At 42.3% G+C, this 121896-nt stretch overlaps 1 protein-coding gene and 1 non-coding gene across 2 annotated transcripts; one reads left to right on the forward strand and one right to left on the reverse strand.

The window, feature by feature from the left end:
• The first annotated feature begins 26419 nt into the window (after nucleotides 1-26419).
• Nucleotides 26420-119543, forward strand: LOC124780187 (pancreatic triacylglycerol lipase-like). The gene is made up of 7 exons (XM_047253762.1): nucleotides 26420-26535; nucleotides 29919-29976; nucleotides 52877-53022; nucleotides 61050-61283; nucleotides 76020-76220; nucleotides 92679-92838; nucleotides 119405-119543. The coding sequence occupies exons 1-7, from the start codon at nucleotides 26427-26429 to the stop codon at nucleotides 119541-119543; spliced, it is 1047 nt and encodes a 348-aa protein (XP_047109718.1). The 5' UTR covers nucleotides 26420-26426.
• Nucleotides 53246-53320, reverse strand: Trnas-cga. Its single transcript has one exon. It is a non-coding gene; the product is annotated as a tRNA-Ser (tRNA).
• Nucleotides 119544-121896: the final 2353 nt, after the last annotated feature.

A 121896-nucleotide genomic window follows, 5' to 3' on the forward strand; every position in this document is an offset into this window, starting at 1 on the left:
AAACGTTGAAGTAGGCTTACAAGTTAAACGGCCTAACCCAAGTAAGCCTAATGAAAGTGAGATGAATAGGGAGAGTAGTAAAACTTTTAGATCAAATACCAATGAAAGTAATGAAACGAAACGCCCAAAGACACAAAGCTCTAAAGGCAGACTTCGGCCTGTGAAAATAGATGTCTATACAGATAGCCAAGGACAGAAAATACGATATATTATTGGAAAACAGTTCGAGCCATCAGGTGTCAGCCACAGTAAAACCTTGTGCAAAATTTGAAGATGTCGTGGCAAGTTCTTCAGCAACTGATTCTACTGAAATGACAGTTTTTCTTGCTGGAACAAACGATGTAACGAAAAATGAAGGAAAAGGCTTCTTATTGTCATTAAGAAAAAAGTTGCATGAACTACAAAACAGAAGAATTATCCTCTTCTCAGTACCGTTACGGCATGATCTCCCATTCTGATCGTGTGTGAATGTAGAAGTGGCACGAGTAAATGACGGAGTGAAAAAAGTTAGTAAATACTTTAGAAATGTGTCTTTTGTAAATATAACTGACTTGGGTAAAAGATTCCATACCACCCATGGCCTACATCTGAATAAACTTGGGAAAAAATATGTGAGTGATGAAATCATCAATCTAGCTGGTAAATTAGTTGGGCACAGGAGAAATTAATAGGTTAGAGACAATACCACTTAGTTTTGAGGAAAATTCTTTTTTAGAGGTAACGAGGAAGACCAAGGCCTAGTTGGTTTGCCCAGATCCACAGTGGATAACCAGCTTAAAGATAAGCAAGATTTCATATATATATATGTACGAGGTCCTTGAATTTGGTCAGGGAACACATGAAAGGTCAAAACAAAAATAGCATTAAGAATTTTGTACGTAAAAGTTCTTCCCCTTGCCACACTGTTCAGTATGAAGTTAGTCATTGTTTTGAGAAAAACAGCAGCAATAAGGATAGCCCTTATAATAAAACTTATTCATCAACTTTCTCATTTAAGATAGGCTATCTCAATGTTGAAGGTATGAGTGGAAAACATGTAGTTTTAAATGATTTTGCAAATGAGAATATGCTCGATTCATTGTGTTTGAGTGAGCACTGGTGTAAAGGTAATGAAATTTCTTTTCGTGTATTAGATGATTACTAGTTAGTTAATAGTTTCAGCAGAGAACAACACATTCTTGGGGGTGTGTCAATTTACGTTAAGACAACTTTAACAAACAGTAATAGTACATTAGATTTAGTCTTTGTGTGTACTGAGTTGCACTTTGAAGCTACAGGTATATATCTTGAAAATTTAAAAATTGTCATTGTATCACTTTACAGGTTACCCAATGGTGATCCACTAATCTTTTTAGAAAGACCTGAGAATTAATTAAATTTTTTTCATGGACCCCAGTGGAGAAAGTATAGTATAGTGATTGGTAGTGACATAAATGCTGCATTTGATATAACAAAAGATACACACAGAGTAAATGAATTTAAAAATCTGTTAAGACAATTTAATTTTAGTTTTACTAACTACAGACCTACTTCTTGTCTTGACAACATATTTACAAATGTTAGTAGAGATTTAATATGTTCTGATGTAGCTGTTTTTGCCTTCTCAGATCATGAATCAGTTTGGATAGAAATAAGATGGCTTAATATGAAGTCTACAGAGCTCAAAGAGCCTAAAGTGGCCATAACAAGACCAATAACACAGGACAAAATTTCAGATTTTAAGGTTTCACTCAAGAATTGTGATTGGGAAGATTTGCTTAACAATAATAGTCATTGTTTTGCTAATATAATCTTTGATAGATTTTTCCTTGCTTTCTTAACTATTTTTGAGACAAGATTTCCTCAGTACAAATGTAAAGCCAATCCCAACACATATAACACAAATAAGTGTAGGCATAAGAATGCATGGTACACTTTTGAACTAGCCAATATCAAAAACAAATTATTAATGTATTTGATTTTTATAGACTACACAAAACAGATGGGACTAAGTTAAGATAGTTAAGAGCTAGAAAGGATTATAAACATGCAATCAATGAGGCTAAGAAACAACATAACTTGTTTAGTATTGAGTCATCCAAAAATAAATGTAAGAGTGTAATTAACTCAGTGGTCAAAAGCAAACAAAAAGAGGTTTTAGCCATATCACTAACTGAGTTTAATAAGTTTTGTGGGCAATCTGTTAATGAAATTGGTGGAAGTATTGTTAGGCCTGAGGAAACTGCATCTGATATTTCAAAAAAATGTAATAACGTAAGTTGTTCATTGAAAGACAATTTTTTTTTCTCAGAGGTAACACCAGATTTTCTCTTAAGTATTGTAAATAATTTAGGCCTTCTGATAGTGTAGATATATGTGATCTTCCTAGTAATATGTTAAAAAACGTAGCCAGTTGTATAATACTTCCTCTCACTTATTGTATAAATAAATGTTTAAATGAAGGTGTATTTCCAGAGGTGTTAAAATTATCAAGAGTTGTGAACATTTATAAGAAGGATGAGAAAAATTGCCATTCTAGTTATTGCCCAGTATCTCTGACACCAGTTTTTTCTAAGGTTTTAGAATCCATTATCTACTGCCTGTTATGTGATTATATGGAACATAACAACATTCTTTCTGCTGCACAACTTGGCTTTAGGAAGGGAAAATCTACTGTTCATGCTATTGACCCTTTGATAAAAAAGGTGCTTAGTGCTTATAAGGAGAAGAACTTTGCTCAGGCTACTTTTTGTGACCTTAGCAAAGCCTTCGACTGTGTAGTTCACTTCTCAACAAATTAGTTCATTATAGAATCATTAACAATAATATAGATATTTAAATCTTTCTTAATGACCGGCAACAAATTTTGTGTATTTGGAACAAGAGATTGCACATAGCTGACGTTAAGTGCGGTGTGCCATAAGGTTCAGTTTTGGGACCTTTGTTATTCATTCGAATGATAAATGATTTGCCATTTTATATAAATCCTCACTCCATCCTCTTTGCTGATGATACTACTTTTTTCAATATTGATTCAGACTTTGATGCCCTTCAAACTGTGACCAAAGACACTAACGCAAGCAGCAATCTGGTTCCAATCTAATGGATTTTTGATCGATGAGAGTAAAACTCAGCAAGCAGTATTTAGTTTAAGAGATTTGCCAGTAGAAGACTGTCTAGGTAATGCAAAGTTTTTAGGTATTGCCATTGATAATAAATTGTCTTGGGAGCCAACATTAAGTATGTTACCGCAAGGTTTTCTTGGTGTACTTGTTAAGAAATTTAAAATATCATGTACCTTTGGTTTATATAAGGACAGCCTATTTCGCTTTTTTTCACAGTATCATATCCTATGGACTTTTATTTTGGGGTAATAGTATGCACATTCAGGATATTTTGGTACTACAAAAGAAAGGTATTAGGATTATTACAAACTCAGAAAATCGTGCCCACTGCTGGCTATTGTTTATTGACCTAAAAATATTAACTGTAATAAACTTATACATTTACACTGTTCTCTTATATACAAAAAATAACTTAAGAGGATACCACCTTAGACAGGATCTACACTCCCACTGCACTAGAAATAATAGGCGTATTGACATACCTTACTGTAGATTATCGAAAACATTGAAGAGCTATGAAGTTATTGGTATGAAAATGTTCAACAAACTGCCTGTTGAATGGGTAGAAGCTACACTCGACCTATTTAAGCACAGATTGTACAGCTGGTTATTGATTAATCCTTTTTACTCAATTAATGAATTTTATGAATGTGAAAATTTGGTGTCATAGAAGTAACTGTTGGAGAGTGTACCATAATTTCTCTAATGCTGTTAATATAAGAAGATTTATGTTTTTGTAATCCTGACGTTGTCTATAGCTGTAATCAGTTGAATGACACTAAAATTTATTTTATTTTATTTATTTATAGTGTGTGCTGGGGGCAGTTGACTCTCGACTGCAGTGGATGACCAACCGACCAAGCAGGAAATATCTCGTGCTGAGACGATGTACAGTACATGTGCTTACGTTTTTTTGCAGATGTGTCCGGTGGTAGACAGCTATATGCAGGACGCAGACGTCATGATTTTGTATGGTGCAGGATACGTATTGTGTTTACTACTACATCGTGGTAGAATCGTTTTTGGTGAAATAGCCTGGTTGGAGATCGGTGTCACATCGAAAAATTCAAGTTATCCTCGACAGCAGCGGTGCAGTGTAATTGAGGAAGCGTCTTTGGGGGTAGTTTCCGTATTTCATAATCTGTAGACCACTTTTGCAGCATTTAACTGTCAGTACAATATGACTGCTGTATGCTTTTCAATCTGTACAAAAAAGTCTGCCACTGAAAATCTCGTCATTTGTCTATCTGCAGAAAGTGGTGGACGGTGCTCCCACACTCGCAGCAGCAATTTGGCAGGTAAAGTCAGTAAGAACCAATCAGAATGCTCCATTCACAGGAAGTTCCATGGCGTCAGAGAGTCACAAGACATCCTTTGTGTGGGGCTTAGGAGCCTCTAGAGACTGATTCAAACAAGACAGGGGCAAGGTATCTACAGAAAGTTTTGTGACATCTGAGAGTCACGTGATGTCTTCTTTGTTTGAGAGTTCAGGACAAGTCCAATCAGACCATCCTGCTCTGGTTCAGACAGGTCGGATGCTGTTCCACATCCACCACTGTGGCTTTAGAGCATCTCCAGACCAGCAGGTGTATGACATGGAAAATTCTAGCCACTTTTCCTGTCTGTAGGACAGTACTTCAAATTCTGGTCGAGCTTTTTTTTCACGATCTGTTGTGGGATCCGAAATATGTTATGAAACTTTAGATATGTAATTGTTGTGATTTTCACGTCTGTAATGTCCTTCGAAAAGTGAGGACTCCAGCAGAAAATATATACTAAGCCTATTCAGAGTTTCGGGCAACGGCCTTGCCGCAGTGCCGTGGCCGGCACTTGGATGGGTGACCATCCAGCGGCCATGTGCTGTTGCCATTTTTCGGGGTACACTCAGCCTCTTGATGCCAATTGAGGAGCTACTCGACCGAATAGTAGTGGCTCCGGTCAAAGAAAACCATCATAACGACCGGGAGAGCGGTGTGCTGACCACACGCCCCTCCTATCCGCATCCTCACCTGAGGATGACACGGCGGTCGGATGGTCCCGATGGGCCACTTCTGGCCTGAAGACGGAGTGCTATTCAGAGTTTCAGAAAAGTGATGAACGCCACAACAAATGTACGACTTGGAATTCTTTTTCCCCTCTCTGGTAGTACCTGCAAACAAGCAGTTAAAACTCGAAAAGTGGTAGGCATCCTGTTGTAAAGGTATTTATTTCGACTTCCAAATACAGTCGTTTTGGCATGTAAAATCGGATATTGCAGCCGATATCGGTTTTGGGAACTATTTGCCACAAAATCTCCATGAGTGTCTCAGGGAGGAAGGCTGGGAGGTTTCACAAGTGTGCTGCGATTGTTTAAGAGTCCGTGTTCAAGTGTGGTAGTACACATCGCAAAACTGAAGTAAACTACTGTGCAGTGATCTTTTTAAAAGTGTATTTAGAGACCAATTCAATTGCATTTAATAACTTCTGCAGCAGCTCATGCTCAAAAACAAGGGAATGATGTGGTATTTCCCACAAATCTGTGCAAAGTGTCTCATTGATGTTTCACAAGTTTGCTGCGATTTTTTTAGTGTCAGTGTTCAAGTGTGGCGGATTCCTCAGAGTAAAATGTGTAATTACATCACAAATTGTTTAAATATTCTTGTGTCATCTGCTTATCTCTCTCTCTCTCTGTTCACTGGTACTTTTAGTTTTTATGACGTCTTCAAGATATGTATGTGAAAATATTCCACACATTGCTTAGACACCAGGTTTAATAACTCCTGAGGTAAAAATTTCCTGGCAGATTAAAACTGTGTGCCAGACCGAGACTCGAACTCGGGACCTTTGCCTTTTGCGGGCAAGTGCTCTACCGACTGAGCTACCCTAGCACGACTCACGCCCCGTCCTCACAGCTTTAATTCAGCCAGTACCTCGTCTTCTACCTTCCAAACTTCACAGAAGCTCTCCTGTGAACCTTGCAGAACTAGCACTCCTGGAAGAAAGGATATTGCGGAGACATGGCTTAGCCACAGCCTGGGGGATGTTTCTAGAATGAAATTTCATTCTACTCCTGAGGTAGTTTGTATCTGTGTGCCACAAAGAATGAAAGTGCACCAGGGATGAGGAGGAGGAAGGTTGCAGGTATTTCCAGCATGACAGGAAGTGTTCAGTGCGGCCTCCGCGGCTGTTGGTGGCTGGCAGCCAGTGGCCACTGTGAAGCCAACTGGCACGTAGCTTCTTCCAGCGGGTGCGATTCTGGTGTAGGAAGCGTGAACGAGAAAGTTTTTCAGATATGTTTAGTGCGATCTGTGACAGTGTAACTACGTTGTTGCTTTCGCTATCAGAATTTAAAAAGAGTACCACTGTTAAAACTTCCTGGCAGATTAAAACTGTGTGCCCGACCGAGACTTGAAACCGGGACCTTTGCCTTTCGTGGGCAAGTGCTCTACCATCTGAGCTACCGAAGCACGACTCACGCCCGGTCGTCACAGCTTTACTTCTGCCAGTATCTCGTCTCCTACGTTCCAAAGTTTACAGAAGCTCTCCTGCGAAACTTGCAGAACTAGCACTCCCGAAAGAAAGGATACTGCGGAGACATGGCTTAGCCACAGCCTGGGGATGTTTCCAGAATGAGATTTTCACTCTGCAGCGGAGTGTGCGCTGATATGAAACTTCCTGGCAGATTAAAACTGTGTGCCCGACCGAGACTTGGATTACATCACGAGATGGAGAGAGGGGAGGGTAAACATTGCCCTCCAGTGGTGGTAATGTGAACTGGTTCAGTTGGCCTGCAGACCTCAGGGTGAGCACACTGGATGGAGCTATTGTCTAGTGATCGATCAATGGCAACTCAAATTGTTAAAATAAACAATATACTGCACTGCACACAAAATAAGGACTTATGTCCATCTTGTCCAGAGGCCCAGGACGGACTGAGTCCTTTTCCCACCAATTTCCAGGAAGAGCTAGGGGGGGAAGGAAAGGGAGGGGAGGAGGGATGGTGTTAGGATAGAGGAGGTAGCCCAATTGACCTCTTTCTCACCAAATTTTGAACTCCCACCATGCCATCAGCATTGCCACATCTACAGCCATTACTTTGGATCCGCCATGTTGAATAAATCTGGCAAAACACAGAGTGGGGCCGCATCCCTGTTGCCCTACTACTTACTGTTAGTACAGGGTATACGAGGGTAATCTCAAAAGTAAGGTCTCCTATTTTTTATAAGTACATAGACCCGTTTATTTCTACATTGGTTTACATCAGTTTACAGCTTGAACATTTAGCTATTTTTCAAGATAATCACCATATCTGTCGATGCATTTTTGTAGACGCTGTGGCGGTTTTTGTATGCTCATGTCATACCAGCTCGCCGCCATGCTGTTCAGAAAGTTCTGAACGTCTTCTTTCACCTCGTCGTCGGAGCTGAATCGCTTTCCGGCCAAATGTTCTTTTGACGTAGGGAACAGTTGATAGTCACTGGGCGCCAAGTCAGGAGTATAGGGGGAGGGGGGGGGGGGGTGATTATGTTCCACTGAAACTGTTGCAGGACAGCGACGGTTTGCCGAGCGATGTGTGGGCGAGCGTTGCCTTGGAGAATGTGTACGCCCTTGCTCAACATTCCTCTTCTCCGGTTCTGAATTGCCCGTTTGAGTTTTTTCAGAGGCTCACAGTACCTGTCAGTGTTAATTGTGCTCCAATCGATTCAGTTCCGACGACGAGGTGAAAGAAGAAGAGGTTCATAGCTTTCTGTACAGTATGGTGGCGAGCTGGTATGACATGGGCATACAAAAACTGCCACAACGTCTACAAAAATGCATCGACAGAAATGGTGATTATGTCGAATAATAGCTAAATGTTCAAGCTGTAAACTGATGTGAACTATTGTAGAAATAAACAGGTCTATGTACTTACAAAAAAAATAGGAGAACTTATGATAAGGGTGACAGCAAAGTGTTTCTGCTTTACTTTTAATTATAAGATCGAAACCAGCAGATATCAAATGAACTTACAATACATATCTGTTCGGTAAGGTAGGCCGATAAAGAAGACGTATTAAGAATAAGCAGAGCTATGCTCTCACCAAAATACAAACGAAGGGTGGTTTTACATTTGTATTTTCTTTCAGTCACAGGCTGTTAGTATATCGCTGATTCTCTTTGCGATTAGTTTTACATTAGATGGTTCTTTAGTTAGCGACGTTTACGGATACCTTTCATGCATGCAAAGGAAAGAAAGGGCACACATGGGCGAGAAACGGGTACCTACCGAATACTCCAAGAAACTTACGACCTTTACTTAACGTAACACCTTAGTGTGTGAGCACGATAGAAGATTCATCATGAGAAGAATTTTCAGTTGTGGCCAATAACTACACGAGTGGTTAGTGGACGAAAGAAAGAACCCGGAACAATAAGCAAGAGCACTAATGAGATCACCAAAGTTTACGATGAAAGCAACTAGCTGGCTGCGAAACAGTAAACTGTACAATTTGCTCCATTCCTGATGGAAGCTAACTAACATCGTGTCCTTTCCGAATCGGTGATTGCAATGTCGGCCCATTATTACCAGACTCCTGCAGCAGGAATGCAGGTGGCGGCGGTAACGGCTGAGATTCTGAGTTTAGCTCGCACCCTGTTCTCACAAGGAAACCTCCCCATCGCACCCCCCTCAGATTTAGTTATAAGTTGGCACAGTGGATAGGCCTTGAAAAACTGAACACAGATCAATCGAGAAAACAGGAAGAAGTTGTGTGGAACTATGAAAAAAATAAGTAAAATATACAAACTGAGTAGTCCATGCGAACATGGGCAACATCAAGGACAGTGGGAGACAAGGAACGCCATGGTCCCGTGGTTACCGGGAGCAGCTACGGAACGAGAGGTCCTTGGTTCAAGTCTTCCCTCGAGTGAAAAGTTTTTTTATTTTCAGTTTATGTGACAAACCCTTATGTTTTCATCACTTTTTTGTGAGTGATTATCACATCCACAAGAAAACCTAAATCGGGCAAGGTAGAAGAATCTTTTCACCTATTCGCCAAGTGTACAAGTTAGGTGGGTCGACAACATATTCCTGTCATGTGACGCACATGCCGTCACCAGCGTCGTATAGAATATACCAGACGTGTTTTCCTGTGGAGGAATCGGTTGACCTATGACCTTGCGATCAAATGTTTTCGGTTCCCATTGGAGAGGCACGTCCTTTCGTCTACTAATCGCACGGTTTTGCGGTGCAGTCGCAAAACACAGACACTAAACTTATTGCAGTGAACAGAGACGTCAATGAACGAACGGACAGATCATAACTTTGCGAAAATAAAATTTTCAGTTGAGGGAAGACTTGAACCAATGACCTCTCGTTCCGGAGCTATTCACGCTAACCACGGGACCACGGCGCTCATGTGCTCAGGTTCTGCTTGATATTATATATCTTGCACATGGACTACTCAGTTTGTATATTTTGCTTATTTTATTCATAGTTCCACACAACTTCTTCCTGTTTTCTCGATTGATCTGTGTTCAGTTTTTCAAGGCTTATCCACTGAGCCAACTTCTAACTAAATCTGAGGGGGGTGCGATGGGGAAGTTCGCTTGTCAGTACTAAAGTGGAGACACCCTTTTATATGACAGCAAGGCTCCCGTAGCAACAAGTCGTTACTCTTCGTTCGTCGGACCAACAGTGTCTTCCTTGATCTCATAGTAGCGAGTGTCTGGTGTCATCCGTCCACAAGTGTTCTCTTCCTTAACGCAGTGAAACATTGCTGTTTGTGCCAGAACAGGAATCTCTCTGCCCTGTAGTGGCAGCAACTTTTGTCCAGCAATAATTTTGTAGCAAGGTTAAAAAGACTCCTATTCTTGCGGATTTCGTTATTACGAGGGTCACTCCAAAAGAAATGCACACTATTTTTTTTTTGTTAAAAACATCTTTTATTCTACATGTTTGAAAGTTTTTCAGTGTGTAGATACATCCTTTAGGAACAATATTTTCATTTTTCCACATAATTTCCATCCTTCTCAACTGCCTTACGCCATCTTGGAACCAGCGCCTGTATACCCGCACAGTAGAATTCTGGTCCAACCTGTTGGAGCCACTGTTTGGCAGCGTGCACAAGGGAGTCATCATCTTCAAACCTTGTTCCACGAAGAGAGTCTTTCAGTTTCCCAAACAGATGATAGTCACATGGAGCCAGGTCAGGACTGTAAGGCGGGTGTTTCAGTGTTGTCCATCCGAGTTTTGTGATCGCTTCCATGGTTTTTTGACTGACATGTGGCCGTGCATTATCGTACAACAGCAAAACATCCTGCTTTTGCCGATGTGGTCGAACATGACTAAGTCGAGCTTGAAGTTTCTTCAGTGTCGTCACATACGCATCAGAATTTATGGTGGTTCCACTTGCCACGATGTCCACAGGCAAGAGTCTTTCGGAATCGAACAACACCATAGCCATAACTTTTCCAGCAGAAGGTGTGGTTTTGAATTTTTTTTCTTGGGTGAATTTGCATGATGCCGCTCCACTGATCGCCTCTTCGTCTCTGGTGAAAAATGATGGAACCATGTTTCATCACCTGTCACAATTCTTCCGAGAAATTCATTTCCATCATTCTCGTACTGTTCCACAAGTTCGCTGCATACCGTCTTTCTAGTTTCTTAGTGAGCCACTGTCAACGTCCTGGGAACCCATCTGGCGCAAACCTTTTTTAACGCCAACACTTTCAGTATTCTGCAAACACTTCCTTACCCTATCCCAACGTAGCGTGATAATTCGTTCACTTTGATGCGTCTGTCAGCAGTCACCCATTCGTTAACTCTCTGCACATTGTCTGGAGTGTGTCCAGTACGAGGCCGCTGCGAGGACAATCCTCAATATTGCCGTGCCCGCTTTCATCACGTAACCTGCTTGCCCACCGACTAATTGTACTACGATCGACAGCAGCATCTCCATAAACCTTTTTCAACCTCTTGTGGATGTTTCCCACTGTCTCGTTTACACAGCACAGGAATTCTATGATAGCACGTTGCTTCTGACGAATGTCAAGTGTAGCAGCCATCTTGAAGACATGCTGTGACGGCGCCACTCACGGGAACAGGTTGAAATAAGTTTGAAAACAAGCGGGAAGGATGTATCTGCACACTGTAAAACTTTCACACATGCAGAATGAAAACTGTATTTTTACAAATATAGTGTGCATTTCTTTTGGAGTGACCCTCGTATTAAGTAGAGAGTTTACATGAAGTCTGGGAACACTTTCAATTATCTATTGCACAAGAACTAAACATTGTACAGATGTCATACTTATTGCATTTTGAAGAGAAACTCTGAAAGTTTTTTTTACAAACATTCGATATGCGAACCATGAGTGACCCGGCAGACGTCAAAACGGTAATCGAATTCGTGCCATACCCGTCCCAGCACGGCATCGTCCACTGTGGCAGTCGCTTGCCGTATTCTCTCCCGGAGCTCTGCTACATCACGTGGTAGAGGCAATACATACACCAGATCTTTAATGTGTCCCCACAGAAAAAAGTCACACGGAGTGAGATCTGGTGATCGGGGAGGCCACTTCACGAACTCCAACACACAGAAAGCTCGCTCCACACCTTAACCTCGCCATGTTTGCGACTAGCGTTAACTATCGGCAAATTACCAAACTGTGGCGGTATACATGAAGGAAAAAACTTTCAGGGTTCCTCTGTAAAATGACATATGTATGATATCAGTACAATGTTTGGTTCTTGTGCTATAATTAATTGAAAGTGTGCCCCGGACTTTATGTACACCTGTGTTAGTGCTGTTGTTGGGAAGGAGGCCAGGAAACTTCTCTCACTCCAAGGTTCGATTCCGAAGCTGACATGTTGGAAGGCTTACACGTAGGCATGCGTGAGAATTTCATCTTTCTGAAACAATTTTACCAGACTCGAACAACACTGTTTCTTGGCAGATGCTAATTCCTTTCGACCATCTGGAGAGCGAGGTTGGGTGAAGGGAATTCCGTTCTCCACTATATGCGCTGAAACTCAGCCTTTCCATCTAACATGTTTATAATGCTTCTTTCTTTCAGTAAATTCCTATCTCGTTCCAGTCAGCTTGGGAGCTTCTAAGCAAATAGCTGGGCAGACACTGATAGTACTGAATATTGTCTGGAGCTGTGATGCAGCGTAAGAGTGCGCCTACATTGACCAAATGGGATAGAGCATATATAACATCATGATATACAATGCTTGACAGTTTTTGGGGATATCTGCCACGTAACAGTAGATCTAGTTGTGTTTGGTGCTTCTGCCACAGAACGCCGACGGTGTAATGTTGTTCACACCTGCCACATCCTGTACTAGCCACAAGTGAAGCTCCTAGAACTCGGATTCAGCACACAGTGAGTCAGGAGGAGAGGTGATTTGAGGGTGATCCTGAACAAAAAAACATGTGAACGTATGCCCTCTTCTTAACAGTTTCCGAGAAAAGTAATAAAAACAATGGGGAACAGGAGAAATGCAGGTGATAGTAAATGAAGCATAATGATATAATGGTTCATTTAATTGTGTTCAACTGCAACACGTTTTGCAGCTCTTGTAGAGAGCTGCTGTGTTGCTGATCTGAACTAATTTTTACGGTCCTTTACTTTGAGCACACACGTGTAATTTCCCAGCGAGACGTTCCCCTTTCGTGACCACTCTGTGCTTGTAGACTTCGCCCTTAAGCCAACCCCACAAATTGTACCTAATGATGTAAGACCAGGTAACGTCGTTAGCCAAGAAATGACTCCACGGTGACCGTTCCAATGCCCAGGATACGTTTCAGGGAGGTACTATATCACTGGCCGTACGGAATGTGCAGGGGCTTCATCGCACGACGGTACCTAATGGCCTCTGAGTCGTTGCTCTTCTTACAAAACAGCATACCATACAAGCAAACCAGTTGATGGTTTCCTGTGTTTGCTCGTACTTTAGGTATCTGGGCTATGTATGGCTCAGTTTCAAAAGAATGGTTCGATGTAGTCATAACTCGAGCCGCACACGTCTGCTTTCATGTTCTCGCTGTAAATAATAATATGTAGCTGTGATTCTGCAACAATCAAACAGAAAATTACGAGTTAATTCAGTTAAAAAAGAGACAATAAATACCCTTATCAAATGCAGTAAAGTTGCGTTGAGGGATCTATGAGAGTTTTAGCAAAATCCCCAATCTAAATAGTCATCGAAGATATGCATAAACTAAGTCAATTTCATAATCACAATACACGAAATATTCACCATCTCAAAACAGTTCAGAGTTCAAAATGATAATTCACAAATTAACATATGTGATACAAAGAATAATAACTCATACTCTGTCTATTCCAGGTTCTGTAAATCAAGTGGCAAAAGTTAGAGGCCTACTCTGCATTACGATTAGACCTCTAGAATTGTAAAGTTCCTTCAGAAGTACTGTACCAAGAGTCAAACATCTCCATGATCGAATCACGCACGTTACCGCAAGCAGGTCTCCCTCCTTCACCACAAAGTGTCCAGAATCGCTCCTATGAGCTCTTCAGTCCCAATCTCCAGTTGACTCCCATAGTGTTCCACTACTGTCTGCTTCTTCATTGGGCGAAGGCTATCGCCATCAAAAATACATCGTCCTTAAGCTCTACAGACAAGATTTGATTCAAGTGGTCCACTTTCTGGTCCAAACGAATATACTACAACAAAAACATTTGGTTGCACTCAGTTCATTAAACCCTGTTATTGCAGAATTTTCAAAACACTGTTAACTTATCGGGAGCACGTAAACTATCAATTTCAAATCCCCGCAGCCTTTCGTCAGCGGTTACTGCAAGCTTCGGCGTTTTCACACAACACGTGTATTCGTCGCCGAGTCTAGAATAAGAAAAAAATGGTTCAAATGGCTCTGAGCACTATGGGACTTAACATCTGAGGTCATCAGTCCCCTATAACTTAGAACTACTTAAACCTAACTAACCTAAGGACGTTACACACGTCCATGCCCGAGGCAGGATTCGAACCTGCGACCGCAGCGGTCGCGCGGTTCCAGACTGAAGGGCCTAGAACGCTCGGCCACACTGGCCAGCTCTAGAATAAGAATACATAAAAAAAAAGAGAGAGAGAACAGTAGATGGTAAAAATGAGTATACGAACACGGGAACTGCAATAGCTTCAAAACGATTGAGAAACGTGCCGCAAACAAAACACGAGTCAAGTGAAGTGTACCCCCACTCTAACTCAGAGATTTATGCGCATGCGCGACTTTGGCAACTTGGCAGCGTCAGAAAAATTTTTCCGGGTAGATTCTGGGTGCTTTCTCTCACTGCTTATACACCAAATAGCCACACGCCAAGTATCCAAAAGCACTAGTAGGGGCCGCTTATATACGACTTGTCCGCCCCCGGTAGCTGAGTGGTCAGTCTGCCTTCGGCAAGGCAACAGAGCGGACACGTCCGTGTTCACCGCGTCCGGAGCGCGAGCTCGCCTTTGTTTACATTCTAGCGGCCATGTGCCGGCTTACCGTGTACGATCCATGGCGAACCGTTACCATAAATAGACACTCCGATTTACTTTCTGCAACGATTATGCCCGACCCAAAGCACTCGAGGTGGAGCGTCTTCTGCGAGAGGAAGTGAAGGTCCCGGCGACTGATATTATTGGCATACATTTGTTGATCGTGAGCAGCACGGTCTATGTTAAAATCATTAACGACGCGGCGTGCAAACGCATCCTACGTGAGACCAAACAGGGGTTCCGCTTCTGTCATGCTGATGGCAATGTACGGGCGGTAACCGTCAACCACGCATTTTCGAGTTGCCATTCGAACTTCCTGCTGAGGAAGTCGTCGCGGCACTCCGACCATACGGCACAGTCCACGGCCACACTGTAGAGAAGTGGACACAGTTTCGTATCCTGTCCTAAACGGGGTCCGAAAGGTCACCATAGATCTCCGAAGCCACGTCCCGTCCTACTTACAGATCGGCGGATGCCGTGCAATTATTATATACGACGGCCAACCTCGGACCTGTTCCGGGTGCGGCAAAGAAGGCCACCTTAGATCCGAATGCCTACAAAGGCGTATTACGCAACTTCCAGCTGCCGAAGAACCACCCACGTCGCAACCTACAGTGCTACCGGTGACCTATGCCGGTGCTCTAGCTTCTCCTACCGCTTTGCAACGTCGTCCGGTCATCACAAACGACGCCACCAACGAGCCCGACCAGACACCGACGGAGAGCGCCTCGGACGGCCCACCGCCTCGAACGGCCATTGACACCGCTCCGACGATGCCAACGCAACCGGACGCTGACCCTACCCTCGGCAACACGATAGAGATCGATCCGCTGATCGTCCCTACGGCGGCCTTCCTGCCAGAGCGACGCGACTCCCTTCCGTCGTCAGGCACAAAGGGTTGCACAAGGAAACAGCGTTCTCCGAAATGTCGCAAGCGAAGGCGCCGCACCGTTTCCGGCCAAGAGGAGACGTTACAAGTCGAGGATCACACAACCGCCGACCAGCACGACGCCCCAGAACCCGCTACTGCTGACGGAGACATCCACGCTGTGCCTGCGCCCATCTGCCCGACGCCCCATGCGGACGCTGAACTAATTCACGGACATATCACAGGCGACACTACACCGCGCACCGTTACACCGTCTTCTGCAGACAAAATGGACGATACATCGGTGCCCGCTTCCACAGCGTGACACGAGGAAGAGGTCGAGGAGCAGGACCCGTTACGGAACCCTGTGCTGGCGGGCGAGCGGGATAACGTTCCACTGTGACGCCAACGCCCTTGCGCGGTCGGCAGAGTGGACCAGCCTCCAGCAGTCCACCACCAGGCCTACCGGATAGCAACCATCAACACCAACAACACCCGTTCCAGGGTGAAAATCCACCTTATGCAGGAGATGTTCTGGGCTTCTGATATTGATTTCGCCCTTCTGCAGGAAGTTCACTATGCCAGTCTCCCGGATATCAAAGGCTATTGCGCCCACGCCTCCGCGAGTGATCCTATGGGCCGTGGAGTGGCCATCTACGTCCAGCACGGGATTTCTGTGACGGACGTCGCCTTCCTTCCATCAGCTCGGGGCTTGGCACACACTGCCATGGGGGGACACATCATTAATGTCTACGCTCCCTCAGGCACTGACCGACGGCATGAAAGGATCCAGTTTTATTCCGAGGAAATTGCCCCCCTGTTTTTAGGGCGATATGGCCACTGCCTACTAGGAGATGATTTTATCTGCATTCTGCACCCGTAAGATCAGATTCCACACTATACTACATGCCAGGAACTGTGTATAGTGGTGCGGGACCTCCCGCTCCACGATATCTGGGAAGTTCAACAAGGCGACCGTTCTGGCCATACCTTTCTTACCAGTCATTCCGCAAGCCGACTAGACAGGATATATGCCCCAAAAACTCTTAGAACTGCGATACAGGGCGCCGAACGCTTGCCACTGGCCTTTTCCGACCATTGCGCTTATATCTATACGGTCCTCCTTCCGCCACAATCTGTAAGGCGCAGTCGTACGCCATGGAAAGTCAATACTTCTCATCTGCGTGACCTGGCATGTCGCCAACAAGTCACTGAGACGTGGACAGCCTGCGAACGACGCCTTCCCCACTACCGCTCGACATTGACATGGTGGATGGACTGCGCCAAACCGGCGATCCGGAGGACTCTGATGAGATACAGGAAGGACATGGCCGACTGGCATCGCAACACTATTGACTTCTGTTATGCGATTCTCTGAGATCTGGACATTCAGCCGCCAACCCCAGACAACAGCTGGAATGGGATAGAACTAAGGCGAGGATAATTGCGCTGGCACGCCGGATATTGAAAGGGGTGGTGATATGGAGGCGGCGCCACGATCACGCTGGTTTACAAATTCCATCCATGCATCATATAGTGTCCGACAAACGACGACGTCGTCGGCAGCTCATCAGCACTCTGACCACGCCTCATGGCAAGAAGGTGACCAATCAGAATGGCATCGTCCACGCATTTGTCGAACACTACCGTCGCACTTATAGTGAAGAAGATGCTGAAACTGCAGCAGACGACTCCATTTTGCATTACGTCACGTGCACCCTCCCCCACAGGGAGGCGGCTGCTTTGACAATGGCGGTCACTCGAGAAGAAGTCGACAACGCAATTGACAAGGGTGCAGTCAACAGATCGCCTGGCATGGACAGCTTACGAATTGAGTATTACTGTACCTTCCAGGACCTCATGGCACCGCGGTGGACGACTATGTATCAAGAACTGATGACATCTGTCCAAGCAATCCCACCCGCCTTTGCTGAAGGCATCATCATTCCGGTCCACAAACCAGCCCGTGGTTCGATGGTCACGAGTTACAGACCGCTCACCCCACTCAATGCCGATTACAAAATTTTTGCTTCCTTACTGGCAATGCGGCTCTGAACAATACTCCCTCATATCGTCTCCTCAGAGCAAACGACACCTGTGGGACAGGTTAACGTACAGACTGCCACAGGTGGATGCCGCGACTTCATTGCGATGGCGGCGGCCTGCAGACTCCATGTAGCGTTTGTCGCTATAGACTTCAACAGCGCCTTCGATAAAGTGCGCCATCGTTTCCTGTTTTCGGTAGCGGCCTGAATGGGCACCCCTCCCCCCCCCCCCCCCCCCCCTCCATTCCTCGACGTCCTCCAGCGTCTTTACACGAGTGCCAGTTCACGTGTACAGCCTGGCACCGAGCGACCGCTACGGTCGCAGGTTCGAATCCTGCCTCGGGCATGGATGTGTGTGATGTCCTTAGGTTAGTTAGGTTTAATTAGTTCTAAGTTCTATGCGACTGATGACCTCAGAAGTTAAGTCGCATAGTGCTCAGAACCACTTGAACCATTTGAACCCCTCATTGGGGGCTTGACAACCAAGCTCTCTGGCCTCACCCTACGCCAATACACTTTTCGCTGTCGGGCATATGCTGATGACCTTCTCCTCCTCATTTACTCCGGCTCTGAGATTCGAGCAGTCCTCGAATTGATTACCTGTTACGGGGCTGCCGCTGGCAGTGCCATGAATGTCGCCAAATCTTCTGCAATGCACATTGGACGAGGCCTCCAGGAAGGTGAAGTGGCGCCCCTGCCGCTTGTGCGGACTTTCCGGTACCTGAGCATTACCTTTACCCCTACGGTCTCATGCACAGCGGCAACGAATTTCCGTCGCCTGTTACACGTTATCCGCAACGACTTCCGCCAGAACCTCTTGCGCCGCCAGGACACACTTCAACGCGTTGAGTTTCTCAATCCTTATGTGGCATCAAAATTGGTCCACATCGCGCAAGTTCTCCCTCTGCCAACTGCGATTGGGCGCAACCTTCAGGCGGCTTTTGGCTATTATCTCACGGCTGGTTCCATGTTTAAAGTTCGTTATGAGACGCTTACCCTGCCCCCACGGGATGGTGTCCTCGGGCTGATCACTGTCCGTATGCGAGCTGCAGCCTTGTATTTGAGTACCATGAGAAAACAGTGGACCATCCGGGGCACATCTCTAACATGCAGCTTGCTTGAAGTCCTCCTGCCTGCTTCCACCTCACCACCGGTGTCTGTCGGCCATATCGTGCCTCATTGGTTCATATTTCGACCTTTTTCGTCGACTACAGTTACATACATGCCAGTCTCCCAGATACGCGCCCACCCAGAACTAAGGATTTTTACAGCCTGCTATTGCGCTGTGTTCCCCGGAATGTGATGGAGACCAAACATCCCTCCATCCAGTGGCCCATAGTGTGGACTACCGTCCACCAGCCCTTCCTCCCTACGAACGTCTGGGCACTGTGGTATCACACAGTCAACAGGAAATTTGCCACGAAACAGCAACTGCACAACATTGGCTTGTCAGAATCCCCTCTTTGTCTCCTTTGCCAGCAACTGGACACTGATGAACACCGTCTGACATGCGCCTCTTTGCAAGATGTATGGCGCTTCGTGCAGCAAATCATTGCCTGCTATCTCCGGGTGCCACCAGACACAATTGTACCTCAAATGTTTCTATATCCGGAGGACAGACATTTTCCCGCCGCCAAATGTCATGCTATTACATGGGTCAAAGGGTGGGCGGTCGCTTATCTCTTTCATGGGAGACCTAAATCCCGCCTCGACTTCTGGACCTATTTACGAATAGCCCATGCAGCTCTCGAAAACACGCCACGTTACCCAACATTATTTGCTAACTTCTATCGAGGGGTCTTTGTTAGACCTCCACTGAGTTGGGGGGTGCCTAGCTCAGAGGGCACCCACCCCTCCTCCCCCGGCGGTGTCTGAGTTTATGCAGCCTATGATCAATTCTACCTCTGACCTCCGCGGATGGGAGAACGCGTCGCAGATTGCGCGGATACTTTTTCTTTTTTCTTTTTCTGTACCCAGCATTTATATTTTTTTTCTCTGTCGCCGATGTGTTCCACATACTTTCATGATAATAGTGAATATTACAAAAACACAATGCAAATAAATAAACAACAACAACGCCTTCCACTTCTGTTGATTCCTGTGTCTCCCACTTCCCTATGCCCCACAGACTCGGTGATGGTGAGGAGGACACTGTGGCCAGGCCTCGGGTTTCGACCCCTGCCCACTTTGCCCCCGGAGCCCCCACCGGTCCACTATACCGATTAATTTAAAAAAAAAGCGTTAGCGCGACAGAATGTAGATCCTAAGGGCCTGGGTTCGATTCCCGACTGGGTCGGAGATTTTCTCCGCTCAGGGACTGGGTGTTATGTTGCCCTAATCATCAACATTTCATCTCCATTGACGCCCAGGTCGCCGAAGTGGCGTCAAATCGAAAGACTTGCATCCAGCGAACGGTCTACCCGACGGGAGGCCCTAGTCATACGATCTTTATTTATACACGATTTCATCTCTGCGCAAGCGCAGCGAGCTGTCTGGAAACTGCTTAAATGAAACTATTTCAACGACATTTGAAAACAATCATACCGATATTAATTAAAATTTTGGTAAGTTAATACACGCAGAAAAGTTCGCACTCAGCTTTGAAAACCACAATGTTATTGGTATTGCACACAGTATTGTTTATTCGCAAGAGTTGGCAGCGAGCATACGCAAAATAATTGTCTGCCAATGAATGGTCTCTGTAAACTTGACTAATGGCTTAAACACAAGCTTGTACAGTATTAACGTGGTTTGCGTTCTATCACAGAGTAGACCTTTTTCTTTGTTTGAATGGTTTGAGAATGGGTTCTGATACATGAAACCGGTCATTAAGTAAACAAAAGTAACTGAATTTTGCAATTTTGGCTGTTTTCTACATCAAACTGGTTAACCCAAGTTGCTATCCTGTTATTAATCCAGCGTGCTGCAAATCCAAAAAGATGAATTTTATAGCTCCTTGTTTCCGTTGTAGAAATTAACGCTGTCCTGTAAGATACCTGCCACACCAACCATTAGGCACACCAACCATCCGAAACTCAACACATATTCGGAAATAAACACCCAAATATTTATTTCAGTCTTCGATCTCTAATCAGACGGAAATGTTAACATCATTTATTGCAGAACATACTTGTATTACACTTTCGGATTTTTCCCTTACTTTTACTATAAAAAGTGGTAGAGTCGTAAGCTGCTTGATTCATGTCGGTGTTGGCAGGGTTCGCGCCCACCTCCTTCCAAATACACTCCTGGAAATGGAAAAAAGAACACATTGACACCGGTGTGTCAGACCCACCATACTTGCTCCGGACACTGCGAGAGGGCTGTACAAGCAATGATCACACGCACGGCACAGCGGACACACCAGGAACCGCGGTGTTGGCCGTCGAATGGCGCTAGCTGCGCAGCATTTGTGCACCGCCGCCGTCAGGGTCAGCTAGTTTGCCGTGGCATACGGAGCTCCATCGCAGTCTTTAACACTGGTAGCATGCCGTATGTGCAGTTGACGGACTTTGAGCGAGGGCGTATAGTGGGCATGCGGGAGGCCGGGTGGACGTACCGCCGAATTGCTCAACACGTGGGGCGTGAGGTCTCCACAGTACATCGATATTGTCGCCAGTGGTCGGCGGAAGGTGCACGTGCCCGTCGACCTGGGACCGGACCGCAGCGACGCACGGATGCACGCCAAGACCGTAGGATCCTACGCAGTGCCGTAGGGGACCGCACCGCCACTTCCCAGCAAAGTAGGGACACTGTTGCTCCTGGGGTATCGGCGAGGACCATTCGCAACCATCTCCATGAAGCTGGGCTACGGTCCCGCACACCGTTAGGCCGTCTTCCGCTCACGCCCCAACATCGTGCAGCCCGCCTCCAGTGGTGTCGCGACAGGCGTGAATAGAGGGACGAATGGAGACGTGTCGTCTTCAGCGATGAGAGTCGCTTCTGCCTTGGTGCCAATGATGGTCGTATGCGTGTTTGGCGCCGTGCAGGTGAGCGCCACAATCAGGACTGCATACGACCGAGGCACACAGGGCCAACACCAGGCATCATGGTGTGGGGAGCGATCTCCTACACTGGCCGTACACCACTGGTGATCGTCGAGGGGACACTGAATAGTGCACGGTACATCCAAACCGTCATCGAACCCATCGTTCTACCATTCATAGACCGGCAAGGGAACTTGCTGTTCCAACAGGACAATGCACGTCCGCATGTATCCCGTGCCACCCAACGTGCTCTAGAAGGTGTAAGTCAACTACCCTGGCCAGCAAGATCTCCGGATCTGTCCCCCATTGAGCATGTTTGGGACTGGATGAAGCGTCGTCTCACGCGGTCTGCACGTCCAGCACGAACGCTGGTCCAACTGAGGCGCCAGGTGGAAATGGCATGGCAAGCCGTTCCACGGGACTACATCCAGCATCTCTACGATCGTCTCCATGGGAGAATAGCAGCCTGCATTGCTGCGAAAGGTGGATATACACTGTACTAGTGCCGACATTGTGCATGCTCTGTTGCCTGCGTCTATGTGCCTGTGGTTCTGTCAGTGTGATCATGTGATGTATCTGACCCCAGGAATGTGTCAATAAAGTTTCCCCTTCCTGGGACAATGAATTCACGGTGTTCTTATTTCAATTTCCAGGAGTGTACTTGCATTACATTCATTACAAGACCCAGGCTGTGTTGATAATACAACGATGGGGAAAAAATACCTACGCATGCATAGGCACGCAAACCTACATCCATTCGTATCGTAAACCGCGAAAATACCCGTTTGTTATGCTTACTTATTCGGTTACTGTCTCAAGTCTCAATGAGCACATTTCTTCAAGCTATATCTCGTTGCTGCGTTATTAACCGCTTTTAATGAGCAGGATGATGTGCTTGTAATAGATTTTCATTGCGCCATTGCTTTGAAACGGCATACTGTGACACGTACGCTACAAAAGAAATAAATAATCGAAATTCACACAGTGGTCGTTCGTAGGCGCTCACAAAAGTCGATAGTCTAAAAGCCACTAAAATTGCTTCACCAAGAAGAAATGCAGATGATAAACGGGTATTCATTGGATAAATATGTTATACTAGAACTGACATGTGATTCCTTTTTCACGCAATTTGGGTGCATAGACCCTGAGAAATCAGTACCCAGAACAGCCACCTCTGGCGGTAATAACAACCTTGCTATGCCTCGGCATTGAGTCAAACAGAGCTTGGATGGCGTGTACAGGTACAGCTGCCGATGCCGCTTCAACACGATACCACAGTTCATCAAGAGTAGTGACTGGCGTATTGTGACGAGCCAGGTGGTCGGCCACCATTGACCACATGTTTTTAATTGGTGAGAGATCTGGAGAATGTGCTGGCCAGGGCAGCAGTCGAACATTTTCTGTATCCAGAAAGGCCCGTATAGGACCTGCAACATGCGGTCGTGCATTATCCTGCTGAAATTTAGGGTTTCGCAGGGGTCGAATGAAGGGTAGAGCCACGGGTCGTAACGTCCACTGTTCAAAGTGCCGTCAATGCGAACAAGAGGTGACCGAGACCTGTAACCAATGGCACCCCATACCATCACGCCGGGTGATACGCTAGTACGCCGATGACGAATACACGCTTCCAATGTGCGTTCACCGCGATGTCGCCAAACACGGATGCGACCATCATGATGCTGTAAACAGAACCTGGATTCAACCGAAAAATTACGTTTTGCCATTCGTGCACCCAGGTTCGTCGTTGAGTACACCATGGCAGGTGCTCCTGTCTGTGATGCAGCGTCAAGGGTAACCGCAGCCATGGTCTCCGAGACGCTGCTGCAAACGTCGTCGAACTGTTCGTGCAGATGGTTGTTGTCTTGCAAATGTCCGCATCTGTTGACTCAGGGATCGAGACGTGGCTGCACGGTTCGTTACAGCCATGCAGATAAGATGCCTGTCATCTCGACTGCTAGTGATACGAGGCCGTTGGGGTCCAGCACGGCGTTCCGTATTACCCTCCTGAACCCACCGATTCCATATTCTTCTAACAGTCATTGGATCTCGACCAACGTGAGCAGTAATGTCGCGATACGATAAACCGCAATCGCGATAGGCTACAATCCGACCTTTATCAAAGTCGGAAACGTGATGGTACGCATTTCTCCTCCTTACACGAGGATCACAACGACGTTTCACCAGGGAACGCCGGTCAAATGCTGTTTGTGTACGAGAAATCGGTTGGAAACTTTCCTCATGTCAGCACGTTGTAGGTGTCGCCACTGGCGCCAACCTTGTGTGAATGCTCTGAAAAGCTAATCATTTGCATATCACAGCATCTTCTTCCTGACGGTTAAATTTCGCGTCTGTAGCAAGTCATCTTCGTGGTGTAGCAATTTTAATGACCAGTAGTGTACTTTGTTTCGTGTGTGAAGCTGCAGAAACAGATGCCGTCTCTGCTTGCAACCCTGCGAGCGCGTGTGGTCAGGGTTCGACCAACACGTGTGATCACCCGTCAGGCTGAGGAGCTGCTGTGCACCGTCGACAAGAGGCTGGGGTGGCTGCACCAGGAGGATGCAGGAGCTTCCGATGTACTACCAAACCCACGGATGTCATGTGTCTGATCACTACAGTACAAGAAACACATGAATGCCCGTGGAGTGAGTGAAGTATTAGGGAAGGTAGCGTCGCAGCCTGTTTTGTAGTTGCTTATTTCTGAAAATTATTTGGAAAAATCACGATATGTACACAGTCATTTGGTAGCTTTCGAGACAATTAATTTAGTTAAACTGTTGTGATGCGTCTTAAACATAGCTATCATTTTCATTTCCAATTTCGCGGGAAAAAATTTACTACATAGGACGCACTTTTAGTGATATTAAGAAAAAACATGTACCGGGTGTTAAAAAGTCAGTATAAATTTGAAAACTTAACAAACCGCGGAATAATGTTGATAGAGAGGTAAAAATTGACACACATTCTTGGAATGACATAGGGTTTTAATAGAAAAAAAAAACAAAGTTCACCAAATGTCCGACAGATGGCGCTGGACAGCAAAACGTCAGTGACTGCGCATGACAATCGTGTATAAAAGGAGCTGTAATGAGAGAGAGAATCAGATGCGCCAGGAGTCGCAACATGTTGACGTTACCTGAAAAGGCGCTTTTACTGAAGCTTTATTATCAGAATGGGGAATGTGCTAGTTCAGCGTTACGATCCTATCGCCATAGGAAGGGGATTCGAACGGGTAAAGGACCGTTGACAAATGCAGCTGTGGCGAGAGTGATTTCGAAGTTCGAAGCCACGGGTTGTTTAGACGATAGACTCCGTAGTGGCCGACCGAGCACAAGGCGTAATGCAGCTGAGACAGTTCAGAAAGAAATGGAGACTGTAGCGGGTTCGTCAATGCACGGGGAAGTCAGCGTTCGTGCAGTCGCACGTCGCAAAATGGCTCTGAGCACTATGGGACTTAACTTCTGAGGTCATCAGTCCCCTAGAACTTAGAACTACTTAAACCTAAGGACATCACACACATCCATGCCTGAGGCAGGATTCGAACCTGCGACGTAGCGGTCGCACGGTTCCAGACTGTCGCGCCTAGAACCGCTCGGCCACACCAGCCGACCGCACGTCGCACCGGCATTCCATACACTATTGTTTGGTTGGCACTTAGGCGTACCCTCCGATGCTATCCGTACAAAATCCATCGGCATCATGAACTGTTACCTCGCGAGTTAGTGAAGCGGAGGGCATTTGCGGTGTGGGCGTTTCAAAAGATGGCGGAAGACGACGATTGGTTGAGTAACGTGATGTGGACCGACGAAGCCCATTTCACGCTCCGAGGGTCTGTCAACGCCCAGAACTGCAGAATTTGGGCTACCGAAAATCCTAGAACTGTCGTGGAAACTTCATTGCACGACGAGAAAGTCACGGCATGGGTTGGATTTACCACCTCTACCGTTATCGGGCCTTTTTTCTTCGAGGAAATCCGTGATTCTGGTTTTGTAACTGCTACCGTGACGGGTGACAGGTACGCCGATATGTTACAGAATCGCATCATCCCCAGCCTGACTGATAAACACCTGCTGGAACGTACGATGTTTATGCAGGATGGCGCTCCACTCCATATTGCTAGATGCGTGAAAGATCTCTTGTGCGCGTCGTTTGGTGGTGATCGTGTGCTCAGCCGCCACTTTCGTCATGCTTGGCCTCCCACGTCCCCAGACCTCAGTCCGTGCGATTATTGGCTTTGGGGTTACCTGAAGTCGCAAGTGTATCGTGATCGACCGACATCTCTAGGGATGCTGAAAGACAACATCCGACCCCAGTGTCTCACCGTAACTCCGGACATGCTTTACAGTGCTGTTCACAACATTATTCCTCGACTATAGCTATTGTTGAGGAATGATAGTGGACATATTGAGCATTTCCTATAAAGAACATCATCTTTGCTTTGTCTTACTTTGTTATGCTAATTATTGCTATTCTGATCAGATGAAGCGCCATCTGTCGGACATTTTTTGAACTTTTGTATTTTTTTTGGTTCTAACAAAACCCCATGTCATTCCAAGCATGTGTGTCAATTTGTACCTCTCTATCTACAATATTCCGTGACTTATTCAGTTTTCAAATATATACTGACTTTTTGATCACCCGGTATATACAAAATAAATTTAATTATTTAGAAATTATAGGGCCAGGAGGGGTCCTACCACAACTCACCAAATCTCATCATGGGGGCGGGTACGGAGGGCCCAACTTAAAAACAAAGGCTCTCAGTTAATGGCGTCCCCTTATCTTTACGGGAGCACAGAACTCGTGTGTCACGTCCGGCGCAAGGCTACCAGTCGAGTTCAGTATACGACCAATAACCTTGTTGATGTCTGCGTTATCAGGAACAGTAAATACAATGATTACCAGGACGCCATCGTCCGTGTCCGACAGTGCATCCACAGATTCGCAGTAGCTAAGATGGGTCCAAGTATACCAGTGACTTTGTTGACGGCGTGGGTGCGACCGTTCTCCGTTGACGGTGTGATCCTAGCGATGTGGTTTGCCGTGTCCTTCTTTCGACCAATAGGTACGATAATTTACATAGATAAGACGTGTGGGTAGTATCATGATTAACATTGAACGAAAGTACTTCTTCACCTTGTCAGAGGGAAAAATTTAAATTTCGGCATTGGGATATGGTTGCGTATGTCATGGTCAGACAAGCAATTCTGTTTCCAGTGCAACTGAACGAGGATGTGAAGTATTAACGTAAGAACCAAGGAAGTTGTCACCACACATGAAACGATTAAAATTCTAGTGAGCAAGTGCCAAACATTCGCAACAAACTACCAGAGTTCGATGTAGTCCTAAAAAGCACGTACAGAAAACTGACTAAAATCAAAAACTGACAGCAGTGATATTTCTGGGGTGTATCTAAGCGTAATCGAAAGCAAAGACTAATAGGAGCCGCGCGGGATTAGCCGAGCGGTCTGAGGCGCTGCAGTCATGGACTGTAAGGCTGGTCCCGCCGGAGGTTCGAGTCCTCCCTCGTGCATGGGTGTGTGTGTTTGTCCTTAGAATAATTTAGGTTAAGTAGTGTGTAAGCTTAGGGACTGATGACCTTAGCAGTTAAGTCCCATAAGATTTCACACACATTTGAGCATTGTGTGTTTGTCCTTAGAATAATTTAGGTTAAGTAGTGTGTAAGCTTAGGGACTGATGACCTTAGCAGTTAAGTCCCATAAGATTTCACACACATTTGAACAAAGGCTAATAGGAAATGAACGCCGTGCATTCGCCGCAGTGCACATGAAACAGCAACTGAAGCTAGATCTGATACTGTTTGGGTAAGAGTCAGTATGGAGTGAGGTCATTAATTTATAATTTAGTCGATATATTGACGTGGGATAAAAGTGTATCAAGCAGAACAGTTAATTTTGGGAGGACCCTCCTTGGTACACAGTGACTCACTTGGTATACAGAAACTTTTAAATAAGAAGCGACTACTGTATAGTGGGTGTGAAGCGAAGCTTAGGCTATAGAGGGTGTAAACGATAGCTTTTTACAAAGTACCGAATTGTGTAGGGGAAGTCGAGACAAACTGTTTTATAAGGCCTAAGAAGTAATGGCTCCGAATTTTGATGTGAAAACTCTTAAAGTTTTTTTAAAATAAAACAACGCAATTAACATCCTACATCTTTGTTCTTGGTGTCTACAATTCACAACCATCTGCCGCTAGAGTAGCGTGTAACATGGCAGTGTGTGGAGTAACTACACTATGTGATCAAAAGTATCCGTCACCTGGCTGGGAATGACTTACAAGTTCGTGGAGCCCTCCACCGGTAATGCTGGAATTCAATATTGTGTTGGCCCACCCTTAGCCTTGATGACAGCTTCCACTCCCGCAGTCATACGTTCAATCAGATGCTGGAAAGTTTCTTGGGTAATGGCAGCTCGTTCTTCACGGAGTGCTGCACTGAGGAGAGGTTTCGATGTCGGTCAGTGAGGCGTGGTACGAAATCGGCGTTCCAAAACGTTCCAGAGGTGTTCTATAGGATTCAGATCAGGAGTCCGTGTAGGCCAGTCCATTACAGGGAAGTTATTGTCGTGTAACCACCTCGCCACAGGCCGTGCATTATGAACAGGTGCTCGATCTTGTTGAACGATGAAACGCCATCCCCGAACTTCTGTTCGACAGTGGGAAGCAAGAAGGTGCTTAAAACATCGATGTAGGCCTGTGCTGTGATAGTTTCACGCAAAACAACAAGGGGTGCAAGCCCCCTCTATGAAAAACACGACCACGCCATAACACCACCGCCTCCGAATTTTATTGTTGGCACTACACACGTTGGCAGATGACGTTCACCGGGCATTCGCCATACCCACGCCATGCCATCGGATCGCCACATTGTGTACCGGGATTCGTCACTCCACACAACGTTTTTCCACTGTTCAATCAAAAAATTTTTTAATATTTCTTCCATTCTATGTTTTCTCTATTTAGATGTATCTGATGATTCAACATTACTGTTGTGAAAGGATTATGCAACACCTGCATAACCTGTTTAACAACAATGCCTTTGTGGTACGTTAACTGGGTTGTTGTCATGCAGAAAACGCATGCTTTTGGTTAGAGTGCCTCGTTTCTCGGTTTTGACAGCCTCCCAAGTGTTACGGCCCGGTAATCGAGTCATTCTGAGCTAGAAAATCCATGAAGACTAATCCATGTTGGTCCCAAAGAAGTGTAGGTATGGGTGCCGGCCTAGGGCTGGGCATACGCCTGCTTTAGAGGTGGCACTCAGGTTGCTTCCACTTCACTGATTGGACTTTATGGCCTCCGGGTCATAGTGATCGGATTAGCTTTCATCCTTTGTGACGCGTCCGTTGAAAACGGCCTCTTGATGTCCATGGCACATCCACAATGTAGTCTGGCAGCATTCGACTCATTCCTGCTTCTGTAAAAGTGTCAGCACCAGGGAAACCCAACGAGTGGATACCTTACACATATGAAGATGATCGTGGATAATATTTTCGACGGACACTGTTCTGGCCTTAATAGTTTGGAGTAGGTGATGAGCTGTGAAGCGGCGTTTTTCACTTACTGGACTGTGTGTTCAGAAATTCCAGAATATGATCGCCTTGGAAATGGAGACGTTTTCACTGCAGTCCTACCGATCGGAATTCAACTTGGCAGTTCTTGACTATATCGTAAGACGAGGAATCGTCACCATAAACCTCTTCACCAAGTGAAACGTCACACTTAGCGTGTGATCTTTCAAAAGAAAGATCTCTATACTCTACTGGGTCCATTTTTATACCACTTCAGCATCTGCAAAAGAATTTAGTACGTTCTGCGTTGCAAACTTGTTCGCAGCCTAGAGAGACATTTGCCTTTATTTGAAGTTTCAGAGCTCTGCAGTAATTAGAAGTGGTTCTGGGAGAATGTTTAGTGAAAACTCTTGGCATCTATTACCCCTCAGTTCAACGAGTATATGCTCAAACGCATCTTATTTAATACTCAGTCTAAGTAAAAACTAAGCCTGTCAGCGACCCGAAGATTGGTTGGAACACCATAGTGCTTCACTAGGCATGCTGCTACTAGAGATGATACGCACTTACCTTCGCCCATCCTTTAAACTGGCTTTCCCAGCACTCATAGAGGGATATGTAGTTTAATGTGGAATCCGAACCATGACGCAAATCGATATTTGTAACGAACATTACCAGAGGTGAAAAAAGTTATAAGTGTATGATGAAAATCCTAGTACTGACCAAAGATCGAGTCCAAGGGCTGTGTATCGGGAGTCTGGCACTTAGCTACTGATAATTTACGAAGCAGCCTTACATTCCGAAACAACCTATTATTGAGCTAGAGAAATTGTTACTTTTTAATGTCATCTTGTTTGGTTTGAATGTACTTGTTCCTCGTCCTGAGAGTAGCAACAATGCAATTCTGATCATTTTGTGCAGGTGGCGTCTTTCCCTGCATGAGCGGCAATCAGGAGTACACCATGCGTCTCTACAGCGGGTAAGACGTAATTTCAGTGCAATGTTGAAGCAAACCTTTTGATATATGACACGAATGAATTACAACGCTGTTGGACGTGTCAGTAGACGCACAAATAAGATCATTTTCCTAGGTCAGAACACGGTTTATATCTGCCAGATACTGTCAAGATACATTTTCTCTGTGAAAACATGATTCCATGCTAGTTATTTACATAACCGCATTTTTTGTTTTAATCTTAATCCACAGCAAAGTTTGGTAACTGTAATCCAACTATATACATACTAACTGCTCATAAACTCATCTATGGAGAAGAATGTGTTTTCAGGTGAAATAATTTCATTTTGTTTTAAACTTTCATTATCTACCAGCAGTTTTATTTCACAAGGGAGGTGGTCAAATATTTTTATGATTGGGTTCTTTGGTCCTTTCTGTGGAAAAGTAAACTTGAATTCTGGATAATGCAGGCTATTTTTGTAGCTAATGTTATTCTTTTGAATGCTGCTATTACACAGGTCGGCAAAAATTTTTTTGTCAGCTGCATGAGATATTTTTACTGAATTATATGTTTTAGAATGCGCTGATTTCAGAAGTTATGTCCATTTTTTCCTATCACATAAGGTTTTTTTTTCAAATTCAAACACAAAAAATTGGTAAAAGCACTCATTTATTCAAAATTGCTTTATTCGTCGACTTCCGCGGGCTACGCGTGAAACTTGCCCGCACGCGTTCAACCGTTTCTTCGCTCGCTGCAGGCCGACCCGTTGATTTCCCCTTACAGAGGCACCCAGAAGCTTTAAACTGCGCATACCATCGCCGAATGGAGTTAGCAGTTGGTGGATCTTTGTTGAACTTCGTCCTGAAGTGTCGTTGCACTGTTATGACTGACTGATGTGAGTGCGTTTCAAGCACGACATACGCTTTCTCGGCTCCTGTCGCCATTTTGTCTCACTGCGCTCTCGAGCGCTCTGTCGGCAGAAACCTGAAGTGCAGCTTCAGCCGAACAAAACTTTATGAGTTTTTCTACGTATCTGTAGTGTGTCGTGACCATATGTCAATGAATGGAGCTACAGTGAATTTATGAAATCGCTTCAATCATTTGTAATAGCCCTGTATACTTATTCATGTTTTTTATGAAACCTTTTCTTCTTTTCCTTGATGCTTTGCCGAGTCCTATTCCGATTTCCATCTTTAGTTTCCTGCTTAAGCATCCAACAGTGGTCAGCAAGCATAGTGACATCCCATCTTCCTCCGTACCGTCTCTCGATATCAAGGACATCTTGGTGAAACCGTTCTCCCTGTTCTTCACTGTAAGCTCCCAGGTTTTCAGGAAAACTGTCTATGTGGGAGTGTAAAAAATGGACCTTCAAGCTCATCTTGCAGCCTTGAGCTTTGTATACTGCTATCATCCGTTGAACAATGGTTTTGTAGTCAGGATCTTTAGTATTTCCCAAAAACTTTCGCACTACATCCTTGAACGGTACCCAAGCTTCTTTTTCCTTCTCATTCATACTTTCCACAAAGAGGGTGTCGGTTAAAAGTTTTCTTATGTCGGGGCCACTGAAAACCCCCTCTTTCAACTTTGCTTCTGACAGCTTCGAGAATTTTGTACATAGATATTTAAAACAGTCCCTATCCTTTCACAGCGATTTTACAAATTGTTTCATCAACCCCAATTTTATATGGCGAGGGGGCAACATAACATTTCCTGGTGGTACCGAAGTGGTATTGATAACAGGTTTTAAAGTTTCTCGGGGTGGCCAATCACTTTTAGTCCAGTGCTGTTCTCTGGCTCTACTATCCCACAAGCATAAGAAGCATGGGCATTTAGTATAGTCTGCCTGCTGACCCAAAAGTATCGTAAGTATTTTGAAGTTCCCACAAACCATCCATTGATGGTCGTGATATTTAATTTTTTCCAGGATAATGGCCAAAGCGTGCACAGAATAACCCATCGGAAGCGATGCAAATTTCTTTCTATTGTGCAATAATACTACTTTAAGACTAGTTTTGGATGAATCAATGAATTCAATTTTTACGGAATCCAAACTGATCTTCCCCGAGGTCGGCTTCTACCAGTTTTTCCATTCGTCTGTAAACTGATAGTTCGGTAATTTTCACATCTGTCAACACCTGCTTTCATTGGGACTGGAATTATAAATATTCTTCTTGAAGTCTGAGGGTATTTCGCCTGTTTCATACATCTTGCTCACCAGATGGTAGAGTTTTGTCAGGGCTGGCTCTCCCAACTCTGTCAGTAGATCTGATGGAATTTTATCTACTCCCGGGGCATTGTTTCGACTTAGGTCTTTCAGTGCTCTGTCAAACTCTTCACGCAGTATCATAACTCCCATTTCATCTTCATCTACATCCTCCTCCATTTCCATAATATTGTTCTCAAGTACATCGCCCTTGTATTGTTGTTGTTGTTGTGGTCTTCAGTCCTGAGACTGGTTTGATGCAGCTCTCCATGCTACTCTATCCTGTGCAAGCTTCTTCATCTCCCAGTACTTACTTCAACCTACATCCTTCTGAATCTGCTTAGTGTATTAATTTCTTGGCCTCCCTCTACGATTTTTACCCTCCACGCTGCCCTCCAATGCTAAATTTGTGATCCCTTGATGCCTCAAAACATGTCCTACCAACTGGTACCTTCTTTTGGCAAGTTGTGCCACAAACTCCTCTTCTTCCCAATTCTATTCAATACCTCCTCATTAGTTATGTGATCTACCCATCTAATCTTCAGCATTCTTCTGTAGCACCACATTTCGAAACCTTCTATTCTCTTCCTGTCCAAACTATTTATCGTCCATGTTTCACTTCCATACATGGCTACACTCCATACAAATAGTTTCAGAAACGACTTCCTGACACTTAAATCTATACTCGATGTTAACAAATTTCTCTTCTTCAGAAACGATTTCCTTGCCATTGCCAGTCTACATTTTATATCTTCTCTACTTCGACCATCATCAGCTATTTTTACTCCCTAAATAGCATAACTCCTTTACTACTTTAAGTGTCTCATTTCCTAATTCAATTTCCTTAGCATCACCCGACTTAATTCGACTACGTTCCATTATCCTCGTTTTGCTTTTGTTGATCTTCATCTTATATCCGCCTTTCAAGACACTGTCCATTCCTTTGAACTGCTCTTGCAAGTCCTTTGCTGTCTCTGACAGAATTACAATGTCATCGGCGAACCTCAAAGTTTTTATTTCTTCTCCATGGATTTTAATGCCTAGTCTGAACTTTTCTTTTGTTTCCTTTACTGCTTTCTCAATGTACAGATTGAATAACATCGGGGATAGGCTACAACCCTGTCTCACTCCCTTCCCAACCATTGCTTCCCTTTCATGTCCCTCGACTCTTATAACTGCCATCTGGTTTCTGTACAAATTGTAAATAGCCTTTCGCTCCCTGTATTTTACCCCTGCCACCTTCAGAATTTGAAAGAGAGTATTCCAGTCAACATTGTCAAAAGCTTTCTCTAAGTCTAAAAATGCTAGAAACGTAGGTTTGCCTTTTCTTAATGTTTCTTCTAAGACAAGTCGTAAGGTCAGAATTGTCTCACGTGTTCCAACATTTCTACGGAATCCAAACTGATCTTCGCCGAGGTCCGCCTCTACCAGTTTTTCCATTCGTCTGTAAAGAATTCGCGTTAGTATTTTGCAGCCGTGACTTATTAAACTGATAGTTCGGTAATTTTCACATCTGTCAACACCTGCTTTCTTTGGGATTGGAATTATTATACTCTTCTTGAAGTCTGAGGGTATTTCGCCTGTCTCATAATTCTTTCCCACCCTTGTATAGACCCTCTATATACTCCTTCCACCTTTCTGTTTTCCGTTCTTTGCTTAGAATTGGGTTTCCATCTAAGCTCTTGATATTCATACAAGTGGTTCTCTTTTCTCCAAAGGTCTCTTTAATTTTCCTCTAGGCAGTATCTATCTTACCCCTAGTGAGATATGCCTATACATCCTTACATTTGTCCTCTAGCCATCCCTGCGTAGCCATTTTGCACTTCCTGTCGATCTCATTTTTGAGACTTTAAGTTTGTTAGTAACAGAAACAAAGTACTTGTTTAAGAGGTCTGCAACTCTGCTTACACTTGTTATCAATGTCTCATTTATTTTTAGAGCTATCTGTTCCTCTTCTTTTCTGACCCCACCTGCCTCTGTCTTCACTGTACCTATATAGTTTTTAGTTTGTTTTGTGATGTAATTATCTTCTCCTCTTAATGCAGCTGCTTAGATTTCTGGATTACCTGCTATCTTAAATTTTACCTACTCTTAATAAGTATCGAAATTGACTAAAGTCTTCGATAGTGTTAACTGTCAAAGTGAAGAATTTTTTATAAATTGTAAGTAGGTTGTTTAGGTTCTTATATTGGTAACGCCACGTAGCGCTCTGTATGAAAATCACTGGCTGTGCTGTGTGCAGTCTGTGGCTAGTTTGCATTGTTGTCTGCCATTGTAGTGTTGGGCAGCTGGATGTTAACAGCGTGTAGCGTTGCGCAGTTTGAGGTGAGCCGCCAGCAGTGGTGGATGTGGGGAGAGAGATGGCGGAGTTTTGAAATTTGTAAGACTGGATGTCATGAACTGCTATATATATTATGACTATTAAGGTAAATACATCATTTGATCTCTATCAAAATCTTTCATTTGCTAACTATGCCTATCAGTAGTTAGTGTCTTCCGTAGTTTGAATCTTTTATTTAGCTGGCAGTAGTGACGCTCGCTGTATTGCAGTAGTTCGAGTAACCAAGATTTTTGTGAGGTAAGCGATTTGTGAAACGCATAGGTTAATGTTAGTCATGGCCATTTTTTTTGTAGGGATTTATGAAAGTCAGATTGCGTTGCGCTAAAAATATTTTGTGTCAGTTTAAGCACAGTCTTGTACAATTCTTCAAAGGGGACGTTTCATATGTCGACCCTTAGCCGAGGATACCTCACTGGAATCTTCTGATTTTTTCTTGTAGTTTGTGTAATTAGTGTAGCCTTTGTTTATTGCTAGCGCGTAATTGTAGAGAGAATCTCCTTTGTAGTTGCAGCCTTTCATTGTTGTACAGTAAAACAGGTGTGGCACGCATGTAAATTTGCACCAAGTATTTCGCAGCTTGCAATTAACTAGATATTATTTTCAGCGCTATGGTAATGTGTTCTCTTATTTTCTGTGTTATCGTGTGAAATATTGTGACAATAATGGCGTGTGAAAAACGTAACACTAGGCTCCAAAGTAAACAGAGAAATAATAGTGACGACGAGCATAGCTTACCACCACCGCTGTGTAATGAGTTAACAGACATTCAAAGTAGTAATTTGGTAACTGTGCATAGGGAAATGGAGCGGGCGTCAAATAATGGTGTAGACAGTGAAACAGGTAGTGAACAGGGAAGCATTATCGATCGATCGGTCGGCAACAGCTCGCCTCAGGAATCGGGAATGACAGAACACAATATTACAAATACTGTAGACTCAGGTTTTGGGATCTCGCCGTTTTCTCAAATGAGTCAAGACACATTTTCCGCTTGTCAAAATGTGAATGTTGCCGGTGCAAATTCATTGCCGAAAAGCACTGAGGAACGTGTTTCAGACACCAGTGCATTGTTATTGCAATTAATGCAAGAAATGGGACAAAAACTTCAAAAGTTAGACACAATGGAACAAAATCAGAGACAAACACAGCAAAAGCTTCAAAAGTTAGACACAATGGAACTAAATCTTCAAAAGTTAGACACAATGGAACAACACCAGAGACAAACACAGCAACAGTTAGATGCAATGGAACAAAATCTTCACACCACGCTTGAACAAACATGTGAAGATTTAACTACTGAGTTACATAAAATCGAATCGAAATGTCAAAAAGTCTGTAACGACGTAAAAACACAAATTTGTGAGCATTTTCAACCTATTTTTTCGTGGCATGAAAATGCATTACAGAATCACGAAGCAGCCATAAAAGAACTGCAAATTATTGTTCATGAAAATCATGAGACCTTGCAAGCTAAAATTGACTCAGTTGCATCTACCGATTCGGTTACGCAAATTGCAAAAACTCAGGAAAACTTAAAGGACACAGTAGAAAGACACATGGAGGAAATTAGTTCATTATCAGAGAAAGTAGCTGAACTTTCGGATCAGCTAAATAATTTATCTACGAAGGTAGATGATAATCTGAATGACACAAAACCGGTAGTCTTTAATGTCACAGAAGAGCGCGAACAAATTAGGAAATTCAAACAAAATCAGAATCAAATTAATACGCAACAGAAAAGAGAAATCCGGGAAGTACAAGATCAGTTGGCACAAGTAATACAAAAATTACATATTTCAGAGGACACTCGCGCTCCAACACGGGGAGAGGGACTTAGAAATACGGAACAACCACAAAATAATAACACAGGACACTTCGGAAATTATGAAAGAAATTGGCATGGCACACCAAATTTTGAGATGGAACCGCCGAAACGACGTAACAATGACTGACATGTGACTCACAGACATGATGATTTTGACTATAAGCTGTTCATTACTACACGTAATGTCAAAACATTTAAGAATTCTGGCAACGACATTCATCCACAAGCATGGCTCCATCAATTCTCTCATTGCTTTCTTCCCAACTGGTCATTAGAGCACAGATTTGAATTTATGTGTGGCTACTTAGAGAATGAACCAGCTGTAAGAATGCGATCGGTCATTCACGATTGTCACAATGAAGGAGAATTTTACCATGCCTTCCTCTCAGCATATTGGTCTCAAGCTACACAAGACCGAGTAAAACATAGCATCATAATGATGAAACATTTCGAACAATCTGAATTCTCCAGTCTTGTGAAATATTTTGAAGACATGTTGCACAAGAATCAGTACCTGTCAAACCCATACAGCCCCTCAGAACTCATCCGCATTTGCTTAATCAAATTACCTGAACATTTACGACATATGAAACGTCCCCTTTGAACAATTGTACAAGACTGTGCTTAAACTGAAGGCGCAGGAGGCCGAATTTTACGACGAAGGAAATTCCAAGCTCGTCCATCGCTACGATAAGTGCCTTAATTTAAATGACAACTATGTAGAAAAGTAGTATTTAAGTGTGGCTTTCATCTGTATATAATAAAAAAAATTTCCAATACTTCATTTATTTTTAATTCCAAAACGTAATATACTTTGTGGATAGCCCTCATATTATCCTAAACACATAACCAAAGTTTTAAAAAATAATAAATCTAGCTAAAGATATGATGGAGGATATATCAGATCTCTCAAACTGGATGTTTCTAATTATGCACTGTCGATCTATGTTTCCGTTTAAGGCTTAACGACCATGGGAGAGCTCTCAGACGTTGAGAGATGGAGACAACACTATGTGATCAAAAATATCCTATGCAACACAGAACTGACCATTAGATGTCACGAAATGCGGATCTGCCAATGTAAAAGAAGGTGAGGATTAGTGTGCTGTCAACAGAGAAACATTAACAATAGACTGGGTCAGTTAGGGGAGGTCAGTGACTCCCAGACTGGGCTAGTCATTGTATGTCACCTGAATACTGAACCCTTTAGGGGCATTCCAACCTTTCAGGGGCATTCCAAACTTTCGAAAGCTGCCCAGGTCGACTACTGGTGATATCATTATGTACTGGAAATATGAAGGAAAAACTACAGCTAAACTTAGATCACATGGACCACATGTATTGACAGACAGCGACCAATCTGTAGTAGGGTAAAGTTTGCTCTGGCAGGATTTTGATGTCATATTGATATGCTAATTAATTATATTGGTCAATTAAACCATCTACCTCCCCTCCCCTTAAGATATCGTTCTGCTACGTGGTTTATGACCTCCTGAGCGTTGATTTGTGAGTCCCTGGTGATAATCCATCCTTTCGAGAAATACCCCACCCCTTCCTCCTCCTCTCTAACCTCTCTGGGAAATCCCCAACCCCTTTCCATCTCGCCGATGCAATCACACTTTTGATATCAAATTAATTGACTAATTAATTAAATTGACCAATTAATAAAATCCTCCCATTACGGAAAATCCTCCAGCTATTCCCTCCGAAAACACTCCTCCATCACCCCTCCCACCATCTGTAAATTCGCAGGGATAAGACTCAATATGAGCTGGAGGGGAAGGATCTCATGAACAAAATTCAAATAAGTGTCAGTAATAACATATTCTTGAATTCAATTTGCATATTCTTTATTTAATCTGTCTGCAGGAGAAAGGGCGCCTTCTATCCCCTCCCCCACTTCCCCCTTGGTGCTCTATCTGAAAATTGGTGAGAGCGAGACTTAATCTGCGCTGAGCTGGTGGATTGGACGGATCCCACGAAAGGAAATTCAACTACATTGCAGACCACATAATAATATATTGTTTATTTATAAAATTTAATTTGTATACTAATTTCCAGGGGTTGAATTTGGCAGAAAAAACGCGTCATTCTCTGCTGTTTATTTAATTTTGTAAGATGCAGGTCTTGTAAAATACATCGAAAAGAATAAATTAAATTTGTAAATAGATCGCATTTTCCCGATCACGCAAAAAATAGCATTATGAAATTGACATAAACATAAAACATTCACCACACATAATTACACTGCTAGAGATCGCTCCAAATATATCTGGAAAAAAAAACCTCCCAATCGCCTCTTTGGGCTTGATGCACTGCACCACACCCGTCGGACCACCAGCAACCCTTTGAGTTATGAGTGCTGGAGTGGGAGGCACTGGTCGTGGAGGAATGTGTGGTACCGGATGATGGCTTCATTTGAAATTTGCTACCAGACTCATTTCCTATTTTGTTTCCAAACACACACTATCTATACCAGGTCAGCTGAAGCAGCTGCTCTATCTGGTCGTCCAGCTGTGCAGATACTGGCAGAGTTAGTTCACAATAAAACCAGCAGAGGACGCTAGGAGAAGAAACCTCCCAAAGCCTTCTTCCCCTATCCCCACTTACTCTCCTCCTTTGCCCCTACGGTTACTTCCTGTTGGACAGTGCATCAGCTGGCAGCAACTCTTTGATATTGATACCTGGGAAGTTCCTGTCTTAACACATGCTCTCTCTCTCTCTCTCTCTCTCTCTCTCTCTCTTTTTATCTATCTATCTATCTATATCAAGTGGCCACTTTCTGCCAGTGCGGATGTATTGCACTCCACAAAAAAAAAAAAAAAAACAAAAACGCACAAACCCCTCTTTTGTTGTGAACAAAGTAGCAGATACAAGGTAAATCTCCAACCCTTCCCAAAATGCTGGGCTGTGGATGTCTTGGAAATAGTACATTTGCTCTATCCCAAATTCGTTGAAATGGTTCTGAGCACTATGGGACTTAACATCTGTGGTCATCAGTCCCCTAGAACTTAGAACTACTTATACCTAACTAACCTAAGGACATCACACACATCCATGCCGAGGCAGGATTCGAACCTGCGACCTTAGTGGTTACACGGTTCCAGACTGAAGCGCCTAGAACCGCATGGCCACGCCAGCCGGCTGCTCTATCCCACCCCATGAAATTGTTTGACTAATTAATTAAATCGATACCCTCTGTATGGAACAGTTTTTCCTTGTTTATTATTCGTGCATACTAGGATTGGCATACTGGGTGAAAAATTCTGGGGCTATCCAGGATTCGATCCCCCAACTGCTCGGTTTCCAAACACTACAATTCCTCCTTCTGGATTTTCCTTTCATCCTGTTGGTGGATCTTGGCATAGTCAAGTTGTTTGTGGGGAAAGGCATTGTGCTGCATGTAGTTGAAAATGGTAGTGAGAATTTCAAATTTCAGCTCAATTGTGGTACGTCCCTAAGCAATTTGTAGGAGACAGGCCATGGGTTTGACTAAAGTGCGCTCGCAGTACCTCTATTAGAAACAATAAACTGAACAATCAGGAATTTGATATTGTAGTTGGAAGGAGTGCTGTATAAAATGATAGTTGTAATTTCCAATGTTGATGGGAATTTATACCACCACAGTTGTGTAATTCCTGACAATATACAGGTCTGCTAAGTGTATGTTTTTAAATCACTATAAAACGCTCCGCTACATAAGGAAGAAGAAGGTGGGGAAAGGATCTATTGTGTTGCAGGATACTAACAACAACAAATCGCCATTTATTTAAAGAAACAGAACTCCGATGTTCCTCTGCAGACAGAGCCCCTTGTGACACATTGAGAAACACTCAGTGCCACAAACAGCAGTTACCAGCACATGCACAGCGCACTTTGTAAACACATAAACTCAAACCAAAATCCATTCCACAGCAGTTCGCATGGTTTGGTGTTGGAGCTCGCAGAATGCTCCGTAGGCCAGTGCCGCCGCTTGTCTTTGCTTGATGTGTTCAGGTGTTCACTTGCCGGCTGTATCAGACTCTCAGAAGCCAGAGAGACTGTCATTGTGTCTGCCCAGCCATCAACTGATCAATGTAGGTGGGGGAATAATCGCCCAGCTCATACGCCACCGTCATTGGGTCTTCTCAAACAACACACGCGGTCACGAAGGCTGTCCAGTACATACTGAGTACTAGTTCGCTATTTACCCGCCCAGAGGGTGACACAGTTAGGTCGACTGCAACCTCGTACATCACCTGACCAACGCGGAAGGCTCAGTGGTGGCTCACACCTTAAGCTGCAAATGTTCATTCGTTCTGGCCAACGGCTACCAGTGTCACATGCGTGGACACTAAGTGAAGTGGTCCCAGGAAAACAGCCATAAATACAGGGCTATTACAAATGATTGAAGCGATTTCATAAATTCACTGTAGCTCCATTCATTGACGTATGGTCACGACACACTACAGATACGTAGAAAAACTCATAAAGTTTTGTTTGGCTGAAGCCGCACTTCAGGTTTCTGCCGCCAGAGCGCTCGAGAGCGCAGTGAGACAAAATGGCGACAGGAGCCGAGAAAGCGTATGTCGTGCTTGAAATGCACTCACATCAGTCATTCATAACAATGCAACGACACTTCAGGACGAAATTCAACAAAGATCCACCAACTGCTAACTCCATTCGGCGATGGTATGCGCAGTTTAAAGCTTCTGGATGCCTCTGTAAGGGGAAATCAACGGGTCGGCCTGCAGTGAGCGAAGAAACGGTTGAACGCGTGCGGGCAAGTTTCACGCGTAGCCCGCGGAAGTCGATGAATAAAGCAAGCAGGGAGCTAAACGTACCATAGGATGGTGCTCCACAGCACTTCCATCATGATGTTCGGCATTTCGTAAACAGGAGATTGGAAAACCGATGGATTGGTCGTGGTGGAGATCATGATCAGCAATTCATGTCATGGCCTCCACGCTCTCCCGACTTAACCCCATGCGATTTCTTTCTGTGGGGTTATGTGAAAGATTCAGTGTTTAAACCACCTCTACCAAGAAACGTGCCAGAACTGCGAGCTCGCATCAACGATGCTTTCGAACTCATTGATGGGGACATGCTGCGCCGAGTGTGGGAGGAACTTGATTATCGGCTTGATGTCTGCCGAATCACTAAAGGGCCACATATCGAACATTTGTGAATGCCTAAAAAAACTTTTTGAGTTTTTGTATGTGTGTGCAAAGCATTGTGAAAATATCTCAAATAATAAAGTTATTGTAGAGCTGTGAAATCGCTTCAATCATTTGTAAAAACCCTGTATATCAGTGTCATTACAATTAAATATTACTATCACACCGCAAATCTGGTGACATTCGACAATGAGTGAAGTATCAGAATTACCATCTAATGACGACTGTGGCTCTGGAAATATCAATTTCTCGCATAAATGTACACAAACATGAAAGGAAGACGTGGGAAATCTAAAATAATAAGATGGATGCATAGGAGGTGGGGAGGTGAGATGAGGAGGAGGCGGGAGGGGGGGAGAGGGGAAGGAGGAAGGAGGAACAAAGACCCAGGAGGAAGAAAGCGGATGAGCTGAAGAAAGTACAGAGTATTACGTCAACTAACTTAGGCCGTCGAAATTTGGCAAAATGATATGGTTTCTTCACTCCATTTGTCCATTCAGGGTTTGGTGTTGAAAACGACTAATGGATCTCATAATTTCTACCTCCTCCAGGACGCTTAAAGTGCGGCACCTTTTTCCTGACGTAAAATTCTTATCTTTCTAGATACATCGGCGACGAAAAGCCTCTGCTCACGAAGGTGGGCACTCAAGGCACATTTTGAGCTAGAAACCCTAAGAGGTTCTTTAAACCTGGTGCTAAAGCTCCTGACAGTACCACATGGGGCTATCTCTGCAAGTGATGCTACATACCCCAATTCCATTATACAGGGTGAGTCACTAACTATTGCCACTTACAATAACTCCAATAATATGTTGTTGTTGTGGTCTTCAATCCAGAGACTGGTTTGATGCAGCTCTCCATGCTACTCTATCCTGTGCAAGCTTCTTCATCTCCCAGTACTTACTGCAACCTACATCCTTCTGAATCTGCTTAGTGTATTCATCTCTTGGTCTCCCTCTACGATTTTTCCCCTCACGCTGCCCTCCAATATTAAATTGGTGATCCCTTGATGCCTCATGAAATGTCCTACCAACCGATCCCTTCTTCTAGTCAAGTTGTGCCACAAATTTCTCTTCTCTCCAATTCTGTTCAATACCTCCTCATTCGTTACGTGATCTACCCATCTAATCTTCAGCATTCTTCTGCAGCACCACATTGTGAAAGCTTCTATTATCTTCTCGTCCAAACTATTTATTGTCCATGTTTCACTTCCATAAATGGCTACACTCCATAAAAATACTTTCAGAAACGACTTCCTGTCACTTAAATCTATACTTGATGTTAACAAATTTCTCTTCTTCAGAAACGCTTTCCTTGCCATTGCCAGTATACATTTCATATCCTCTCTCCTTCGACCATCATCAGTTATTTTGCTCCCCAAATAGCAAAACTCCTTTGCTACTTTAAGTGTCTCATTTCCTAATCTAATTCCCTCATCACCCCCCGACTTAATTCCACTACATTCCATTATCCTCGTTTTGCTTTTGTTGATATTCATCTTATATCCTCCTTTAAAGACACTATCCATTCCGTTCAACTGCTCTTCCAAACCCTTTGCTGCCTCTGACAGAATTACAATGTCATCGGCGAACCTTACAGTTTTTATTTCTTCTCCATGGATTTTAATACCTACTCCGAATTTTTCTTTTGTTTCCTTCACTGCTTGCTCAATATACAGATTGAATAACATCTGGGAGAGGCTACAACCCTGTCTCACTCCCTTCCCAACCACTACTTCCCTTTCATGTCCCTCGACTCTTATAACAGCCATCTGGTTTCAGTACAAATTATAAATAGCCATTCGCTCCCTGTATTTTACCCCTGCCACCTTCAGAATTTGAAAGATTGTCAAAAGCTTTCTCTAAGTCTACAAATGCTAGAAATGTAGGTTTGCCTGTCCTTAATCTTTCTTCTAAGATAAGTCGTTGGGTCGGTATTGCCTCACGTGTTCCATTATTTCTACGGAATCCAAACTGATCTTCCCCGAGGTCGGCTTCGACCAGTTTTTCCATTCGTCTGTAAGGATTTCGCGTTCGTATTTTGCAGCTGTGACTTATTAAATTGATAGTTCGGTAATTTTTACATCTGTCAACACCTGCTTTCTTTGGGATTGGAATTATTATATTCTTCTTGAAGCCTGAGGGTATTTCGCTTGCCTCATACATCTTGCTCACCAGATGGTAGAGTTTTGTCATGGCTGGCTCTTCCAGGGTTGTCAGTAGTTGTAATGGAATGTTGTCTACTCCCGGGGCCTTGTTTTGATTTAGGTCTTTCAGTAAAACAATAAACTGGTAGCCAAGGTCGCAGGAATTCTTTTTATTCCATGATTACCGGTTTCGGCGAAACTAAAGCCGCCATCATCGGATCTTAGGACACATACAGGTAACAACATCAAGGCAAACAACGGTGATATTAACAGTTGCGTATAACAAGCAGGCCTTACAAAATTGTCGTAAGTAGCACATAGGCCTGCGTGTCTCACTTCACTAGCTGAATAATTTCTTTTATCTCATCATACGTTTCATCGATATCTTCGTCATATGTGGAACTAGTTGGCACATAAACTTGTACTACAGTGGTAGGCGTAGGCCACAATAACGCGTTCACTATGCTGTTTGTAGTAGCTTACCTGCACTCCTTTTTTTTATTCATTATTAAACGTACTCCTGCATTACCCCTATTTGTTTTTGTATGTATAACCCTGTATTCACAAGTCCAGACGTCTTGTTCCTCCTGCCACCGAACTTCACTAATTTCCACTATATCTAACTTTAGCCTATCCATTTCCCTTTTTAAATTTTCTAACCTACCTCCCCGATTAAAGGATCTGACATACCACGCTCCGATTAGCGGAACGCCAGTTTTGTTTCTCCTGATAACAATATAATAGTATGATAGGAGCTGAAAAGATTGTGGGACAAAAGCTGCATGGGGCAATGGGGGCCATAATATGACGTTGATTTTTTGTTGTTTGGTGGGGTCGCGTCAGAGATGTGAAGGTCATCTTTTGTTTTCTTTTTTTTTTTTTAAATGGGCTGCTATAGTTTGGTACTTATTTTCTGATACCGGCTATTCAGAAGAATCCAATAATGTGTAACAGTAAGGTCTTTGAAGGTCAACGAAGGTCAGAAAGGTGACATGAACGTCCATTTACAGAAGTTGTTCGAAGGGATGACCATTGGTATTAATGCAGTGCTGCAATCTTCTTATCATGGATAGAGTGTTTTGAAGTTAACTATCCAGTCTAGAACCTAGGGAACATATTTAGACACTAATTACGAATGCATTGTTATAGCGAACGCACGACACAGTGTTGTTGTTCATACATTCTTGTTTGTTAGTTGCACGATTACGTAATGACTATAAGGCTTACATACTTAGAACATATACTGCAAATGAGATTTTAATGCAACATTTTGGTTTACTTAAAAAGCCATTCTTTATTTGAAGTACTTTATGTGAGATTAAAGATGACTTAGGATTTGGTTTCTTTGACAGCTACACGATTATATCACGATGCTACTAATGTGTGACACAATTTACATTGTTGCTTTTGCGGTGTATCTGTTTTATATCTGCACAGTTTTTCTGAATTCTTCTGGAAAGTAAAACATGTTTTAGTAGTAACTTTTGTGGTATAGCTACAATGAGACATCCTTTTTCGTAGCACAACAATACATTACAGTATAGTACTTTCTTGATCACGGTAAGGTACGTAGTAACTACGATATCTATTCGCATAGCATTACACTTTTGTTTATTACGAGGTAAGTACATTTACTTCTACAGAACTTTGCTTACGGACGACGATAATTACTACACTTGACACATTTTTTACCCTTAAGTAATGACAGAGATTATCTTGCAACAAGACGCACAGTTTAGCGCTACAGTACACGAATATAGTGATTAATTTTGTACTTAAAACATTTATTTTTAAAGATCTTTGAATTACAAAGATACGAAGGTTTTCCGTGATACATTTCATTCGATTGCTGTAATCTGTAACACCTGAGGGTATAACTACATTAATCCTCAGCGGGTACACGCCTACTTTGTGTGCTAAGCGTGTAGCGAGCGCTAGGAGCCCTAGCTAATATGGTAGTTGCTTATACAACTTTACACATCGGTACCACAGTTCTCGAACACAGAATTACACAGCTATCTGATTATTTAACTGAGAGAGACAAACTTTTTTTTTTTTGCTACGTCAGTGAGACATGTTTACACAATTACACAGTTGGATAACTTCACACTTATGAAATTGTATTTTGTCTGTACTTTGTGAACTGTTCATATTTTTTCGGAACCATTGTGATACTATGAGTGCTTTGAATGATGTATTTGGTATGGGATCATGATTTTTAAAGTACGTTTGTGGTAGATGACACTATGGAAATGAACAGAGAATTTTTTTTAGGTTTTGCAATTATTGGAGGAAGCTACGACGATTTTGAGATTTGGCTGAGGTTTTATGATGTTACTATTACGATGACAATGTGTATTATGCTGTTGAGGTATGTTTATGATCAATAAGCTGATGCTATATGAGAAATTTGATTATGCCACGTATTTATTATGATGAAATATTGAAGAAGTGTCGACGAATATTTATATTTGTAATAAAGTAAGGAATAATGAGTAGTGGTTAGGGACTCTGATTTGTGAAAAAGGATGTTGGAAACCAAGAATCGTACTTTAAGAGTTATGACTTGTGTGTCCATGCGTGAATGTATCACAACACTGCTATTCATAGATTTCGTTTCTATGCATTTCTACTGTAACTTTTCGATCTGTAATTTTTTTGTGTGAACTGTCACTGTAACGCAAACTGCTGTCGTAAATATTTCGGTAAGAAAGCTAATTGACCTTGATGTAATGTGTTGTGGGCGGGCACATGCCAGGAGAAAAAGCCATTAGGTGGAGAAAAAAGAGGCCATTAACCTCACTATTCCTTTGTAGAAAGCATAGCAAATATGACACGCTATTACTTGGAAACATATGATTACAGTTTTGAGCTCATACTTTCTGATATTTACTGAAATGCCTAATGAAATGATGAGAATTATTTAATGTCTATACACCTGATTACGACTACTGTCTTTCTAGTTGAGAGATTTTTTTACTGCGTTATGAAATGCCATATGGCTAGTGAATGATGTTTCATGCTTTGATTTGTATATATATTTGGCTATTTTGTTTAATGTCTAGTTTCTAGCCGCACTGCTGCGTTCATTAAAATAAAATTTAATAGATGTACTAATGTAAATATTTTCTGTCTACAGATCCATTAAACAATAATTTTATTATCTACTTTCTTTAAAAAAAAAGGGGGAACACAAATAGACATTTCCCTTGACAGGAATTGCATAAATAATTTTTTAACGATTTGGTAACTTGTCTGCTAGAGTAAGTTATCATGGTGCATTACTCTAGTGTTAAGATGTGACATAGGTATTAGACATGGCCATCTTTACTGTAATATTTTTTCTGCTTGAGCTTTGTCATGTTTAGATATGAGTTATTGCATTTGCTGCTGCTGTTTGCCAGGCATAGTGCTACCGAATTTAACTTTGTATTACTCTGTTAAGCCAGTTTTACTACTGATTTATTTCTCTTGTTTGCTGCACAGTGTCTTATATTAGTTGTAATATTGCAATTGCTTCGCTAATTTAGATATACTGCTGCTTGCTTTGCCAATTTGCATATTTTTGTCATTGCTGTTTGTCTTAATTTGTTATGTGCTGCTGCATTGCCTCGTCCCTTGGTATATATATCTGAGTTCAGTAGATTTAAGTTAGCTTAACAGAGGGTAGACTATATAAGAAACTAACTATGAAGAATAGGGAAAGAATGCATTGAATGAAAAAGATTTGGGCAAAAATGAGTATTGTACAATGAGAAATATTTATTTTGAAAGAGGATATGAACAAAACTGTAGGGTGTAGGGGCAATAGGGTTAGATAGGATTTCTGTTTTTCTTTCTGAAATAAGAGGAAAGATCTATGGAATGAAGTTTTGGGTTGGATTGCAGTACCAAATGTTACACTGAAAACGATCCCTGTCTTTTCCTTTTGTGTTGTTCTGATAGGTGTTTGTGTACCTTTGTGTATCTGTGTTCTTCCTGTCTTTATATGTTTATCTGATAAGAGATATGTTTTAGAATTTTTCTAATACTATGTTATTTACTTTGTAAAGATGTTTAGACATTATTAATTCTGTACTGTTTCAATGCTCATATGTGAAATTAATGTTTCGAAAATTGTTCTCCTTATTTTATTTATTTACTTATGTTATAATTCCTGCAACACTGATGTATATGTTTACTTCTATTCTTTTGTAAAGCGTGTACTACTATAAATGTTATCTGTATTGTTATGTTCTTTAATGATGTATTTTGTATCTTTGTAATTGTATTCTTATGTTGTAAATTTATAATTGTATAGGCACCAGTTCTTCAAATTAAGTTTCATTTCACTGCACACGTTTTTGTTGGTCATAGTACACGCAGAATACGCGAGAAAAAAAAGGGGACTGTTAGCATTTGCACATGTGTTGATAATTCAGCAAGGGACTGGTTAATAGCATTGCTGGTTCTAAGGTCAATTCCAAAAACTTTGGGAGTGCACAAGTGGTGGTTTATGGACTTGCTATATTGTCCACGTAGCGTTGCGCAGTTGGAGGTGAGCCGCCAGCAGTGGTGGATGTGGGGAGAGAGATGGCAGAATTTTATGAGCGGACGATCTGGACGTTTGTCGGCCAGAAAGAGTAAATTTGTGATACTGGATATCAAGAACTGATATATATATATATTATGACTTTCGAACACTATTAAGTTAAATACATTGTTCTCTATCAAAATCTTTCATTTGCTAACTATGCCTATCAGTAGTTAGTGCCTTCAGTAGTTAGAATCTTTTATTTAGCTGGCAGTATTGGCGCTCGCTGAATTGCAGTAGTTCGAGTAACGAAGATTTTTGTGAGGTAAGTGATTCATGAAAGTTATAGGTTATTGTTATTCAGGGCCATTCTTTTGTTGGGATTGTTGAAAGTCAGATTGCGTTGCTTTAAAAATATTGTGCGTCAGTTTAGTGTTGATCAGAATAAGTACAGAGAGAAATGTCTGAGTACGTTCAGTTCTGCTGAGCTGTTTAAAACTCCAATAACGTAAGGGGTTTATCAGCACAGTAATTCATAAATTTTTCTAAGGGGACATATCACCGGTAGTGATAAAGTAATAAAGGATTAAATACAGCTGAAGCAGTCATTAATACTCAAGATGAGTACTCATAGCTGTGGTTGACCCCCAACTAAAAGGTTTTGTCTGTCTAAGCTGTCTTTATTCATAATTAACTGTTGCAATATTAGTCTTCAGTGACAATGACGCAAAATATTTGTGAAATAACCAACAAAATATCTGGCACGCCGACTAGTTTTCCATGTGTCTTGTCAGTAATTGGTTCGTTCTTATCTTCCAATATATTTTCGCAATTGTCATCATCATCATCATCATCATCATTATTATCATTACCACTAATCTCACTTACTATCGGCCTCTTTCTATATTTTTTTCTTCTCTGATGATTTTCTCTTGGATCAGTGAGAATCTGTATATGAGTAATCATTTTCCAACCTGGATTCATCACTATTTTCCAGAAACCAGTCTGAAAGTAACTTCTCAAAATTGGCATCAATACATCATACTCTACTATTCCTTAACTTATTGTAGATTTACGAGCATGCTCTGAACATTATTAATCATGGCTTCTTCTAAAACATACAACAAATTTGCTAAACAAAAGGAATAATAGAAAAAATAACTAACATGTAATACTAAGCATCTGTTTTAACACACCGTGCCCTTTCATACTTATTATGAAACATCCGATAGGACAGACCTGACGTTTTACGAAATTAATGTGTACCTGACAATGAGAAGCCACAGATTGAACTGTAATGCTTTTGCTTCGTGCTGTGGAGGGGATAGAAGCAAACACAACAGTATTGCCACAGGACACATTTAAAAAACCGTAAAGGCCTCTCAGACCGATTTCTCGATTTAGAGGTTAACGCTGCGGTTCTCCCAAAGCTACCTGCAACGTTCGTTCGCTGCAGCAGAGGACTCCAGGATTCATTTAGCTCGAGTTCTTCTTCTTTCTTGCTATCATTTTTGTCATGTCTCCGAATTTCTGTGGCTTCCGTGTAGAAGCAGGTAAGAGGGTTGGGGATGTTGCTTGTTCCATCGTCCTCTGCTGGTTTTATTGTGAACTAACTCAGTCAGTATCCGTACAGCAGGGCGTGCACATAGAGCTCCTGGCGTGGATGATGTGTGTTTGAGAACAAAATAGCAAGTGAGTCTGGTGTCAAATTTCAAAGAAAGTTCTTCTCCATAGCAGGATATTCCGTGTCGACGAATTTTATTGCTTGGTTGGTCTCAGACATCGCATGCTCCACCGTGGACAGTTTCTCCACCGTCTCAACCTGCAATGCCGTTTACGTTCGGTAATTCTGGTACTGATGGATCGTCCGGCCATTCACACATACACTTACCCGCACGTGCACGGTATGCACCATATTGCCGACATTACCAGTGGGTCCTGTTTGTGCCGCGCGGTTAGAGGCGCCATATCATTAATTGCGCGGCCCCTCTCGCCGGAGGTTCGAGTCCTCCCCCGGGCATGGGTGTGTGTGTTGTTCTTAGCATAAGTTAGATTAAGTAGTGTGTAAGTCTAGCGACTGATGACTTCATTAGTTTTGTCCTTTAGGAATTCACACGCATTTCAACATTTTGGTCCTCTTTGTCCTTTGCCAGACTGAGGGGGTTCTTTTTGTCCTTTGCCTATCGGAGACATACTTTGATCTTCTTGATAGGTTTTTAAATTCTGTAGATTTTTTTGCCGTGTATGCACGGTATACGGCCAGTTCTGTCTGTCTACCTGGGGATGTATCACGGAAATCCCGTACCTGACATTTCCTCAACCGGCGTGTCACCTCGCCGTGCGTTTGGTTTTGTCACACTTCTTGTGGTAGAGTACGCATTGCTCCTCAGAACGCGTTCTCGATGTTTCCTCTCAGGACGGAAGTGCTGCGGCTCATATATTCGTCTTGCTTGCGTTATGATCGTATTAATCATTTCTCTTCACTGGATCGTCAGAATGATCCGTCCCTAAAGACTGGAAAGTTGCTCAAGTCACACCAATACCCAAAAAAGGGAAGTAGGAGTAATCCGCTGAATTACAGGCCTATATCACTAACGCCGATTTGCAGTAGGGTCTTAGAACATATACTGTATTCGAACATTATGAAGTACCTTGAAGAAAACGATTTATTGACGTATAGTCAGCACGGATTCAGAAAATATCGTTCTTGCGAAACACAACTAGCTCCTTATACTCATGAAGTAATGAGTGCTATCGACAGGGGATGTCAAATTGATTCCATATTTTTAGATTTCCAGAAGGCTTTCGACACCGTTCCTCACAAGCGTCTTCTAACCAATCTGTGTGCCTACGGAGTATCGCCTCAGTTGCGCTACTGAATTCGTGATTTCCTGTCAGAAAGGTCACAGCTCGTAGTAATAGACGGAAAGTCATCAAGTAAAACAGAAGTAATATCCGGCGTTCCCCAAGGAAGTGTTATAGGCCCTCTATTGTTCCTGATCTATATTAACGACATAGGAAACAATCTGAGTAGCCGTCTTAGATTGTTTGCAGATGATGCTGTCATTTACCGTCTTGTAAAGCCAGATGATCAAAACGACTTGGAAAATTATTTAGATAAGATATCTGTATGGTGCGAAAAGTGGAAATTGACCCTGAATAAAGAAAAGTGTGAAGTTATTCACACGCGTACTAAAAGAAATCAGCTAAATTTCGGTTACGCGATAAGTCACACAAATCTCAGGGCTGTAAATTCAACGAAATACTTAGGGATTACAATTACAAATAACCTAAATTGAAACGATCACATAGATAGTATTTTGGGTAGAGCAAACCAAAGACTGCGATTCATTGGCAGAACACTTAGAAGGTGCAACAGGTCTACTAAAGCGACTGCTTACACCACGCTTGTACGCCCTATTCTGGACTATTGCTGTGGGGTGTGAGATCCGCATCAGATGCAACTGACGGATGACATCTAAAAAGTACAAAGAAGGGCAGCTCGTTTTGTATTACGGCGAATTAGGGTAGATAGTGCTACAGACATGATACGTGAGTTGGAGTGGCAATCCTTAAAACAAAGGCGTTTTTCGTTGCGACAGAATCTTCTCATTAAATTAAAAAAAAAAAAAGTTCAAATGTGTGTGAAATCTTATGGGACTTGACTGCTAAAGTCATCAGTCCCTGAGCTTACACACTACTTAACCTAAATTATCCTAAAGACAAACACACACACCCATGCCCGAGGGAGGACTCGAACCTCCGCCAGGACCAGCCGCACAGTCCATGACTGCAGCGCCTGAGACCGCTCGGCTAATCCCGCGCGGCATGAAATTTCAATCACCAGTTTTCTCCTCCGTTTGCGAAAATATTGTGTTGTCACCCACCTACGTAGGGAGAAATGACCATCACGATAATATAGAGAAATCAGGGCTTGCATGCCGGCCGGTGTGGCCGTGCGGTTCTAGGCGCTTCAGTCTGGAACCGCGTGACCGCTACGGTCGCAGGTTCGAATCCTGCCTCGGGCATGGATGTGTGTGATGTCCTTAGTTTAATTAGGTTTAAGTAGTTCTAAGTTCTAGGGGACTGATGAGCACAGATGTTAAGTCTCATAGTGCTCAGAGCCATTGAAACCATTTCAGGGCTTGCACAGAAAAATTTAAGTGCTCGTTTTTCCCGCTTGCCGTTCGAGAGTGGAACGGTAGAGAGACAGCATGAAGGTGGTTGATTGAACCCTCTGCCAGGCACTTTACTGTGAATAACAGAGTAATCACGTAGATGTAGAAGTAGGCGTAGATGTTGATGGCTTGCGCACATATCAGTCCGTATGAGTCAGTTTTCAATATATGGCGTGGCCAGTGTTCTTACCACTCTTCGTAACCAGCACATGTAGAAAGGGTAGCTCCTGGTGCTTTCCTATTGTTGTAGTAAATTTCTAGATTAATGCATCTGGTATTTAATAAACGCAGCTTCAGAATATATTTGAAATCTATTTTGTAAGAAACTGTGGTTTATTCCTGCCATCCCAACTCCATCCACGAACCAATATCCCTCCCCACCCCGTCCATCCCAGGTCATAGTTTCTCATATACATGTATAGCTTCGATTCATTAGTTTATTACCTTAAACTGATAATGTGGTCTCTTTGATCATTTATGGAAGTTACTGTCATTATCGTGGAAGTACGGTTATAAAACCAACAGAAGCGTAATGGTCTAAGAATATGACTTATTTCTGTGTAGGACAAAGAAATGGCGTGAGGCGACCACGTCCAAAGCTTCGACGCTCATCAACGGACCGGGCTTCGATCCCCAGCGGGTTTCCGTCTTCTACTTCTTCGGCCACAACGAGAGTCCGGACAATGGCAGTGCTGTTCCCGTTATCAACGGTAAGGGTGCAGCCGGTCAGTTCACAGTCTCATTCTTAACAAGCGACCGAAGCCATGCACCATACCATGGGTGCACAGGCTTGTTAGCACCATGGACCGCAAAACCCTCACTGTAACTAGGTAAAGGTCGCAGAAAAAAAAAAAAATAGTTCTCGTTGAATGAGATTTTCACTCTGCAGCGGAGTGTGCGCTGACATGAAACTTCCTGGCAGATTAAAACTGTGTGCCGGGCCGAGACTCGAACTCGGGACCTTTGCCTTTCGCGGGCAAGTGCTCTACCAACTGAGCTACCCAAGCACGACTCAGTACCCGTCCTCACAGCTTCAGTTCTGCCAGTACCTCGTCTCCTACCTTCCAAACTCCACAGAATCTCTTCTGCGAACCTTGCAGAACTAGCACTCCTGGAAGAAAGGATATTGCGGAGACATGGCTTAGCCACAGCCGTGCCCGTGAAAGGCAAAGGTCCCGAGTTCGAGTCTCGGTCCGGCACACAGTTTTAATCTGCCAGGAAGTTTCATATCGGCTCACACTCCGCTGCAGAGTGAAAATCTCATTCTGGAAACATGCCCCAGGCTGTGGCTAAGCCATGTCTCCGCAAAATCCTTTCTTTCAGGAGTGCTAGTTCTGCAAGGTTCGCAGAAGAGCTTCTGTCAAGTTTGGAAGGTAGGAGACGAGGTACTGGCAGAAGTAAAGCTGTGAGGACGGGCCGTGAGTCGTGCTTGGGTAGCACAGTCGGTAGAGCACTTGCCCGCGAAAAGCAAAGGTCCCGAGTTCGAGTCTCGGTCCGACACAGAGTTTTAATATTCCAGGAAGTTTCGTTTCATTAGTTCTCTCTGTTTGCTTCACTAACATTCGTCTTTTTTTTTAATTTTATACCTTTCTTACATTTTTATTGATCGATGATCGTGAGATAAATGCTCAAACTTTTACAGAAATAACATAAAATTGTTGCTTACTATTGTCAGAAAAAGTTCAACGGTCAAATTAGTTGCCTGATGCTGCTCACTGATGCAAAATACAAGAGCCACTGACGCTTCCCTGTAGGCCAACGTGCAGCTCTTGTTGCCAAGACTGCGTTGTTGCAAAAGATCAAAATAATGTATCGTGAAACAAGTTATTATTCCGAACTGTGATTTCCCTGCCCGAATTCGAGCTAGGCTGTGCGCCTGGTTGCTGTGACTGACGAGCATTCGTTGCTCGCCATGTGTGCTGGTTAAACAGTAAAATGTTGTTCTTGCTGAACGTCTCAATGTGGTGTTACATTTTACCTGACTTACTGGTTTGGCCTTATGTAATGTGGAGATGATTGCCGTCATTCTGCTACAGAGAGATTTTTTTTTTTCACAGCAAGATTGGCCTCTAGTGATGTGGAGGTCAGTTGATCTCAGGACGTTGCGGAGAAAATTATTCTCGCACCACGTCAGTCAATGTGTTGTTGGCCTGTGAAAAAGAAATAAATTCTACAAGGGCACGCCTTCCCATTTCCTGGGGGGAGGGCAGGTAGGGGAGATGGGGCAGAATGAAAGATGAAGAGCAAAAATTAGAAGAACGAATGGTGAGGGGCGGGCCGACATCAGATCGTTTACATGCCGCATGCGACACGTGGGCCACGGACTGTGCGACCTAGCACAACAGTGCATTCAAGTTGGCCAACTGCCGCCACACAGGGAGGAGCAGTGCAGTGCAGGCACCTTAACCTGTCCTTCGTTCTTCTGTGAAGCAGAAACACGTACGGAGGTAAAAATCCCTTGAATGTTTCTTTTTTTATTTATGTTGATGATGATGACGAGGTCCCATACTCCTAGGAGCGTAGGGGACGATGCGGGAGACCCGCACCGCTGTACTAGGCAAGATCCTAGTGGAGGTGGTTTGCCATTGCCTTACTCCGACCGTAATGGGGATGAATGATGATGAGACAACAACACCCAGCCATCTCGAGGTAGGAAAAGTCCCTGACCCCGCCGGGAATCGAACCCGGGACCCCGTGCGCGGCAAGCGAGGACGCTACCGCAAGACCACGAGCTGCGGACTTAAGGGATGAAAACCCCTGAAGTCAAGATCGCTAGATTGTTAGCCGAAACTGAGAATCAATCCAAACAAAAAAGATTTCATGTGCGATCTTACCTTCGTGGATCTCCTGGTTGACTTGATTGCTTGAATGTAGCTCGTGAGCGAAACCTAAAGCTTTTTATGGACTGATACGATATTAAAGATTGTATCTGTGACAACTGTGTACACTTATGACAAGAAAATGAAACAGTGCTCAGCAGAGTGAAGCACAACGCAGAACGCAGCAAGAAAGAATGGCTACCTCACACGGTACTGTCAGGTAGCTACCACTGGATGCAACCACGACCAGTTTAACGCTTAAGTGGCACAAGCCGCCGCCAAGGGCGTCACGTTGAGAGGGGACTAAGGTGCTACAACTGTAAGATTTCTGTACAGGCTGTATCACAATCAGCTGTGTGCACTTGGGGTACCAAAACGAGAGAGGCGACCAAGTGCAAAGTTTGTGTATAGTGCGTATCACAGTTAGTATCGGAATCTGACCATGTGTGAAACTGTATGCGGGAAAAGAGAGGGACAGGCAAATGTTACATTACACTTATCGTTTTCCATGAATCCCTTGGAGAGGAGTCTCTGGGATGTGGAAAGGGTCAAATATCATGGATATTGTTCAATTCTAATGCAGACAGAGTTATGAGTTATAATCCTTGTGAAGATATTCATCACTGGAGTAGAAAGAGTTGGCCAACAGAATGTTCTTTAATTCACTCTGAAATCGATCTTTATCACTTACAAGACCTTTGATATGCTCTGGTAAGTTATTGAACATATGAGTACCCATCTATTTGGCTCCTTTTTGTACTAATGTTAAGGTTTAAATGGTTCGAATGGCTCTGAACACTATGGGACTTAACTTCTGAGGTCACAAGTCCCCTAGAACTTAGAACTACTTAAACCTAACTAACCTAAGGACATCGCACACAACCATGCCCGAGGCAGGATTCGAACCTGCAACAGTAGCGCTCTCGCGGTTCCAGACTGTAGCGCCTAGAGCCGCTCGGCCACCCCGGCCGGCTAATGTTAAGCTTTCATAGTCCTTATACATATTGTTTTTGGTTCTGGTATTATAATCTAATTCTAGTGACTCGTTTCTGAATTTTGAAAATGTTCTCTTTGTGAGAGGAGTTTCCCCAAAAGATGATTCCATAACGCATTAGTGAATAGAAATAGGTCGAATAAACTAACTTCTTCATTTTTAAATCACCTATTTCTGCTATATGCGTACTGTAAATGTAGCTGAACTAACGTATTTCAGTAAATCTGGAGTGGAGTTTTCCAGCTTAGGTTGTGGTCAATTTGTAGCCTTAAAAATTTGACACTGTCTACAGCTTTAATTTCATTGTTTGAATACATTATACTTATAGCGTCAGATATTCTTTGTGTTATGTCACTTGAGTGGAAAAATGTTCTCAAAGAGTTTCTAGCTGCAAGCACAAACAAATTACAGTCAGCCGCAGCCTTCTCACTTTACAGATTCTGGACTAGGAAGTTGATCGGCCAACTTACAGTTAAGACATGATGACACCTGATCAACCAGTGAAGGCACCCCTTGCTGTATTGAGAGACACCACAGTCCCCCTCCCCCAGTGCTTTTGGACTATATGTGCTCTAATATAGCATACATTAACTGGGTGTCTGTAGCCGTTCCTTCCCCATTCTTGTATGTCTATGACTGCAAGTGAAACAAGATACTTTCTGATATACCACTGGTAATGATGAACAGTGGTTTACAATGTCACTGAACATGCAACATGAATAACCAAAAAATAAGTCGGTGCTTGACAACAACGAATAACATAAACAATGTTTCCTCCAATAATAAGTTCTCCCAGAATCTAGTTTTGATCACTGAAACAGAAAATACGATACTTCAGTGACAATGTTCTTAAAAAGAATGATGCAATGTTTCTTCGGACATGCATACACGTCATGCAGGAACGACGATATATGGAAGTTTGGGTCTGGTCCCGAGTCGCACATGGATAGCCAAAGCGGTGAAGGCGGCTGCTTTCATAAGCGAGAAATCCAAGTTCGAGTTCCAGTCCAGCTCAAATTGACTGTCGTCGGTCATTTATACTGCTCGTGGTTGTTCGTATTCGCAACTGGGACTATAAAATAGGAAATGTCTCACACCCTACATAAATGCCAAGTCCCACAAGTGAGTACTCAGTAGTATGTAGTGGATGAGGAGGTTGAAGGGCACAGGCAAGCAGTGTCCAGCGAGGCTACGATGGTCAGGTGAGCGGCAGCTGCACAGTGGCTTGTGGAGTGTGTGGAGCTGGACCTACGAGCCTGTGATCGGCGGCAGGCAGCGACCGCTTGCGGCAATGGCGAAACGACTTGGGAGCATAATGCAGGCACAGTCCTTTGAGGCTGATTGCTGGGCTTCTCATGGAGATGGCTTATGTCCAGGATTGGAGCTTGGAGAGAGCACAGCGGAACTCAGCAACAGGAACTGTCAGCTATGCCTTGGGCGGCTGATTATATCCACCTCTGCCTCGTGAAGACTGGGTGTTGTGTGCTGTCCTTAGGTTAGTTAGGTTTAAGTAGTTCTAAGTTCTAGGGGACTGATAACCATAGATGTTTAGTCCCATAGTGCTCAGAGCCATTTGAACCATTATATCCACACCCAGTGGTTCAAATGGTTCAAATGGCTCTGAGCACTATGGGACTTAACATCTATGGTCATCAGTCCCCTAGAACTTAGAACTACTTAAACCTAACTAACCTAAGGACATCACACACATCCATGCCCGAGGCAGGATTCGAACCTGCGACCGTAGCAGTCGCGCGGCTCCGGACTGAGCGCCTAGAACCGCTAGACCACCGCGGCCGGCTACCCAGTGGAAGAATGCAAAATTATTTTCCAGGTAGCACATGTCCGGTGCAGGAAAATAGTTTCTTGATTGTGGCACGCCAGGAGTGATGCTAGTACAAAGACCACTGCAGCAGAAATAGAATCAGAGTTCCATATCTGAAGAAAGTTCGAGTCAGTGCTACCCTCAGGAAGAAGCCGATCATGGCTACAGTGTATGGGGGACAGCATGAGGCATGGCGGGATGAGGGCAACTGTCAGATGGTGGATGGGGTGTCACGTTGCTGGGAATGAGACCTCGAGGACAACAATGCTCCCAGGGCGTCAAGTGTAGGCAACCAATGGGAGTATGGCATGATCCATGGTAGACGCTGGTGAAAGTGACACGAGATGGTCCAGTGAGGTAGGCAGCTGGGGGCCAAATGTCATTAAGAGCTTTGAGAGGGTGGCCGTGGGTGCATCCCAAGCCTGCCTAGAATGCAATGGAATGGAAAGAGGAATGTGCTGTGATGTGGTGCTCATCACCAAAGAACTGGGAGAGAGTTCGGGAATGGCAGCAGTGATCAATGAGAAGGTGGAGGAACGCAGAGAACTGTAAGGGAGCTCAGGAAACATATAGACGGATCGATAGCTGACAGGGTGCGTGTGCACCATGGAAGAAGAAAGGGCACATGAGAAAGTGCATGTGCAGTTGTTTGCATCGGGGCACAGCAGTGCATTTTGGAGTGCATTATCGTGCGTGGGAGAGTATTTGCAGCCATTGGTGCATGTTGAGGGAAACAATGATAAACGGTGGTGCACTTTCGTGTGTATCAGAGCGGGCTGGTGCACGTTGGGGAGCTGGAGAAAAGCGAAGAAGAGGAAAACCACAGAACAGTGCAGGGAAATTGCAAAGAGAGCTGTGGATGACGGGAACAAGCGACGTAATAATGGAGGTTGCAGGAGGCTGGGGGTGGCTAGGCTGGGGTTGTGAGGGCCGACAGAACCAGTGGCGGAACAGCCTGTGGCGCTGGAACCAGTGTCAGAAGGGTCGGTGGTGCAGAAGCCCTTGGGGCAGTAGCCAGTAGTGCATGGGTCAGTGGCACAGGAGCTGGTAGTGCGACTGAACGAGGGCCTGGCAGCGTCGGAAGCGGAGAAAGAGGCGTTTCCACAGGTGCCTGACACGACACCTGCGGGTAGGAAAAGGAGGGAAGTCGGCAGTCTGCCTGCGCAGCATCTGCAGTAGCGCTTGCTGTGAGGCCCGCAGTTGTTCCCAGCCTTGCCATGGTGATCACACAGATGGGAAGAGGGTCTATGAAAGATATGTCACACACATAAGAATGTTCCTCATTGCCACTTTTATAATCATGACTGCAAGGGGAACAACACACTAATCGAAATGCCACTGGTGGTGATGAACAATGCATTTTTATGTCGCTGAACAAGGAACTCGAATGATCAGAAAATAAGAGCCGTAATTGGTGGCAAGAAAATAAGTCACTTCTTGACCACGAGGAATAAGATAAACACTGTACCTACCAATAAGAAGTTCATTCAGAATCTACACTACTGGCCATTAAAATTGCTACACCACGAAGATGACGTGCTACAGACGCGAAATTTAACCGACAGTAAGAAGTTGCTGTGATATGCAAATGATTAGCTTTTCAGAGCATTCACACGACGTGCTCATATGAGAAAAGTTTCCAACCGATTTCTCGTAACCAAACAGCATTTGACCGGCGTTCCCTGGTGAAACGTTGTTGTGATGCCTCGTGTAAGGAGGAGAAACGCGTACCATCACGTTTCCGACTTTGATGAAGGTCGGATTGTAGCCTATCGCGATTGCGGTTTGTCGTATCGCGACATTACTGCTCGCGTTGGTCGAGATCCAATGACTGTTAGCAGAATATGGAATCGGTGGGTTCAGGAGGGTAATACGGAATGGCGTGCTGGATCCCAACGACCTCGTATCACTAGCAGTCGAGTTGACAGGCATCTTATCCGCATGGCTGTAACAGATCGTGCAGCCACGTCTCGATCTCTGAGTCAACAGAAGGGGGCGTTTGCAAGACAACAACCATCTGCACCAACAGTTCAACGACGTTTGCAGCAGCATGGACTTTCAGCTCGGAGCCCGTGGCTGCGATTACCCTTGACGCTGCATCACAGACAGGAGCGCCTGCCATGGTGTACTCAACGACGAACCTGGCTGCACGAATGGCAAAACGTCATTTTTTCGGATGAATCCAGGTTCTGTTTACAGCATCATGATGGTCGCATCCGTGTTTGGCGACATCGCGGTGAACGCACAATGGAAGCATGATGGTATGGTGTGCCATTGGTTACACGTCTCGGTCACCTCTTGTTCGCACTGACGGCACTTTGAACAGTGGACGTTACATTTCAGATGTGTTATGACCCGTGGCTCGTGGCTCTACCCTTCATTCGATCCCTGCGAAACCCTACATTTCAGCAGCATAATGCACGACCGCATGTTGCAGGTCCTGTATGGGCCTTTCTGGATACAGAAAATGTTCGACTGCTGCCCTGGCCAGCACATTCTCCAGATCTCTCACCAATTGAAAACGTCTGGTCAATGGTGGCCGAGCAACTGGCTCGTCACAATACGCCAGTCACTACTCTTGATGAACTGTGGTATCGTGTTGAAGCTGCATGGGCAGCTGTACATGTACACGCCCTCCAAGCCTTGTTTGACTCAATGCGCAGGCGTATCAAGGCCGTTATTACGGCAGAGGTGGTAGTTCTGGGTACTGATTTCTCAGGATCTATGCACCCAAATTGCGTGAAAATGCAATCACATGTCAGTTCTAGTGTAATATAGTTGTCCAATGAATACCCGTTTATCATCTGCATTTCTTCTTGGTGTAGCAATTTTAATGGCCAGTAGTGCATCTCATTGACCTCGTTTCTCTCGACGAAGTAAAAATATGGGGTGTCCCACTGTGTGTTTCACGCTTAGGAACGCTCCGCAGCTTGAAATTCCATGTTGTGACGTCACAAAACACGATCGGCTGGATACGCACGTCCACTTTTGCATCCCGTGTGGGGGCTAATTTAGCGTCCCAGGGCCTCTGCTATCAGCTCAGTTGTGACCTGGGAGACTCGGGCCAGTCTCCACGTCGCAGGCTCTCCCGTCCCGCAGGCTACATGTCGCGGGGCGACCACAACGTGTGGCTGGTGGACTGGCGGCCGCTGTCGGGGGCGCGCTACCGCTGCTCCGTGGTCGGCGTCCCTGGCGCGGCGCGCCACGTGGCTGCCGCCATCCACAGCCTCGGCCTCCCCGAGCGGCAGATACACCTCGTCGGCCACAGCATGGGCGCGCAGCTGGCCGCCACTGTCGGCAAGCTGTTCCAGGGACGCCTGCGCAGGATCACAGGTGAGTCGGCTCCAGTGTTCGATTTGTGCTTTTACCAGTGGGGGGGGGGGGGGGGGGGGATGTCTTAGGGCGTTAGTACACGGCTATTACAAATGACTGAAGCGATTTCATAAATTCACTGTAGCTCCATTCATTGACATATGGTCACGACACACTACAGACACGTAGAAAAACTCGTAAAGTTTTGTTTGGCTGAAGCCGCACTTCAGGTTTCTGCCGACAGAGCGCTCGAGAGCGCCGTGAGACAAAATGGCGACAGGAGCCGAGAAAGCGTATGTCGTGCTTGAAATGCACTCACATCAGTCAGTCATAACAGTGCAACGACACTTCAGGACGAAGTTCAACAAAGATCCACCAACTGCTAACTCCATTCGGCGATGGTATGCGCAGTTTAAAGCCTCTGGATGCCTCTGTAAGGGGAAATCAACGGGTCGGCCTGCAGTGAGCGAAGAAACGGTTGAACGCGTGCGGGCAAGTTTCACGCGTAGCCCGCGGAAGTCGACGAATAAAGCAAGCAGGGAGCTAAACGTACCACAGCCGACGGTTTGGAAAATCTTACGGAAAAGGCTAAAGCAGAAGCCTTACCGTTTACAATTGCTACAAGCCCTGACACCCGATGACAAAGTCAAACGCTTTGAATTTTCGGCGCGGTTGCAACAGCTCATAGAACAGAATGCGTTCAGTGCGAAACTTGTTTTCAATGATGAAGCAACATTTTTTCTTAATGGTGAAGTGAACAGACACAATGTGCAAATCTGGGCGGTAGAGAATCCTCACGTATTCGTGCAGCAAATTCGCAATTCACCAAAAGTTAATGTGTTTTGTGCAATCTCACGGCTTAAAGTTTACGGCCCCTTTTTCTTCTGCGAAAAAAACGTTACAGGACACGTGTATCTGGACATGCTGGAAAATTGGCTCATGCCACAACTGGAGACCGACAGCGCCGACTTCATCTTTCAACAGGATGGTGCTCCACCGCACTTCCATCATGATGTTCGGCATTTCTTAAACAGGAGATTGGAAAACCGATGGATCGGTCGTGGTGGAGATCATGATCTGCAATTCATGTCATGGCCTCCACGCTCTCCCAACTTAAACCCATGCGATTTCTTTCTGTGGGGTTATGTGAAAGATTCAGTGTTTAAACCTCCTCTACCAAGAAACGTGTCAGAACTGCGAGCTCGCATCAACGATGCTTTCGAACTCATTGATGGGGACTTGCTGCGCCGACTGTGGGAGGAACTTAATTATCGGCTTGATGTCTGCCAAATCACTAAAGGGGCACATATCGAACATTTGTGAATGCCTAAAAAAACTTTTTGAGTTTTTGTATGTGTGTGCAAAGCATTGTGAAAATATCTCAAATAATAAAGTTATTGTAGAGCTGTGAAATCGCTTCAATCATTTGTAATAACCCTGTATAATTATATATGTTACTAGCTTGGACCGTTGCGTTACCCATGGTTAAACAGTTACTTATAAATAGATGTTAATGCCGAAACTCACTATTCACGCGTAAGCACTATCAGAAAAGCAATCCCTTGCTAGATCTTTAAAAGTACATTATAGGTAAAGCTTATTTACAAAATCATCTACATACAGATATAAGAGGGGAATTCAAAAAGTAAAGGCACATTTGTGAAAAGCTGTACTTATTCTGATGATAGAAAACTGAAACATGCGTTATTTTTCTACATAACCTCACTGGACTTCAATGCAGTTTTCCCGACGTTTTACGAGTTTTTTTACTTCATCAGAAAATACGTTTATCGGTTGCATTTGTAACCAATTTTGCACCGCAGCAATGACGTCTTCATCACTTTCAAATCTTCTTCCCTGTAGTGCTTCCGTTAAGGGTCCAAACATGTGAAAATCGCTTGGAGCCAGGTCTGGACTGTATGGTGGATGTTCCAGCACCTCGAATCTCAACTCCTTTGTTGCATCGGCTGTCCGTTTGGCAGAATGTGGGCGAGTGTTATCTTGCTGCAGGATGACACCTCTTCGCAGTTTTCCACGACGTTTGGATCTGATTGCAGGTTTTAGTTTCGTACGCAACACATCACATCCACCATACAACACAGACCTGGCTCTAAAGCCTCGTTTACGCTGGGGCGACGTCTTGCAACATGGTGGCATGCTACGGAAATGTGGCGTGCGTCGTCTTGTCGTTTAGTTCTAAATGTTTTGAAATGCTTACCTACTACATAACACTTTTTCAAAATTAATAAGCATACATGTTAATAGTATGACTGTATTAAAAACTTTCAGTGTTCGGCTCCACAAATTTAAATTATATGTGAAGTTTTACTCCAGTGTGTGGAAATAAACATCCCAGGTTGGGATGCATAAACTAAAACCAGAGGAGGCGATGGTCTGATGCAGAGGGGGGGAAATCCCCCCCCCCCCATCCCCCCCTGCAAATCGCACACTGGTCGGCTCGCTGTGCAACAGATAACGCTCCAGTCCTGTTCTCCAACGTCTGGTGGCCTGGTCAGACTCTAAAGCAGGCCTGGCCCAACTGCGCTCCGTGAGCACGAGCGCTCTGCCAGTGCATTGGCGAGGGCGGCTGAGGGGTGAGGAGGAACAGGGCGATGAAGGCTGTAGCCGGACCTCACCAGAGCTGGACGGTCGCCTTCTCAGACGCCAAGCACTTTGCCGATAGTACTACTTGTGTTAAACTAGATTTACGTTCTGCATTGGCAGCGCTATGGCATGTACGAACGTGGCTAAAACCGAAAAACTTGAGAAGCCACTTGTAATGACACATTACGACGCAGAGAGATACAATACTTTAAATTCTGCGCCAAAGATTAAATTGAGAGGAATGTAAAAAGTAATCTCTGGAATGTCCATATTTGATTCACTCTTGTTTCGTACTCGAAGGAGCTAAACTTTCGCTTGTTAGCTTGTATTAGAGTTGGGCAACACGATTATTTTTCCCGATTCGATTCCTACGATTCAATCTCACATTGCGAATCGATTCCTACGATTCGTTCACGATTCTTTCACGATTCATTCTAGTCTGCGATGGCACGATTCTTACGGAATGCAAAATGTTCTACATCTTACTCACAGATGGCAGGACAGGTCTAAAATTGTCAGTGGGGTTGGAATCGAACTGATAAGATAGTTTATTTATGAGTAAACATGCATATGACGTTACAAGTGTGATTCTCGATTTATACGTGTAATGCCTTAATTGTTGAAAGGTCACGTTTGATTTGATTGCATCTATTGTTTTATTTCAGTACACCTAACTACAGACGTCTGTTTTATAATAACAAAATCTAGCAGTGAGGCAGGCGTGGTTTGGCTCATATCATTCTAAGTTTTTCTGTGCTAAGATGCCTTTCCAAGTCCACATCACCCTTGTAATTCATAACGTAGCTGAAAGCCCTCCCACACAGCAAATTTAGCTTAACTTTCATTTCTTCTAAATACAAAGCATAGGTATTTACCTTTTAATTTGTCTGAGAACTTGCCGCTGTGACTACTACACTCCTGGAAATTGAAATAAGAACACCGTGAATTCATTGTCCCAGGAAGGGGAAACTTTATTGACACATTCCTGGGGTCAGATACATCACATGATCACACTGACAGAACCACAGGCACATAGACGCAGGCAACAGAGCATGCACAATGTCGGCACTAGTACAGTGTATATCCACCTTTCGCAGCAATGCAGGCTGCTATTCTCCCATGGAGACGATCGTAGAGATGCTGGATGTAGTCCTGTGGAACGGCTTGCCATGCCATTTCCACCTGGCGCCTCAGTTGGACCAGCGTTCGTGCTGGACGTGCAGACCGCGTGAGACGACGCTTCATCCAGTCCCAAACATGCTCAATGGGGGACAGATCCGGAGATCTTGCTGGCCAGGGTAGTTGACTTACACCTTCTAGAGCACGTTGGGTGGCACGGGATACATGCGGACGTGCATTGTCCTGTTGGAACAGCAAGTTCCCTTGCCGGTCTAGGAATGGTAGAACGATGGGTTCGATGACGGTTTGGATGTACCGTGCACTATTCAGTGTCCCCTCGACGATCACCAGTGGTGTACGGCCAGTGTAGGAGATCGCTCCCCACACCATGATGCCGGGTGTTGGCCCTGTGTGCCTCGGTCGTATGCAGTCCTGATTGTGGCGCTCACCTGCACGGCGCCAAACACGCATACGACCATCATTGGCACCAAGGCAGAAGCGACTCTCATCGCTGAAGACGACACGTCTCCATTCGTCCCTCCATTCACGCCTGTCGCGACACCACTGGAGGCGGGCTGCACGATGTTGGGGCGTGAGCGGAAGACGGCCTAACGGTGTGCGGGACCGTAGCCCAGCTTCATGGAGACGGTTGCGAATGGTCCACGCCGATACCCCAGGAGCAACAGTGTCCCTAATTTGCTGGGAAGTGGCGGTGCGGTCCCCTACAGCACTGCGTAGGATCCTACGGTCTTGGCGTGCATCCGTGCGTCGCTGCGGTCCGGTCCCAGGTCGACGGGCACGTGCACCTTCCGCCGACCACTGGCGACAACATCGATGTACTGTGGAGACCTCACGCCCCACGTGTTGAGCAATTCGGCGGTACGTCCACCCGGCCTCCCGCATGCCCACTATACGCCCTCGCTCAAAGTCCGTCAACTGCACATACGGTTCACGTCCACGCTGTCGCGGCATGCTACCAGTGTTAAAGACTGCGATGGAGCCCCGTATGCCACGGCAAACTGGCTGACACTGACGGCGGCGGTGCACAAATGCTGCGCAGCTAGCGCCATTCGACGGCCAACACCGCGGTTCCTGGTGTGTTCGCTGTGCCGTGCGTGTGATCATTGCTTGTACAGCCCTCTCGCAGTGTCCGGAGCAAGTATGGTGGGTCTGACACACCGGTGTCAATGTGTTCTTTTTTCCATTTCCAGGAGTGTATTTACGTGAGAAGACGACATACTTCTAAACAATAGGATTCAGTCGTATACGTCGACATTACTTCACTTAAATTTAATATGAATCTGAACAGGATAACATTCGAAAACTCGAACTGGAAATTATTAATTAAAAAGCTTTTGTTTAAAGACGGTATTACACGGCGATCCGCCTAGAAAGGTATTAGTTAGAGTGCCTACATTCTCTCTGTATAGGCTCTGTAATACTTGTCTAGTGCGACAGCCATTTAGTGGCGGGACTGGTGGAACTAACAGAATTAGCAAATTAGCAGTGAAGTAATGTCGCTGTATACGATTGTATACTACACTTTAGAAGTATGTCGTCTTCTCACATAAATAGTAGTGGCAGAAACAAGTTCTCAGACAAATTAAAAGCAAAATACCTATGCTTTGTATTTCGACGAAACAAAAGTTTAGCTAATTTTGCAGTGTGTGAGGACTGACAGTTGCTTTAAAGTGAAATATAAGGCGCTGTGGAATTGGAAAGAGCACAGAAAAACGTAGGATGATACGAATCCGCGCTTGTGCACTATATAGGGATAGTAAATGGGAAGTGCCTTTACGCTCGTTCGCGTCAGCCACCGCCAAATGTCAGCTTGGTTTTCACGAGTAATATTACGGCCCACGAACTTCGTTTGTTCGTGCCGAGCTTCCTTTGTTCACACGCATCCTCCACTTGACTGCCATCTGGCGGTCGTAATCATTCGGCACGACTCGGCATGATTCGGAAGTTGCCTTCGAAGCATACCGAACTAAGAATCGATGAATCGTTGGAACTTGGAATCGTCACAACTCGGAAACACACAATTGTTCTTAGGATTCTTTTGAACGACATTTCGTCCGTATCACGATTCGATTCTTACGATTCTTTATTTAGAGTCGTTCAAATGAACGACTCATTCACGAATCGCCACAACTCTAGCTTGTGTGGGATGGACGTAATTTTTGGTGTGTGCTGAAAGGCAGCCATCTTGTTAGTATTTATGATTTGTACGACAAACATAGCAAGTCTTATTGTATTGTGAATAAAAAAATAGTGAAAAGTATCCAAGTTTTACGAGAATTATTTAAAGCGGCGTAGCATTGTATTCCTTTGTTTCCACCGTCTTCGTGAAGGAAACCAATGCCAACTTAGGAAGATGCGCACGGTCAACAAAAAGAAGAACATCGATGGCGACTAATGAATTAATATTGTGGCAGAAGGACTAATTCTACATCTAAGATGAGAACTCTGAATAAATTAACAATGACGTGAAATTCAAAAATATTATCAATCGGAATTGTAAATTATATTACAGGCAAATTTCACGCAGCACTGAATTTGTCCGCATTCAAGCCAGTCAATACGGTCCGTAAAAAAGACTTTAAAAAACCAGGTATTTTACCTCGACAGCAAAAATCCCAAAATTAAAATATTATCATTAATAATTTTTTAAACTATTTTATTTCGCTGCACACTTTTTCAGTGCCGAATGGGAACTGCCATACTTTTGTACTTGTGTACCAGTTCGCACAATAAGAAATTAGGCAAATAATTTTAAGACTGAAAAAGAAAATATCTCCAGGATCGGACGGTATCTTTGCCGAAGTAATACAAGCCTTTTCTGACCAATTAGATAGATATACTTGTGCCATCTGTACAATGAGTGACTCTAGCAAGGAAGAGTCCCTGCACCATAGAAGAACGCTGAAGTGGTAAAAATTAGTAAAGGGCAAGATAACGATCCAGTGATACCCAAATCCTACAGACCAGTTTGTCTTTTGAATTACCTCAGCAAGATATTTGAAAAACTATTATCCAAAAGATTGCAACATCACAGACTGCTACATGGGATGAGCCCTCATCAGTACAGTTTAGAAGTGGCAAGTCAACTGAAGACACAGTTAATAAGGCGATCTCTCCAGCAACAGATAATCATTCTACGTACGCTCTAGTGATAATAACTGCTATTGCTGGCGCTTTCCATAACCTATGGTGGCCATCTTTCTTTGATAGTGCTAGGGATTTGGAATGTCCAGAAGCGCTGCATTACTGTTAGAGAGATCATTGCCATAGGCGAAATGCTTATTTAACATGGCCAAGAAAGGAAATAACGAAGACAGTAACAAAAGGCTATCTGCAGGGGTCAGTCCATGGTCCGAAGTTTTGTGGCACTGGAGCCCATACTACAGCGGTAACACAAGCAGAGTGGTAGCATTTGCAGATGACGTGCTGTTCGTTGTAAGTGGTGACATCAGAAGAAATATAGAAGACAAATACAACTCCGTGAACTTGAGGGCTGCTGTCGAAGATTTAAATTGTCACTAGCACCTCAGAAAACAACGTACCTCCTGCTTAAAGGGAATCTATGAAGCCACATTCAAAAACAATGGCGAATTAAATCGTCATGATTGTCATTATTGGTCCCCTGTCAATCCACACTGGTACAGAACTGTTAACAATCAACACAAATGGTCGTTAATGGTCTGGTGTGGGATTTGAAACGGTTACCTGACAGGACCGTATTTTTTTGACCGAAATGTTACTGGGGAATCTTATTTACAACTTCTCCGCGATGATTTGTCAGAGCTAATGGAAGATGTTGATTTAGAAACTGGGCAACGAATGTGGTTCCAACAGGACGGAGCAGCTCCCCATTATGCTAAAAATGTGTGGAACGTTTTAAATTTACGGTACCCTGGTCGGTGGATAGGACGCGGTGGACCAATTCAGTGGCCTCCTCGTTCACCAGACCTAAGATCTCCTCATTTTTTCTTGTGGTGTTATTTAAAAAATATTGTTTGTGACAGACAGCCCACAACCCGAAACGATATGGAACAACGCATTCGAAGAGCGTGTGCAGCCATACCACGGGATGTGCTGCTCAAAACTTTGACAACTTCCGCAGACGACTGATTTTATGCATTGAAGCAAATGGGGATAATTCTGAACAATTTCTTCGTGGCTAATTTCATTAATTAAGTACCCCAAATTGTGAGAGGCAAGGGGACTCACACTAATGAAGCACCCCAACATGTGAGACGCAAGGGGACTCATACTAATGAAGCACCCCATGAGAACATCATTCTACTGCGTCCATGTCGTTGTTCCTAGGTAACGCTAAAAGTAGGATACAGTATATTTTGTACAAAAATAGCTTAATTTGGCGTAACGAAAGAATTGGTGATCATTTTTTACCGATTTGATGCGTCTTTCTCGGGTAATTCTAAATAAATCAGAGTTCTTCCCCACTTTTACTTTTTTCTCGATTTCGGTGCCATATGTCAATGGTTTAAAAAAATGTTTCAGACCAAACTTGATTACCTTTTTACGGATAATCTGAATCTGCAATAAAAATGGGTGTTTCCATTTAAGATTTAAAAGCTGCCTTCCGCCCCACTCAAGGGGGCGGGGGCTGGAGGTCACGTGTAGTATCATTTGATGTCCCCCTTTGAGCTTACGAACTTGTCTTACCCACTATTTTTACCTGATGTATAGTTTTCGAGATAATCTCATCCGAAACTTCAGATGGACCACCCTATTGTAGCTTTTCAGATAGTAATCTGTAATTATGAAGAATAAATGAATAAAAAAATAAATACCCTCAAGAAACTGAATAAACGACTTCAGCCACAAAAGTGCAAAAGAACTTCTCCATGGCAATGCGAGGCCTCACGTCAAGTTTGCACACTCAACAGCAGCTCACAAAACTTTGCTGGAATTTACTTCCTCACTCACTCTACAGCCTGGATTCGTGCCTGTGTGTGGCCCAATGAAGGATGCACTCCGCAGGATGGAGAGGTTATTGATGTAGCAAGACTTTGGTTCGACGTCGACCAGTAGAGTGGTACCATGTGGATCAAACAGGCCCTCTGAGTAAGATGGTGAAAGACCGTCGCACTGAACGGAGATTATGTTGAAAAAGAGGGTTTTGTAGCTAAAAGAGTGGGGAATAAAAAAAAGTATCACATTATTTATTGAACGCCCCTAGTGTTATCTGTAAATACGGAGCCTGCACTGTGTAACAACATTAACATTACTGATTCAAATATTATTCAACTGATTTGTAAATTTCGTCTTTGTTAAGTCACCATTGACATATTCATGCAGGAGCTGGTATTGAACTTCAGGATAGTGTACTTAGGAACACATGATGTCCCCTCGCCGGTGTTTCAATCTAGTATCCGATTTCAGAATCACATGGTGGAGTACACACTTCCATAAGCAGTTTCCGGCATTTTATACAGTTTTTGTTGTTTTGAGACATGAAGTCATATTTTGGGCAGCATTTGTAAGTATCTTGACTTCCACAGATTAACGTCCTGTATTTAGGACAGAATTTGTAAATATTTTTACTTCTACTCATTTAAGTCGAGAATAATATAGTGCAGCTATTTGGGAGATAGTGTTAATTCTTCGGTTACTGAATGTTGTTGTTGTTGTGGTCTTCAGTCCTGAGACTGGTTTGATGCAGCTCTCCATGCTACTCTATCCTGTGCAACTGTGCAAGCTTCTTCATCTCCCAGTACTTACTGCAACCTACATCCTTCTGAATCTGCTTAGTGTATTCATCTCTTGGTCTCCCTCTACGATTTTTACCCTCCACGCTGCCCTCCAATGCTAAATTTGTGATCCGTTGATGCCTCAAAACATGTCCTACCAACCGATCCCTTCTTCTAGTCAAGTTGTGCCACAAACTCATCTTCTCCCCAATCCTATTCAATACCTCCTCATTAGTTACGCGATCTACCCACCTTATCTTCAGCATTCTTCTGTAGCACCACATTTTGAAAGCTTCTATACTCTTCTTGTCCAAACTGGTTATCGTCCATGTTTCACTTCCATACATGGCTACACTCCATACAAATAGTTTCAGAAACGACGTCCTGACACTTAAATCTATACTCGATGTTAACAAATTTCTCTTCTTCAGAAACGATTTCCTTGCCATTGCCAGTCTACATTTTATATCCTCTCTACTTCGACCATCATCAGTTATTTTACTCCCTAAATAGCAAAACTCCTTTACTACTTTAAGTGTCTCATTTCCTAATCTAATTCCCTCAGCATCACCCGATTTAATTTGGCTACATTCCATTATCCTCGTTTTGCTTTTGTTGATGTTCATCTTATATCCTCCTTTCAAGACACTGTCCATTCCGTTCAACTGCTCTTCCAAGTCCTTTCCTGTCTCTGACAGAATTACAATGTCATCGGCGAACCTCAAAGTTTTTACTTCATCTCCATGAATTTTAATACCTACTCCGAATTTTTCTTTTGATTCCTTTACTGCTTGCTCAATATACAGATTGAATAACATCGGGGAGAGGCTACAACCCTGTCTCACTCCTTTCTCAACCACTGCTTCCCTTTCATGCCCCTCGACTCTTATAACTGCCATCTGGTTTCTGTACAAATTGTAAATAGCCTTTCGCTCCCTGTATTTTACCCCTGCCACCTTCAGAATTTGAAAGAGAGTATTCCAGTTAACGTTGTCAAAAGCTTTCTCTAAGTCTACAAATGCTAGAAACGTAGGTTTGCCTTTTCTTAATCTTTCTTGTAAGATAAGTCGTAAGGTTAGTATTGCCTCACGTGTTCCAACATTTCTACGGAATCCAAACTGATCTTCCCCGAGGTCCGCTTCAACCAGTTTTTCCATTCGCCTGTAAAGAATTTGCGTTAGTATTTTGCAGCTGTGACTTATTAAACTGATAGTTCGGTACTGAATGTTATGGTTATGGTAAGTAAAATTCTATAGATTTTTAAAACTAATGGACATAAATCGTAATTCGTCGCTCATTTACCATATTGTACGTTGGACGAAAGCACGTCTTCTACCACAGAACTACTTTTTACAATGTCATTAATGTCTTAGGAAAAGTACCTGTCTTTAAGATGGAAATTTGTGTTAGATTTCAATAGCTTCTATTTCCAAACGTATTTAATCTGTTTTCTAAAATATTTCTACTTAATTTCGTTCCGCTTAATTGATTATTGGTGTCTAAAAGAGTAGTAATGTAACAGATAGTCTATTAAATACAGCACTGACAAGTTTCTCTCTGTTACAATACTTTTAAATGGTGGATAGAATATGTGATCCTACGCATATGACCATGCACATTTGAAGAAAACCTTAAATTTCTGGAGTAATTTCTGTAATTTCGAAAAAAGACTGCAGTATGTAAAAAGTGTATAGTGTCATTTAAAAACAGTATAGGAAAATACGCTGAGTTGCCGAAAGTCGTAGGACACCGCCTAATATCGCGCTGGACTTTCTTTTGTTCGGCTTAGTGCAGCAACTCGACGTAGCATCAACCCAACAAATCGCTGGTAGCCGCTTGCAGAAATATCGAGCGGTGCTGCTTCCATAGCCGTCCATAATTACGGAAGTGTTGCCTTTTCAGGATTTTGTGAACGAACTGGCCCCTCGATAGTTCGACTGGATTTATTTCAGGCGATCTGGGTGCCCAGATCATTCGCTCGAATTATCCAGAATTTTCCTAAAACCAACCGCGAACGCCCGAGGCTCAGTGAGTGGTTCATTGTCATTCATTAAAATTTCATTGTTGTTTGGGAAGATGAAGTCAATGAATGGCTACAAATGACCTACAAATAGCCGAACATAACCATTTCCCGTCAGTGATCGGTTCAGTTGGACCAGAAGACACAGTTCATTCCATTAAGCCCAACCCACACATTATGGAGCTACCACCAGCTTCTACAGTGTCTTGTTGGAGATGAACATAAAGAAACCATTAGTCTTGGTTGCAGTGTTGAAATTCTTTTATTATTTCACAGTTGTTGGCAACTCGGATCCATGGCTTCGTTGGGTCTGCACCACACTCGAACCCTCAACTCTTACCAACTTAAACCGGGACTCATCTGGCGATGTCACGGTATTCCAGTCGTCTATGGTCCAGTCGATATTGTCACAAGCCCGAGAGAGTCGGTGCAGCCAATGTCCTGCTGTTAGCAAAGGCATTCGCGTCGGTCGTCTCCTGCCATAGACCATCAACACCAAATTTCGCCACACTGTCGAAACGGATGTGTTGCCATATGTCCCGCATTGATTACTGAGGTTACTTCGTGCAATGTTGCTTGTCTGTTAGCACTGACGACTCTACACGAAAGCTCTCGCTCGTTAACAGGCCATCGGCCACTGCCTTATCCGTGGTGCGAAGTAATGCCCGAAATTTTGTATTCTCGGCGCACTCTTGCACTGTAGATCTTGGAATATTGAATTCGAATGCGTTTAGCTCCGACAACATTCTGTTAATTCTCGTCTTGCAGCGATAATTACGTATTAAACCTATTCACTTGAGTAACCTAAGTACAAACGACAACTCCGCCAATACACTGCTCTTTAATACCTTATTTATGCGATACTACCGCCATCTCTATATGTGCATATCGCTATACCATGAGTTTTGTCACTCAGTGTATATTACGCTTCTATCATAGGTCTTGCTAGCAACGAAAATCTGAAACGTGTTCTAATGTGCAACTCTCTCCCATTTCAGATTTTCATTGCTAGCAAGACCTATGATAGAAGTTCAATATATATATGGTGGTCCATTGATAGTGATCGGGCCAAATATCTCACGAAATAAGCATGAAGCGAAAAAACTACAAAGAACGAAACTCGTCTAGCTTGAAGGGGGAAAGCAGACGGCGCTATGGTTGGCCCGCTAGATGGCGCTGCCATAGGTCAAACGGATGTCAACTGCGTTTTTTTAAAAAATAGGAACCCTCATTTTTTATTACACATTCGTGTAGTACGTAAAGAAATATGAATGTTTTAGTTGGAGCACTTTTTTCGCTTTGTGTTAGATGGCGCAGTAATAGTCACAAACCCGTGTTAAAATGGACCGTTTACCAATTGCGGAAAAGGTCGATATTGCGTTGATGTATGGCTATTGTGATCAAAATGCCCAACGGGCGTGTGCTATGTATGCTGGTCGGTATCCTGGACGACATCATCCAAGTGTCCGGACCGTTCATCGGATAGTTGCGTTATTTAAGGAAACAGGAAGTGTTCAGGCACATGTGAAACGTCAACCACGACCTGCAACAAATGATGATGCCCGAGTAGGTGTTTTAGCTGGTGTCGCGGCTAATCCGCACATCAGTAACAGACAAACTGCGCGAGAATCGGGAATCTCGAAAACGTCGGTGTTGAGAATGCTACATCAACATCGATTGCACCCGTACCATATTTCTATGCACCAGGAATTGCATGGCGACGACTTTGAACGTCGTGTACAGTTCTGCCACTGGGCACAAGAGAAATTACGGGACGATGACAGATTTTTTGCACGCGTTCTATTTAGCGACGATGCGTCATTCACCAACAGCGATAACGTAAACCGGCATAATATGCACTATTGGGCAACGGAAATTCCACGATCGCTGCGACAAGTGGAACATCAGCGACCTTGGCAGGTTAATGTAAGTGCGGCAGTATGGGAGGAAGGATAATTGGCCCCCATTTTATCGATGGTAATCTAAATGGTGCAATGTTTGCTGATTTCCTACGTAATGTTCTACCGAAGTTACTAGAAGATGTTTCACTGCATGACAGAATGGCGATGCACTTCCAACATGATGGATGTCCGGCACATAGCTCGCGTGCGGTTGAAGCGGTATTGAATAGCATATTTCATGACAGGTGGATTGGTCGTCGAAGCACCATACCATGACCCGCACGTTCACCGGATCTGAAGTCTCCTGATTTCTTTCTATGGGGAAAGTTGAAGGATATTTGCTATCGTGATCCACCGACAACGCCTGCGAACATGCGTCAGCACATTGTCAGTGCATGTGCTAACATTACGGAAGGCGAACTACTCGCTGTTGAGAGGAATGTCGTTACACGTATTGCCAAATGAATTGAGGTTGACGGACATCATTTTGAGCATTTATTGCATTAATGTGGTATTTACAGGTAATCACGCTGTAACAGCATGCGTTCTCAGAAATGATAAGTTCACAAAGGTACATGTATCACATTGGAACAACCAAAATAAAATGTTCGAACGTACCTACGTTCTGTATTTTAATTAAAAAACCTACCTGTTACCAACTGTTCGTCTAAAATTGGGAGCCATATGTTTGTGAATATTACAGCGCCATCTATCACAAAGCGAAAAAAGTGCTCCAACTAAAACATTCATATTTCTTTATGTCCTACACGAATACGTAATAAAAAATGGGGGTTCCTATTTTAAAAAAACGCAGTTGATATCCGTTTGACCTATGGGAGCGCCATCTAGAGGGCCAACTATAGCGCCATCTGGTTTTCCCCTTCAAGCTAGACAAGTTTCGTTCTTTGTAGTTTTTTCGTTTGACGCTTATTTCGTGAGATATTTGGCCCAGTCACGATTAATGGACCACCCTATATATAGGGCTTGAACTTTAAACTACACTCCACACAGACAGTTACCACTCAACTAGCATACACTGCGTGGGCAGGGGCCATTGTGGACGAAGGATGGTAACCTTTTCCAGTAAGGTGGTCTCTCGGCTAACAACGCCATACGACTCTTTTTTTTGTTTGCCGAATCATTCCAATCCAGTGTCAGCATGATAACATATGATAGACCATGCGTGGTACCTTCCCATTTATCACTGATCATGAAGCTTTGTGAAATGAAGTAAATTCAAATGCTCAATTTTTCTTAGTATAACTGTTATTGGCATTGCATATTTCAGTGTTTCATTCGATATTGCCATTGCCGATTATTTCTTCACCAGCTGGACTAATGTCCTGTCTTTAATAAACTCGACACAGTGGTAAGCTAAACTCTTTCTTGTTGACAGCGTTGGACCCCGCTCTGCCACTCTTCAGCATCCTGTCGCACGTCACTTCCATCAGCGCTGGAGATGCACAGAACGTTGACGTCATCCACACGGATGGTGGGATATATGGCATCATGGGCCCTGTGGGCACCGTGGACTTTTATCCCAACGCTGGCACTAGGAGGCAGCCGGGATGTTCACCAAAGTTGATCTTGATCAACGGTAGGTGCACCAAAGTGTATCAGTACTACACCGATACCTGGAAAGAAATATACATTTTGTTTATTGTTGTTGTGCTCTTCAGTCCAAAATTTGGTTTACTACAGCTTTCCACGTTAGCCTGTCCTCAGCAAGCTTCTAAATCCCCATATAACTATTGGAGTCTAAATTCATTTGAACAGACATAATGTCTGATGGGATAACAGCAATCAGTGATTTTATAATGTTACTTATAATCCGTCTTGATTGTAAATTTTTTTATTCATATGACCAGTTTCGGTTCATTCAGAACCATCTTCAGATCTGATATTTCAGTTACAGGAGTAACCCGTCCAAATCCAGCAACTTTCACATGTGAAAACTGCTGGATTTGGACGGGTTACTCCGAAACCGGTCATATGAATAAAAAAAAAATTTACAATCAAGACGGATTGTAAGTAACATTTTTTACTGTATTCAAACTGATCACCATCTACTATTTTTATTGGCCTCCCTCCTCCTTCGCACATAAATTCCCTCCATTAACAATACAACTATTCTTTGGTGGCTTAAGATGTACCCTATCAACAGATTCCTTCTTTCAGTCAAATTTTGCCAGAAATCTCTTCAGGATTCTTCTGTAACATCATCTTTGAAAGGCTTATATTGTCTTTTTGTGTGAAATGTCTATTGTCCACGTTTCACTTCCACTAACGCTTCCAGAAAATACATTCTAACATTGAAATTTGTATTTGATTGTTTTTACAACTCAGTCACACGAGCATTTCACAATTCTGCAATTGGTTGCGGCCAGCCAGTGGTCATCTTCACACTAAAAGCACATGCTGCAAGCAGTTTCCATTGTCTTGTCGACAATACATGTCATTTTTTCCTAATTTAAATTTATATTCTAGATTAAAACACTTATCTTTGCCATTGCTAGTCAGCATTTTATATCCTCTTTACTTTTTGCTGTCATCTGTTGTTTTGCTATAATTACACCTGCTTAAAAGGAAATCCCTCTAACTAAAGAATCTCCTTCAGAGGAGATCAGGTATCCAAATAGAGAAGGAATTACTATATTTCATCAAAATGTAAGAGGTATTAGAGATAAAGTTAGCGAACTGCTTATAGATGTTCACTCTGACGTTATTGGTATATCGGAGCACCGCTTAAATAATTTGACAATTCAGAGGCCTCCTTTACCAGGATACAGATTAGCTGGCTGTTTCTCAAGGAATTCCTTGCAGAGTGGCCATGCTCGTAAAAAGCAGTATTCCATTTGATTCCATAGATGTATCACGGCACTGCACTGAACAGACATTAGAATGTTGTGCAGGGGCAGTTGAATTTAGTGAAACTGAAGTTCTCATTGTTGTTTATGGGTCCCCTAACTCTGATTTCAGATCATTTCTGCTCAAGTTAGAGAGGGTTCTTGGTTCATTTTATAGGAAGTACCAAAAATTAATTACATTTGGTGACTTCAATATTAATTTTGTATATGATTGTGCAAGAAAAAGGATGTTGGTAGATCTCCTAAACTTACATGATCTGATGCAGACTGTTTTTTTCCAACAAGGGTGCAGGGGAACAGTAGCACACCCATAGACAATATTTTTATTCATTTTTCATTATTATATGGGCATTCCATTAGTAAAAGGTTGAATGGCCTTTCAGACCATGATGCACAAATTTTGACACTAAAAGGCTTTTGTACTCAAACGAGTGTCATATATAATTAGAAACTATGCAGAAAGCTAATCCAACGGCAATAGAGAGTTTTTTAAACCTCGTTAAGGAACAAGAGTTCTTTTTCCATATGTATTGTCGTTGGTATTTATTTGTTATGTCAAGTTGGAGTTAGTATTATTCTGCCTGCTTCACAACTAGAAAATTATGTACGCCATTTACTTATCTATTGTATTTCTCGCAGTTATTTTGCCCAAGAAGCTGTTTTTATACCAAAAGACACCACCATCACACAATTACCCTGATATACAATTGTATAATTAATAATTTGTTTTACTTTTGTGAAACTGCAGAGCTGAGGAGATTCTTGTAATTCTCGTTAAGTGGGGATCAAAAAAACTTACCGAAATCACGTTGTATGAATATGGTTCAATGGTTCGATATTAGTAAAACTGACTACTATTACTGCTTAAAAAGAAGAACCACTAATCAAGAGAAATCTCCCACGTTTACATTTATTGTTATTATTTGTCAAAATTAGCAAATATTAAAATATTCATTACTACTCTCGGCCGTTATCATTTAGAACAATGGCGTTGACCTCTGCACCAATGTTCCCCTATAAAATTTGCATAAATTATTCAAGCCACTCACGTCTTGAGTATAGGATCTGTTACAGTAAAATATTAGCGACACTTTTAAGTAATATTTGATTATATTTAGACTAAATATTACATGAAATTACACGTTTTCGTGCCTCATCACAAAATGGCTTCGTACACAACCAAGAAACAAAAGGGAAGTGTTCGTGATCCTTTATCAAAAGGATCAGATATTACAATAACAATCAAAGATTATATTAGTTGATTACATAGTCTATTCGATTTTTCTGCGATAATATTTATTTCGTTACGACGCCAGTTCTGTTAAATTTGCGAAATTCTTCAATATTATTTTTTCACATTATGTGGCGTGCCGCCACTGGGTCCCGTAGTGAGGGTGTACCCAAATATTTTCAACGTTGGGTCTCACTCACTACCAGACCCGATCACTTCACATGATTTTTAAAGTATTCAGTCACACTTGTCACTGCGCTTTAACTTAACTACAGTATTTGTTTACAATGGGTTTTCAGCTTTACTATTATTTTGTTAGGGCTTGTTTCTAACTTACTCTTTGCCTTGTGTCTGCCAGTTCGGAATAATCTATGACGCGATAAAAGGCTTACACTCCACAATTCGGGTTACACTCATACGGGGAAACTGTTTACTTTCCTGTGATATTTAATCATTTTTCGAATGATAGACATTTAAACATACATATATAAAATTATGATAAAACAGTATTTACATCAACACAAAAGAAAAAGTAGTTCATTTAGGAGTTGGTTAAAATGCAAATTATTTTAGAAAGTTTTTCATATTTGTTGGTTAAGAATGTCCGTGACATGTTTTGTTACGTAAGGTTCAAGTCTGTAACAAGTTATACTAGTTTCACATATAATGCAAAAGTCTTTGTCAGTTTAGCAATATTGCTTTAACACATCAAGCTCATTGGACTTTGCACTCATGAGCAAAATGTTCCATGTTTTCTGAAGTGTTCTTGACAAATCGTCGCGACGGCTGTTGACGACGGTGTCGGCGAGTATTCAACGTAGAGCACCGGCATAAGCAGGAACAAGGCGCTCGGAAAGCAGGTTCGCTGCCCGTGTATGACATCAGCGAACAAGTGAGCGTCGCCCGGCGCCGATCAGCTGACCGGCCCAGTACTGCTGCGCGCCCGCCCGCCACTCGAGCGACGTGAAAAGTAACCCTCCGAGCATTAGATTTCTCACCAATAGTACTACAAAATACACTGGCTGTAAGGGAAACGTTATTAGGACATACGCTCCACAGTCACACGTGTTTTGTAAGTGTCTGTAGTGCGTTGGTCGAGAACAGACAATAACAGTACTTCACTTGGGATTTTGGCTTTTTCAGGTCACTCTTACTTTACGTAAGTAGTGATTCGTACCACACGTGTTCACTATGGTTTTCCTGTACGTCACTCTGGTGGGCATCCATACAAGTTCTATCGTTGTGACACTTTCACACTGTTCCACTAACACTTGTGCCTCTGAAAGGGTTCACTTGTGATTTTAGCTCGCGGCTGGCTGTTTCTTAACCACACAGTTTTATTCGCGATGTATAGGTTCACTGTCTTGCAATAAACACAACTGTTTCTTCTTATGCACAGTTAAGTGAAACTATAACAACCTTATAGCACTTTACTTATTACAGTTCTTCCCTATGTGACGGGCATTTCCGTTTACTTCATTACTGCTGCTCTATGGTACAGTTTGTCAGTGTTTTGTCTAGCTTTAACACGTACAGTCTGTTTCACTCTTACTTTGTTTAAAGTTCGTACCGTGTGATTGGCTTCTTTCCTCATGTCACTGAGTGTCCGGAAAAGTACTTCACATTAAAGGCACATTGAGCACAATTTTATCCTTTTCCTTAAAAGTATATACCTAAATACATGTACAATCGATGTTAAATTTTTCGTCGGTTTTACCGACAGTGATTTAATCAGTACTATGGTTTGTCTATTACAAAATTATCACTTTCTTTGCCAAATCCTCTTATTCATGAAGTGTCGGCCATTTGCCCACTCTGATATCGTGAGTTCAGTAAATTTTGTACATAATATCATTCAACACAGAATCATTCGCTTAACGTAGATTGCGCGCTTATTGCTGCCTTGAATGTGAGAGTGCAACCACAAGTACTTCTAGCTGGTATTCGCGCTAAAGCCATAAAGCTGTACTGTAGTTGAAATGAGAAATACAAACGATTCAATGAGGACAAATTTTCGGGCGCACTGTTAGTATGTCATTTAAGGACACGTACGTCCGATTCATTTGCTAATATGTTAGTTCATGTACATACATGATGCCCACATTCAATTCAACTCACTCAGAAATACACATACTTACACACTAAACAACACAAGAAAATGTGTGCACAAAAATGAACAACGCACACATAAATCACAAAAAGTCATATTCAAACTAACCTAAATTTGTTCAAAGTATGCTTGCTTATCAAGTACGAATCTATTTACAATTTTTCACCGACCAGGGGATGGAATAGGGGGCGCGGCAGAGTGTATCGCGTGTTCGGGCTTGCGCATTGTACTCACACCATGTGATTATACCGGGTCTTTCGGCAAATACCTCGGCAAATTGGTTAAGCAGCTGTGTCAGTTCACTTTGTTGCTGGTCAAAAAATTATTCCATCTTTATTCTTTTAAACTCTGTTGACTGAACAGCAGAGCATTGCTCCACTGCCTGTCTACCGTCAGTCCACTGGGACGATGTAATGAAATGACAATAAACAAAAAAAACATCAGTTTCTCATTGATAAATCACATTTGAACATTCTTGTTTGTGAGAAGACCGTGTTGAATCGAATTTTTTATATTGCTGTTTGTTTGTGGGAAGACCATGTTATGCCTCGTGTAAGGAGAAACGTCTCCCACGACATGTCACACACTGGTTCTGGCAGCACCGACGCCTATCGAGACTGCAGTTTATCATTCTATCATATTATTGCTCGTGTTGGTCAAGGTCCAATGACTGTCATGCAAATATGGAACTGATGGATCCAGGAAGGCCATACTAGAAGCCAGGGGTGACCAAGATTTTGGCTCGTGGGCCACGCCCTGGCACGAGTGCCATAGCGCCCAGCCCCGCTGCACATTTCCCCCGCCATCTCCCCATGCTGTCTGAGCACTTGGAGAGGGCAGAGGGGAGAATTGGAACGCAGTCTCATTGCATACAACTTGGATTTATATTTCACATTTTTCAACAATATAGATCACAAACAAAACAAATTTGCAGTATTACTTATTTTTGGCGCGCCGAAGACATAAGACGCGGGTTGAACAACAGATAATGATACTGTATGTTTCCTGTAGCTGCTGTGATTGTTTCCTGTCAGTGCGATGAAGACTGGAAAAGAGCGGGTTTTTATCTGTAATGTCCATAGACCGGTGCGCTCTCGTATCGGTAGGGTGGTAGTAACGCTATGTTTTGTGACCCGTCTTTGCATTTGCGTGCCAAACAATGGGGTGCAACAAAATTCTGTGTTGCTTCAGACCGTACAGTCTCTGAAACTTACGAAACTCTGCACCAAGCTTCGACCATAGATACTAGTAGACTGGCCTTGCTGTGCAGAAGCTATAGGGCTGGTGTGGCTCCAACATAAACCACGTGACTGTTGGCAAAACGTGACGGGATTTCAAATGAGCGGTCTGCCATCCTGTGTTTGTATCGTATTTTACCCACATTTCTCAATTGACTGCCAAACGCTTCCAACAAAAATTACTTTTTTATTTGCGAAAAATTATGTCAGAACTACATTTGACCTGGATTTGTTCACAGTAACATTTATAAAATCTAAAAAATTATTCGAAGGCCCCTCTGGTGGGCAGTGGGACTAAATTACTATAAACTATCAGTTAAAGTAAAACGTCGTTAAAATTCTTTTAAACAATAAGAGCGGGCTCGTGTCAAAACTTTAAATATTGGATTCGCCGCGTTTTGAGCTCTAGTCACTTATAAAAGAAAATGGGATATGGGAAATATGTCAACTATAGGTCCCAAAATTGTCGACTTTAGGAGCAGGTCCAATTTAGAGTATCAATTTTAGGTGCACTTCAAAGGTTCAGTTCCTACTATTTTTACAAAAGTTTAAACTATCAGTTTAAAAAAATGATATTTTAGATGAAAGGTGAGACTCTGAAGTTTCAGAAAATAATTTTGGAACCTACATTTATTTAATACTATTAGAAGGTAGAAAAAATGCTCTTCATATGTCGACTATAGGTGCTCTTACCTTATTATAATCTCACTTGTATATACAAAAAGGCGCCTATGTGCAGATGGCTTAAAGTTTTTCCGTTTCAGGGCCTGTATCCAAAGCTGTCTTCGGTTTTCATCCTTAGAGAACCTATGAGTAGGAACGAGAAACACTTATACTTACTTCTGTAACCGAATTATCACAGATACTTTCCAAAATGTAATATGAGTCTGACTTTACAGGCATCACTTTCAACACTTTAATTTACGTGATACTCTATTTCAAGTGTAAAAAACATATAAAAGTCACTTCAGAAGATTTCAATAAACGCATCTGCATTATCATAGAAACACACGTGAAATGTAATGCCATTTCCCCCGACAAAACGCTGTGTACAGCCATAAGCGCAACACGAAACAGCCATGTTTTGCCAACATTCACGTGACTTTAGCCCAGAGATGTAGGAGCCACGAAAATGACGTCAGGGCCAGTCTATTATATTTATGGTCGAAGGCACCAAGCCTTAGGTGAAGATGCACTGCTTAGTGTAACAATGTTCGGTTGGTTCAATGACTTCGAAGAAGACCGACTTGTGACTTAAACAAAGTGGACCTAATGTTTCGGCTTCCACTGTGACCGAAGTCATCAACACAGCTGCTGTGATTGTTCGTTAGAGTCGGCGGATAACATTCCACAACGTCAGTCAAGTGCTGAGGTTTTCATATGAGAGTTTTATGACAATGCCTGGTCACCTCCTTACGACCCGTGTTGCCACCGGCTTTGTGTCACGTCTGTTAGTTCGCGAAAAAAGGATGTGCAAATGCAGACAAGCCGTGAGGTGCTGCGTCTCTTTGTTGATGGAGGTGATAGTTTCTGCGATCGATTATCACCGGTGATGAGTCACGGCTGCGTCATTATCATCCTGAAGGTTCTCCAACACTAAAAACGGCAAAGTTGTTCCATCTGCGGAAAATTGATGGTAACCACATTTTTTGACTGTCATGGAATCATTTACCAGCATGCAGTTCCCACCGACACTACTGCTACAACAGCAGACTACTCGTCACCATTGGTTAAACTGAGAGAGCACATTGTAAGGAAACGACCAAAACTTTCTCAAACTGGGTGCCAACTTCATCATGGCAATGTGTGCCCCCATGTCACAAATCAAGTCATGCAGTTTCTGGCTCAATTCAACATTACCTGAGTACTTACATTTGCCTTATAGTCCTAGTATTGCACCTTGCGATTTTTTTATTCCCATCATTAAATTCAAAGCTTTGGGGCATTCGAGTTGAGCACTCTGAAGAAAAGCGAGATGGCTCTCAAGGATCTGACAAAGGGTCAACCGCGCCATGTTTTCGACTGGCAGAGACACTATAAAAGCTGCATTCAGGCACGAGGGGAGTGGTCTGAGAAAGATCACATTGAAACAGAGTAATGAACATCTGGGGGAAAAACAGTTTCATTCCTTACTGATCAGCCCACATATAATTTTTATGTGGTACAAACTGACGGTATACGGACAGACACAGGGAGTTTCATATAGTTTCGCACTCAGTTCGACACGTAATAGTGACTTATTTAGTTTCTCAATCGAAAGAAGGTCTTTCACACGAGTGTGTCGATGGATATGTTGTAGCACTTCTGTAGCCTCATTATGGAGACGTGGAAACTCTATCTGGAGAAAACAATTATAACGTAAAAGGATTTTTTATTAAAACGGGAATTACCCCGCAGGTCAATCAGTTACGTCTGCACATGTACCGCGGATCTTTCAACTGAAACGGAAAATGGTCTCGGAAACAGATGTAAGATTGGCAGTATCCTCAAAACATTTAGAAAACTATCCTTCCAATTCCTTCAAGGGCACAATGAATTCTTCAGACTTCAGTTTTCTTTAACGGATGTGAGCTTAGAGAACTGGATTGTGTTTGTCGGAATGTATCCCATCTATAATGAGATTTTCTTCTTAAATGCATCTCCATCAAATGAAAAAAGTTTTTTTCTCACTTCGCAGTGTCTTACTGGGGGCAGTGCCCAATCAAGTCCACTTAAAATGTGACGTCTCCAATCCATTCAGGATGTTCGAATTATGATCCTGCACTGTTTCATAAATTCAACAACAGCGAGTTTTAAATCGAAAAACACTTCTAGGCATGCCCTTGACTTAACCAACGTACTGTTTAGTAATACTCGTATATATAAACTCTTCATACTCTTCGTTAAGGGGACCTCACCGTGGTTCAGGTCGAAAAAAATCGATTTTCGGTTTTCATCATATTTCGATAGATTAAGGTTTTATTCAAGTACTCTTAAAAGGAATTTGCTGAAAAAAAATTTTCGAGCATTTAAAGAGCATTTTCCTACCATGTGTGTTTATGTGCCACGCCCACTTTTCTGTCACCAACTTTTCTGCATATATTTTAGATCTTTATATCCCCTACATTACACATTAGGGATATTTTTTAGCTCCAGAGTGTGTTGGCTATCCTTGGAATGCAACGGTCGGTATTCTTTTGTTTCTGCTGTTTGTAAACAACAAGCTTTCAAACACGCGGTTAGTTTTGTTCAAGTGTGATTGCCAGTACATGTTATACTTACATTTGCAGTGCTTGTTTACTTGTGGTTTGTTGTGTTTATTGAAGATGACGAAACATAAAGGCATTTTCAAGAAACGACAATTTAGAGGAAATCTTTCTGAGCAAGAGGTTATGTCGCCTGGCAACGATGTTTCTAATTGTAATTCTTCAACAAGTGCATCATCAAAGAAGCTCTCACCATTTCAAGAGAGTTACAACGAATTTACTGTAAGTGACAAGGGGTGCAGTAACATTATTAAAAATTTGAGAATATTATCAGATGTAATTTCTAAATTTGTACAATGTAGACAGTGTGGTGAGTCACAGAGTGTGAAAATTTGTGAGAGTGCCAGTGGGAGAAAAGGCCTCGCAACTGCTTTGGATTTAATTTGCACTAAATAATCAGCTGTGATTTCATTTATGGGTTCTTCAAAACCAGATGCAATGGCCCTTATGCAATCAATACTAGATTAGATTCTTCAGTTTCTCCCGGCGTATTTGTTGCTCGAACAGTCTATGGGTATACTGCCTGTTCATAGTGTCCAACGGGCAACAGTTCGTTTCGTCAGCGCACCTGACGATGGCGACATGTCTGATCGCCGAAATATTTTGCCTGTTGGACACTATGAACCAGCAGTATACCCGTGGACTGTTCGAGCAATACTATATTAGTTTATGCCTTACACTTCATTGGAAAAGTCATGGCTGCAGGGAGAACATTTTGTTCAGTGATAAACTTACATCAACCACCAAATAAATTTGAAAAACTGACTGCAATATTAGAAAAATCTGTATGTGTGGACAGTGAGGAAAGCATGAAACTGGCTGTTAGGGAAGCAGTGGAAGAGAATGATGGATGTTCAGATATTGCAGTTGCACTTGATAGAAGTTGCCAGAAAAGAGGACGTACTTCTCTGAATGGATTAGTGACTGCCACGAGTGTAGACACTGGTAAAGTGGTAGATGTGGAGATAATGTGTAAATATTGCAAATGTTGTAAAGTCAATGAACATAAAGAACACAACTGTGTGGCTAATTTTAGAGGAACAAGTGGTGGGATGGAAGTTCATGGAGTACAACAAATATTTCATCGCTCCGTAGAAACAAGAGGCGTACGGTACACCAAATATTTGGGCGATGGTGGCAGTAAGGCATACAACAATGTGGTGAATTCTAAGCCATATTGAGATGCCATTATTAGCAAAATAGAATGTGTAGGCCATGTTCAAAAACGTTTGGGAACAAGGCTGAGGAAACTAACTGTTGATATGAGAGGAAAAAAATTAGAAGATGGAAAATTGTTGACCGGACAGGGTCGGTTAACTAAAACTGAAATAGAAAACTTGCAGGTATACTATGGGAGTGAATTAGGAGAAATAAGGAAAATCTGGAGGCAATGAAGAGAGATGTTTGGGCCATATTCTTCCGTAAGTCCTCTACTGATGATAAGCCATGTCACGGATTGTGTCCATCAGGAGAAAATTCGTGATGCAAATACAACAAGGCTCAGGCAACTGGAGAATCTTATTCTCACCAGCATTCTCTTCTTTCTGCTATTATTACACCAATTAAACTTATTTTCAGAGACTTGGCTCATTCTGACCTTCTAAGGAAATGTCTGCATGGGCAGACACAGAACCCAAATCAATGTTTCAACAGCATAATTTGGAACCACCTTCCTAAAACTGTATTTATAGGTATACATACAATGAAACTAGACGTTCATGATGCTGTTATTACATTCAATTGTGGTAATATTGGAAAGTGTTGGGTACTCAAAAAGTTGGGAATTAATCCTGGTGAAAATATGATCATTGCGATAAAATGAGGATAGCTGATGCAGACAGGTCTGCATCTAATATGGCCAAGAAAGCAAACATCCAGGAAGGTGAAAAAGATGCTGGAAGACCGGCTAGAGGCCAAAGAAGGGTCATCATATGCAGCAAGACAGTTTTAATTAACTGTTAGTAACAAGTTTCAAAAGTTTTTCTTTAAAGTCAATTTACCGCAAACTAAAATTTTCAGGACATATGCCCCATTATATCAGACACTATCATAGATAAATGAATGAAATTTTCAGAGACTCTGCATAACATAAAAAGCCACCTCTGATGCTACATTCATTAATATTTCCCCATTAGGAAGTTCACAAAAAAATATTTTCTGCAGAAGAAACTTAATATTTTTTGTTAATAAATTTTAAAAAAGTATTTCTTAAAAACTATAAAATGAATAAAGTAGATTTTAGTACAGTTGACTCTATTAGCATCATGTAACATACAGTAAAAATATTAAGGTCCTGCATCAAAATTTTTTTTTCAGAAATGGGTCAAATACTTGCCGAAATTAACATGGGTTAGATAGGCAGGGTGTGGTCTCCTTAAGTTCCATTGATATTATTGCAACTAACAGTGCAATAACGTGAGCGACTTCAGAAATTTTACTAGTCGTACCATCAATTTCCTCACGTGCTGCTTGCCCACAAATTTAGCACTAAGTGCTTCTTGACGTACTGATCAAAGAATCCTGTCTGTCGAGCATTGTAATTTTTTGCTCTTTCATTGTCAATTGTCTTTAAATTCTTTCTATGTGATATTGTAATGTCGTTTCATAGGAAATTTGTAGCACCCGTCGCTTGTGTGATTGCATAAGATGTATTAAGAAGTATGATCCCTCTCTTCTGTAATTCTTATTCATTTTTAAAGGCTTGTGCCGCTTTTCGTGCAAACGTCCACTGGACCTATGCTCGCCCTTCATTCACGAACCAACAGGGAAGGGTAAGCAGCGCTGACACCACAATTCTGCTGAACTGAAGAGAGCTGTGCCGACCAAAGAATGCCATATTGGTATACTCAATGAAGCCTGCCCAGTTAGCTGAGTCGTCTAACGCCCGGCTTTCCGGATTGGGAAGGAGCGCCTGGTCCCCGGCACGAATCCGCCCGGCAGACTTGTGTCGAGGTCCGGTGAGCTGGCCAGTCTGCAGATGGTTTTTAGGCGAATACGGGCTGGTTTCCCTTATTCCACCTCCGCTACACTATGCTGGCAATTGCTGCAAAACAAGTTCTCCATGTATGCGTACACCAACATTACTCTACCATGCAAACATAGGGGTTACACTCGTCTGGTGTGAGACGTTCCCTGGGGGCGGGGGGGGGGGGAGGGAGGGGGGTCAGGTCCACCGGGGGCCGAACCGCACAATAACCCTGGGTTTGGTGTGGGGCGGCGGAGGGGTGAAGTGGACTGCAGTAGTTGTCGTGGGGTTGTGGACCACTGCGGCTGTGGCGGGGATGGAGCGTCTCCATCGTTTCTAGGCCCCTGCTCAACATACATAGATACATACATACTCAATGAAATGTTACACTGTACCTCGTACTTCCGGGAAGAGTGGAGCAAAGCCGAGACAGGCCGATCCGTGGTCCAAACGTGGCAACCACACCTGGCCTGTGTGAAATTTGGCACGCTCTGGCCTGCCATGCACTATGCCATCTCAAAAATTCCATGCAACTAGTGCCTAGGACAGACTTATCGTTTGTTCGGTCATGCAAGATTGTACAGCCCAGTCACATACCGTGAGTAGGGAATTCGGCTTATTTGCAACAAGACAAGTATGCAGATGGACAGTGCACTGATGTATGGAACACCATGAACTATCAGGACAGAGCTGTTATGGTTTCCCTTTGCATGGCCGTGGCAGCAGAGAGGGGCACGCTGACAGTTGTGTGCCTACAGACAACACGGGACACGCCAGTGGCAGACACTACGTCGTTGTTTCGCAAGAGTCCCATTTCCATATACAGGTACGAATGTTGCCAACGGGTGATGCCCCAGGGATCAGTGTTGGGGCCACTCCTGTTCCTTATTTATATAAATGATATGCCCTCTAGTATGACGGGTAACTCTAAAATATTTCTATTTGCTGATGACACTGGCTTGGTAGTAAAGGATGTTGTGTGCAAAATTGGCTCGGTTTCAAATAGTGCAGTACATGACCTAAGTTCATGGCTTGTAGAAAATGAACTAACGCTAAATCACAGTAAGACTCATTTTTACAGTTTGCAACACAAAACTCAACAAAACCTGACGTTTTAATTTAACAGAATAGGTATATGATTAGTGAAACTGAACAGTTCAAATTTATAGGTGTTCAGATAGATAGTAAGCTGTCGTGGAAAGCCCATGTTCAGGATCTTGTTCAAAGACTTAATATTGCCATTTTTACTATTCGAACGTTATCAGAACGAGTGATCGTTTGACACGAAAGTTAGTCTACTTTGCTTATATTCATTCGCTTATGTCGTATGGTATTGTATCCTGGGGTAACTATCCCCATTCTAAAAGGATATTTTTGGCTCAGAAACGGGCGGTTCGGGCAATAAGTGGTGTAAGTTCACGAAACTCTTGTCGACCTGCGACGAATTTTTTACGTGTGTGCGATGCGATGCACCAATTGCGACGGATTTTTTCGTTGCTACTGCAATGCAATTTCTTTTATAATTTTTGTTCACCTACCTCTTTACACCGGTAGTACTTCGCACGTAAACTCCTGACTGCAGCTACTTACGAGAACACAGAAAAGCAGCGTTGAGGAAACTGTAACCTCATAGTTACACTCCGGAGGCCGCTATAAGTAAAATTTGCTGAAAATTGTCTATGTACTTGAAAGAAATGATTCGGAAAGGGGATGCCACTCGTACTTTAAACATGAAGTTCAAATTTAAACCTTCAATAGATCTTTATTGCCGCTAAGCAAGATCATCAGCCCATATTTACGAAAATTACTAAAGTTTCTGCTCACAGTTATCACCATAACTAAAACAGCCAGAACTTTTACCTTCCTAAATTCCGAAACCAATTACTTGTAACACAGTCAATGATCGGCCAATTACTTCTGCACACGATATTCAGTGGTTGTCTTTAGTTAAAGTTAATGCTCGCCATAAAACACTCAGTAAAAATATACTCAGTACCGCCACGTTATATAATTCAAAGTTCACTCGCCAATTTCGTCGGAACGAATTATCACAACAGTCTAAAGTTTTCATAAACAGTTTCTGGTCACTACCAGATACCATTAACACTGGACCATAACGCGGAAGTCATCCCAAGACTTCATCTTACACATAATGCGAAACGTCACATCCAGCCTAACCGCCTCCAATCAAAGCTAGCTCGCGACACTCAAAACTATATCTCCTCGCTAGGCGGCCAACCGTCTCGCTTCTCATTGGCTGTCAGCACTTACGACCAATGAGAACTCACTTCTAGGGCGCGGCTCGCGCCAAAATCCAGCAAGCACCAACCACTTCTCTAGGCTCATTGACGTCATCAAATTAAGTAACACAAAACTCTCTAATTAAATAAACAAAACAAAATGAACTATAAGCTTTACTATATACTGGAAATTTATTATGTAGTCGCGAATGTTCTGGCTGACTTATACATAAGCTTACATACTTGGACATCCGACATTCACTAGTAGGGGAACCACTAGTGGATTCGTTCCCACGTTACAGAGTTGGAACACTTGCCAGTTCCTGTAGAGAATTACATGAATGATTTTTAATAATGCCGAACGTCTCACATATTCTCACGCACGCATTCTCATTCACACGCACCCTAACACACAATACACATATTTACTTAGAATTCTTGAAATTATTATTATAGAAAAGTCACAGAGGTTTTCTGAAACTAAAAACTTTCCAAATTTATATACGAACACTGAAAGTGTTATCAGATCATCGTACATAGTCACTGAAGGTGCACTATTACATCACTGTATTTATTTAAATTCTTGACTGTCGGAAAATTACGTTTTTTTTTTTGGAATTTTACTAACTTCCAAAATACAACTATTTTTGATCTCAGACTTTGACATATTGTTTGTTTTCACAACAGAAGGTTGTACATCAAAGATGACGTTCCTCAGGTTATTCCTTTAATAGTTATCAATATTTTTAGTTTCGTATAATGTAAGTGGCCTGCCAGCGCTACTCCATTGCTTTCACACGCGCAGCTGCAACAGATGGTCGTGACGTCAGTCTGCAGGACACAACTCTTCCGTTACTGACCTTACAATACTGTACCGGCTTACATTGCAGCCCACATACATTCTGAAGTAAAGCTTTTAATAGACAAATGGGCGATCGCACACTAGTTGCGAAGCCACAGACCCCTGTTCACGAGTCTGAGTATTTTGACATTGACCTCTCAATATATATATATATATATTCCTTACTATCATTTCTTGTTAACAATATTAGTTTATTCCCAAGAATAAGCAGCATTTCGCTCAGTTAATACTCGGCAGAAATCAAACCTGCATTTGGTTCGGACTTCCTCAACTCTTGTTCAAAAAGGTGTGCAGTATACTGCTGCATCCATTTTCAATAAGCAACCACAAGAATTCAAAAATCTTAGCAGTAATCCACGCGCTTTCAAATCGAAACTGAAGAGTTTCCTCATGGGTCACTCCTTCTATTCTGGCGAGGAGTTCTTTGAAAAATTAAGCTGATTCTTATTGTATTGTTGATTGCGTTTACTTTAACTTTTGGATTCACTTTTTTTGGGTTCATAAAAATTTATTTTTCTGTTATTACTTTTATGTTGTTATTTCATGTACCGACACGTTCCATAACCTTGGAGATTTGCTCCTTAATTTGGTCCCACAGAACTTGACGTGTAAATAAAAAATAAAATTGCCTTTCGACATCGCCATACAGGCCCAGCACCTGGGCTGATGTTATGGAATGCCACTGGATGCAAAAGAAAGTGGCCTCTGGTTTGCATAGCTGGTGACTTGGAAAGCAGCTGTCACATATCTGATGTGTTACGGCTAGTTTCTGTGCCCTGTCTTCGAAGTCTGTGTGACATTATCTTTCAACAAGGTAATGCACGAGCGACAATATCATGGAACAATAAACTGAAGCCTCAATAGGCCACAATCAGGCCGCTGCTGAAATGCATCACATGCTGGTAGACCTTTTGTCCTTACATGGGAGCTAACAAAATCTCCTCGCAAACAACTAACATTCAAACTCGATTTCTGAATGAGAAACCTACTGCATAACCTTTCTCTATATTCAGATTGTAGACAGCGTTATTCACACCTATTTATGTGGCTGCTCTGAAATACTAAGTCTTTCGCACATCCATGTTTGTAATAAACTCCATGCCAGTTTGAGATTTACGGCATGTCGTCTTCATGGTGTTATGATTTTATTAGTTAGCAGTGTGCATAACTGGAGGTATATTTTTAGGATATCGAATGTGCGACACTGGCTCACAAATGCGAGACCAACTAAGTGCTCTGTGTTCTCCCATAAACCAGCCACACCCACAGCTATGACACTGTTGTCCTTTGTGGTCAGATCTATGCAGCCACCATCGATCCTTCATGATGTATGCAGAGTCCCTGATGAGGCCAACGGCATTCCCCGCCGTCTGGTGCACGTCCTGGAAGGAGTTTACGAGCGGAACCTGCAACAACACTCAGACTGCCTATATGGGAATCCTTGCGACAATCGACAGGTAAGCATTTCAAACATCTCTGACGAGATCTTTTCCACTAGCACAATGCACGATCCATAGAGGGTAACCATACTCCCTTGCCGTTACACGGCCTCATGTCTGTGGTTAACCCGTTACTTATCACAGAGAAATTCTTGTCTATAAATAAATAAATAGTCTATAAATAAACAGTCATTTGCAAACAAGTGTTTGGCCAGCAGCATTTACACATATAACCGTTTACTTTTTCAGTTCCTAAACCTTCATTCAATTACACGTTTCACATCATAGCTTTATCATGAATATGATGTGCAGAATATGATAATAATTAAATAAATAATTAACCAAGTATATATGATCAGTTGAACGGAATGGACAGTGTCTTGGCCGGCCGGGGTGGCCGAGCGGTTCTAGGCGCTACAGTCTGGAACCGCGCGACCGCTACGGCCGCAGGTTCGAATCCTGCCTCGGGCATGGATGTGTGTGATGTCCTTAGGTTAGTTACGTTTACGTAGTTCTAAGTTCTAGGGGACTGATGACCTCAGCAGTTAAGTCCCATACTGCTCAGAGCCATTTGAACCATTTTAAAGACCACAACAACAACAATCAGTTTGTCCAGGAATCCTACACTGAATAAAATGGAAAGAGTTAAACTATGGACCCATGACTGAACGCTACCAAACTGATACTCCAGTGTTTCCATGCCCTGGCGTACGCATTATCCAGTCACATTAATATGGCTGCGTGTCAAAAATATGAATAACTACCTTTCGGAGTGAAGACTGCTGCAAAAAGTGCAGGAATAGAGTCAGTGAGATTCTGAAAGGTACCGCCAGGGATGTGGAGCCATACTGACTCCAGTGTTGTTGCTAGTGAGGATTCACAGTTGAACAAACTGTTCGAGATGGTCCCACAGATTCTCGACTGGGTTTTAGTCCGGGGAGTTTGGTGGCCAATGGAATACAGTAAACCCATCCTGCTAATCTCCAAACCACATACGTACACTGCAAGCTGTTTGGCACGTTGCATTGTCCTGCTGGAATTGTCATTGCGCCGATGAAAAGCAAACTGCATGTAGGGGTGGACATGGTCCCCAAGGATAGATGCGTACTGTGCTGATCCATTGTCACTTCCAGAATGGTGAGATCACCCAGGGAATGCCACAAAAACATTCCCCAAACAATGCTCCCTCTTTCGGTATCCTTCCAACGATTGTGACTGTGCGTTTGCTTTCAGACGTTTCAGACCATAGATGCCAATGGCAACTGTCATCTGAAAAGGCCACCCGTCATTACTCAGTGGACATCCCACTGTGGGACTGGCTTGCAACGAACATCAGTCAGCGTGAGTGCATGAACCAGGTGCCAGCTGCAGAGGTTGATACGCAGCAACTTTCGCTGATGGTCATTGAGGAGACACTATCGATAGCCCCTTGGTTCATCTAGATGGTTAGTTGCTCAACTGTTGCACGTCTATTCGCCCATAGACATTTCTGCAGCTGTTGTTCACTCCTATCATCTAAGGCCCATGGTGCACTATGGTTACCTCAGCATTTTGCCATGCATGGTATACTTTTACCATGTCATCACGTGAACAGTTTACAAACTTAGCCATTTTGAAAATGCTTCTACCCGTGGCCCAAAATTCAATGATCATGCCCTTTTGGACATTAGATAAATTGACACTATTCCACAGCCAGCAGAGATTCGCATGATGTAAAGCCAGAGTCAGTTGAGATGTAGAGTAACATTCTATGGGACTCTGTGATGAATCTCATTTGTATTTTTAGCAGTCAGATTGACACCAACATCCTGCTGATAACATGGCGAACAATCATTGGAATCCTGGCGTGTGCAGCTTACCAGATTAACAACATGACTTGTCTGGTAACTGCCAAAAGAAGGCTGAATGCTCGTCAGTATATGGCTAAACCATGTGTTATAGCCTTTATGATCAGGGAATGGACTACTCCAGTTGGGTAATGCAAGAATCCACACACCAGGTCATACTACAAATACTCAGAGGCATACACAGATCTTTGACTGGCCTGCCTGGTCCCCTGATTTGACACTCATTAAAAAGTCTGGGATGTGATGGTAACACATATACTTTCATATCAGTAGATTCAGCCAAAGACGTTCATGAAGTGACACAGAATGTTTTTCAGGTATTGCAAGAAATTCCTCAGTATGACATTTGGGGTTCTTTTCTTCCATACCACAACGAATACAACATTGTATTTCTGCTCATATGGTCACATCTCATATGAGTAGACATCAGCTGATCGTTATGTGATGAACATCAAAAAATTTGATAATATCGAAGTGGTGCTTAAAGATATAATACTTTCCATTTATGTCAGTGTAGTTTCGCAGCATGTGTCAAATTTGGATAGGAACAGTGAAGAACCATTGACACCTACATCTACATATGCATCTGTACTTTGCAAATCACTGTGAAATTCATGGAACAATATTTGTCCCTTTGTACCACATATTAGAGTTTCTACCCATTCCATTCACATATGAAGCATAAGGAAGACTGACTGCTTAAAAGCCTCTGTGCATCCTGTAATTGATCTAATACTGTCTTTATGGCTTCTGTGGAAGTGATACATAAAGGGCCATAATATTTTCCTCACTTAACGCTTTTCTTGAAACTTTGTAGATAGGAGTAGTGTAGCTAAGGGGCTTCCAGCCCATTTTGTTTACATTTGTGACATCACACATGCATTTCAGTACTACCCCCATGATGTCACAGTCCTCACCCCTTTCTATAATGTTATGACATATTTGGGTTGCCTACATGCAGGGGACAAGATGCTGTGTCAGCTGTAGCCTAAAACAGAGTTTCATCAGCAAAAATTCTGCCTCACCAGTAAATTTCACCTCTCACTACCTCAGACACCCTCATACATATTAAGATTCACCAGTCCCAGCCCATTACTTTACTGGTCATTAAAACAAAATAGCCAGTCCCTATCTTCAATCTCTGTACCTCCCATTTGTCAGCAGACATATTTGATCTTTGTACCACATTTGGTGCTAGGCACAATGGACAATAAAATAACATAATACCACACTAAAATATCTGTGTTACTTATCACAATAACTGCTGGTTAAATTTACGCGTTAAGCTGCACTTGTCAATGAACATAATTCGATCTTTATTCCACACTTAGTGCAAGGCGCAATGGACACTAAATTAAATATTCCCATGTGGAAAGTATCTGTAATATTTACCAAAATACTACCATTGATCAAATGTACAGTTTAAGCTGCATTTCTCAATGGACACCTTTCTACCATGCTTATTGTAAGTTACAATGGACTCTCAGATTAAATACCTCTGCATCTAAATTGTCTGTATTATGGTTGCAAAACTGTACAAAACATATATTAGCTAAAATAATATGTTTGTCAAGTCACACAATGTTAATTACACATCTACAAAAATAAATACACTTCATCAGCGGCTGGCCGCGGTGGTCTAGCGGTTCAGGCGCTCAGTCCGGAACCGCGGGACTGCTACGGTCACAGGTTCAAATCCTGCCTTGGGCATGGATGTGTGTGATGTCCTTAGGTTAGTTAGGTTTAAGTAGTTCTAAGTTCTGGGGGACTGATGACCACAGATGTTAAGTCCCATAGTGCTCAGAGCCATTTGAACTTCATCAGCAAAACGATGTTTATGTCAATGTAATTTATTAATGTGTGTAAAAAATATGTGATCTTCATCAGCTACACAATATTTATGACAATGTTATTTCCACACCTAAAAACGTCTGTATTATGTTCCATACAATGCATGTTAGCTAAAATAATGTGTCATCTACTGGAAGAGAGCAATTATTGTGCAACATACACTTGATGGCTAAAACATGGCTGTGAACTCTCAGATTAATTTCCACAACGCTATTTTCACAAGTAAATTATTCTATAACAGTACAAAACACATAAGGCTAAAACAACAGCCAGCAATAATAGTTAAAACTTCATCTTAGGCCTAAATAAGGCTTTGTTACAAAAACGAACCTGCCCAAACACCTTTTATGAAAGGAAGTAGATAATGCATCAAGAAAAATGTAATTAATGTTATTGACTGGGTAAAATAGCTTTTTTCATTACTTTTGATCGAGAAGCGTACCAAAGTGATGCATTTTGACGAGATCTTCACCCACTGTATCACTTACTTTGCTATATGCAACTGCAAACAGAATCAAATATGAAATATAAACACAAGTGAGTCAAAGGCAATGCTGGCCAAGGTGCCACACAGAGAGAAAAGTTCGATATTTCAAAAATACGATGTTTGCACCAAAATAAAATTGTCTGTATTATTTATCAAAATAGATATTGATGTTGAGTGCAAAACACACGTCACTACTGTTATAACTTAATTGTTCTATAACGGTGAAAAAAATATATGAAGTTCGCATTTTGGCACAGCTGATGTAACTTACAGATTAAGTAGCACTTCAAGGTGAACATGGTTTGACCCTGTACCACACTTTAAAGAAATCAAAAACTGCATGGACTATTTATCGAAACTTGAAATATTTGTTCTTTAAGATCACAAAATATACATGGTCCTACTGCTGATCTAACTTAAAGGTTAATGTGCGCTTGTTGATGACAACAGTATCACACTTAAAGAGTCAAGAATTGTGTGTATTATTTGTCAAAACACACGACTTGCTTATTTGTACTACTTATCTAACTTACAGATTAAAGTGCACAGCACTGACTTACGCTGTCACATAGCTGAAACTACAGGACATGTCAATGAAATAGCATAATGAAGAGTGATAATAAGCTTATACATAGGTGCCGATCAAAAAGTTTCCTTTCCAAGGTCGTACAGTCCAGAATCTGTATGCCAATCAGGTAAAATCTCTGTGACTATTAAGGCAATCATCTCACCACCACACCAGGTTGAAGGTACCCATGGGTAATGGACGTTGAGTCCTGCTATGTGAAGAAGTCCATAATCGCCTGCTGCACATCCTCATCCGACAGGAATCATCGACACTTCAAGGCCTTTTTTAAGGGACTGAAGGCATGATAATCACATGAGGAGTGATCAGGACTATACGGAAATGTCTCCCACTTCTGCATCCTGACATTTACAAACTGTGGACATGCATTATCATGAAGCAGCAGAACCCCTTGTTGCACCATTCCACAATGGTGGTTTTTGGCAGACATGCTGCCCCATACACATTCTTCGTTCCCTAATGGATGTCTACCAGATTTTGTCCTGTGGCAGACAAGAAAAGAATAAGAGCATGTTGGTCCTGCATGGACGCGTTTGGTAATAATGTCACAATAGTTCACATTTCCCCATTTGCCGCATGCACATTGGAAGACGCAAAATACCGCACTATACACGCGGGCAGATGACGTTCACCGGGCATTCACCATACCCACCCTGCCATCGGATCGCCACATTGTGTACCGTGATTCGTCACTCCACACTAAGTTTTTCCACTGTTCAATCGCCCAATGCTTACGCTTCTTACACCAAGCGAGGCGTCGTTTGGCATTTACCAGCGTGGTGTGTGGCTTACGAGCAGCCACTCGACCATGAAATCCAAGTTTTCTCACCTCCAGCCTAACTGTCATAGTACTTGCAGTGAATCCTGATGCAGTTTGGAATTCCTGTGTGATGGTCTGGACAGATATCTGCCTGTTACACATTACAATCCTCTTCAACTGTCGGAGGTCTCTGTCAGTCAACAGACGAGGTCGGCCTGTATGCTTTTGTGCTGTTCGTATCCGTTCACGTTTCCACTTCACTATCACATCAGAAACAGTTGACCTAGGGATGTTTAGGGGTGCAGAAATCTCGCGTACAGATACTGGACATGCAAGTAGCTCACAATACGACACAAATGACACCCAATCACCTGACCACGTTCGACGTCCGTGAGTTCCGTGGAGTGCCCCATTCTGCTCTCTCACACTGTCTAAAGACAACTGACGTCGCTGATCTGGAGTACCTGGCAGTAGGTGGCAGCACAGTGCACCTAATATGAAAAATGTATGTTTTTGGGGGTGTCGGGATAATTTTGATCACATAGTGTATTCTGAATTCGAATATAAAAAGTTTCCTTGAGACAAAAAAGCATCTGTCCAGAATTCAGCATGGATTTAGAAAGCATCGATCATATAAATCTCAGCTTGCCCTATTCCCGCACTATAACTTACGAACAACAAATGGCGAGCAGCAGACAGATTTCATATTCCTAGATTTCCGGAAAGCATTTGACATGGTTTTCTACTGCAGACTGTCGACAAAGGAACGACCTTACGGCTTAGATTCCCACGTATGTGAGTGGTTTGAAGACTTTTTAAGTAATAGAATACAGGTACGTTGTCCTCGACAGCGAGTGTTCTTCAGAGACAAAGGTATCATCGGGAGCGGCTCAGGAATGGCTGATAGGACCACTCTTATTCTCTGTATACATAAATGATCTGACAGACAGGGTGATGATGACTGTAGGAGTATCCAGGATGACAGAATTTGTAGCTGATTTGATGAATCGCAGCTTTCTCTAAATGTAGAAAAATATAAGTTAATGTGGACGAGTAGGAGAAACAGTTCTGTAGCATTCGAATATAGATTTAGTAGGGTGCTGCATGACACAATCACGTCGATTAAATATCTCAGCACAACGCTGCAAATCGATGTAAAATGAAATGAGTGTGTCAGATTGGTAGTAGGGAAGACGAATACTCGACTTCGTTTCATTGGGAGAATTTTGGAAAATTGTAGCTCATCTATAAAGAAAACAGTGTATAGAACACTAGCGTGATTTATTCTTGAGTACTGTTCGAATGTTTGGGATCCTAATGAGGTCGGATTGAAGGAAGACGCTGAAGCAATTCGGAGGCAGGCTGCCATATTTGTTACCGGTAGATTCGAACAGAACACAAGTACAAGGTGTACATAAAGTCTAGGAACACTTTCAATTATTTATTGCACAAGAACTAAACATTGTACAGATGTCACACATAATGCAGTTTGAAGAGAAACTCTGAAAGTTTTTTTTACAAACATTCGATATGTAAACTATGAGTGACCCGGCAGACGTCAATAATGTAATAGAATTCTTGCCATAACGTGTCCCAGCATGGCATCGTCAACTGTGGCAGTCGCTTCCCATATTCTGTCCCGGAGATCTGCTACATCACATGGTAGAGGCGATACATACACCATATCTTTAATGTGTCCCCACTGAAAAAGTCTTGCCGGCTGGCTGCAGTATTTTTACTGCAGAGCTGGTGGCCATATTGCGCGCTCTTGAGCATATGCGTTCCTGCTCAGCTACGTCCATCATCATCTGCAGTGACTCCCTGAGCAGCCTCCAGGCCGTCGACCGCTGCTATCCCTCTTCTCCTTTGGTATCCTCTATTCGGGAGTCTGTTTCCGCCATTACCCACTCTGGTCGTTCGGTGGTCTTTGTTTGGACGCCAGGTCACATTGGCATCCCGGGGAACGAACGTGTCGACAGGCTGGCCAAAGGGGCGATCGACGCCCCAGCTTTGGCCATCGGCCTCCCGGCTCGTGATCAGCAGTTGGTGTTGCGCCGTAAGGTGCTTGGGATGTGGGCTGATGAGTGGCGTGGCATGACATCCCCGAATAAACTGCGGGCTGTCAAGGAGACGACCGATGTGTGGCAGTCCTCCCTGCGGGCTTCTCACAGGGACTCTGTCATCCTGTGTCGTCTCCGCATCGGCCATACCTACCTGACGCACGGCCATCTTTTGCGTCAGGAGGATCCCCCCCTGTGTCGGTGTGGGTTCCGGCTGACGGTCGCCCACATTTTGTTGGAGTGTCCCCGACTGCGCACCCTCCGGCAGTCTTTTAATCTCCCAGGCACTTTGCCTTTGGTTTTATGGGACGATGCCTCCATGGCTGACGACGTTTTAAATTTTATCCGTGGTAGTCCTTTTTATGGTTCCATTTAGGGAGGTCCTGCACCTCTCCCTTTCTGTGTCTCTTGTCCTCGGGTCTCTCATATTTGGTTGCAGATTTTAGTGTGTAGTCGGATGGTTGACTCTTTCCCTTTTTTTTGTTCTCGTGCTCAGTCAACTAGTCTCTGGCCATCTTCTTTTCTTCTGTTTCTTTCTGTCTGGTGTTCATCTGTACTCTTCTTGTCTGTAGTGTTCGTTGCTGCATTTGTGTTCTTTCAGTGCCTGGAGGGGAGTCTCCTTCCCCTTGGGGTTTTCTCTGCTCCGCAACTTTATGTTTCGCCTGTTTTTGGAATGGGGGACTGATGACCTAAACTGTTTAGTCCCCCCCCTAAAAGTCCCAACAACCACCACCACCGAAAAAGTCACACAGAGTGAGATCTGTTGATCACGGAGGCCATTTCATGAAGCAGCTGTCTCCTTCTGTAGCACGGCTGACCCATCAATGTGGCAGCTCCGTGTTCAGGTACCCACGAACTTCACGATGAAAATGGGGTGGAGACCCATCCTGCTGAAAGACGAACGGAGAGTCCGATTGCATTTGAGGCATCAGCCATTGCTGCAACATGTCCAAGTAAGAATATCCAGTGACAGTACTCTCGGTGAAGGAGAATGACCCATACAGTTTTCGACATGACAAGCCACAGAAAACATTTACCTTTGAGGAATCACGCTCTTATTCAACGCACTTGTGTGGATGCTTTGTACCCCAGATTCGACAATTATGCCTGTTCACTTTCCCATTGGTGTGAAAAGTGGCTTCGTCGATAAAAATTTAAGCGATCAACAATGCCATTCCCATCCTCATTCAACAACTGCGAACAAAACTCAAAATGCTTGTCTTTGTCGTCATCATTGAGTTTCTGCACTAGCTCCAGTTTGAATGGTTTCATAGACAGCTTCTGTCGCAGGACTTTCCACACTGTCACGAGCCATTTCGAATTCACAGGATGCTCGAGCACCGATTTCTTTGGACTCCGTACATGGAAAGCTCGCTCCGCACCTGAACTCGCCATGTTTGCGACTAGCGCTGACTATCGACTAATTACCAAACCACATGTAGCGGAGTACATGGAAAAAAAACTTCCAGGGTTTCTCTTGAAAATTACATATGTATGATATCTGTACAATGTTTGGTTCTTGTGCAATAAATAATAGAAAGTGTTCTGGGACTTTATGTCCACCCTGTATTACAGACACGCTTCGTGAACGCAATTGGGAATCCCTGGAGGTAAGACGATGCTCATTTCGTGAGGGGCTATTGCGGAAATTTACAGAACCAGCATTCAAGGCAGGCTGTAGAACAATTCTGTTGTCGCCAATGCACTTTTCGTCTAAGGAACACGAAGATATGATACAAAAAAATTAGGGCTCGTACAATGGCTTTTCGACAGTCGCTTCTCCCTCACTCTATTTGCTAGTGGAACATGAAAGGAAATCACTATTATCCATTTCATAAAGGTTGACTTCTGACTTGGAGCTCTTATTATGGAAACATCGTATGATGAATATCGATGTGTTATAACCTGTCGGAATCGCCGAAATGTCTTCTTTTATTTGGTGTATGAATATTACAATTTAGTTGAAAATGGGTCGACATACACGGTAATGTTTAAGAAAAAGCGAGCTTTTCCGACCATTTTTTGGCGAGTGTCAGATTTGAGGAGTCATAGAAGTCAGACTGCAATTAGGAGAAAAATTTCCTCTGCACAGTTTAATGATACAAGCACACTCAATTTCCTGACGAATTGTCGTTGCTTTCCAGTCAGTCGTTTTGAACTGATAATGGAGGGCATATTTTGGTGCAGTTTGCCTAGTTGTGATACATACTAACAATACGAAAAGTGTAAATGCGAGCTCTGTTATTGCCTTGCACAGCTGTTATGTTTTTATACACGTAAAACCGTATAAAGCGCTAATATCACATCTTTAATGTATTTGCTTTTCCATTTCTATGCGCCGCGTGCTCCCGTGTGCTATGTCGCCAGACCTCTAACAGTATTTCCACTTCATTGTTGCGGCGTTACATCGCGGCTAAACCGTCAGATAGGAAAAACTCGTGCTTCCATTCGTTGTCGTGTATTCGTGTGAGACAGCGCTCGTAACATAATTTGTTGCCTTGCACTTATGTAGAACAATGCATCATTTACGAAGCTATAAAAAGTCTGTGGTGATCCGTGTGTGTGCTTACTTTGAGGCCGAAAAAACAGGGCGCGAGCAGTTCCGTACCACAGCCAATAAAGAGTGCTTCTGAATATCTCGGTATTAGTGAAAGTACAGTGAAGTGAATTTCGAGAGAGAATATAGAGAAAATTCGTGTCTTGCATCACCAAGAAAGCGTTCTCACAGGCGACAGAAGTTTGTATTGAACGAGTTAAACAGGGAGCCATAAGAAGAATAATGCAGTTTCCAACAGTGGCAGCCGTATTCGAAAATTTGAAGATTTAAGTGGAAGATTTTCCTGATATGACAGAAACAATCCTTTGGCGTGTTATTCGAAAATTGGGTTTCAGATACAAAAAGTTCAACAAAAATACCTGTGCTGATGGAAAAAACAAATGTCAGGAAAAAGAGACGAGTTCTTGCGAGAACTAAGACACTTGCGCAATACTGGATGGACTATTCATTACACTGATGAGAGTTGGTGTGGTGTAAGTCATTCCAGAAAGTTTGGTTAGCAGGAACAAAAAATGCCTTGTGCATCAGAATGAATGAATGAATGAATTATCACATAAGAAGTGTTCAGGAGTGAAATGGCTGGAAAGGAGGAATTCAAACACCGCCCGGTTCTGGAAATAAGGATTATAATGTGCCACATAGGGAACTGCTGGCTTATTTTCTATTGAGCAAAAAGGAGGTGTGCCGGCCGCAGTGGCCGAGCGGTTCTAGGCGCTTCAGTCTGGAGCCACGCGACCGCTACGGTCGCAGGTTCGTATCCTGCCTCGGGCATGGATGTGTGTGATGTCCTTAGGTTCGTTAGGTTTAAGTAGTTCTCAGTTCTAAGGGACTGATGACCTCAGATGTTAAGTCCCATAGTGCTCAGAGCCATTTTTCAAAAAGGAGGTGCAGATTATCATTCTGAAATGAATGCCAGACACTACACAGAGTGGTTTAGGAGCGTTCTCGAAACATTACCAAACAAATCTGCGCAATGATAAATCCAGTATCACGAAATCCATCCACGAAATGGAGAAAGCGTTCTACTCTTGAATGGTTGGGAAGCAATAATGTAGAGCTTCCATCTAATGTCACATCATATGAGGAACTTACTAAAGCTGTCCTACTGGAACACTGCGACCCCACTTCAGGCCACAGGAATACCTTTTGGAAAGTATATTGTGATCAGTGGAAAAGGAAATTAAACTTCTGTGGTTGCCTGTGGCGCACTGTGAACTGAACGCCATTAAACTATGTGGGCATTTGTCAAGGACAAGGTAGCAAACGAGGATAAGAATTTTAAAATGAATGAAACTTTACTGTTGTGTCGCTCCCCTCTGGAAAGTGTTCCCCAAACTGTCTGAAGTGATTCAGTGAATCATGTACATAGGGTGACCAGATGCAATTGTTTAAAAAGGAGGACAAAGGAAGAAAAAAGAGGACACATCAAACGGGATAACTGCAGATGAGGATACCATCCATCAGTTTTGGACAAGTCACGTGACTGCCGGGAATTACCGGTAAAACTAGTAGTTAATTGTTACTGATGATCAGGTGGTAGTTAACTGAGCAATACAAAAAAATTAAAAACATTGATTGTGGTGACAGTGTGGCGTGAATTCTTTTGTCATGTCAACAACACATAATTGTTTACAAAGCGAAAAACGTAAGACCATTCACCTTCCTTCATTCGACACACCGGTACCAACATCTACAATTCAAGCATCAGCTGACAACATGTAAACTGCACTTTAACTTTCCAAATACAAAAAATTGAATTTCTATGAAACAATGAAATAAAACCATGACAATCTGTCGAGTTATTTCTTACCTTTATTGGCCACTGAGCCGTACGTTACATTCCGCTTCAAATTCATTTCTCCCTTTCTTGAAAGCCGGATTTTTTGCCTGAAAGGACATCGGAAAATGTACACTTTCGTTTAGGCATAGCCATATATTTCACGTAACTCACTCGGTTAAAAATTACACTCACAAATCACAAGTGCACTACAGGAAACGATGATATGAAACGAAGATTTTAAATAATCGATATTTGCATTCGCTTATGGTCGATCAGCAATAACATCGACGATCCTGGTACCACCTACTAACACCGCCTTCGTGCATGTACATCACAAAGGCTGTGCCAATAGTTAAAGTATTTAAGAAAAGAGCAATTGAACGGGACGAATTGTAAATTTAACTGTATTACGCTCAACTTTGCGAAAAAGCCAGACACTGTAAAAATCCCTCGGGACCCCGGACAAAGAGCTAAAAATGAGGACATGTCCGGATTAGCCTAATCCGTACGTCTGGTCACCCTACTGATGTACACAAACTTGAAAACAATTAAGCACAAAGATTCCACTGACTTGACATAACAATAGATCCATTGCTGATCCAAGTAGACGAGTGCAATAGCAGCAGCGAGATCGCAGCCAGAAGCAAAAGCGATTAAAGTAGGTTTTATTTCAGTCCTCATTCTTTCCTGCATAATTTACTCGAGGTAATCGACGTTTCGATTTACTGTTGAAATGTACTTTACCAATGTTCCTTATTGTGAGCTACTTGCATATCCAGTATTTATTTGTAATTTCCCATATTATTTCTTTCTACTCGCAACAAACATCAAACGCGGCAATGTTGTACTGGAACGCGACTGCCGGTCGTTGTGACAGAGCGGTTCTAGGCGCTACAGACTGGAACCGCGCGACCGCAACGGTCGCAGGTTCGAATCCTGCCTCGGGCACGGATGTGTGTGATGTCCTTAGGTTAGTTAGGTTTAAGTAGTTCTAAGTTCTAGGGGACTGATGACCTCAGAAGTTAAGTCCCATAGTGCTCAGAGCTATTTGAGTTTTTGGAACGCGACTACGAAGTTGCCGTTCTTCGCTGATGAACAGATGCTTATGGCGTTGCGCCGGTGTGACAACTACAGCCTCGCATATACTGCAGCTACTAACACAATGACTTTACTAACCCTTATCTAACAAACGCGAGGAGTACTCATTAACAAACACAAATGACGCAACCAAAAAAAATTCAAGCTTCACCGTCGCAATAATTGCAACGGTAATGTCAATAGCAGCGTCTTGCGTTTAATATTATAGTGATGAGAAAATAACGAAAATCGACCTGTAAATAGAATAAAACTGAGCAAAGGAATTTTTTCTGCTAATTAAGGTCTGATTTTCATACGTCCTTAAAGTTAACCTGGCCGAAAAAAGCTAGAAAACGCACGGTTTCTCTTAAATATTACAGCGTATGTCGCCCCCATTTCAACTAAGATGTAATATTCATATACTAAACAGAAGTAGACATTTACACGATTCCGACAAGGTAAAATATCGATGTTCGTAATGCAGTCTGACCAGAAAGTCAGGGGTCAATCATTAAGAAATGGATAATAGTAGTGGTATGTGATACACTCCGCCATCCACCATATGCGGTATATGTATGTAAACGTAGATGTTTGACCAGTGGATCAATCGTTATTTTGCTTTAGATAAATAAACGTTCTTGTATTATTCCATCCTACACTAACTCTTTCAGATCCTTTGGCTACAAGTGTGTACATTAACTTTTACTGTGTCATGGTTGCGATAGAAGTATTTTTTCATCATGCGCAAATGCTGCTAACTGTTAGGCATCACAATGAAAATATCACAGTGCGCAGCAGCTCGTGATCATCAGAATACACGGATGTGATTGGTTCGCTATATTCCACTGTATGACTCAACATTGTTATTGTTATTTTGCATGGTGATTATTGAATGATCAGTTTACTATTTATTGCAATAGAGAATATTTCGTAATTGGTTATTTTAGTCCATAAAATGAAGACATGCACAAAATATGTTTTGTAAATGGGTACATGTTTTTGTATAAATATTGCATCTAAAATCACTGAAAAATCACCTAAAGACATTGCCACATAAAAAAGTTTTCTTTCTCCAGCAAAAAAAGGTCTGAAAGGGCTAAAATCATTGAAAAATCACTTAAGGACATTACCACATAAAAAATGTTTCTTCCTCCAGCAAAAAAAGGTCTGAAAGGGATATGCACACAACAGTGATCAGTGACTGGTTAAAAATTAAATGTCCCTTAGTTACTATTAATACATGCATCCTTGGATAATGATCTTGAAAAGTAGTTGACTGACATTGAGGGAAGTAGGTGGAAATGGCTAGTTGAATGAACTTGAGAAATAGTTATTTATTTATTTATTTATTTAATCCATGTGATCTGATGGTACACAGTGTGTTGCAGATGTCAGAAAATATCATTTAACATTGTTAACATATATTAACATAAGCCTATAGTATCCTAATGTATTATATTGCTCAATGTTTTCAATTTAACACAAACAGCAAGATTACCGTTCTAAGTATTCATTTACAGAGTAAAAACAGTGACACAACAAATATGACTTCACGGCTTTGCTAAATTTTGTGTTGTCTTCGATGGACTTAATACTAGTGGGAAGATTGTTGAACAGTTGGAGCCCATGTGGAAAACTCCCTTTTTACACAGTTGAGTGTTTGTACGTATAACATGCAGGTTTGCGTTTTTCCTGGTGTTGTGTTCATGTATTTCATTATTTTTTACGACTCTGGGGTCAGTTGGCACTATGTGTTTTCTGAAGAATTTTAAAGTCTCAAGAATGTAGAGGCAAGGCAGTGTAAGGATTTCCAACGTTCTGAAGATGGGTTTGCAGGAGTCTCTGGGTTTGCTCCCAGTAATAATCCTCATTGCTCTCTTCTGGATTCTGAATGTGCTCCGAGCAGTTGGAGCATTTCCCCAGAATATTACACCATATTTTAGGTGGGCTTGTATGTAAGCGTAGTATGCACTGGTTAATGTTTTCAGGCTAGCACATGTTTTCAGTACACTCAATGCATAACAGCCAGTACAAATCCTGGCATTTACCTGTCCTGTATGTGTATTCCATTTCAGGTTATCTTGAACCCACAGACCTAGGAATTTGAAAACAGTGTTGGTATCTATTGACTGGTTATTGATAGTGACAAATGGCTGAGAGGAATTTGCATTTTGTGTTGTGTGGAAGTTCATGGGAGCTGTCTTTCTGCTGTTGATAGTTAATCTGTTGATTTTTGCCCAGTTGCTGAGTTGATCAGTAGCCAAGTTCACAGCTTTTTGCACAGCATCTGTATTCTCCCCTTTGAGGAGTACAGTTGTGCCATCAGCAAATATTTTTGTTTTGTGTGCATCAACATTCAGGCTCAAGTCATTAATATACAGGAGGAAAAGTAGGGGTCCCAATAGTGAGCCCTGTGGAACACCTTGCTTTTAGTATATTTCATGCTGACTCTCTGCATCCGATTGGTTAGGAATGTAGCAATCCAGTTGTTTGCAATTCCTCTGATACCGTAGTGTTCTAATTTTTCCAGTAATATTTTGTGGTCAACAGTGTCAAAAGCCTTTGACAGATCCAGAAATATGCCTGTTATGGGTTGTTTTCTATCTAACAGTTCTAAAAGCGTATTTGTGCAATCATATACTGCAGTTTCAGTAGATTTGTTGCTTCTGAACCCATGTTGAACTAAACTTAGTAAATCTTTTTTTTTCAATGAAGTCCATCATTTTTATGGACATTATTTTTTCAAAAACTTTAGAAAAGCAGGATGAGATTGAGATAGGCCTGTAGTTATTCATATCTTTATTATCACCTTTTTTGAAGACAGGAATTACTTTAGAAAGTTTCAGAGCTTCAGGGAAGATACCTGCCTGGAAAGAACAGTCACAGAGGTGAGTTAATGGTTCAGCAATTGTGTGTTCACAATTTTTGATTACAGCTGCTGGGATACCATCAATTCCAGCTGAATATGAATTTTTTAAATCTCTGAGGGCTTTTGCAACATCATTTTCAGTGACTTTGGTAATGAAAATTGACTCTGCACATGTGTGATATTTTTGGTTTACTGGTTGACAATTTGTGTTAGGATTATTTTGGACCAGTTTTTCAGCTATGCTTGTAAAGAAATTGTTGAATGAGTTCACCACAACTTCGGGATTAGATATAGATTCATTGTAGAGTTTGATTTCTATGTTCATGTGTGAAGCTTTCATTTCCCCTCTTTCCCTTTTTACGATATTCCACATTGCTTTTACTTTATTGCTGGATTTGTCAATGTACTCATCATTCTGCATCCTTTTTGCTTACCTTATCACTCTTCTTAGGATACATGTGTAGTTTTTATAGTATTCTGTTAGTTGGGGGAGTCACTACTTTGTTTATATAATGTGTGGAGTATTCTTTTATGTTTGCAAGAGATTTTTATAGCTGGTGTAATCCAACTCTTGTTTCTATTATTATTATTTATTCTTACTGGTTTTTGCGGAAAGGCCTCTTCAAAGTGGTGGATCATTTTGTCAAGAAATATGTTGAATTTCATGTTGACATCATTGGCTGTGTACATCTCTGTCCACTTTTCTTTACTAAGGAGGGCATTTAGCTTGTTCAAGTTCTCTTGGGTGAAAAACCTTCCTAAAGTTTTAGGTGGGACTGGGTTTGAGGTATCTTTGCTAACATCGACCTTTAGAATGACAGCTTGGTGGTCGCTGAATCCTGCATTGTATACTTCTAGAGTTGGGTTAAGTTTATTTCTATTTGCAAAAATTTGATCTAGAGCTGTCTTGGATGTGGGTGTTATTCTAGTGGGCTCGTTTACAAGGCCATGCAGATTATAAGTTTTTGCAATGTTAATCGATGTTTCCGTGTTTCTGTTGTGGGTGAGAAAGTCTATATTAAAGTCACCACATATAATCACATCCTGTTTCTTCTGGCTTATTTTGGATAGAACCAAGTCCATTTGTAACAGAAAATCATTAATACTACTGGAGGGGGCTACAATTAGATTTAGATCTGTAAGCTTTATGGCTGCACATTCAAAGATCTTATCTGTTCCTATTTCCTTTAGGGCAGGAAGTGGGCTATATTCAATGTGTTGTTTGATCAAGATGGCAGCCCCACCATGTCCATCATTTGATCTGGAGTAGTGTTCACACAATTTTGAGTAGTGAGATTAGGTTAACCACATCAGTGCAGAGCCAGTGCTCTGCTAGGCATACTACTGAGATATCACTGAGTTCACTGGTCAGCAAAATGCTTAAGTCATCAGTTTTGTTGCTCAAGGATTGGACATTGTGATAATAAATTTTCAGGTCTGAGTGGGGTTTACTCAGGGGGCTCGAAGACATATTTACTGTGTCACTGACCTTTAGTTTAAATTGTGCTGTATTCCAGGTATGTTGACTTCTGAGCAGTTGTGCTGGTTCTGTTGGTCGTCCTTGGCAGCCATCTCATCTTCCAGGTGGGCCTGAAAAGTATCCTCATGCACTTCACACTGTTGAGGCATCACATTGACGTTTTGGAGGGATGTCTCGATAATGTTCACCATCACATTATTGATCCTTTCAGGTTTCTGACCTTTTTGAGGGGCCAGGGGGTTTGTGTTTCGTCTCTGTGACTTCGTGACCCATTTGTCTAGTGTAGTTTGCACGGTATGGCCACTATTATTATTTTTATTTCCCGTCTTGTTTGTCTTTATCCAATTGCTTATTAGCGTCTGTTTATGGTTTCTGACTTTTGGTTTCTTATTGTCCCCCATAGTTGTCAGGAAGGCCAGTCTATTGCAGATAATCTCCTTGCCACATTTGTTTAGGTGTAAGCCATGTGTTGTGAAGTGGTTTCTGGCTAGTCTCTCTATTTCAAAGTTCACAGCAATTCTTTTTTTGTACGCGTGTTTAGCTAAATTCAGAGCCTGTATCAGGTGGAGGTTTGCAGTATTAATTTTACTATTTAAATTTTGAACATCATATTTCCTGGGTATAGCATGGATGATGATATTCATTTTGTGACTTAGAGCGAGTATTGGTTCCAATGGTTCTACCACATCCTTCAACATTAGATCGAGAGGTTTGTCTATGTCGTTAGAACCCCCTATTACAATCAAAGTATCACGTGTACCGAAGCTTCTTGTCAAACATTCTGCGTTTTTTAGCACTTCTTTTAGTGGGGCGCCAGGTTTTACTATGCTTTTTACCTGGTATGAGGGCCCTAGTTTGTCTTGCAGTATTTGAGCACAGTCTCTTCCATGACTGTCACTTAATATTAGTACTTACATTTTTTCCGAGATTTTCTTGCTATGTAACGTTCTGGAATTTCTTTCGTTTTTGTCCTGCACATATATCGGTGCTTGAGAGATTATGTTCGTCGGCGGGTTATTCATACACTTTGTGGCGGATTGTTCACTTTGGGTTAATTTTTGCGTAAGGTATTGAGCAAAGTTAGGCTGTAAATTGACCTTGCTAGCATCTTGCACCCGGCGCTTATCAGTAGTTACACTTTTAAAATCACTTTCTGGATCCATTTCACGTAGGCGTACCCTCACATTTGCTTTGTTTTCCGTTGCAGTTCGTTTACATTCAGATTTTACAGGGCTACGATCACACGTGGCGCTAGACAACACACGATTTCTGAGCATTGCATTCTGGGCACGATTTACGGCTTGACTATTTCTCGTAGTACGTTGTCCCGTCAAACGCCAGTTTTTGTTACCGATATTTACGTTCGGTGTGCGGATAACGAGTTCATTGTTCGTGGTTTTATTGGTTACTGCCACTTCAAGTTCATTACACTTCACTAATAGTTCATGATACTTCACCAGTAGGCTTTCAAGCTTCAGGTTGAGGTCCATTATTTCTTGCTTCAACGATGTAATTATGTGATCCTGCGTTTTTAGAGTATTGTTTACTTTGGATTCAGTTGCTTGTATGATGCACTGGCGGCATGACCACTGTTCTTCACTGTTAAATTATTTCAGGTTAACTTTGACGCATTTTTCGTGATACCAGTAATTACAGTTAATACACAGAATACCTCGTATAACTCTTTTCGAACATATTTTGCTCTTATTACGGTCGAAATTCGTTGGAACTGCGGGATCGGCAATTTGTACACTTTTACCCGGCGCCATCTTGAACCCGGCTAGGTAATTAGAAGTATATTGTTTCGCACTTGAATGACGTCATAGAGTGTGGGGGTTAAGTATTAATTCCCAAGACCCTAGTAAGCTGTCAGTTGTTTGAAAATGTAATTGTTCCAATAATGAACTGTGTTATTTGTTAAACATTTATTTATGGTCTCTGAAATATATCTGTTTCGAAAAATCAGCAAAATTCTAACAAAAGGCTCCAAACCTGTAGATAGTAACAGAAGAATATGGTCATATGTTGCAGAAATGCCATTTCGAATAATACTCTGCTGCAAAAAGCCCAAAATTGCATAAGAGTTTAAGGCTTATGACCGAACATGAGTGAGGAATCTGTCTGATTGTTAGTCATGACCTTCCACTATGGTGTACAAGTGACTGATCAGTCAGATGGTTAGTAAGACCAAGGGAGTGGTTGGGTCTTTTTGAACTGGTTGTTGAAAATCATTATTTTTAGGCAATAAATCATTATAATCAAGTATTAAATAATGATGAGCAAAGCAACACGTGATTAATAATAATGATAAAAGTGATATGTCAATATGACAGGTCATTAATAAATGTGATAAGGGCAACAGACTGACTTGTAGAGAACATTAGATCCTTTGCCACAGATAGGACTTTTACCTGTGATATAGAAGGAGGACAACTGTGTCAGGACATTGATCCTTTGAGGAGATCTGGCAACAAACACTGACCCTGAGACACCTGACAGCAATGCAAGCTGTCCTGAAGTATACTTTGCTCCACTACGTATGTTTGATAGTAACAGACTCCTTTCAGTCAAACACATACTCTTTGCCTGTGCTACTGTGCTTTTTATGCTCTGCTTCCTTCATCCATCACAGGATACTTTGCTTCCAAGGCAGCATAATTCCTTAATTTTGTCTTCCTTGTGATCACCAATTTTGATGTTTAGCTTCTTACTGTTCTTATTTCTGCCACTTCTATTTACTCTAAACTTTTTACAGTTTACCTTCAGTCCATGTACTGTAGTCGTTAGGCTACTCATTCTATTTAACAGATTCTTCTTCACTTTCTCTGAGGGTAGCAGTGCCATCAGCGTATCTTACCATCGATATTGTTATGCTCTAAATTTTAATTCCATTCTTCAGTCTTCCTTTTATTTTTCTCGTTACTTTTGTGTGTGTAGCGTAAACAGTGGAGGCAGAAGATAGCATCCCTTTCTTACATCCCTTTTATTCCGAGCACTTAGTTCTTGGTCTTCCACTCTTATTCTCCCCCTTTGGCTCTTGTACAAGTGCATGCTGAAAAGTAATGCCCTCGATATAGCTCTCTGCCGCTTTTCGATTCATCTGTGTATTGTTTTTGTTAGCAACTTAGATGCATGAGCTGTTAAGCTGAATGTGCGATAGTTCTTGGAGTTATATGCTCACGCTATCTGCAGAATTGTGTGGATGATATTTTTCCGTAAGTCTGACGGTATGTTTCCTGTCTTATAGATCCCACATATGAGCTTGAACAGTCGTTTGGTTGCGACTTCCCCCAGCGATTTTTAGAAACTCCGATTAAATGCTATCTATCCCTTCCACCTTATGTGATCTTAAGTCTTCCAGAGATCTTTTAAATTCTGACTCTAATACTAGATCCTCTATCTCTTCCACATCAACTCCAGTTTCTTCTTCCATTGCATCATCAGACAATTCCTCTACCTCACATAGGCCTTTGGTGTACTCTTTCCATAAATCCACTCTTTCCTCTGAATTTAACAGTGGGATTCCCATTACACTCTTAATGCTGCCAACCTTGCTTGTAATTTCACCAAAGTTTGTTTTGACTTCTCTATACACTGAAATGATGATCAATTCTTTTTTGATTTCTTCATGCTTTTCCTGTAGCAATTTCTCCTAGGTATTTACTATTTGTTTCATTTGTAAGTGATTGATGTTTCTGTACTCTGTCTTTCTCTGAACATCTTTGTACTTCTTTCGTCCATCAATTGAAGCATTTCTACTGTTACCCAAGTTTCTTCACAGTCACCTTCCTTGTGCCTAAATTTGTCTCTCCAACTTATGTGATTGCTTTTTTTTATGGACTTCCACTCCTCTTCAACTGAACTGCTGCTATGGTATTTGCTAATGCAATATCCACATCTTTAGCAAACTTCAAAGGTGTTTCATCATTCCTCAGCATACAACTTGCTTCCACAATTGTTCTTCCGGGCGATTCTCTTAAATTTCAATTCACTCTTCATCATTATTAAACTGTGGTCTGAGTCTCCATCTACTCCTGGGTATGCCTTACAAACCGATATCTAATTTTGGAATCTCAGTCTGATGTACTCCTACTGGAATCTTCCAGTGCCTCCAGAGCTTTTCTGTGTACACCGCATCCTCTTGTGATGTCTGAACAGGAGTATTCTCTATTACCAGCTGACATTTGTTGCAGAACTCATTTAGTCTTTCTGTCCTCTCATTCCTACTACTATGCCCATATTCTCCCATAACTCTTTCTTCTAATCCTTCCCCTGCAACTGCATCCCAGTGTTCCATGACTATTACATTGTAATTTTCTTTTACATACTGAATTACCCATTTAATATCCTCATACGTAAACTAACAGCGTTGGAATGCTGTCAAATCTGATGAGAACTACCCAGTTACAATAAATCCTACTTCCATTATACCATTTTCTGCTGCTGTTGATATCACCCTAAATTCTTCTGATGAGAAATCCTTATCTTCTTTCCAGTTCATTTCATTGACACCCGATATAACTAGATTAAGGCTTTGTTTCCCTTTTCAGATTTTCTAGCTTCCATACCACATTAAAACTTCTGACATTCTACATTCCAAGTCATCAAGTGTTACCTTTTTATTTGTTATTCCATCTTTATCTCATGATCGTCTTCCTCTTGGCAATCCCCTCTCAGAGATCTGAATGGAGGCCAGTCCAGAATGTTTTGCCAATGGATAGATCATCATGACAGTTTTTCAGCTACAAGGCACATAGCCTGTGAATACACATTATGTGCCTTTAATACAGTGGTTTCCATTGTCTTATGCATCCTCTTTTCATTGATTACTGTTGATTCTTCCACCTTTTAGGGGCACAAGAGAGTGTCCTGAATCCGTGTCCAGATCTCTGCTATCTGTGACAAGGCCATTGGAAGAATGAGGGTGACTTCCTACACCAGAAGTCTTTGCACACCATTGCTGATGATTTTTAATCAAAATTTAAGCAGTAGCTAGGTTCGAACGTTGAACCCACGGCGTTTTGATTACTAGTCAAAGATGCTATCCCTAGACCGTTAGGGGCTTCTGCTTTGATGTGGAGAATATTCATTATGTTTGAACACAAATTGTTGTAGGTGTTGCAGTTTCTTTGCAAGGCTGTATCTCTCAGACACAACATGTGTCCCATGTACCAACATTTGAAGGACATCTGTAGTATGCGATGGATGATGACTACCAGACACCTGCAAATATAGGTCCATATGTGTGGACTTATAGTAAACGGACAGTAGACAGCTGTCTTTTTCCACTCCCATCATAAATTTGATATTCTCATTGATTGAATTCAGATGTTGCAAAAACATGATTGCTCTTCTTCCTGGTGTGTCAGCACTACAAAAGCATCATCACTGTGTCACCAGAAAGGCCTTTGGCTTAAGTTCCACTGATTCAAGTGTCCTGTCCCCAAAGTATTCCACAAAAATGTTACTTACCATCAGGTAGGGAGGATTATCTTTAGCAACACCAACAGTCAATTCAAAATATTCACTGTTGAATAAAGAGTAAGCTGAGAGAAGGTGTGATGGAAGAGTGCTGCTGTATCAGCTTCAAACTTACTCCAATGAGTGACAACAAATCCATGAGAGAGACCCTAGTGAAGAGTGAGATGACAAACTTACTAACAAGTCCAATTCATTGAGTCATACTGAGCTCAGTCTATTAATGAAGTCGGCAGAGCTGTGAACATGATGGAAGCATTTTCCCACAAAAAGTCTCGGCAACAGAGTGGCATGTCTAGCTAGTCACACTTTGCTGTGCTGATATTACACACAGTAGGACACAATGGTACATCTTCTTTGCGAATTTTTAGAAGACCACATAAACTTGGTGAAACAGAGCTTGAGGTCTTAATCTTTTCACAGCTTCTTGCCAAAGAGGAGAATAATTCAACACCGCTTATATTTTTTCTTTCTACTCTCCGTGTAGTGCCTTTATCAATTTTCCTGTATTTTGTTCACTCAGCAGACTGTAAATCTTCTAGTCAAAGACCTACATCACAACAGTACAGTGGTGTTTCCCTTATTCATTGGAAGGAACAGTGTGTGAGGATCTCATCATAATTTGAGTGGTGCAGCCCTTTCCATGAAAGAAACATTACTTTCCTGAGAAGGAACCCTCATAAGTGCACCACATATTTCATACCTTATTTCTTCTGCTGCACGACTGGGAAGGGGCTTATAACAGCTTTTCAATAGTACTAATAATACCAGTTAAACACTAGGTTCTAAGCTTAGGAGCAAAGTTCAAGCCATTCCCAAACATTGGCAGCTTCACATTATCCAAACCCATATCTGAGAAATTGACCATGAAGTGCTGAAAAGTAACTTCTTGTGGTTATGTTCCTGACATGTGGACAAAGTTTGAAGATTGTTTTGAAGAAGACTCCTTATGAATCCAGTCTGACTTGCCCAGGTTATGCCATCAACAGATTCCTCACTCCCAACCACTGATACACTACACCCAGTGTACACATGTTAATTCATAATTCATGCACTATCAGCTGTCACAAGACCATAGCAACAACGTTCTGTGGTTCTGTCAGTATGGTAATTGTAGAAGCTTGTTTTGTAGGTCTTTGGATCTTCAATGAAATTTCTAGTCTTTGGATCTTCAGCCACTAAATTTGGATCTTTCAGCCACAAAATTTATTTCACCTATTGTTTTGACTTTCATCATCAGACTGGATGTCTAATGTGCCTCATCAGAAATTAATTTTTCTCCATCTTTTTGGTCCATAGACTGCATTCCAAACAGAAAACTTTAAGTATCTTGTGCATTGTCCAATATTTACTGTAAGGTGTAACAAAAGCCTTGATAATTCCTTCCACAAGGCTAAGGAAGAATGTTGGTCTCTTCTTGTTAGAAATGTTCCTATGTCGCATAGAGCTGTGGAAAGGTTATATGATATTCACTGAACTGAACGAGCTCACGTTCTCTGTCGCTGGTTGTTTTTCAGTGTGATTACTGCTTAAAGAATTAGAATTGTAATGCAGATTTCTGGTCTTCAGTGAATCTGTTATATTTTACCTTATCTCTCTGGAATATAGCCTAGAGTTGTCTAGACAGTTGTTTGAGTGCACTGTTCAGTTGAACATTGTTTTCTACATAGTAAATTATAATCAGCAGGATTCTGACCTTTGGTTGGGCTTCCAGCACAGTATTTGCCATAAATGTAATTATGATGTTTGTAGTCAAAGCAGACATTCACTCTTCATGTTCTTTGTCCTAGGGTACAATGAGTCATTATCTGTTTGATATATTGACCTCTGCCTGATGACCATCTCGTTGTGGGTTCAAGACTGGTGTCTGTACACTGGGCATTCTGTCATTATGATATATGCCTAGGTCTTCAATTATTACTTCATTAGTTTGGTCTGATGTAGCCACAGTTTGTTGCTGAACAGTAGGTTCACTTCTTCGTGTTGCTGTTTGTGCCAGCCTGACACTGTTAACTGACATTTGTGTTGCCTGGGATGGTCTCCCTAGTCTTGGGTTTTGGCCTGACTTTTACCAGAAGAACACATGCTTGCTCTGTGGGTAGGACCCTGTTCCCTCAGTGTCCCTTACTCTGTCTATCCCAACAATTCCAGATCACCTTTCCTGCTGCCAGTCTGCCCTATTGGTGATTCAAAGAAACCATGATAAAATTGTGTATCTCATTTAGTGCTTCAAGAGTTTTGAGGTAAATTCTAGAAACACTTGGCTCTCCATCATCCTGATATTTTAATGATGGTGGTGAGAGAGCCTTTTTACTGCACCACACATATCTGTGTGTGCAGGAGGGACAGCTGTCACAAGAAGCCAGGACCAGCATCAGACGAGCGGCCCCAACTAGTGGTTACCAGCAGTGCCTTGAGATTTATATCAGAAAGTCAAAGAGTGTTTGTATAATGTTCCATGATTTGTGGTGTCATGAGGATTGTTACAGAGACAAATTAAGTGTGTATTGTATAGAGACTCTTACTTCATGTCCTGGCTCTGCATGAGGCAGCACGTATGTAATTGTATGAGTGTTTTGTTGATTCTGACATTCATCTTGGAACCAGTTGGCTTGTTGGAGCTTGTACAGAATAATTGTTACTTTGGGGATGAGAGTTGAAAATATATTGTTGAACTGCAAAGATTCTACGAGTACGTGATTTATTTCAAGAATAGAGAGTTGTTTAATATTATTCCATTTTACCTGATACAGTCTTCAGAGAAGAATGAAATGGTGAGAGTGACGTAGCTGATGAACCTAAGAAGAGGACACCCACAGTGTATGAGTCAACTGGTAGAGACACGTGAGTCATGCAACCCAAAACAGCACTGTCTCTTGTTGTCCAAGAAAGCGTTAGACTTGTGCAGCATCACCAACTATTTGTAACATAGAACCTACTCACCTACTGTCATTTTCAGGTCTCCAACCTGAATATCCATCTCGTTTGCCTATCTTCATGCACCCTCACTATTTTTAGCAAGCTTGCAACTGCATCCCAGCTACTACATGAAAAACCTGATATAATCCAGGACCTCATTGGGTTGCAGTTTTGTTTGAGATTTTTTTAGTGCAAATGTTAGTCTTCACATCTTTATTGGACTGTATTTACCCTGGCAACTGGAGTTGTTCTTGCAGATAATCTTCCTTACATCACTTGCCTTCCTCTATGTGGAAGTACTCAGCTTTTGTGTTAGAGTTTTTATTTTTTATTTATTTTTCTGTTGTCTTGACTCAGGTAGAAAGCTGTTATGCTTTATAGATCTTTCTAGTTTTATTACTTGATATATACACTTTCATGACTTGTTTTTTTTTGTTTTGTTTTTGTTTTTATTACCTCCATGTGCACATGATACCAGCATGAACTGCAGATGGGCTAGCTGTCAGAACAGTTAGCACAGGACTTTGAAGATGAATATGATATTCATGGCTTATAAACATGTCTCAGTCTGTGAACTGCCATTGATTTATTTTAGTTTTATATTTTTTATGTGAACATAAGTCTCCATTTCTTCTAAAATCAAACTTTTTCCAAGTCCGCAGTTTTCTCCTTTTTTGGCTTTATAATAGATGAAAGAATGGAACACAGCTGTGCAAATGCAGTATTGTCTTTCTGTCCAACTGCAATAAACAGAACGTCTTTGGCATGATACACTTTTTGATTTCTCTAAGATTGTTCTGTCAAAGTATGACATCTGACATTTTCCATTTCAGCAATACTCGTGGTTCTTATTTCCTTCGTACTGGTACATCCTTTCCTTTCGGCTTGGGGAAAGAAGGTGTCTATGTTCCACAACTACCAACTACAGCAAGCCCTCTGCCAGAGAATGAAATCAGAGGGCACAGTGGTTGACTTCAACGGTTCTATGAGGTGAAAAATACTAAGCAATGTATCAATGCTGCTAACTCGTTGTAATGCTAGATGTGAGGACTTTTGTGTAAACATAAATGAGACTGTTGGCAATAAACTACATAAAAATTTTCTTATGTATTATTTGGTTATTTAAGACGTTTCAATAAAAACATTAAAGGAGTGAGTAAAAGTTTCCTTTCAAGAGCTGCAAAAGTCAGGTACATGACTGGTTACAACATCAATACTTATCTATTTAAAGTATTTCCTTTTTCTTATTTGATTATTTGGTAAATACATGTCATAGAAGATATGTGACAGGACACAAGGAATGCTTTTTCCCTCACAGTCTGATTTACCTCAACTAGTCTTCTAATCAGCTTTCAGGTATAACTACTGCTTACAGGTAAAGTATTGCCAAGAGGTGAAAGTAATTTGTTGAAAAATTGCTCAAGGTGAGAAGTCAGTGCCATTTCTAGGTATTGAACTTCAACCAGAATGTTCTGAAGAGGAACTTCTTTCCTGTCTTCACATATATATGTTAATAACAAATGAAAAGTTAATATACAGAAAATATTTTGGCTTAATTTTACTGGTGAAAATGTGTATTAGGTGTTACATAAGTGTGCAAATAAATGTAATGCTCTTGAATTTATCAGTTTGAGATTCTGTGCAAAACATACTTATTACACTCCAGATAATTTACACTGGTGAAGTACACCTGTAAGATAAACGCATGCTATTCTGAACAATTTTATCTGTATCTATGTATTATACAATAGATGGAAACTTTAGTGCAACCAAATCAAAAATATGTATATTTATTTCTGATACTGGTAATATAGACTGGCAATGGCAAGAAGAGAAATTTGTTGACATCAAGTATAGATTTAAGTGTCAGTATTTATATGGAGTGTAGCCTTGTATGGGAGTGAAACACGGGCAATAACTAGTTTAGACAAGAAGAGAATAGAAGCTTTCAAAATGTGGTGCTACAGAAGAATGCTGAAGATTGGATGGGTAGATCACATAACTAATGAGGAGGTACTGATTATAATTGGGGAGAAGAGAAATTTGTGGCACAACTTGACTAGAAGAAGGTATTGGTTGGTAGGACATGTTCTGAGGCAATAAAGGTATCACCAATTTAGTATTGGAGGGCAGTGTGGAGGGTAAAAATTGTAGAGGGAGACCAAGAGATAAATACACTGAACAGATTCAGAAGGATGTAGGTTGTAGTAGGTACTGGGAGATTAGATTAGTACTTGTTCCGTAGATCATGAATACGACACTTCGTAATGATGTGGAACGTGACAGGTTAATGAAAGGTGTCCATACAAGATATTACATTAGGCAAAATATTACATGACACTCAATATTTATTTATTTTTGAGGTTGGGAAATTACCCACTTACTATATCCAAAAATTCATCTAATGAGTAGAAGGAGTTGCCATTAAGAAATTCTTTTAATTTGCTTTTAAATGCTATATGGCTATCTGTCAGACTTTTGATGCTATTAGGTAAGTGACCAAAGACATTTGTGGCAGCATAATTTACCCCCTTCTGAGCCAAAGTTAGATTTAACCTTGAGTAGTGAAGATCATCCTTTCTCCTAGTGTTGCAGCCATGTACACTGCTATTACTTTTGAATTCATTCGGATTGTTAATAACAAATTTCATAAGTGAATATATATATTGTGAGGCTACAGTGAAGATTTCTAGCTGTTTACATAAGTGTCTGCAGGATGATCTTGGATGAGCTCCAGCAATTATTCTGATTACACACTTTTGTGCAATGAACACTCTTTTACTCAATGATGAGTTACCCCAAATATGATGCCATACGAAAGCAGAGAATGAAAATAGGCATGGTAAGCTAATTTACTCAGATGTATATCGCCAAAATTTTGCAATGACCCTAATAGCATAAGTAGCTGAACTCAAATGTTTCAGCAGATTGCCAGTGTGTTTATCCAGTTCAACGCCTCATGAATGCATACACCTAGAAATTTTGAATATTCTACCTTAGCTACCGATTTCTGATAGAAGTCTATATTTATTAATGGGGTCATTCCATTTACTGTGTGGAACTGTATATACTGTGTTTTGTCAAAGTTTAATGAGAGCCCATTTGCAGAGAACCACATAATGATTTTCTGAAAAACATCGTTTACAATTTCACCATTTAATTCTTGTCTGTCGGGTGTGATAGCTATACTTGTATCATCGGCAAAAAGTACCAGCTTTGCATCTTCGTGAATATAGAATGGCAAGTCATTAATATATATTAAGAACAGCAGGGGACCCAAGACCGAACCTCACGGCACCCCATTCTTGATTGTTCCCCAGTTTGA

This window comes from Schistocerca piceifrons, chromosome 1 (genome assembly GCF_021461385.2).
Source record: "Schistocerca piceifrons isolate TAMUIC-IGC-003096 chromosome 1, iqSchPice1.1, whole genome shotgun sequence".
NCBI classification, from domain to species: Eukaryota; Metazoa; Arthropoda; class Insecta; order Orthoptera; family Acrididae; genus Schistocerca; species Schistocerca piceifrons.

What these genes read in the sequence shown, in the direction of transcription:
- LOC124780187 (XM_047253762.1), top strand. Translation starts at nt 26,427, where the DNA reads ATGGGTCCAAGTATACCAGTGACTTTGTTGACGGCGTGGGTGCGACCG. An exon ending in TGCTGTTCCCGTTATCAACG is followed by an intron (nt 53,023 to 61,049) that starts GTAAGGGTGCAG and finishes CCCGTCCCGCAG; the next exon opens with GCTACATGTCGCGGGGCGAC. An exon ending in AAAGTTGATCTTGATCAACG is followed by an intron (nt 76,221 to 92,678) that starts GTAGGTGCACCA and finishes CTTTGTGGTCAG; the next exon opens with ATCTATGCAGCCACCATCGA.